This window comes from Nannospalax galili, unplaced genomic scaffold (assembly GCF_000622305.1).
Source record: "Nannospalax galili isolate Female #2095 unplaced genomic scaffold, S.galili_v1.0 scaffold66, whole genome shotgun sequence".
In the NCBI taxonomy this organism is placed as follows: Eukaryota; Metazoa; Chordata; class Mammalia; order Rodentia; family Spalacidae; genus Nannospalax; species Nannospalax galili.
The window spans coordinates 3,194,818-3,338,996 of NW_008356058.1; the positions used below are offsets into that span (position 1 = coordinate 3,194,818).

Below are 144,179 nucleotides of genomic sequence, written 5' to 3' on the forward strand. Positions count from 1 at the left end.
TTTGCTGCCATAGATAAGCTTTGCCTAAAGCACACACTATCAACATTCTCTCTGTGTCCTCCTCCACTTAACATGCTATATTGCATGGAACTCTAATGTATCATTTCATTTCTGGATAATATTTATTGTATTACTTTAATATAATTATTTACAAAGTTTACTATTCATAAGCATTTGTATTATGGCCAGCTTGATGCTTTTTAAAGCAATGCTGCTATGAATATTTTTAGATATATCTTTTGGTTTGCCATAAGCACTAAAATTTCTGAGTGTATAGGTTCTCTATGTATTTGGCACTACTCTATACCGAAATGTAATACAAAGTAATTACTCTGATCAAATGCACATAAGTAATGTATAAAAGTAAGTTGCTCCATATTTTTGACAGTTGGTATTATCACTCCTTTAAATGGATCCAGTCTTATGAAGGAATAGTGATATTAGTAGTTTGGTTCACAATTAACTGATTAGTAATGGTATTAAGCACATTTTAATTTGTCTATTGATCCTTGACTGTTCTTTTTTATATAAAGCCTATTCAAATATTGTGCTCATTTAATGAAGCATCAGCCCTTTCCTCACATGTCTGTAGGGTAGGACTTCTCTGTGTATTGTGGTTAGAGGCTTTTGCAGTATGAATTTTCCAGCTATTTTTTTCACAGTCTATGACTTACCTTTTCATTCCTTTAGTGTTGATTTTTGAAACCAGAAACTTGATTCTACATATGTTTATGTGTATATGTGTGTGATTGTGTGCATGTGTATGTATTTGTGTCTATGTGTGTATGTATATATGTGTATGTATATGTGTGTACGTGTATTTGTGTATCTGTGTGCATGTATATGTGTGTGTGTGTGTGTGTGTGTGTGTGTGGTGTATGCACACACAGAGACCAGAGGAAGACATCAGGTGTCCTGTTGTATCACTCTCTGTTGTATTTCCTTGAGATAAAGTCTCTCACTGAAATTAGAGGTAGGCTGGCCAGCAACCTTCAGTGAGCCTTCTGTCTCTACCCTCCCACAGCACTGGCATTAAAGGTACACATGGAACCATACCCAGCCTTCTACATGGGTTCTGGGGGTTTGAATTCATGTCTTCATGCTTGAGACTGCATTTATTCAGGTGAATTTTATTGATTAAATAATATAAAGTTTGCCTATTATATAAGTAAATGGGTTCAGGAGATGTATAGAATTATGAACTAGTAAATCAATCCAAATTTAGATGACTTCTACCACCCCCCAAAAAATTCTTATGAGGCCCATTTGGAGTCAATCTGTGATTCCATTCTCAGCCTCACTAATCTGCTTTCTATCTCTGTAGATTTGCATTTGCTGGACATTCAATACAAATGGAATTAAACTATGTTGGACCCACCTTGGGTCATCTACATTGTAGCATGTGCCATAAATTTTTTCCTTTCACTGTGTAGCCCCTCTCTGTTGTATGTATATACCACATTTTGTTTAAAACTTTCACTAGCTGATGAGTAGATAGACGGCTTCCAGTTTGGGGATAATATGAATGACACTACAAAGAATATTTGAAAAACCAGTAAATATATATTTAATTTTCCTTGGATAAAGTCCTAGAAACAAACTGGTGACTTGGTGTTTAATTTTTTCCCTTCTTTTTTTCTCTTGCAATAACGGAAATGGAACTCAGGGCCCTGTGCATGCTTGATAAGTGCTCTACCACTGAGCTGCATCCCGGGTCCCTTTCCAAAAAGTGTTCATTGAGAGATAACTCACATCCCATGAAATTGCCCATTGAGAATGTGTAATTCCATAGTTTTTAGTTTGTTCACAGAGATGTGCGGCCATCACTTCATTCCAAATATATATTTTTATTGACCCCATAAAGAGACTGTGTATGTTTAGCAGTCAAACTACATTTCCCAAAGACTTGGCCTTAATCCCAGGCAATCATTAATCTACTTTGTCTCTACAGATTTGCTCATTCTAGACATTTCACATGAATAGAATCATATAATATCCACTCTTTTGTGACTGGCTTCTCTAACTTAACATGAAGTTTTTGAGGGTCATTCATCTCACTGATTGTATACGTTAAAGCATGCATCACTAATTCATTTCTTACTGCAGAATAGTGTTTCATTGTGGAGATGTACCACATTTTATTGACCTATTCATCTGGAGATGGATATGTGGATTGTTTCTATGTTTGGATATGTAAGGTAATACTACATACATCTGCATACAGTCTTTTGTGGGGGCATATTTTCAATTCTCTTAGCAACAGAATCGCTGGGTCATATGGTAACCCTGTGTTTAACATTTTGAAGGACTGTTAAAAATATTTCCTATGGTGGCGCACTCCTTTAATCCCAGCACTCAGGAGGCAGAGGCAGGTGGATCTCTGTGAGTTCAAGGCCAGCCTGGTCTACATAGTGAGTCCCAGGACAGCTGGGGCTATGGGGAGACCCTGTCTCAAAAAGACCAAAAAAAAGTTTCCTAAACAGCTCCATCATTTTGCTTTTCCATTATCAATACATAAGCATTCTGAGTTTTCTGCATCCTTGCCAACATCGTTATTATCCATCATTCTAATTTCAGATAGCCTAGTGAGTATGAAATACTGCCTCATTATGGTTTGGATTGGTATCTCTGAAATGTTCGATGATGCTAACCATCTTTTCGTGTGCCTCTTAGCCACTGTGTATCTTCTTTGGAGAAATGTCTACTCAAATACTTGGCTATTTTATAATTGGGTTATCATTTTATTGGTTAGTTGTAAGTGTCCTTACACATTCTTACATAAATGCCTTAGCAGATAAATGACTAGCAAATATGCTCTCCTATCCTGTGAACTATCTTTTTTTAGGTTTTTAAATTTTTATTATTTTTATTTAATGTGTTTGTGGGTATTGCCTGCATGAATGTAAGTGCACCCATGTCATTCAATGCCCATGGAGGACAGAAGAGGCCATCAGATCCCCTGGAATTGGAGTTATGAACATTTGTTAGCTGCCATGTGGGTGCTGTGATATGAACCCAGAGCTTCTGCAAGAACAGCAAGTGTTCTTAACCACTGAGCATCTCTCCAGTCCTATGTGAACTATCTTTTCTCTTTTTTTGTTGGTGTTATTTGAAGCACAAAATTTCTGAATATTTGATCAAGTTCAGCTTACCTATTCTTACTTTGATTGCTTGTGAAATCATTGCTATGATCATGAAGATTTACTCCTGTTTTCTTTCAAATAATGTAAGAATCATGACTTGTGTTTGTGTCTATGATTTGCTTTGAGTTCTTCTTTGTCTAAAATGTCTAAATCATTTTTGTGCATGTGCATATATAGTTGTCTTCACATGATTTATTGAAGAATATCTTTTCTTTATTGAATAATCTTGGCAACCTTGTCAGAAATCAATTAACCACAAATTTAAATTTTTATCCTAGACCACCATTTGACCTGTGTGTCTGTTCTTATCACTAAACCACATTGTCTTGATTATTGTAGCTTTTTTAGAGGGATTTGTCATTGGACACGTGCATTTTCCAATTTCCTTTAAACTCATTCTTTTATGTTAGCATTGCCTTGATACAAAGACATCAGAAAAAAAGAAATATGGAGACCAATATCCTTTCTGAATATTAATACAAAAATCCTCAGTAAGGCATGCATGGTGATGTATACCTATAATTCTAGCATTGGGGAAGTGGAGGCAGGAAGATCCAAGGCCAGCCTGAGATACTAGCAAGACCCTGTCTCAAAAAAAAAAAATTCTTAACAATATACAGAAAATGAAACAGTGTAATTAAAAGATTCTATACCATGACTAAGAGTTGTTGGATTTCTATATGAACTTCATGATTAGCCTGTCAAATTCCACAAAAAACAAAATCCTGCTAGTATTTAATCAAAGGTTTCATTGAGTCTGATGTTCGATTTAGAGACATTGCCGTATCAATAATTTTGTCTTCCATCTATGGAAATGGAGAGTCTATTTACTTAGATCTTAAATTTTTTAACAAAGTTTTGTGGGTTTTGTGTATAAATTTTGCACTTTTTATTATTAAGTATTCTTTTTAATACTATTTTAAACAGAATTCTTAATTTTGTTTCAGAATTTTTCATTATATAGAAGTACAGTATATTTTCTTATGTATATCTATGTGATATGAGTATATGCATGCTCACATGTGTGTAGTCCTATGTGCGTATGCAAGTACACATGTGCTTGTGTGCGTGTGTGTGTGTGTGTGTGTGTGTGTGTGTGTGTAGTCCTGAAGTTGGCATTGGGTGTCTTTATCCATCCTTCTCCACTTAAGTTACTGAGGCAGAATGTATTAGTTACTTTACTGTTGTGATAAAACACTGACTAACACCAACATGGACAGGAGTTTATTTCAACTTACAACCATCAGATCACAATCCATCACCGAGAAAAGTCAAGGCAGGGTCTCAAGACAGGAACTTGGAGCAGAAACCATAAAGGAATGCTGATATTGGTTTGTTATCTCTGGCTTGCTCGGCTGCCTTTTTATATAGTCCAGGCCCATCTGCCCAGTAGGATTATTCCCAATGAGATTTGAAGCACATTGTTACCTAAGTATAAGCAAAAGTTAAGAAAGCTTGTGACAAGAAATATTCTTTCACTTGTTAAGGAAATTGAGTTATATAAGTTTCTTACTTACCAGTGAGAAGGAGACTGAGATATAGGCAGTCATTTCCTACACTGAACTTTGCAAAATTTACAATTTGTACACAGGCTTTTATGACCAACTAGAAGGAAAATTATCCAGAAAACTTAGACTTATGTAACTAGTTCCATATAAAAAACCATGAAAGGTATGCATAGCCTTAGGAAGTACTTGAGACACTCCATGAAGTATAAGCCTCCTTTCCTTGAAGGACATGAACACCATGAATCGAAATGGAAATGTGCCACATTGGTACCTAAGAAAAAGGACAAATACATTACTCTCTCTGAAGAACGTTAGTTATGTGAGTTTCTTACTTACCAGTGAGAAGGACACTTCATTGCTTGCATTGATTTTGCATTTCGCACAGTTGGAAGAGGGGCCTTTAGAACCTACTTAAAAGTAAACTTCCAAAAAATGTTAGACTTAGGTTCCTAATTCCTCTCCAAAAGCCGTGTAATGTAAGAATAGCCTTAGGATGTAGCTGAAACACTCCCTGAGTTACAAGCCTCCTTTCCTTGAAGTATATGAACATCATATATCCCAATGGGAAATATGCAACGTTGGTACCTAATTGGTGGGATAGCATCACCCATAGCAGGACGGGTCCTTCTATTCCAATTAACAATCAACAAAATGCCCCACAGAGGTGTACAGAGGTCATACCGCTGGAGGTAATTCCTCATTTCCTTCTTTCGAGGTGTACAAGTTGACAACTAAAGCTGGCTATGCCACAGGGGCTCTTACTGAATCTACAGCTTTCTAATTGCAGCTAGCCAGCTTTCCCTAAGGATCCCCTGCTCCTCCTATTGAGTGCTGGGCAGTTACCATACTTGGCTGCTACCAAACTTGAGTTCTATGGATCATAACTCCTGTCCTCATGCTTGTGTGGCAAGGGCTTTATTGACTGAGCTAACTCCTCAGCCCCTATGGTGGATTTTTGAACAGATGATCTCGCAACTTTGCTAAACACAGTTAACTTTTTTTTAGTAGTTTTCTTAGAACTTTCTTTGCACCATAGCCTGTCATCTGCAAATACAGATAATTTTCCTCCCTCCTTTCTAGTCTTGGCATATTTCATTTCTTTTTCTTCTATGAGTGTCCTGGTTGTACATTGCCAAATGGGTCTAGAGAGAATGGATTTTCTTTTTTTCTTTCTTTCTTTTTCTTTTCTTTTCTTTTTCCCTTTCTTTCTTTGCTTTTGATATTTTTCTTCTGATTTTTGTCATTTAATTTGATCTTTTTAAAATTTTTTTATTGAATTTTTATTTCATACAGAAAATCATCTTTATACCCCCTTCCCCTTTAGTACCCTCGCATAGACCCCCAATGGAACTCATACATTCTGTCATATGTATTAAAGCCTATCATGTAAAGTTAGTGTCGCCAGATGTCTCTCAGTGCAAGTTCATCCACTAGGATCTAGTCAGCCTATCTAGTGTCCCTCCCTTTAAGAAAATCAGTTCTTCCTCACCCAGCAGTAATCAGCTGCCAATAATTATTTGACAAAGATTGGAGCCTACTGTTCATTTCCACAGTCCTGTGCTGGGTTTTTGTCTGCTTAAGTTTGCACAGGTCTTGTGCTTGCTGACACCATTGCTGTAGGTTCGTATGAGAAGAGTCCCAGGAGCCTGTAGGACTATTTCTATATGGTCCTGCACCTTCTCCCTGGCTCTTACAATCTTTCTGCCCCCTCTTCCACAATGGTCCCTGAGCCCTGGGTAGGTGGATTTTAATATAGGAGTTCTGTCCAAGGATCTTATTCTCCGCATTTTGGCTATTGTGACCTTTTGTGTTCCTGGCCCTCTGTTTCATGAGGGAACATCATTGATGAAAATTGAGAGATGCATTGAGAGTGTTCTTTTAATTCCATTCTACATTCCATGAACTTAGGTGTAGAGGTTGCATCCTACATGTGCCACTTAGACTTGGGCAATTCACAGACAATCTCTGTATATGACCAGTTGTGGAACTCTATAATTATCTCTGTCTCTTAAAAAAGAAGCTTTTTTGATAGGTGGTGACTGGGATACTTGTCTATAAATTTAAGGATCCATATTTTGCACATAGTAAGAACCTACATTTGTCTAGGATGTGACAGCCTTGGAGTTTTATCGAATATCTATGACCTCTCCAGATATGTGTATTTGGCTAGGTTTAAAGTACCACACATGAGTTTTCTCCCACTGAGTGAGCTTTAAGTCCAATTAGGTAGCTGTTGATTGTCCCCAAGATAAAAGTGCCACTATTGAACCAATGTCGTTTGCTGTGCTGCTCATTGGTATAGTTTTTAGGCCTTGAAACTGGGGTTGGACCATCAATTGATGTTCTCCTTTACCAGCTTGAATAGGGATCTCCAAAGCTATGAGAAGTAGCATTCAGGGGAAGTGCCTTCCAGGTCAGTTCCAGTTCCATTGCTCCAAATCCTGTGTCCAACATATGTCCTGTCTCCAACAATAGGGTCTTACCATCAAGTTCTGGGAGGCAATCAAGAATTGTGGCAAGAGCCTGTACAATTTTGGGAGTCTCTCAGACTACTCTAGCCAACAATCAAAGGAAGGGTTCTCCTGTCTGGCACTGTTTCTTGTTATGTAGCCTTCAGCTATACTCGAGGACTCATATAGAGATATTGTATGTGTAATTTTCAGTAGGTTTTTGGACTAATATAGTTCCCTTTGGCTTTTTATACTAGCTAGGCATTTTACTCCTGATTTTAAGGGGAAAAAACACTTTTTCATCATTAATATGAGGTTAGGTGATGATTGTTAAGCAGATGCCTTTTATTCTGTTCTCTTGTTTTGTTTTTAGTGGGTTTTGTCATTAAAAAAATACTAGTGCAGGATGTGGTGGCACACACCTTTAATCTCAGCACTTAGAAAGCAGAAGCAGTGGATTTTTATGAATTGCAGACTAGCCTGCTCTATATAGAAAGTTTCAGGTCAGGGCTACATAATGAGATGTTGTCTCAAAGGAAAACAGTATCTGTCATAATCTAGAATGGTGGTGCATGACAGTGGCAAATACTAAGGAGGATGAAGCAGGTCCAGAGTTCAAGGCCAGCTCGGACTACATGAGATCCTATCCCAAAGAAGGAAAAGAAAAAAAGAAGCATTAAATTTTGTCCGATCCTTTCTTCCGTATTTACTGAAAGGACCAAGTTGTTCTGCATTTTACTATGTTAATACTGTATATTATACTCTTTTTTAATATCTTATTTATTATTTTTATTTTATGTATATGAATGTATTGCCTGCATGTGTGTAAGTGCACCCATATAGTGCAATGCCTGTGGAGGTCAGAGAGGGAATCAGATCCCTAGAACTAGAGTTACCTACAGTTGCTAGCCGCCATGTGGATGCTGAGAACAGAACCCAGGTCCTCTGCAAGAGAAGCCAGTGCTCTTAAACACTGAGCTATCTCTCCAGCTCCTATACTCAATTTTTTAATGTCAAACTAACTCCTAGAATAATCCCACCTAATTGTGGTGTATAATCTCCTTTAATGTGCTAATGTTAGTTTGCTGGATTATTTTTGTGGCGGACTTTTCCATCTGTAAGAGATTTAGGCTAATAACTTTATTTTTTTGTGTTCTCTTTATTTGGTTTTAAGCTAAGGGTAAGATTGACTTTACAGAACAAGTTTGCATGTGTTCCTATCTTCTCGTTTTTAAATTTTTATTTGTGTGTGTGTGTGTATATGTTCATGTATATGGGTATGTGTGTATATGTCCACATGAGTATATATGCACATGTGTGTGCATGCAGATGAAGTCCAGAGGTAGAAGTTGAATGTCTTCCTTCAATCACTTTCCACCTTATTTTTTAATTAATTAAACAATTTTTATTTTATGTGTAAAAGTATTTTGCCTGTATGTATATAAGTATACCATGTGCATGCAAACCCATGGAGGCCAGAAGGCAGCATTGGATCTCCTGGAACTGGAGTTAGGGGTGGTTGTTAGCCACATGTGAGTTCTGGGAACCAAACCTGGATCCTCTGGAGGAGCAGCCACTGCTCTTAACCACTGGGCCATGTTACAGCCCCTCCATCTTATTTTTTATTTTATTTATTATTTTTATTGTTATGTGTATGAGTGTACTGCCTGCATTATGTAAGTGCACTAGTGTTGTGCAGTGCCCTCAGAGGTCAGAAGAAGGCATTGGATCCCATGTAACTGGAGCTATGGGTGGTTGTTAGCCACATGTGGGTGCTGGGAATAGAACCCGGGTCCTCTGCAAGACCAGTCAGTGCTCTTAACTGCTGAAACAACTCTCCAGCCCCTCCACCTTATTTTTTGATATGAAATCTCTCACTGGTCTGGAACTTCTCAATTCTTCTAGCATGACTGGCCAGTAAGCCCCAGGGAAATCTCCTGTTTCTACCCTCTCAGCACTAACTCTACTCAGCTTTTCTTACATGAGTGCTCAGGATGAAAGTCGGGGTCTCATGCTTGCAAGGCATGCACTTTACCAACTGAGTCATCACTCCAGCCCTCTTCCCTATTTTAAGAAGAGTTTATAAAGGATGGATAGTAATTCTTCCTTAAATGTCTGGTAAATATATATATTGGTCTTTTTGAGACAGGGTCTCCCTGTAGCCCCAGCTGTCCTGGAACTCACTATGTAGACCAGGCTGGCCTTGAACTCACAGAGATCTGCCTGCCTCTGCCTCCTGAGTGCTAGGATTAAAGGTATGTGCCACCACACCCAGCATATATATTTTTACAAAATTATAAGATTTTTTTTCCAAAGGGATTGTAATAGCTTACATTCCCATTAGCTGTGTTTAAAAGTTTAGTTTCCACCACAGCTTCACATTTATATTATAATTGTTTGTTAGTGCATTTGTTTGGGACAGGGTCTCCCTGTAGCTCCAGCTGGCCTAGAACTTGCTATGGAGACCAGGTTGGCCTCATCTCACAGAGATCTGCCTGCCTCTGCTGCCCTAGTACTGGGATTAAAGGTGTGCACCTCCACGTCTGGTGCCATTACATTTCATCCTTGCCCTTTTAGCCAGTATATAAAGAAGCATATCGTGAGTCTTCCTTTGCATTCTCCTGATAGTTGATGGTGTTAATAATTGTTTCCAGTGTAGTTTTCTGCTTCTGTTAGTGTAATCTTCAAATCTTTTTCAAATTAAATAATTTGTTTTCTTTTTATTGAGTTCTAAGAGTTCTACATATGTTCTGAATGCAGATAGTTTATCAAAAATCAATTTGCAAATACTTTCCTCCCACCTGTTGCTTGCCTTTCCATTTTCTTAATCTTTTGAAATGGAAAAAGCTTTAATTTTAATGAAGGTAAATCATTTTTTTCAGTAATGGAATGTGTTTTGGGTATCATATCAAAGAGCTCTTTGCACAATCTAAAGTTTTGTTAAAAGTTTTTTCTATCTTCTATAAGATTTATAATTTTAGCTCTGATGTGTAGGCGTATTATCCATTTTGAGTGCTGTTGTGTGAATGTGTTTGTTTCCTGTGAAAACTCATGTTGAAATGAAATCCTAGTTATAAGTTATTAAGAGAAAAGACTGGAAAGAGGTGATTGTGGATCTTCCTCCATGAATGGATTAAATCATTCTATAATTAATGGGTTAATGAATTAAGGGGTTAATGGATTATCTCTGGAATGTGTGAGTCAGTCTACTAAAGAGATAGGCAGAATAATTACCCATTTAATGAGATACATTTTCTTCCCAAAATTCCCAGCCCCTAGCACATTCCCTGCGAGCCATCCAGGTTCCCATGTTGTTCATTGGGTCTGCTGATCTTTCTGAGTTCTAACTCAAAAAGCTGTAACTTTTTTAGTCTTTATTCTGTCTCTTCATTTTGTATGCTGGCCAGAACCTAATTATATTTTTACTGATACTTGGGGCTTCCTTACTCTTTGTCTAAAGCCCCCTCCCCATGTGGCTGTCTGCTGCCATGTGGCAGACCTTCATGCCAGTAACTCAAACAGTATGGCTCTATTCCTTCACCCTGACATTCTCCAGGCTTGCCTGTGCTATTTTTTTTAAACTTTAATAAAATTGTTCTTGAGCTTCAAAAGAAAAAAAAAGACAATGTTTTGTGACCCCTCCCAACCCCCAGTGCCAGTCCACCCACACGACAGACACCCTATTGCCATCCTACCTCAGGACCACATGGCTTCCTTTGACCCTCCAACCCCAGTTCGCACTCCCAGATTTGTCCCACTGCCTATCTAAACTCTACCCATCATGCCTCCTAGGACTGTGTGACTCCTTTGAAACCTAGATAGGCACTCCCAGAGCCCATCCTCCCCACACCCTCACCCTGAGCTTCCCACCACTGCCTGCTTACCACTATACTCACCACACCATCCAGGGACTGCCTGGCATCCTACAACCACAACCCCAGACAGACACTTGGCCTCCACCCGACTCATCTTCACCTGAGGTCAGTGTGTCATCCTGCACCTGACCTCCAGGAAGTATTTCTCACTCCCACTATGACCCCAGCCCTTGCTAACAAAGAACCACATGTAGGACCCAGTGAGCTTCCACAGACTGACTTATGAAGATTGGCAGCAAGAATCTTTTAACTCTGCAAAAAGTTTTTTCCTGGGCTCAGAAGTTCACCTGTCCTTGGCTATGCTGGGAACATGCCTGATACCCCATTCACATATATCAGCAAAGAATTGCCCCAAGACTGAATCCCAAGCAGCATCCAGCTGGTCTACAACCTTACAAACTAGGGTAGGAGCAAACAAAGAGCCAAACACCCACTCAACTAAGATGAGAATAGGTATTTATACCATTAAACATCACCAACAACCTAACTCCAGATGCCTAGGTCCCATCACAAAACCACAAACAACATGAATAGCCAAGACAATATGTCTCCTCTGGAAATTAGTATCCGTATCACAATATTTGCTGAGACAAGCAACTTCATTGATGCACAAAACAGTAATTACAAAATAGCGCTTATAAATACGCTCTAGAAACTCAAAGAGGATATGCATAAATTCTGAATTAAGACTACAAAACATATTTAATGAAACAGAGAAAAAAATCAAGATATGAAAATAGTATTTAATAAAGAAAGAATTTCTATAGAGAAACCAAACTAGACTAAAACTTAAAATGAGAAACTCGGTAAAATTTACAAAAAGAAGAACTCAATGGAAAGCCACACCAATAGACTGTATCCAGTGGAAGAGAAAATATCAAAGTAGAAGAGAAGTAAGGTAGAAGAATTGAACCACTCAGTCAAATAAAATTTTAAATCTTTACAAAAAAATAAAGGAAATATGCAAGAACTCTGTGACACCATAAAAAAACACCAAAATGGCAAAGCATAAGTATAAGAAGAAGGAACCAGGTCAAATATAAGGAAAATATTTTCAAAATCATAGAAGAAAATTCCTCCATCTAAGAAAAGAGATATCTGGCAAGGTGCAAGAGGCATATAAAATACCAAATAGACAGGACCAGCAAAGAAAATGTCTCATATCACATAACAATCAAAATGCTAAATGTACAAAGAAGGATATTGAAAGTTGTGAACAGCAGGTCCATGAGAATTACACCTGACTTTTCAATGGAGACTAAAAGCCAGTAAAGCCTGGACTGATGATAAAGCAAGGTCTTAAGACCATAGATTGCAGCCCAGTCTTTTATACCCAATAAAACTATCAATCATAATCAAAGGAGAAAGAAAAGCTTTACATGATAAAAACAGATTTAAGGGATTTATGACCACTAAGTCAATTCTACAGAAGATACTGAAAGGAATACTTTGATCCTAAAAGAAGATTAAACATACCCAAGAGAGAAAAGGGAATAAATAATTCCAGAGCAGTTAATCAAAAGAGGTCTAAGAAAACAACAAAATAACAGGAATTAATAAACATTGTTCAATAATGACTCTCAAAATTAACTAGTAGTCTCAATTCACCAATAAAGAAAAAAAGACTAGGAGACTGGAGTAGAAAATAGGATCCCATCTTTTTGCTGTCTCCAAGAAATACATCTCACCATCAATGATGGACAACCCCTTAGGGTAAAAGGATAGAAAAGGGTATTCCAAGCAAATGGAACCAAGAAACAAGCAGATGAAGCTACTTTAATATCTGACAAAATAAGCTTCGAACCAAAACTAGTCAGAAGAGATAAATAAGGACACTTCATATTCATTAAAGGGAAAATTCACCATTAGGATATTATAATTCTAAACATTTGTGAACCAAATACAGGAGTACTCAATTTCATAGAAGAAATATGATAAAATCTAAAAATCACAGATTGACTCCAACACAGTGGTAGTGGGTGACTTAAATGTCCCACTCTTTCCAACAGACAGGTCATCCAGAAAAACCTAAACAGTAAAAACTCTGCAGTTAAATGACATCATAAATTAAATGGATCTAGCAGACATCTACAGAACATTCTACCCAAACACTAAATGTCTTGGTTACCTTTCCATTGCTGTGATAAAAACACTGCCCAAAACCAACTTGGGGAGGAAAAGGTTTATTTTATCTTACATCTCCCAGGTCACAGTTCATTACTGAGGGAAGTCAAGGGAGGAGGAACTCAGGGCAGGAACCTAGAGCACCAACTATGAAGGAGTGCTGCTTACTGGCTTGTTTCTTTGGCCCCTGCTCAGCCTGCTTTCTTATACAATACAGGACCACCTGCCCAGGGACTGCACCACCCACAGTGGGCTGGACCCTCCCACATCACCCAACAATCAAGAAAATGCCCCACAGACATGGTCACAGACCAATCCAATGGAAAAAATTCCTCAACTGAGCTGCCCTCTAACCAAGTGTGTCAAGTTGACAGCTAAATCTATCCAACACACTAAAGAATACACCTTCTTCTCAGCAACCCATGACACTTTCTCCAAAATCAACCACATATTAGGACAAAAACAAGCCTCATCAAACACAGGAAAATTGAAACATCCTGTATTCTATATGATCACAAAGGAATAAAGCTGGAGATAAACAAATAGAAACTACAGAAAGTACACAAACTCATGGAAACTAAACAACACACTACTGAATGAAAATTGTGTCAAAGGAGAATCAAGAAGGAAACTTAAAAATTCCTAGAAGTGAATGAAAACGAAAACACAATGGAGCAAAATATATGGGACAGAATGAAAGCAGTCCAAAGAGGAAAGTTTATAGCACTAAGTGCCTGCATCAAAAAATAGAGATACTGAGCTGGAGAGATGGCTCAGAAGTTAAGAAAACTGGTTGTTCTTGCAGAAGACCTGAGTTTGAATCCCAGCACCCACGTGGCAGCTAACAACTGTCCGTAATTCCAGTCCCTGGGGATCCAACAGCCTCTTCTGACATCCGCGGGCATTGCACAACACAGATACACTAACCTACATGCAGGCAATACATGCATACATATAAAATAAAAATAATAATTTTTTTAATAATAGATATACTGATTGATAATTTAATGATGTACCTGAAGGTCTTGGAAAAACAGCAAACACAAAAACAGCATACAGAGATAATAAAAATCAGAGCTGAAATTAATGAAAAAAAATATAAAGAATCAATGAAGCAAAGAGTTAGTTCTTTGAAAAGATTAACAAGAACATCAACCCTTTTAACCAAATTAACCTAAAGACAGGAATTTATATTCCAATAAACTGGAAAATCTAAATGAAATAGATGAATTTTTAGATATATATGACCTACAAAAGCTAAATCAAGATTAAGTAAATAATTTAAATAGAGCCATATAACTAATGAGAAAGATGCAGTAACTTAAAAATCTCCCAGTTACAAAAGACCCAGGACCAGGGAACTGAAGAAATGGCTCAGTGGTTAAGAGCACTGACTGCTCTTGCAGAAGACCCAAGTTTGGTTCCTAAGACAAACAGTCATCCATAACTGCAGTCCCTGGGATCCAACACCTTCTTCTGGCCTCTGTGGACATTTCATAATGGGTGCAATTATATACATGCAGACAAAACACTCAGTCACATAAAATACAAATAAATAATAAATATTTTAAAGCCCTTGACTAGATGGATTCTATGCATAATTCTACCAGACCTTAACATAAAGAACCTACACCAATGTTCTATAATTTATTTCATTTTATAAGGTCTCCTGCAGTCCAGGATGGCCTTGAACTCTTTAGGTAGCTGAAGATGACCTTGAATTTCTGAATTTCCTGCCTTTACCTCTAGAGTGCTGAAACTATTGGTATGTGCCACCATGCCATTTTTTTCATTTCTTTACTTTTTAAAATATTTTTATTGAACCTTTACAACAGTCCCAAATCCAGTCTAGACCCCCTCCCTCATCCATGCCCCCACACACCCCCACCAGACCGCCATGCATGTTAAATCCTATCTGGTCAAATATTTGTACCCAGATGTCCTTTGGTGCAAGTTCATCCACTGGAGTCTAGTCAGCCTATCTAGAGATCTTAAGGAAGATCATGAGCCAACCCTGGCTCCCATATTCTTTCTACTCCCTCTTCCACAATGGTCCCTGAGCCATGGGTGGGTGAGATTTAATATAGGAGTTCCATTCAGGGACACATACTCTGCAGTCTCCTACTCTCTAAAACTTAGCCAATTGTGGCCTTCTGTGTGCCTAGCACTCTGTTGTATAAGGAAGCTTTACTGGTGAGAGCCAAGGGATGCACTAGCTCTCCATCCTCTGTTCTGCCACACTCCATAACCCTCACCTGTAGAAGTTCCACCATGGATATGTCCTAGGGCTAGTTATCTCTCAGGTTTATATTCTCTGTGTCTGACCAGTTGTGGAACTCTACAATAGCCTCCATCTGTTGCAAAAAGAAGCTTCTTTGATGAGTGGTGTACAGTATACTTGTCTGTAAATATAAGGATCCATGTATAGCACATGGTAAGAAATTTCATTTGTCTAGATTTATGAGAGATAGGGCTCTCGCTAGGATCCATGACCTCTCCAGCCATGTGTACTTGGCTGTATTTACAGTGTCACCTATGAGTTCACTCCCACTAAGAGGGATTTAAGTTGATTAACCCCAGATTACAATGTCACTACTGCACCAACAGAGGCAGTTTGCTATGCCAGTCATTATGGTTATTAGGCTTTAGTCCTGTGTTCAAAGTCTGTCTTCAGCAATACAGTCTTACCTTCAAGTTCTGGGAGATAACCAAGGGCTCCAGCAACATTCTGTATTATTTTGGAAGTTTCTTGGACTACTCTGACCAACCACTTGAAAGGAGGTCTCTCCCATCCGACACTGTGTTCCTTCCCATACAGTCTCCAGATACACACACACACACACACACACACACACACACACACACACACACTAATGTTCAGACACCTTGTGCATATTTCTCAGAGTGTCCCTCCAAGCCAACTTGTTACCCTCTGGCTTCCCATGCCACCCAAGCTCCATTTATCGCTCTCTCACCCATCCAACCTCTCTCTTCCCTCCCTAGTCTAAGCACCCTCATTTTCCCCACCCTCGCCCCATAACACCTACCTCCCACCATTCCCCTTCTCCTGAATTCCCTCCTCCCTCACCCCCATGGTCCCCTGCATGTCCCTACTCTTTTGGGCTTTCTTTACTTTTACCTCTGTGTTTTCTTTCCAATTTCCTGGCTCCTGCTGTTACATCAGGATATATACTCACATACAAGGGATTGATGCTACAATCTGCAAATGAGAGAGAAAATGCATTGCTTACTTGTCTGAGTTTGTATTACTTCACTTAGTATGACAGCTTCCAGTTCCATCCATTTACTGGAAAGTTTCATAATTGTATCCTTTCTTACTACTTAATAGAGTTCCATTGTGTAAATGTTCCACATTTTCATTATCCCTTCATCAGTTGAGGGACATTTAGGTTGTTTCTATTTCTTAGCTACTGTGAGACGAGCAGCAACAAACATGGATGCACATGTATCTCTACAGTATGAGTCCTTTGGGTATATGCCAAGGAGCAGTATAACTAGATCATATAGTAGATTCGTTTTTAGTTTTTTAAGAGTTCTCCACACTGCTTTCCATGGTGGTTGCACAAGTTTGAAATCCCACCAGATGTGAATGAGTGCTCCTCTTTCTCCACATCCTTGCCAGCATTTGGTGTCTTTTGTTCTCTTGATCTTAGCCAGTCTGAGTGGGGTAAGATGGAATCTTAAAGGGGTTTTTACCTGCATTTCTCTAATTACTAAGTATGTTGAGCATTTTTAAGGTGCTTTTTAGCCATTTTCATTTCTTCATTTGAGAACTCTTTTTCAGATCCATAACTAATCTTTTTATTGGGTCATTTATTTTCTTATTTCTTTGGTTTTTGAGTTCTTTGCATATTCTGGATATTAATCCTCTGTTGGATGTGTAGCAGGTGAAGATTTTCTCCCACTCAGTGAGTTTCCTCCTCACTTCCTTGACTGTTTCTTTTGCTGTACAGAAGCTTTGTACCTTAATGGGGTCTCACTTTTTGATTGTTGACCTTAATGCCTAAGCATCTGGTGTTCAATTTAGAAAGTCCTTTCCTACACTTTTGTCTTATAGGATATTGCCTATGTTTTCTTCTAGCAGTTTCAGAGTTTCAGGTTTTATACTGAAGTCTTTGATCCATTTGGAGTTGACTTTTGTGCAGGGCAAAAAAATCCAATTTTTATTCTTCTACAGCTGGAGATCCAGTTTTGTCAGCACCATTTATTAAAGATGCCCCTTCCTCCATTGTGTGATCTTGGCACTTTTGTCAACTATCAGGTGGCCGTGCCAATTTTTTATGCAGTGCTGAGGATCGAACCCAGGTCTTCATGCATGCTAAACAAGCACTATACCAACTGAGCTACATGCTCATTCCCCTACTGAAACAAATCTGTAAAAGAACAAACTAAACCCAAAGCAAGTAAAAGAAAAAGAAAGCAAAAGCAAAAATTAGAAATTAATTAATTAGAGAACAGAAAAGCAACAGAGGGAAAAATAGAGAATTTCACTCCAAATAAAAGTGATCTTTGAAAAAATAAAATTTAATTAAAACTAATCATTAACAAGAATGAACAGGAAAAAAAGGACATTCAGTATAAAAACCAAAACTATTATTGAAAGAGTAGATATTACCACCACTGATTTTATAGATAAACTTTCTATAGAAACACTGTGAAAAACTTTATGCCAACAAATCAAACAGGTAGGTAAGTTTATCTACATCTTCAAAACAATGTCGATCAAAATTCCAGGAATCTTTTCCTCATTCTGTTAACATGGCATAGTAATTACATTGATTCTCAGATATTGAACCATTCCTGCATTCCAGGAACAATCTCCAGTATGCTGTTGCCTTCAGTTTGCTATATTTTATTGAGAATATTTACATCAATATTCATAAGGGATATTGCTCTCTAGATTTCTTCACTTGTAATGCCTCTGGTTTTGTTATATCACAGCAATTCTGTTCTAAAAGAACATTTCAAGTATTCTTTCCTACTTAATTTTCTGGAAGAGTTTGGGTATTAAACAGGTGATGCCATTCATTAGTCAGTCATCTAGCCCTGGGCTTTTCTATATTGGAGGGATTTTTTGTTATTTGCTCCATTTCTTTAGTATTTATAAATTTGTTTATATTTTCTTTTTTAAATGATTTTATTCTTTGATAACTTCATACAATGTATTTTGATCATATTCACCCCCAATTTCTCTCCTAACTCCTCCCAGATACACCTCTATCTCTCTATTTCCCCCCAAATTCATTTTTTAAATAACCCAGTAACTTCAATTTATGCTGTCTGTATACTCCTGAGTGTGGAGTTATCTGCTGGAGCATGGTTGATAAACCATATTATTAAGGAAAACTGTCTCCCCTCCAGAAATCATCAACTATTCATAGTCCTTCAGTTAGTGGTGAGGACTTATCCCTTTCCCACTCCATGCTAGAATATTAGCTGAGTTGATCTTTATCAGGCTTTTTGTATGCAGCCACAGCCACTGTGAATTTATGAGCACAGTAGTCCTGATATGTCTAAAAGACAAGGTTTTGTTCTGGTTCTCCCCAACCTCTGGATCTTACAATCTTTCTGCCCCCTCTTCCATGATAGTCCCTGAGCCTTAGGGACAGGGTATGATATGTGTCTGAGCAATCCACTTACACTTATTCTCTGTGCTTTGACCAGGTATGAGTGTCTGTATTAACTAACATCCACTGAACAATGAAATTTCTCTTATGAGGTCTGAGAGCTGCACTAATCTACAAGTGAAGAGGTACAAATTTAGAGGACACTTTGATACTATGTCCATCCAGAAAAATAATAGTAGTATGTTCACTCCTTGGGCCTTTAAGCTCCCAAACCATGGTGTTGTAGCCAAATTTGCAGTACCAGGCTTATGTTTCCTCCTGTGAAGCAATCCTTAAATCCAGTCAGATTGGTTACTTCCATAGCATTCATGCCACTATTGCATTCATGGACATATCTTGCCATACTGGTCATTATTGCAGTGCACAGCATTCACTGCTGAGTAAGAATAGTAATGACATTTCCCCGACCCTTGCTCAGTCTGCATAGCACCTTCCTGTCTGTTTGGTGTTCTATATGCCTCTTGTATCCAGATAGGCTTCTCTCTCCCCAGATTTGAGTAATTTTCTCTAATGATTTTATTAAGGAAATTTTTGTGGAGCAGGCATCAAATCCAGTCAGAAAGCAGATCATTATCCCCATAAGAAACTTGACACTATTGAACCAGTAGGCCCATCTTGCCTGGTCAGTCAGCGTTGTTGCAGACAGGGTCCACAGCTTAGTAAGATTGCTGGTGACAATTTTCACCCTCCCCCAGCACCCTGCAGAGTACCTTCTAGCACTTTAAGACCAGCCACCAGGGAGGAAGCTTCTAGGCATGTTCCAATTTGATTCCCTATGTCCTGTGACCAAGTCATGTGGCATTTTCAGCAACAGGGTCTTATCTAGTTCTGGTGGGCAACCAAAAAAGTAACAGTTTCCAGCATTGGGGGGGTGGTCTCAGGAGCCTCCCAACAACTCATAGGGAGGCGATTGCATCTGCAGATGCAGACAATGAACAACTGTACATCATTTCACTGATTTCTGTTGGCCTTGTTTCATTGAGAAGTTAGCTATTAATTGTACTGTTAGTTTCAACTCCATAATACTTTTTTGTTATGGAAAAGTGAAGAAAAAAATTATAACAGATAATACAAGTATAAAACCCTAGGTCAAGCTACATTGCTTCAAAATGGCCATTCTGACTGTAGAAGTCCCCTGAGATGTGTCAAGTTTGGGCCTGGACAAGTATTTGAGTGACTTCCTTAAACTAGCTCTGTGATATTTTTATTTGTGATTTAATTTTTAAAAATTGTATTGTTTTTCCCTATATGTGGTAAGTTATTTTTCTATTGTTCTTTGTGATAGTTAATTTTTGTGTTCACTTGGCTAAGTAATCTATGATGTCTAGTTGTTTGGCCAAACATTGTCTAGATGTTGCTGGGAAGGTATTTATTAGATGTGATTAACATTTGTTAACAGCTGACTTTAAGTAGATTACCATCTATAATGTGGGTAGGTGTCATGCAATCAGTTGAAAGTTTTAAGAGAAAATACCCAGGGCTAGAGAGGTGGCACGATGGTTAAGAGCATTGGCTGCTCTTGTAAAGGACCTGGGTTCTATTCCCAGCACCCACATGGCAGCTAACAACCACCCATAACTCCAGTTCCAGAAGATCCAGCACCCTCTTTTGGCCTCCACAGGCATTGCACAACATGGGTGTACTTACACACATGCAAACAATACATTCATACACAAAAAATAAAATAATAGATAAATTTTTTTTAAAAAAAGAGAAAATATACAAGTTTCCCAAAGAAGAATGAATTCTGCCTTAAGAAAGTGACATGTAAATTCTTCTTGAGTTTCCAACCTTCTGGTCTACTAGCTACTACATAACTACATGTACTGATTTAAAATAAATGTTTTGCTAAATAGATGACAGATACAGAAGATGTAGCTGTAGATATAGGTATCCCATTATCTCTGTTTCTACAGAGAAACCTGAATAATACATATTTGGGTACGGATTCTAGTTCTAAAAGACAGAATTTTATGGATAAAACTTGATTTTGTTCTGAGATTTCTGGGATTAAGTTTCCAAAATTAAATTTCCATGTATAAAAAGATCCTGATAAAGCTGTGGGTATACCTCAATACCTAGAATGTATGAGGCCTTCCTTTCCATCCCCAGCACCAATATGTATGAGAGAGAGAGAGAGAGAGAGAGAGAGAGAGAGAGAGAGAGAGAGAGAACTGATAGTCCATGGTTGAAGAAGCAATAGAAATATTTAAAATACAATCCGTGGTTACTTCTAATAAAATATTTAGGGGAGGCAATGTTCTGAGTAATCTTGTATTTCCTATTTATTTTTAATTTTTTTTAATTTAATTCATCTGTTCGGGGAGCACATTAGTGCCACTGCATGTATGTAGAATTCAGAAGACAACTTTGTGGAGTCAATTCTCTTCATCCAGCTTTACACATGGGATTGGGAGATTTAAGTCAGAGCATCAGGTTCATGAAGCAAGTGCATTACCTGCTGAGACATCTTTCCAGCCCTCATATTTTAGAATGTTTTTGTTAAAATAAAGAATGTAATGACTTTGGTGGCTTCTAATTGCACTGAACACAGCAGGAAATAAAATAATGTATACATGGTCTCTTATTTCTAGTTTAAGCCTTGCATAAATGATCTGAAAGTTTCTATGTCTACCCTGAAGAAACTCAGATCCTCTGGCCACAGAACCTCACTGCTGAAAACCAAATCTAGAATCTCACCTGTGAGCTTCTGAATTACAATACAAATTGAATTCCCAATGGTTTTAGTCCTGTTAGGATGCAAAACAACACAGCTTAGACTGGATGATTGATAAACAAAAGAAATTTCTTGCTCATAGCTCAAGGCTGGAAGGTGCATGATCAAAACACTGGCAGTCTCATAACTGGTATGAACTAATTCTGCTTCATCATGGTACCTTCTGGTGCATCTTCACCTGGTGGAAGGGCAAAGCAGCTCCCTTCTACCCCAGTTCTGAGAGTGTTCATCCACTCACAATGGTAGAACCATTACAATGTAATCAAGGCCCCACTTCTTAGCACATCACATTGAGGACTGAGCTTCAATAAATGAATTTTGAGATAACCCAACAATCAGAACATAGCACCAAGTTTGCCATGTATTTGCTTATTAAAGTGAGAACATAAATTGGCACATCCTGGAACCCTGGTAATTGAGACAGAAACATATGGAAAGATCCTCATGAAGCTGGGGACACTGAAACCCTAAATTTTGATGAGTCCTCATTGCCAGGATCAGCAGCTCTTTCAACTTCTCGAAGTTTTCACCCTATCCAATGGACTTCCTGAGGCACTTGTCCTCTCAAAGCAGGGCTGACTCTCCTCAGGACCCATACCCACTGTGCCGTATAGCTATAGTATCAACTTGACACACTTAAGTTGAGGGAGCCTCATTTCAGAAATTGTTTCCATTGGACTGGCCTGTGGCCATGTCTGTGGGGTATTTTCTTGATTGTTGAGTGATGTGGGAGGGCCCAGCTCACTGTGGGCAGTACCACCCCTGGGCAGATGGCCCTGTATTATACGAGAAAGCAGGCTGAGCATGGGTCAAGGGAGCAAGCCAGTAAGCAGCAATCCTCCATGGCCTCTGCTCCAGCCCCTGCCTCCAGGTTCCTGCCCTGAGTTCCTACATTGGGCTCCTTCATAAATTGTGACCCAAGAGATGTAAGCCAAAAAACCCTTTCCTCTCCAAGTTGATATTGATCAGAATGTTTTGTCACAGCAATTAAAGGCAAACTAGAACACCCAGTTTCTCTCTTTGCTTCCAAACCTCTATATACATTCAAGTCCTAATGATCTCTAAACAGTGAGATACAAAGTATGATGAATGAAGAGTAAGAACCACGTTATTTTCCAATTTTTTGCAAGCAGGAATTTGAGGGAAGTGTGTGGGAAGGGGAATTAAGGGTGTTGGAGAATAGGAGACAGAATATAAAGTTGAGTCAGATTGAGTTTATTCATACAGGTCCACTAGGCAGAGTATTGAAAGTCAGAGAGTTAGAGCAGCCATTTATTTTGTGAACACTTCCTTGTTTGCCTGTTTCCCTGTTGAGTATTTAATTCTCTCTCTTAAATTCCTGAGAAGGGCTTTTTCAATACAGTGGATATACTAGTCCTCTGTCTATTACATATGGTGCAAATATTTTCTCCCAGTTTATAATTTTTCACTTTTTGCCTTGATTACAGTGTTTGGCCATATAAAAATTTCCCTAGCTTTTTGTAGGTAAAAGTATTAAGTTTTTAACTGTATCGAGATCTTAAGCCATAGTAAGATTTTTTTTCTCACACTATAATTTATATAAGAATTTACCTGTGATTTCTTCAAGGACATGTATGGATGCAATTTTATGTTTAGATCTTCAATCCTTTAAGAATTTATTAAGAACATCAGCTTACCCTGTCAATTAGTTCTTGTTAGTCTCAATAATGCTACATTAAAAACCAATACCAATGCTGGGGATGTAGCTCAGCTGGTAGAATACTTGCCTAGCATACATAAAACCCTGAGTTTAATCCCACCACTGAATAAACTGAATATAGTAGTGCACACCTGCAATCCCAATCCCAGCACTCAAGAGGAAGATCCAAGTTCAAATTTATCTTCAGATACATAACTAGTTCAAGGCCAGCCTGGAATACGTAATACATTGTCTTTAAAAAAATCAACAACAAAATGTTCATGCCATAAAAGAATATTTATTACTACAAACTCTTGGAATGGTAAACACTTGGAAAAGGAATCCTGCCTTTGTCATTGTCTAGGACTTGGTCTTGACTAGTGTCATTTGCACTTCTAGGGATGAGCTGACCTGTACTGGCTTATCTGGTTCTAATCTGAGTAGTTATATCAATATAGTTCTGTGCCATGTCTTGGGAGCCTTCCAGCAGGCTACCATGGGTAGTTTCATGGCAGTGGTAGACGATCAATAGAGCAAACCCTAAAGTACAGGCTCATTTCAAGCGTTTACCTATGTAACATCTACTGACAAGCCTACCTCAATTAAGTAGAGCAAGAAGGCTAAGGAAGCTATAGAACTAGGGGTTTGTTATACATGAAAGGGAAGGAAGAGAAGGCACCTTGCAAGATGTCATAGCTGGCAGCCATCTAGACCTAGATTATCCTGCATTTCTTCTTGTCATCTCAGACTTTGAGAGTTTCCATTGCTATCTCTATTTCCTCATCTCCCCTCCTACCCAGTCCACTGAGATTTGGCTTCTTCTCCTGATCTTTCCACCATATGGTGCTGTGACTATGAGGTTTAATAGTTAACATGACAGAATCTAGAATCACCTGGGAATGAGTCTCTGGATGCCATGATTAAATTAACTTATGTGGGAAGACCCAGCTTAATTGGGTAGGACCAGACCCTGGGCAAGGGATTCTGGACTGTAGAAAATGGAGACAGCGTGTGCAGCAAGCTTACATTTGTTGCTTTCTGCTTCTTACTGCGGATGCAGTGAGACCAGCTGTATCCAGCTCCTACAACTGTGACTTCTCCCAAATCATGTATTATAACCTTGAGTTATAAACTAAAATAAACCCTTCCTACATTAAGTTTCCTTTATCATGACTTTTTTTTTTTTTTTTTTTTTTTTGAGACAGGATCTCCCTGTAGCCCTAACTAGTCTGGAGCTCACTATGTAGACCAAGCTGGCCTCGATCTCACAGACATCCTCCTGCTTCTTCTGGGATTAAAGGTGTGCACCACCACACCTGGATTTTGTTATGATATTTTATCTCAGCAGCAGGAAAAGAAACTAGACAGATGACAACATCTAGTTACTAACTGCCCTGGGTTCTTTTTAAAAAAGTAATAGTTTGATTGACTCTTTGAGAATTTCCTATGATGTATTTTGATCTTATTAAACCCCTCTTCTCCATCTCCTTTCAGATTCATCCACACCTCCTTACCCCCTGCAACTTTGTGTCCTGTTTTTTTAAAGCCCATTGAGTCCAATTTGTGTTCTCTAAATAATCTTGGGTATGCATTCATTCCCTGGAGCCTAGTCAACCTACCCAGGGTCAGACCCTTAAAAAAACTGACTCTCTTTCTCCCAGCATTTATCAATTACCAATGGTTCCTCAGCTTCATGCCCCCCCATGCTGGGATTTTGTTGGGCTTGAGCTTGCTCAGGTCTTGTGCATGTTCTTATAACCACTGTGGGTTCATATGTACAACTGCCTTGTTGTGTCCAGGAAACAATGTTTCTTCATAGTGATCCACTGCCTCTGGCTCTTATAATCTCCCCATTCCCTCTTCCACAATGATCCCTGAGCCTTGAGAGAAGTGATTATGATATGTGTCCCATTTATGGCTGAACACTCAGCAGTCAGTCTCTTATTCTCTGCATATTGACTAGTTGTGGGTCTGTCTTTAATCACCGTCTGCTACAAGAAGCTTCTCTTCTGAGAGTTGAGAGATGCACAAATCTGTGCTTATAGCAATAAGGAGTCTGTTTAGTAGTATGCCCATTCAGCAGAATAATAATAGTAGGATCTCCTCTACAGCCTATAATATTTCTAAGCACAGGCTCTTGGCCCCAATAAAGGTGTCAGGTATGTGCTCCTTCCTGTGAAGAGGGCCTTAAATCCAATCAGAAAGTGTTTTGTTACTGCCGTAACATTTGTGCCACTATTACACCAGTGGGCGTATCTTGCCAGACCAGTGATTATTGTAGCTTGCAGGGTTCCTAGCCAATGATTACTTTCCTCTTCTGGTAGCAAGCATAGCAACTTCCAGTGCTATGAACAATATCCAGTAGGAATGAAGCTTCCAGGTCAGTTCTAGCTTAATTCCTCCATGTTCTCAAGTATGTAAGTGTCTTCAGCAATAGGCTCTCACTAACAAGTTCTGGAGGGTAACCAAGGGCAATGGCCAGTAATGTTTCAAGGCCTATGGCAACCCCTGGCCAACAACTCCAAAAGACAGAGCACATTTCATAGATACAGGAGGGTATATGAAGACTGTGTTGTTATTGTAAGAACCCAGGACATTCTATCTCTCCTCCCTTGAAAGATCACTCCCATGGCCTCTTATTATTTTCCCAGGCTCTATATCCATATATGAGAGAGAACATTTGACATTTCTCTTTCTGAGTCTGGGTTACCTCATTTAGGATGATTACTTCCAGTTCCATCCACTTACCTACAAATTTCATAACTTCATTTTTCTTAATGGTTGAACAATATTCCATTGTGTAAATGTACCACATTTTCATTATATATTCATCACTTGAAGGACATCTAGGTTGTTTTTATTTCCTGGCCATTGTGCATAGAGCAGCAATGAACATGGATGAGCAAGTATCTCTATAGTAGGATATAAAGTCCTTTGGGTATATGCCCAAGAGTGATATAGGTAGATCATGTAGTAGATCTATTGCTAGCTTTTTGAGGAAGATTCACACTAATGTCCACAATGACAGTACCAGTTTTCACCCCCACTAGCAGTAAATAAGTGTTCAGCTTTCCCCATATTCAAGCCAACATTCATTTTTTTATCTTTGCCCTTGTGACTGGGGTAAGGTAGAATGTGGTAACATAAAGGAGGAGAGAGGATAATGAAAAAGGAAGGGTTAAATGGGGTGGTGTGAAAGGGCAAGGTTGTGGATGACCACAGGGAAACAGAGTTTTCCAGACAGCTGGGAAGTTACTCATATGAACTCAAAGCAGTAGTGGCATCATGCACAAGACCCACATAAGCTCAAACCAGACAAAATCCCAGCTTAGAAGTGGGGATGTGGCTAAGAAGCCCCAACCCTAGATGAGAAACTATTGGCAACTGATAGCTGCTGAGAGAGAGTAGTCAGTTTTCTTCAAGGGTATGATGCTGGATAGGTTAACCATGTTCCAGTGGATGGACACACACCAAAAGGTATCAGGAGACACAAATTTGACTTGACAGACCTTAATATATATAACAGATGACGTGAAATTGGGTGGGGGTGGTATTAGCAGGGGATGCAAATAGGGGAGGTTTTCTAAATATAATCAAAATATATTGTATGAAATTCTCAAAAATTCAGCAAATTTTTTAAAATCCTTCAATGATTATTTGTTTCCTACTGAAACCCAACTTACACAATGTGGCCAACCCCCCAGTATACATACATGTATTTAGAACTTGAAAGTTATTCCTTTTAGACATCTAATAAAACTCAGTAAGTTATACCAAAGTATAAGGGAGAGAATGGAAAGAGTCCCGGATATCTACTCTTTGAGAGTCTAGGAATTAGACATTGTGGCAGGGAACAAATATAAGCACATCAAACGTAAGAGCTAGGACTCTGTGCAGCAGCATGTGGTTCTCTACAGCCTGTGGAGCACCGCTAGCATTTGCATCCTTCCACATGTTGATGCACTGATCTCTACCTACACTGGCAAGAGTACAAGCAAGAAAAATCATTGTTAATCCCTTAGAGTGGGCAGGGTTCTTGAACTTGAATCCTTACTAGCAAGACACAAAGATATGCAAGATTGATTCTGTAGTTCAGATAAACATGCCAATGACTCAGAAATAAAAGAATGAGGAACCTTGGAAAAACTGTCCCTCCTTTTTATTTAGCAAACAAGACACATGGTATGGTTTCAATGGAAAGCCAGTCTGATCATCATCCCAGCTATAGACATGCAGGCAACATTTACAGGATGTTTGTCAGATTTGATCCTGCTGAACACTTCCCTTTCTCAACTCTCTACTTCCTGGTTCTCCTGTTATATTTGTGATTCATCCTTCTTAGGTACCCTTTTCTCTGCCTACTCCTTAAACATTGGCATATTCTAAGATTCTATTCTTGGCCATCATCCATCCTCTCCACAGTCTCATAAGCAAACACAACTCAGTTCATGGCTTAGCTTGAGGCTCCATCTGTTCTTCCTCTGCAGTATACTGATTTAGCAACAAGTGTTGGGAAAACCCCAGGGCCAGATAAGGAACACAGTGGATCTGGGAGTAATCTTGGCTTGTGGAGATATTGAATCCCAGGGAAAACAAGTACAACCCACAGTGCTAGGCCTGTTTTCTCAGTGATCCAAGGAGCAGAGAAGAGCTGAGCAAGGAAGCCGAGTCTTCTTTCTCATCAGTGACATAAAAGATGGCTGAAAATACCCAGTTGCTATATTGGTAACAGAAGGGGTCAAAATGATATTTGCAGAAGTACATGGTCCAGGCCCTCTGCCACTTAACATCCTGTCAAAAAAGAACTTGAGTCTTTACTCTTAAAAAAGACATCAAAATCGGATTTTTAAATGAATCACGATGAAAAAGAGGAAAGTGAGTAAAAAAAATGTAGATTCATATATACGTGTTTATATTCAGAGATATAATTTTATATACACATTCAGCTATGTATTGAAAATGTGCATCTGAGAATATGTAATCTAAAAGAAGAATTCTTGGGGCTAGAGAGATGGCTCAGTGGCTAAGAGCATTTGCTGCTCTTGCAGAGGACCTGGGTTTGGTTCCCAGCACCCACATGGTGGCTCACAATTGTCTATAACTCCAGTTCCAGGGGGTCTAACACCATCTTCTGACCTCTGAGGGTACCAGGTACTCACGTGGTGCACATACACCCAGACAAAGCACTCATACACATAAAGTAAAAATAAATAAATCTTTCTACAAATTCTTAAATAAGAAATACCCACTTATTCAGATTTAGTTCTAACAGCCTAAAATAAATACACTTAAATGCATGCCAAAATCTGGGTATTAGATGGGGAGGTAAAAGTAAACATGTTCAAAGGTATGATACAGGTTAGGAAAGAGGAAAAAGGGGAATTAAAATTTCTAGAGTTTCTTCATGTTCTAGGTAGAGGGAGCAGTGAGCTAACAGTGGCTTGGTAAAGGAAGAGGTTGGCATTCGTTGTCATTTAATAGTGACAAAGGACATATGGCCTTGACTAAGTGCCTGGAAATGAATCATACTCATTACTGGAATGGAAATGATACTTAAGCTCTCAAATTTAATAAGGAAATAAACAAGCAATAAATATCAACTGAAAATAAACAGAGAAACCTGCAAAAATATGGAAAGAGAATAATCAAGGCTGCAAAACAAAGTGAAATAAAAACACAAAAGAAGAGTGGATGCAATGCAAAATGTAACATATTGTTACTTAATGTAAGTGAACTTAATTTCCTTTGTAAAACAGACACCACCACTTTGAGGTTTTTTTTCCTATTTAAAAAACAAACAAAGCTGGGCCTATGGCCCATACCTAGAATATCAGGCCTGGGAAAACTGAAGCAAGAGAATCATGGTCCTGGGCCATGCTAGACTACATAGCAAGATCCTGACTTTAAAAAACAAACAAACAAAACAAAACAAAACAAAAAAAAAAACAGCCAACTAAACAGAAAACATACTTCAGAGCAAAGAAAAATTGGAGGATTCCAGTGTTGGTAACAAGATCAATCACATCATTTAAAAGGTCCCTGAATTCTAGAAGGCTAGATGAGCTAACACTTACTACCGAATGCATAGCTATGTTCATTGTCATTAGCCAAAAATAAAGAGGGAGGTAATGCTCCAGTTGATGTGAGCAGAGAGAGACAGCGAGAGAGGAATGAGGACGATCAAGCTTGTAAGGGAAGATCTTTGGTTTTAGCACCTGGAGAGAGGTGTTAAACACAAGTTCCTGACAGGCCCCTTAAAGGACCATATCCTAAAAGAAAGGCACAATACAGAGAAACAGGAATGCTAGCTCGTCTTACCTTTTCCTAAATCTCATACTTAAGTCCTACCATTCACCCATTGTTCATTAAACTTACTCATTTTTTAACTTATTTCACTGTTGTCTTCACTGTTATAAAGTCACCTCATTCATTAGTTTGTTTTAGAGAGAAAGTTATACTATGTAGCCTATGCTAGCCTGGAACTCAAAATCTTCCTCAGCCTCCCAAGCCTGGGATTATAGGCATGCACCATCGTGTCCAACTAAAAGTTACCTTTTAAAATGCCCATTTTTAAGCTAGGCATTATAGCAAACGTAATCCTAGCAATGGGGCGGTGGAAACAGGGTGATCGCTGGGAATTGCTTGGAAACAGCTAGTGAGACACCCTGAGAAATGACATCTGAAGTTGTCCTCTGACCTCCAATATACACGTTTATTTAGGTGTACCACACCCCAACATATGCATGTACTTATATACACACAAATACAAGCATACACCCACATACACCCACACAAAATAAATAAAGCACCTATTTTTGTTTCTAATATAAACAACACCTGTCTGAGGCTCAGCAAACTTTCCTTGGTCTCTTACTATTTCTAATAGTTTGTGTCTTAGCTTTAACTGTCAACTTGACACAACACAGAGTCATCTTAGAGCAGAGCCTCAATTAAGGAATTTCCCAGATCAGACTGACCTTGGGCATGTCTATGGGAGACTGTCTTATTAATTGATTTAGAGGAGCCCATCCCACTGTGGGAGGCACCATTCCCTGGGCAGGTGGTTCTGACCTGTATAAGGAAGCTAGCTAAGCACAGAGCCTAAGTAAGGAGCAAGCAGCATTTCTCCACAGCTCTGGCTGCATTGCTGTCCTCACTGTCCACTGAGGCTGCCCTTATCAGTATCAACTACCTCCTCTATGCAACCCAAATCTGTGCCTGTTTTGTACTCAGTGGCTTTAATGAGCCACCCCCTCACCTGCATTTTCATACACCTCTGTCTTCCTAAGGTTTAAAAACCACTTCCCTGGGTCCCACTCCAGGCTCCCACTAGAATTCCAGACTCATACATCCAGTGGTATCTCCACTGGATATTCAGTAATCACTTCAGACTTTACGACTCTGGATTTCCTTCCTCTTTCATCTCTCGTCTCATTCTCAGTTGCTAAGATAAACATACCTGGGTTCTGACTCGATTCTTTCCCTTACTGCTGATGTGTCTCAGCAAGCCTGACATCACTCCCTTGTAAGCGTGTCTAAACCAATTCAATCTCTCTTTATCATCACTATAGCTTCCTAGTCTAAGTCAGGTGCTCAACTTTGGGTGATACTAGTAATCTTCTCATTGGCCTCTATAACCATTCCTCAGCAAAAGGCCCACCCCCTTAAACACTATTGTCCTGGTTTGTAAAGCCCATGAAGTTTGTTGTCACATGCTCTCTACCTAGCTCTTTCTTCATAATAATTCATCTGAATTTCCATTGTTCAACACTGTTGGGTCCTCAAGGACTATATGACCTAATTTGAGAGAATACAGGTGTCCTGGGAGTGTCGCGTCCATGTGAAGGAAGTCCGGTGAGAAAGTGGTGGGAGCTCATTTCTAATGTAAAGCAGGTGTAGAACAAAGAAAGGAAGGTGGGAAAAGGGGTGGTTGGAGGAAGGGGGAGGAAGGGAAAAGATGACCTCTAATTGGCTCCTTCACTGGTCATGGCAGGAAGAGAGATGACAAAGATATATTTGACAAGATATGAGGTGACGGTAAGCACAAAATAAAATGAATGTGAAAGGATTTTGTAAAGTATGCTACATCAAAATGAAGTTGGGTATACTTTTAAAAAAAGGTTAAAATCACATAAGCACAATTTGACACAGAAAAGGTCCTCTTGGCTATGTTCATATGTGTAAAGAAGAAACAGAAAAACACTGCACATCTACTTTAAAAATTAATATCAAAGCACATCAAAATATCAAAAATATTTTCACCAAGTCCTGCCAAGAAAAGAGAGGGCAGAGGAAAGAGAAAATTGAAACCAGTAGGAATAAGAATTGCAACAGATTATTGAAGCAAAGGACAGCTGTGCAGATACTAGACAACCCCCATCTCACAGCTTTGGGGAAATGTTATATGCAAACTTTTTAAACTACAGCCGAAGTTTCCAAATTTGTAGATGAACCTATTTAGGGGGATTGGTTGGCTGGTGCTAAGGCTTGAAAGTATTCCTCAAATGGTGAATATACTAAAGGCTTTGTCCCCAGCCTGCATATTATTAATGGATCCTATCTATCAATCCATCTCTATCTCTACCTCTCTGTTTCCTACATGCCACAAGGTGGACAGGTCTCCTCTGCCACCACAAACCCAAAGTAACATGGCCAAGCCACCATGAACTGAAATAGCTGAAGGAGGAGTCACAATAAACTTTTTTCCTTTTCTTTTTTTTGGGGGGTCTTTTTGAGACAGGGTCTCCATGTAGCCCCAGCTGACCTGAAACTGCCTATGTAGACCAGGCTGGCCTCGAAGTCACAGAGATCCACCTGCCCCTGCCTCCCAAGTGCTGGGATTAAAGGTGTGCACCACCATGCCCGGCCCTACTTTCTTCCTTTTAATTTGATCTTCCTAGGTATTTTGTTGGTGTTGGAAAAATGCTGACACAGTTGGCTGTTTTCTTCAGTCAGAACAATAGGCATCCTACTCTTGGTTACTCAACAAACCCAGATGGTAAGACCCTATATCTGAAGACACTACATACATGAGCTGTAGAACAAACAAGGAGAAATCAAGCTGGTGCTGACTTTAGAGCCTCATCTCTACTGACTAGTGTCCACGGTGCTAGAAGGTGCTATGCATGCTACCAGAAGGAAAAAATAATCAACAACCTTACCCAGCTGTGAATCTTGTGAACTACAATAACTGGTCTGGCAAGATATGTCCGCCCACCAGTGCAATAATGGCACAAAAATTATGGAAGTAACCAACTACTCTGTAATTGGATTTAAGGTCTGCTTCCTAGGATGGAGTCCATACTCCTGACTTTGATACAGGTTTAGGAACAGGCCACAGGACATAGGAGAGAATCTAATACTAGTTTTCTACTAACTAGTTATCATGTTAAACTGACTCTTAATGACTTACTGTTATACCCATAGATTAATACAACTCTCACCAGAGAAATTTCCTTATGCAACAGTGATTAATACAGAAACCCACAACTGATCAATATGCAGAGAAAAAGAGGTTGAAGAGTGCTTTCCCTGAATAGGACACCTATATCAAACTTCTGTTTTCCAAGGCTCAGGAAGCTTCAACCCCATGTAAGGAAACCGTGGCAATAGATGGCTGCTGCGAGAGGCAGAGGCAGTCTCTTTCAAGCATGAGACTCTTGGTAGGTTAGCCAGGCTCCAGGGGATGGGCCCACAATGAAGAACATTTGGAGACACAAATTTGACTCTGTAGGTCTTATCATATCTATAGTAGAGTGCATTAAACTGGGCCAGGGGCAATAAGGGGAGATGGGGATAGAGACAGGAATCTAAATACCATCAAATTATATTGTATGAAAATTATAAAAATTCAATATAACCCCCCCAAAAGAACAATAGGCATACATAAAAAAGAATATTCTTATCTTGGTATTTCGCCTCCACTAAATCCCAAATGAAGTTAAAGGGCAGGAAAATTGCGACTTTAAGAGCAGCTTTAGCTACATAAGACTGTCTCAAAGGACAAAAGTAAAACATAACTCCATATACATAGGTAGTTGACACAATAAGCATGAGGCATTGCCTAGAAACAAGGAAGAAAGGTTGTCAAGAACTGAGAAGGATGGCATGGTTCGAGAAAAAGCATATTCTGGTGTCAGTAGCCAAACCCACCAAATCAGCCCTGGAGACCAGTGTAAGACATGTAAGCCTGCTGATCCCTTCACATGGAAGGAAAGACAGTTGTTGAACCCTTGAGTCTCATGGGCTGACTACTGAGGGCCAGCCCATTATCAGTGGAGACTCAGAGATGGAGTCAAACAGAAAGGGACTGTCAGCACATAAGATTTCAGGTAGAAGTAAAAGACATTTATGGGCCTTTGGCAGAGATACAGCTCCTGCTTCAATGCCATCTTGCTTGTGAGGCCTCTAAGCACACTTTTAAGACTGCAATTGATTCCCTCCTTCTATACTTAAGTAGTCACTGATACTCACATTATTTTTTTCCCCAAGCACTAACCATCTGTGTAATTCTTAATGCAATAATTGTCTCCCCATCACTACAACCTAAATCCCCCAACCTAGAGGATATGGAGGCTTTTCTGTTTTTCTCCCTAGTAGATCCCAGGTTCACAAAGTGGGGACTCATGCGGAACATCCCCTTGGAACATATTTGAAGGATGAATGAGGAGCAACTTGTTCGGAGTCATGTTGAGTCATGAGTTACATGGATTGATTAGGGAGAGCTAGGACCAGCAGTGAAATTAGATACCACTAGCAAATATTTCTAGGTACAAAAAGAAAAAATAGAACACAAGCCTTTTTTAAGCAAATGTTTATTTATATCAAAATACAAAACATTTCTGAAGCAGAGTAATGTTACATGAGAAGCAATTAAATACTAAGTTTTTTTTAGATCCGTTTAACTTGCAACATTCCCAGGGTTACCTTCACTGGCTACACATCTAGTTGTTGGATGTGCCTTCTTTCTCTCTCTTTTCCTGTGTTTGTTCATGTACTGTTTGCTTGTTTGTTTCTTTTTCAGGATATGAACATGCAGTGTTACTAGTGATGAGTCGGTTAGTATTTAGCAAGCCTGAAAGTACCAGTGGGTGGAGCCTGGTGTGACAGTCTGGGCCAAGGCAGACTACAGATTCTCTCCCAAATGATTCTAGGTTTTCGCTCAGCTTTACAATGGCAAGTCTGAAGCCAAAGGAATCACTGTCCTCAGCAGCCAGGTCAGGCATTATTGCTTAGGACCATGGAGCGGTTACGGTTTATGGGTCACCAGCTGTGGGGTCTTCTCAGTGGGCTAAGGAGTCCACTTGGAGGGGTGGCAACTAGCAGGCCCAAGGCCAGGTACAGGAGGGGCAGAGACCCTGGAGGAACCCATGTCAAGAAATCAGGAGAAGGCTGGAGATTAAAAAAAAAAAAAAAAAAAAAAGGCTTCTCCCAGCCTTAGGCGACTGTGATTTGGTAGCTGAGGTGTCTGCCCCATGGACAGGCCCTTCATAAATATTTAGAATTTGGAGAATTTTGAGGAAGAAAGCACCTGGTTGAGCGTAGTTGTTTCTGACATACCTCCACTACTAACTGAGAAGAAAGGAAAGATGGGAACCAAGAGGGAGCACAGCCCTCAATCCCACAGCCACCCCACTCCCAGGCCAACCTGGGTCTCCCCTTCAAACCCCAGTTAGTATGTTCACTTTGGCACTGTGCACCAGCGACCTTGCGCACACGCATGCATGCACATGCATGCCACACCCATGCCTGGTTTCCCTTCAGCAACTGCTCAGACAGCAGAAGAGTACCCCACCTCCACCATCATCCTCTGCTCTCAGGGGTCCCCTTGGCCCACAGGTCCCCAGGACCCAGCCCTAGGCTTGGCACACGCTGGCATTCCCAGGCTTTTAAGAGAGTGATGGAGCAGGGAGCTCCCCAGAGACAGAATATACAGTGTAGAATATGTCATAAGGCTTTGGTACAGCACCAATTTAATGTTCATATAATTTGATTTCTAAGTAATCTTTCAGAACAAAAAAAAAAGCTTACTGAAAAAATAGTGTTTTTATTTACTTTTCAGTTACATACCTGAAGTTCAAAAAGTAAGCCTCTAGTTGCCATTCAGATTCACACTCAAAGGTGTTTTGTGCACAGCTGTACAATGTGTTGGTTTATCTTTAATTTGGAACCAAAGTCAGCCGCCCATGATAACTGACTTTAACCAGTCCATACAGACAGACAGACAGACAGACAGACAGAGAGAAAGAGGACAGAGGAGAGAAAGAAAAGGGGGAAGGGAGAGAGGAAGAATGAGGGAGGAAGAGAGGAGAAAGAGAGAGAGAACACAAAAGCCACCCCTAAATCTCCCACCCCAACCCCCTAGGGAAAACATCTAATAGAGACAAAATACAGCAAAATCTAAGGAACCAGTGGGACGAAGGTGACTGATTCCGTCCAGCTGGCCTTTTCAGGAGCAGCACCATAAAGCACCCTAGAGCAGTGATGTTGTAATACTCAACATTCGAGAAATGGAAATGAGGTCTGATTGATCTTCACAAGAAGACCTGGCATGGAGGAGGAGAACCCCAAAGAAAGTCAAAGGAAGAAAAAGTTTGAAATGAGAGCAAGAAATCTCATGACAAGAGTCATGTCCAGATGCATTAGAACTAACAGCAAGAGGTTGTCAGGCATCTGGACATACGCAGTCTGTGAGGTACCTGGCAGGGAGCATCAGGACCCCCCTCCACTTCCACTCACTGCCTTTGTGAGAGATGGAAGAAACACATCCAAGATAATATAGTCCCTCCTGGTAAGAGGGAAGGTGAAGATAAAAAAAGGAACCTAGGGTTGCTATCCAAAGCAGGACACTGTCTATTCAGTCAGGGACTGTATAAGGACAGGTCACTTAGGAAAGCACACCCTGTCTGCACTCTCAATCTCTGGCCCCACAAACGGCAGTTAGGAAATTAAATCTGAATGGAGCTTCAAGGCTTTCTGATATTGATGTGTACAATTCAGTCAATTGAGCACTGGTTCACTGCTCCCCTTCCAACGCCTCAGTGTGAAGTTCCAACATCAAGATTATTTCATAGAACAATCCCTCCCAGTCCCTGAACTGAGCACTAGTCACTTCATCAACAACAGGACAGACCTCCCCATATGCCAACATCACGATCAACCACTCAGCCACAGGGAGTAGAGTGTGTAGATTCATCGGCTCCCAACCTCATGCTTTTATATTGCTCAAAATGGTTCCACATCAGTATCTACAGCAAAACGTGGGAGGGTCCAGCCAGAAACCAAGAAACAGTGGATGCACCCCTTTCCCCCAAGTTCCTGGTTGGGGACAGTGGTGAAAAGGAGAGAGGCACACCAACCCTTAGGAGATTTGTCTCCCTACTCTTGTTCCATACAGAAGACAGAAGTAGCAAAACTTTTTTTAAAATCTCTTTAGATTCCCCCTAGATTCTGGCAAAAGAGAAGAGCTCCCCAAGTCAATAGCCTTCCACACCCTGTGGACCAAGATGAGTCACCAGCACACAAAACAGTTCAGTCCTGGCAGTGGCTTTATAGAGCACCCCATTCAAACACCTGTCCCATTAACTGAAGGATTCAAAGACAAGATAGCTTGCCTACTCCATATACAATCAGATCTCAACCCACTTTGCTCCATGTGCCCTCACAAAAAATAGGAAACTGATGCTAGGCCACAGTTCCCTTCTCCTCCAATGTCTACCCTTGTACCATCTTGGTGAGGTCTGGGTCACAGAAAGGGCATTAGGTAAATTATGTCTTCCTCAAACACTAAAACTTCAAGGGAAGGGATATATCCCTGTCTTCCCTTTTCTAGACAATGAAGGGTCTGCTTGGGCATCATGAAACAGGATGGCAATCTCGTACTGTTGCGGTCTCTCAGGACCAAGCCTTTGGCTTAGCATGGAAATAACAGAGTGTTAGAGAAACCTATGTAGTATAAGCCCTCTGATGCTAAAGTGCTTGACTCTGCTGGCATCATACGACCAGAAATGAGACAGAGTCTACCATACAAAGAGAGAGTGTGGGCTCTAAGAACCAAAAGGACAGTAATAGAATCACCATCTTCAGTGGTTTAGGAAGGTACACAGATTTTGCTATTCCTGCTCAATCTCCTAGAAAAGTTCCAAGAAATACCTGTTTGTATCCACCTTTAGCCTCCTCAGTAGGCTACAGGAAAGACTAGACACACTGTCAGTTAGAGCCAGTTCTGGAGCCATCCAGGACTGCATGGACAGAGCCTGTTTTCCTGTAGTGTCCTTGGAAAATGGTGTTTTGAGCAGATCATCACAGGGAAGCCATGCTTAAACTCCATTCCACCCTACTCTGCCTATATTCCCAAACAAAGAGAACCTTTCCCATGGTTGAGGCAAGTGAGATAAGAGCTCTTGGACATCATGTTTTGGTTAGATAAATTTGCCTTTTCTTGAGTGGGGAGCAGAAGGAGTAGAGAGACAACAGCTGTCTCTCCAGGCTCCTGCACCATCTGGCCATGCACCAGCTTCAGGCACATCACTCTGATCACTTGGCACATCAGAAGAAAAAGCTAGCACCAGGAGACACCAGCTGAGGCAGCAAGGCATGTGGTCCTTGCAGCACATGTGAGGTCTTGAATTCTCAGAGAGGTATTCTTCAGAGTACATAAAGCTTTCCACTCAAACACAAATGAACTCCTGCTCCCAGAACCTCCCATCCTGAGTCACATTCTTCCAATATATTGTCTGTTTCACAGACCCAGGCTAAGTGCCAGATGGAAGGTACCAATAGGACCCATCCTTCAAGTCTTACCCAACATCAGTCTTCCATTCCTGATCCTCTACTCAATGTCCCAGGATTGGACTGCTCCATTTCCAACAACACTCTATTTTCCCATTAAAAATAAATGAAGAAAAAGCATAGATGCTATATTTATAATAGATATCACATTCACACTGGTTCCAAGAATCTGCAGCAATAATTACCAGGGTGTAGCTTCTCCAAGACTGAGCCCACACAGTTAGCCTCAAAATCTCATCACCGCACCGCTTGAGCCCAGGTGCTACAAACCAGGACAGGTGTTACTGGAAGCCCAAGGTGATTAATCTGACCTCCCTCTTTACAAGCAGCTAAGCTGGATTTCTTCCAAAGAAGTGGGTACCAACACACAACCATAAGGAGATGGATTCATGGAGTGCCCAGTTCTCCATCGTCCTTGCTATATACAGCATCTCTGCCAAACAGTTCCAGGCATAGAACCCTCCTGGCAGGAGACATAAAGATCCAGGTTCTTTGGGGTTATAGATCCAGAAGCTCCCCACAACCTATAGCTCACTTGTCCTTTCTGCAAATGAGTTTAGTTTGTTCATATATACACATTTCTATCAGAAAGATCCAAGCAGCTTTAAACATTGAGTGTATCTCAGAAAGGATGGAAAAAGAGGTGGCATCAAGGCATGAGCTAGCACCCCAGGCCACCTGGGGAAGGTGATACTGCTCAAAGCATCTCTAAGTACAGGTACAAAAATAAATCAAACTATGACTTCATATAGATATATAGATATATAGATATGATAGATAGCTTTATATAGGTTTTCTTTATATTAATATATGTGTGCAGAGGGCATGAGCCCCCACTCATCCTGCCCGGCTTGCATCTGTTCCCTACCCAAATCCCCCCCATTCCCCATGTGGACCACTTACCTGAAGCTCCCACTATTAGTCACCACTATTGCATCTGATCCTTGCCCTCCCCCCAATAAGTAGTGCTCCTCTCGCCTTAAAATAGAACACATTATATATTTATATAATTTTATATACAATCTCCATAAAAAATGCACTCAAGATGGTGTATTACTAGTATGACCCTCCTACCAAAACAGAAGTTTGTCTATCAAAGAAAAAGCCAGCCATAAAGAGGGATTTCCTGGGCCTGATGCTACTCAGGCAAAGCAGTATGTCTATTATCTCACACCCACACCCACATCAAACTCACATACACATTGCATCCATATAACACATACCATAACACAAACACACACCACACACACAGATACTGTGTGAACACACCACACATCACATAGATACTCATACCCATCCACCACACTTACTTCTGAACACTGGAATAAACAATTGGCTGGAGGTTCAAGACCAGGCAGATAACCTGTACCTGTAGAAAGACAGGTGAGATCATCCCATTTCTCTGACCCACTGAGGGCAATATCAACCCATTAAAGACTGCTCAATTGTTTTCAGTAGGCAAAATAAATACTTGGTGATAGAGTGACAGTCTCCCAAGGTTTTAAAGGTACTGTGAAGATTAGTCCCCTCCACCAAGTATAATAGATACCTAAGCCAGAAGGAAATAAAAACCCCAGATCCACATCCCCCATATGAGCAGCATTGGCCCTGATCATCAGCTTGTGTGAAAACCCCACACCTCTCCCAAAAGCATGCTTACAATATTTTAAGGGTGAAAATGCAAATCCCTTTCCAATCCAACCCTCCCCAATTGTCCTCCCCAACTGTCTCCCCAACCCAAGCACATCACTATCGTAAACCATGCATCAGCCAGAGATCACCAGAGCCACACACAGGTAGGAGAGGAAGGAAAGGAGCCTGATTGGTGTAAATGTGAGGTGGAAGGAGAGCTTGCTCTACTTCCTAAAACAGACTCAGGAAATCCAGTGCCAGTGGAAAATGATTGGATTGGTGGAACACACTACTTTAAGACTCAAAAGCCCAGTCATTTGTGTTGCCATATAGTCGGATGGGAAAGGTAGACAGTAAAGGCCAGTGCTGCAAGCAGAGTTTGTACTGCTTCAATTGAATTCCCCAGTCAGGCCAAAGCTAATCACCATTCATCAGCTCATCGGCTCTCTTCAGGATCCTTAACCGCTGCTATCAACCCAATGCAGAAGAAAATGTCCAAGTGACTGGCTGCTGACCTACCCAACTATTTAGCAATTAGGATATATCAACTCTTCTTTTTTTCTTAGGCATGGTCAGCCATTAATAATATTTGCATTAATACATAATTTTTCTTTATCTACAAAGGAACCCTTAGGATCTAGAATTGTCTGTGGGACCAGACTCAATTGAATGGAAATTTTTGACGAATTTAAAAATGAGGTCGTGAAAAAAATTCTACCCTCTTAGCAACCAAATACACCAAACGTCTGGTGCTGACTGTATTTGTTCCTGTAAGGCTTATTTGTAAGTATAGGCAGGGGCTCAGAAATAAGGCTCTGGACTCATGCTGATTCAATATCAGAAGTGGCAACCACCCACATCCAAACACCAAGTGGGTAAGAGTTACTAGAATACAACCAGGCCTTTGATTCTTGGTTTACTGGCTTTCTCTAAAGAGTGTCAGTTTGGCCCCTTGATCCAGGAAGAAGTTGGACACATTAAGGAGTACAGAATGGTTGATCTCTGATTTCAGGTGAAATTCTTTTACCCTCCTACTAGCTACAGTCTGGTAACTTTATCCTATCAAAGGAAGAGGCAACCTCTAGGCATAAGGCCACTGTGTAGTCTCCAGGACAAAGGAAGCCTCTACAGTTCATGAAAAAAGAGTGGCAAATACAGAAACAAGGTCCCAGGTCCTCCTCTCCACAACCATCACCAGTGTCTGGTGAGCATTTTCAAACACAGCTGAGGAAGAAAGGCAATCCTCCACTGCTGTCCAGGAGAATAAACACAGCTCCTGAGAAAAATCCTTCTTTATTGGCAAAGAGCTCGTGTCAGGATGGCAGTGAAGGCCAGTCTCCCAGCTTTCGCCTGAGGAGCCCCACGAAGAGAGAAAGCTGAAGAGCATGATGACAAATAAGTCTGTCTGGCACTCAGGGTTAGAGGCCAATTCCACAGGAAGCAAGGGACCCCTGTGAAGACAAAAGACTTCTTCCAAGATCCAGTCTGGGCCTGTTTATAAGGCCCTATCGAAACCTTTCTCATTGACTACATCCCTCCCATACCAGACACATCTGCCCCTCACTGCCCCGACTTCTCATTCTGCCTCCACAGGCAGTCCCTCGTTTCCTTGGAATGGTCTCCCAATGTGTTTACTGCACTGTTGTGGCTAAGTTATCATCTCCCAAAGAAAACTGGAGGCTCTGTGCCTCTGTTTGGGTCTTGCCAGGCTATCCCAGGATTCCTATATGCCATAACTGATTTGACATTCTATCCCTTTCAGCCTCATACACCTGACCAAGAGCAGGCACCCTCTCCAGGCTCCAACTTTCTAACTCTCCTTCCTGAATCACATCTGCCCTAACAACCACTGTATTCAATGAAGATTGGACACTAAGCCACATCCTGAATCTCTTCTCAAAGGGACAAAGACGGTCAATGGGGCCCTGAGCCTCAATCTCATCAGGGCCTGCTCTGGCTTCATATAGGAGAAAACACAACAGGTGAGGTCAAGCCAAGGGGAAGCTCTGGGAAGCCTCTCCACATTCCCCCCATCTCTGCCTTTTGACTCCATCCTACTGCTCCTAAGTTCCTGCAGTGCCTCCCAAAGCTTCTTCACATGCAAGCAAAGCAAGCCAAATATTAACCATTAGCTTTTCTTTTCCTAGAGTTCTCTACATAGCATTAAAATGTATTTATCTACAATTTCCCAAACCCACTCCAAGCTCCCAAAGGATTTGACTACCAAAATCCAAATAGCTCCAGCCGCACAGACCTCAGCCCCAGATTCAAATCCTGAGCATGACAAAGATGTCCTAGTGCTCTGCAGTGTCCATGTCACCCTTGAATCTAGTATTTGTCAATCTTTCAGGGGGTGGGGGGGTCCACATCTCAATCTTACCCAGTTTCCTCTCCATGAAAAGGGTAGAAGAATAAACAACTAAAATCTGTTCAACCTCACATTATTTTAGATCACTATGCAAAAATAGAGAGCACACTGGAAAAATATCAATGAAGCAATTGTTCTAAACCACCCTGCTGGAATCTCCCCAAAAGGAATAACCCAGAGCTCTGGAGGAGGGGTGCAGCCCTGCTCACCCTTTGCAATGCAGCATCCTTCCTATTAAGACAGTAGAATCCCAGATTGCTTCTCATTTCCTGCCCTAGCCCCACCAAGAAAACTAGGAGGGAGAGAATGGATGGCCAATAGATGTGGCCAACACCAGATAGATGTTGGCTTACTGGCCACCAATGACCACTCAGAATTCTACTCAAAGCCATGAAACCCTCTGGTGGCCAGCCACCAAATCAAGAAACAGGATCCACTTCTCCTTATTGCTCATCTTTGTCCCCTAAATAACTGCAGTCTTTCTGGTCCCTTAGGGAACCATTTTACGCTCTTTCTGGTTGGTGGTTTGAATACTGAAACAGACACCATTTCCAGCCAAGACGCAGAAGGAAAGGTAGAGAAAATTCTGAGCACAGGGATAGGTTTGAACTGAGTTGCTTCTGTAAGGCTACCACACCCAAAAGGGGGAGATTTGGAAGACATGTGATCTCCCACAGTAAGGAGGGCGAAAGCCCTAGAAAGCCCAATATTGGTCATTGCCAAGTTCACAGGCAGAGTATAAAGGATGTTGGTCCCTAGAAGTAGATACATCCCATCATGCACATATTCCTAATCAGACTGTTAAATGAGTGCCGACACCCAGGACTTAAAGACTGCTGTGACACCCTGATCCCCTGATGGAGGGGAGTATATTCCACCAATATCATCTGTAGTCATTAAAGGAGGGTTGAAACAGTTTCCAGTGCTGTAGGAAGGCCACTGCCTCCAGGAAAAGTCACAAGAAGGAAGACCGCTTGGGAGGAAAATGAGTCCAGTCTGAGGCCACTTTGAAATAGGTAGACCTCATGTCCATTCCCAGCACTGGAGATATCATAGCACAGCTGCCACGCAGCGGCCACACAAAAGCACAGCTTCTACCATTTTGTCATCTGAGCTGAGGTAAGGGGCACTGCCAGAGGCAAGAAGAGGAAGAGTCAGCACCTTTGTTAGCACAGCCTGCAAGCCTAGCCTGCACTGGCTGAGGTACCTTGCCCCACAAGGTTTGGCTCTTGTCCATAAACAACATCCAAAAGAAGCAAAGCCTTCCACCTCAACTTCTCCTCTTTTCTAACCACAAGGCCCAGGCAGCATCAGGGCCAGAATTCCCAGGTGGGTGCTCAGAACAGTTAGCCAATTTCATTCCAAAGTTTACCAGCCCTGAAACCCTACTTTTACAATCCATCTCAGGACCTGGCACAGGAATCACATGTTGCAAGAGGACAGGTGAAGATCACAGACTGGCCCATTGTCAGCCTCCAAATCTCATCCCAGTACATCAGGTAGGATTGTTCCCAATATCCCCAGGAGATGCTCAAGCGAACAGCCCATCATGGTACAGCAGCAGAGGTATAGCACCACCTCTGAAAAAGGGACAGTCTCCCAACTTTGCTCTTCTACTTCACCAGAGTTGCTGTCCAGTGACCAAGTGGACTCTAACACCCCAGAGAAATACATCATTTGGAGGGTCTAAGGTACATGGCCTAATCCTAGAGCAACAGAAATTCTTTTACTTCTAAAAGAGTGAACCTCTTTTACTCATGTTGACAAGGGAGTTGTGGTAGTTTGGCTTACATGGTTAAAGCCTCAAGTGTAGCATTGGTCCCTAGCTCACTAGGAGAGAAGGAAGCACCAGGGCCTGACTTCAGAGATTCAGTCCATTCCCCAAGATGGAAGTTCGATAAATGACCAGCTTCCCAACCCCTGGAGGCCATATCTGATCAAAATCACTAGGCCAAGTAACTGGCAACTCCAGGAGACCAAAAGATACCTTCTAGTGCTTTGACATGGCTAATGTCCATGCAGGTCCCTGGGGAGAGGTGCACATCCTCCACACTCACCAAAACAGCAGCACCAAGAAGGAATACTCCCTGGAAGTCAGCAGCTTCTGCTACTCTGGGCTAGGCCAAAGGGAAAGTGAGGACAGCCCCAGTCTCCCCTGCTCTCTGCCTCTTCCCTATGCTTGGGTACCATCATAACCTCATAGAAGGAAAGAGAAGCATCTGAGTTGGAAAATGGCATCAGGAAAGCGTCTAGGTGCTAACAGTTGCAACCAGGACAAGATTTGAACTAAGAAAGGATTAGGATGCAGGTGCTGCCCACCATCCTTCCACCGTCATCTCTGTGCCTCAGTCAGCCCCACTGAGGGCCAGTGAGGGAAGAGCACCCCAGAACTCAGTAATCTGAGGTACCCCTACTTCATTTCATGTACCAGAGATTGAGTCCTGGGTGTGGAGAAGGACCCCAGGGCAAAGCAGAGTTGGCAGGCAGCACATAGAGAGTATGCCAAGGAGCTACAGGCAGCTCCCACAAATTGCAATTAATCAATCTGGAGAATTAGCAGACACAAAAGGAAAGGAGGAGCCAATTGGCGGCAGGGGGGCAGGGCTCCAGAGTGCCAAGCTGAGGCGGGTATAAATAGAGCTGTGGCAGCTTAGTGCTCACCACAGGTGGCTGTAGACAGGAGCACCTTGGGCCGCAGGGCTCTTGGCCCGGGCTGGACCAAAAACGACTAATGCATGACATGAGCAAAGGGTTGTATTATCAGGCCTGCCTGTCAGACCCTCTGCTAAGCAACGTCTATTTCTGTGAAGTAAGCCAAACTGTGACAGGAAGAAAGATGCCGATCTGGCCTTGTGCCTGGCCATGCTTTCTTCACCCAGCAAACAGGCAATAAACGCTTGTGTTTAATTCAGGGGTAACTTGTTGCTAAATCTCTAAGCAGGGAGCTAGAAATCATGGCAGGGCCTCATTTCTGCTCTCTATAGGAGAAGCTAGAAAGAACAATGAAGCTGAATCCAGTTGAGAGGCATGAACCTGTTTCAACTGGAATGATCCCCTAAGACAGGCATGAGGGCACCCCACCAGCTCATAGCCAGTCCTGCTCACCAACCTCAGCTTTTCACTACCTTCCTCCATCCTTCAATGACCACAGGAAAGAAACAGCATTTGCTTCAATGTACATATATATACACATAGAGAAACCCACCAACTACACACAAGTGCATTTGTATCTATATCTATATATATGTGGAGTCTAGAGGACAGGGTGGAATGCTACCCTCTCCCAGGACTGGGAAAACAGAAACAGAAGCAGACAGCAGTAAAAGCCATTGCTTTCCTCTTCTTCACTTCCTAAGACATTTGAAGAGGTGAGAAGAATCAATCTAGTAAAGAGGGAGAGGTAAGGTGGAGGACATGTCTTTCTTTTCCCTACGCACTCCCCAACTCTAACCCATAAGCAAAAGCTCTGCCCCCAGTCCTCTGCCCTGTGGACGAAGCCAGCCGGCTAGATCTAGGGGGAAAGGCCCACACTGGCAGAAGGGATTGCAAACAGGACAAGAGTCTGAGCCATCCCATGGTGGGCAGAGGAGGACAAGGCCCCGTACAATGTCCCTCTCTGCCCCCTTAGCCTAGCACCCTGCCCTGGGGACACTTAGAGTGAAGTTAAGTTATAGCAGAGTAGCGTGGCCTGGATCGTCATGATCCACGCTGTTGAGGATCGCCGTCTGGTCTTCTGGAAGCTGACGATGGCACAAGTCTGAGAGCCGGGCAAAGGGGTCAGGACGAGTGTGTCTCTTCTTCTTTCGGAGGCAGACAGCTTCGTCGGGCCACAGAACCTGAGAGTTGGGAAGCTGCTGAGCCTGGGAGGCAGAACCGTCTACAGAAAAGGAGATAGACACACAAAAGAAAAAGTGAAAAGGGAGAACACAGCCTCACACACTGCATGCCTCTCCCAGGACTGCAGTCTGAGTTTCCATTGAAACAAAAGGAGCATCTGAATGCATGAACAATGAGGCCAAACCACTACAGAGAAACCTCCTCCTTCCCCCCTGGAGTAACAAGAAACCCAGCCTTGCCCCTTGCTCTGAAGGAACTCTAGGAAGTAGAATAGAAATCTTTCCTTCGGTGAATTTGCAGATCTCAACAACCAAGTTATGTCAACACTCAATCTACATACATCTGCTTTGCAGTGCTTCTTGGACACCAGGCATCATTCTAGGTGGTGGGAAGCAGGGCTTTAATATAGTTCCCTCTCCTTTCCCCAGCAATGACAGAGGTCACACCAGACTTCAATTGTGCAATAGTGAGTCAGGCCTGGACCTTCTTCCACTGTCAGGGCCACTCCCCTGCCTCATGGCCCTTCTGTAGATGCAGTGGGAAGGTTAATCTTTCTAGATTACACTTCAGCATGGGGGTAGGGAGGAAGAGACAAACTGTCAAGATTTGAAAAATACAGACACTGGACTCCCAGGTGCTGCAAGTACAACAAAGAGAAATAAAATAGGACCACGCCAGTGGCCAGGGCCCTACTTCTACTTCTCAAAGGGTTAACACCTGACTGGAGTCTTGAATTCAGAGCCTTCCCTAGAGCTGAGCAAAAATGAGTACCATCGGAAGGTACAGCAGTGCGGAAACCCAAGTTAAGAGCAAATGTAAGCCAGTATAGTGCCATACACCTGTAATCCCAGACTGGGGAGGTTGAGGCAGTAGGATTATGAGTTTGAGGTCAGCCTAAGCTACATAGCCTGAGCTACCCTATCTCGAAAATCAAAACAAAGCAAACAAACAAATAAAAAAATAAAAACAGAGCAAGCATGGCACACTCTGGAGAGAGAAAAATGGCAGGGGTACTGAAGTTTGAAATCTGTTCTTGTTTGTTCTTGTTGCGAAAAGCTTATAGAAGGTTTTCGTGTGTATATGTGTTTGTATATATAAAAGACATGTGAAAATGGGTGCTGTAAAATCTCTACAGCTCAATCTGGCTACTGTTTGAGCAGTCAGAAGGTAGAAGCAGGAGGATCCAGAGGTCAAAGCCAGCCTGAGCTACACAGCTAGTTATAGGCCAGCCTGAATTAGTGAGACCTTGTCTCAAAACAACAGTAACAAAATATTTTTCTTTCTCTACCTCAGTGTTCCCATCCACAAACTGATAGGAAATCAGTCACGCTAAGGGCTAAGTAACCCAAGGATTCAGGAGCTTCATCTCTGTGGAACACTGTAGGAGTATGGATGGGACAGGAGGGTAGCTGTAAGGCACCAGTTCAGATAGGAGATTTTTTTGCAGTAAAGACAGCCAAAGAAAGTCAGATTCAGGATACACTGCAAAGGCTGAGCCAACAGATGTTACCAAATGGCTTAGGTGTGAGTCGTGAGGGCCAAAGAAGAATCTAGGAAAAAGCTGCCCGAGAAACTGAACCCGAAGAAGTGCTATTTACTAAACTGGAGAGATGTGGGAAGAAGCAGGTTTGAAAAGGATAAACAAAAACTCTTTGGGGGACAGTATGGAAGCTACAAAACATCCAAATGCAAGTTCAACCAGCAACTGGCAATGTGAGACTTGATCTCATAAGAGACACCTAGACTAAAAGCAGACATCCGAGGGCTATTACCACAAACAGGCAGCAGGACCACCATCATCATAACAAGAGGGAACAAGAGCATCCGATATGACTTATTTTACAATAACTAAATAGTTATTGAAATTTACAGTCTTGCACCACATAATATTTTAGCCAGGGGCAGATCATATATTCAATGGAATTCTTTAAGACAGTGTTGCATAGTGACTGCCCATGTTAGCTTAAGGATATTATGATGCTCACTCAGTGCCAATATCACCTAGCAGTGTGCTTCTCAGAATGTGTCCCTATCATTAAATGATGCACACACCACCACCATGCGACAAGAAATATGTATATGTGTATATACACACATATACAGACTTCACTTTAAGACCCACATGTTTATGTATACAAGTTTAAATAGTTTGAAGATTCAGCTTTGAATTCCAATCTGACCCAAGCCTTAGAACATTCTTTTTTGCTGAGCATGGCAGCACATACCCATAGTCCTAGCTGTCAGAGGTAGAAACAAGAGGATTGCAAAGTCAAGGCCAGCCTGGGCTACACAGCTAATTCCATACCAGCCTGAGCTATACAGCAAGACCCTGTCTCAAACCAACAAAATAATTTTCTTTTTCTCCATTTCAATATTCCCATTTCCAAGTTGATAGGCAACCAACCACACCCAAAGACTAAGGGATCCAGCAGTGATTGCTGCCTCCCAGGGGTCTTCATCTCTGTAGAATATTTTTCCATCACCTGGTTTATAAAGCAGTTAATTTATAGTCATCACCAAAGATCTGCAGAGAAACTGCTCAACATTCTTCCTTGGTAGGCTTCCACAACATTGTTACAACCATTGGTAGAAAGAGTATTTGCTAAACATTAACAGCTCTTCTAAAAAGGGCTGCACTGTTTCTCCACTGCTTTGGGAGCTCCCTGTCACTGCTGGATATGCACTGGACATTTTTCAGTGGAAGTGCCCTTTAAAAGACAAGGAGATTGCACTTTATCTCCTTAGAAAAGTTTAGTCAATGCAAAGGCTGGTCCATGCCATGTGAGCCCTAAGCCCCATCATTCTTGTGTTCAACTAGAGGACTTGAAATGATGGAGGATAGTGATACAAGGAGATAGGGATAACTGCAAGGTACACTACAGGATGGGAAAGAATAGGACACTACTTAGGTTGCTCTAAAACACACTGAAAGGATACAGTGAATTTTCTAAAGCTCTGAGTACAGAAAAGGCTCTACAGGCACACATACACCCAGAGCAATGGCTCCCCAGGGGAAAGGAGATGAACTGGGAAGGAAAGGCAACCAGATAACGTTCTCGTGTTTTTAGAGGAAAATCATTTGTGCATTGTTGAAAACGCATTATTAAAAGGAAATCAAGAATAAGAGAAGCTGGTTTCACTTCTAAAGAAAACCCAAGGTTGGGATCCTGGGCCCACAAGCCTCATCATATGGGGAAAGCACGGTGGAAAGAGGAGTAGCACTTCCCACCATTTACCGGATCGTTTCTTTGACTTCGAAGAGCCCTTGGATGACTTTTTGGGCTTCTTTATCCGTTGGTATCTCAGAGCCTCCAGCCTCTCAGGCACAGCAGCGTTCCCGGGTGCAGGTGGAAGTATTCTGCAAGGAACAATTAGAGAGGCACAGGTCAGCTCCCAGAAAGGAGCCTTTGAAGAGGGCTGGAAGAAAGCCAAAGGGCTGCCCATAGAAGGATAGAGCCCAGGGATGGAGTCCGGGTGTACACGATCGTTCCTGGACACCTGCCTTCCTACTGTTCCTGGAAGGGAAAAAACCCAAAAGAGAGCTCCAGCAGCAGGAGGCCTACTTCAGGTGGAAACCAACCTGTGGAGCAATTGAAAGATCCTGGGAAAGGAGAGAGAGAGACTTTAATGATAAGCCCATCATGCATCACTCAGGCTGGAATAAGCAAATGCCAGAGAACAGTCAGTTCCTAGAAATCACCAGCATCAAGTGAAAACTAAAGAGCAAATTAAAGCAGGAGATAAGCAATTCCAGTCCCCAAAGCACCTTCCATCTCCAGAGAAGGAAAGGGGGACATGAGCAACCAATGGCCGGTGAGATAAGGGCTCCACAAAACAGCTTCACTGAGCTACACACTCCATCTGCAAGATTCATCCAGAACCTCACAGCTAATAGTGACAACTGCTGTGATATACCAACATCTTCAGCAGGCATGTCTCCATGACCCTCTGCAGACTAGGCTCAGATTTCTTTGGTCTCAGAAGAGAACAGAAGAGAGTGGAGGTAGATTATGACATGACGAGGTATTCAAATCTTATGACCTCACAGAGTCTTTGCTGTGTCACCAGTATCCAGCGAATTCTGTATTTTCAAATGCAGCCTAGATGCTGAGATTGTTGGGAGAGGAGACTCAGACATATGAACCCCACCCTAGTTGTGGGATGGATCGCATCGGTCATTTAATCAGAGCCTGTGCAGCTCAGTTCACAAAAGCAAACTGAGAGGTAAGCAGGGTGTGACACTCTGTGCCTATAGAGAGAACTTTACAAGAGTCATAAAAGAGGAAAATGGAGAAGACATGTTATCAATGTCAGTTTTTCTCAAAGTAAGACAACTTGGAGCCTGAGGAACAAAGAGGGAAAGAGAGAGGCAGGATATGTTTTCTTCCCATCAGCACTGGTATTTGAATGAGATCAGGTTAAGTAAGGACATTCTAGAGCTATGGTAACAGAGGTGACTCTCTTCTGTCCCCAACCACATCTCCCTTCCCCATGTCCACCACAGTGAGGTTTTGGCAAATCCTGATCAAGAAATTGAGAGTCCTGTGAGTGCCAAGGACATCCCCAAAGGTTGACAAGCTGAGGTTAAAAAAAGAACAAAGAGAAAGGGATGAAAAGACTGCAGCCATCTCTCCAACATGGGAGGTCTCTGTGAGCATGGGGAAGAAGAAATTCACAGACTCATGGTAGGTAAGCCTCTGGTTTCTGGCAGTAACTGGCAATGAAGTACCTGCCATCTTCCTTGATGGATGCCATCACCCCCAGAGTCTTTTAGTGCACAAAGTATCAAGAAGCTCTCTCAAAGTTCAAGACAGAGACTAATCCTTAACTTTGCATCCTCTGATAGCACCACTATACAGCAATACAGGACCACATGTGCATGTACACAGAAGCCCACATCCCATGAAAAAGAAATCTAGCTCATAGTGGAAATCAAGCCCCCCCCCCAAGACCCAATATGTCAGTACCCCTCCTTCCTCTTATCTCAACCCAATTCTACCCAGAGAGCTTCCCCCACAGCAGTAGCTAGACAGGACTTTAGAGGAGCCTACATCATCCCTTCTCAACTTGGACCAATATTCTTCATGTTGCCTGAAAAGAAAATCAAAGACACAAATCTTCCACTGTTTGCCATCTCCACTCCAGATCCTTGCCCCACGTTCAGAAAAGCCATGCAAGGTGAGCTACACAGTCATAGGAGTTACATGACAGGCAATAACAGTACTCCCCAACATTATCCTTAGTGTCCCACAGTCACAGCACAACTCTCCCTTATTCCCAGCCAATTAGGCAGAAGGAACCTAGGAGCTGCCTCCCCTTACTGTGGGTAGAAGGATGGGGAAATCCATTCACAAACACACTATAGCCAGGGGAAAGGTGAGCTCACTCCCTGTAGATAACCCATAGACAGCTATGAGTTTACAAGAGAGTGCCAACCCAGCCCAACCACAAAGGGCTCCCTCTCCAGTGGAGTCAGGGCACAGATTATACAAGAAGCTGGTACAGAGCAACCCTGAAAATTCCCAGGGATTCTTCAAAGCGGACAGAATTTCCAGGGGGTGGAATACCATTAGTACAATTAACATTATCATTTGTATCATGTAACATGTGCTTACCACTTACCATGCCAGCCATTGTTTAATGTTTGCAATAAGTCTAAGACGTGAAGACTGCATTGGCCGTATTCCAGATGGAGAAACTCAACTTTAGAGAGGGTAAGCAGCTTAGCCAACAGTCCAGGTATCCCTGGACACAGCCAAAACTCTTTAGTATTAGGCTAAAATGTTCATTAAGTTTCTTCCCAGTAAAAGTAGGTACAGAAGCTATAATGGAACAAAAGCACAGCTTCCCCATCACATCTGCCTGCCCTTCAGTGCAGTGGGTGCTGACTGGTACAGCTCTCTGCTTCTGTGTCAGGGCCAGACAGGAACAAGTGCTGAAGTCTCATCAATTCAGGCACAAACTCCCAAGTAGCAATGACATACTGAGGAAGAGAAGCCAATTTTCCCCCGAGAAGCAGCCAAGCTCCAGGCCATCCAGGACACCTGCTGCCCACCTGCTTCAGCTTCTGGCTCAGGGCTCAGATACTGCAACACGGGAAAAGACTGCTCTTGGAGGTACCAGGACACTCGCCTAATGCCAGAGGCAAAAATAAAAGCAAATGTCTAGCAGGACAGGTGGGAAGAGAGGGACAGGCATAATGAGATTGTTTTGAGCAAGTTATATGGAAAAGTCACATGAAATGCCTTCCAGAAGCCCTTACCATCAGCACCAACAGCCCTCTGGAATTAACTTGCCTCCCATTTTTAGGAAGGATAACCATGTCCCATGTCATTATCAAGTCTACCTGGTGTCTTTCCAGTTTTGAAGTTTTGATGTTGATGTCTGGAATAGGAAGTATGATGAACTTCTAACTCTGGGATAAAATTATCCAGTAACCAGAACTTGACCTATAGGTGAATCCGTTACAACAGAATCCAACCCTAGGTTCCTAAGGTGAGGTTCATTTCTCCTGGTTAGTCTTGACTTTTCTCCACATAAAGGAATGTGGCAAACTCAGGTTTCACTTCTCCTAGCAGATGATCCAGGTACACTACTGGAAGATGAAGGCGTCCAAGCCTATGGGGTTTTCTGATCTCTCATTTCCCATAAAGCCCAGTTCTGTGATCCAGTAGTGGTCCATGCAGATCAGAATTACCAAAAATTACCTGGTTTCACTTTAAAATCTCTCCCATTCTCTTTTTTCCCTCCTCTCCTCTCCTCTCCTCTCCTCCTCCTCCTCCTCCTCCTCCTCCTCCTCCTTCTTCTTCTTCTTCTCTCTCTTCTTCTCCATCACCAGAACCATCAGCAGCATCCTCTCCTTTATCATCACCATTAGCATTATCAACATGTTCTCTCTCTCTCTCTCTCTCTCTCTCTGAATGCACACAAAATCCCCCCCCTTACTCATTCAGTGCAAGAAGTCTTAATTGAGTGATACTCTGCTTCCTTAGCTGAGAAAACAGGCAGCAGGTTTATAACATAGGCAAAGCTCAGGTCAGGAAAGTTAAAATCCAGCTGACTGTTTCCTTGCCTTGGTGCCCTAAGAATTATCCATTAAGACATAGTTCATTATTCCCCAGCCAACAGGTAGAAGTAGCCTGGGAGCTGTCTCCCTTTTGCTGTGGGTGGAAGAGAAGGGACATCTACTCCCATATACATTATAGCAAGGGAAAAAGTGAAACTACTCTCCACAATGTACAATGTAGACAATAATTCACAAGTCAACACCAAGACAGCCCAGCCACAAGGGGATCCCTCTCTGGTGGAATTCTCTTCTGCCCCCCTCACCCCCAAATCCAGAAGTTTGGAGAGGCTTGTGTCTAAATGAGCGCTATTTCCTATAGCTCTTTCCCACTTTATAAAAAGGGACCACATCCTGGCTTTTCAGCTCCCTGCACGACAGAGGTCACAGTGAGGAGAAATGGGACTAGACAGAAATAGAAAATAGAGGTGCTATCAGCATCAAAGGCAAGCTGAGCAAGTGGCTGGGCACCCCAGCAGTCTACAGAAGGACAGGTCCACATACTGCAACTCCCACACTGAGATGGGAGTTGGGAAGAGGATAAAAAGGAAAGAGAGAAAAGAGGACAGGTTGGGAGGAAACAACAGGTATGAGCAGGACAGGAGAGAAACAGATGGGAAAGGAAACAAGGCGAGAACAAACGCAGACAAGAAGCATCACTTCTCCAAGCAAGACCAAGGGGACATGCAAAGGCTCAGCATGAAGACAGCATCTACAAAGGAGCTGCTGCCTCCCCATGGCCCAGCAGCTCCTGTACCCCGGGAGGCTTTCAGCAAGCAGGAGAGAGCAAGCAGAGGGTCCTGTTGCCTAGCACCACAAACTCCTAACTTGGACAATGAAAAGGACTTCATTCTCCTGGGCTGGGGACACTGACCAGGCCTGGGAGGAAAAGGAACAACAGTTCCTCATCACTACCCCTGGTTTCTGGGTTTCCCACAGTGCTGATAAAATGGCTGGGTTCTTTCAGATCTGCCATGGTTGGGACACTGGGGAAGGTCATGGTCAGTGGAATTGGGGGGAATGGAAATTAAAAATAAGACTAGAGTACAGTTTTGGGGAACTGGGAGAAAGCTGGCCCAGAGCTACTAGGGGTAACAGAGGAGCAAAGCAAGGGCAGAGGGGAGGACAGGGATGGGGCAGGGAATTTAGTCATTCTCCCTCCTCCAAAGCATCTATCCAGGGACCTACAGGAGGCTCAATGATCAGGTTAGCTCATAAGCACTACCAGCTGGCTTGCATGATCCTGCCAGCACTGGTGGCTATAACCTGACACCCAGTTGGCTTCACATGCACAATGCTAGGGCCTCTTGGCCACTGACAGGTTATAAAGAAATGTCCCCATAGTCTCTTTATAGGATGCCACTCACAACCAATAAGATTTATAGTCCTGAGCTAGGAAGAATAGCTTCCCCTAGCATTTTGAATGGAGGAAAGCAAGCAGCTCCTCCTCACCTGGGAAGCCAAAAGCACTCACACTAATGCTCCCTCTCTCCCACCAGGTGCCTAATGCAGTCTGCCAGCTCCTAGTACATGGGCAATGAAGCATGTGGCAAAACAAGCATCTTTTTAGGTTACCCTGACAGGGAACCCCAAGAGTCCTGAGCATCTTTAAGAGACTGACAGGACTTCAATGGCCACATCTTTTTTTAATTCCACCTGGAAAGATACTGAAGGAGGAAATGACCACAGCAGGGGAGGACACAGTGTTGATCCCTGGGGTTTCAGCTCTTGCTAACTCACCCCGCTTCTCCCTGGGAGAAGCCTGCCCTTGCTGGGGGTCCTAAGACCCTTTCCCAAGAATGTGACTCAAGGAGGCTGTATAGCTACTACAGGGACTCTGAGAGCAATGCAGCTCAAGGGCAGGGTCACATTTCAGTCTTGCAACAACCATGAAGGGGCTGCAGAATGCAAGGAGCACGGAGTAGACATTTCCCCACCCTCTGAAGAGCTAGAAACCACCTGACCCTGAGGAAAACCCAGATGCAGAAGGGGGACCACTATCATTAAGATCTCAGGAAGGGTAAGGGACTAGCAACCTCAGGAAAAGATCTGAGTCTTGAGAGAAGGGTTGGAATGGAGAAAGGGAATACTATGCCAGAGTCTGCTGGGAAAACAGGGCAGTGGGGTGGGGTGAAGATAAGAGAGGGTCCTAGATCCCAGTATGGGCCCAAACAATTCCCCAACAGTAGAAGTACAAAGCAGATCATGGATATCCAGTCCCTGGGGTACATGCAAGGTCCTAAAGCTGCTTGGGGGTCTTTGGAGGTGTTGGCAGCAGGATGGCAGGGGTCTGAGTGAAAACTGGAGGGAGCTCTGGAAAGGGTGGGCGTGGGCTTAAAGGTTAAAAGCTACAGCTAGGCAGTACCCGGGCATGGCCAGCGGGCAGCTGGAGCAGCAGAGCAGTGCAATGTGGGGAACCCAGAAGCCATGGGAACCCAGGAGCGGTAGCTGCCCCTAGGGGGCGATGAGGGGATGTGGTTTGGATGCCCTGTTACGGAAGCAATGGCCCTGCCGAAGCCCCGTCCACCTGCCCGCCCCCGCCCAGCCCAGCCGAGGAGCTCCCTTACCTATTGAGCTGAGGAGAGGCTTGTCTCGACAACACTGCCCAGATAGCTGAGATAATCAGAAACAAAGCAGTTACCAACACCGGCCAGGTGAACCACCCACGCACACCCAGAGGGAAGGAGGGGGCACAGCGAGCAGAGACCCCCAGACGAGGCCAGAGAATGGGTGAGGGAGGAGAGGAGAGAGACGGAAAACCAGACGCACGATGGAACAAAGTAGGTGAGCTGGTTAAACAAGGCACAGACAGGGCGCCACGACAGCATCTCCTGCAGACAGAGGCGAGAGCCCTAGCTACCCTCTCTCCTCCCCACACCACCTGCCATGGCACTGGGGTGAGCTTGCAATCTCTAGGCACCAGAGTGGTGGGAGTGGTGGGCAGATGGTAGGAGGAGTAGGCTTCCTTCTCCCCAGCTACCTCCCATTCTCCCACCACCAGGCAAGCCTCCCCTGGAACTCTGCTACCCTCCACAGGCCACTATATCAAGAAGAGAGACCAAAGTACTGAACCAAAGAGAAAGAGAAAGACTGAGAAGGGAGAAAGGGTGAGGGGAAGGGAAGAAGGCAAGGTGTGCACTACAGGGTTCATGGCAGGCTCTTCTGAGCAGGTTGGGTCAACCTCAAGGCAATGGAGGAGGAAGAGAGGTAGACAGAGACTGATTTGAAAAGGAACAAAGGGTAGGAGGAAGGGAGGACAGAAGAGGCACAGACAGGCGTCCAGGCCAACTGGTACCTGGAATACCAGCTGCTACAGTACAGAGTGTACTCTCTCAGGCGGGCAGATCGCAGGAGCTTGTCTGTCTGTCTGTCTCTCTGTAGCTTCCTGTGAGGCACATGGGTGGGGTGGGGGTATGGCTCCCCACCCAGAGGCCTGAACTTGTTCTCTCAGCCTCCAGGGCAAGTTCCTGGAGAGACTAAGGACAGGGCCTGGAGTCCAGCACTCACTAGGGCTGCTAAAGGACAAGGGTTTGAGCACAGGGGGTCCTGATCAGTGGTCCATGGTGAAGAGGGACTAAGGAAGAGGATGTTTAGATAAAAAGTCTGTAAGCAACTGCAGGGACCCACCACCCAACACCAAGATCACAGGGATATAGAGGGCTTCCACTTCAAGGGCAGCATTCACAGAAGTCACTGTCTGCTATGTCATGTTCCCCTCCTTTCCCCCACACTCCTGATACACCAAGAGCCTCCTGGGAACTCCGGCCCAGGTGAGACTCCTGAACCTCCAGGCAGATAAGTACACCCATCCCAGTGAATACATCCTGCCAGTGTGACCAGAACTCTTCTCCCAGGGATGCTGCAGCATGTCCCAACAAGCCCTGTTGTTGGGATGATGGAGCGGTGAGGGAGAGGGCGAGCATGGGGGAAAAGACTGACCAGAGGTGGGCCAGAGATAGTCGTAATTATACTCACCCTGAAGTAGGTAATGTTGTTGGGGGCTCTGGCCGGAGTATCTCCTCCCCCATCCTCCGGGGGGAAGGAGTCTGTCCAAACACATCCATGTTGTCCCCTGGTGCTGCAGGAGCAGGGCCCGGTGGAGGAGAGGGGTAGCCTGTGGCCAGGGTGGTGAAGCCCATGGTGGGCCGGTAGCTGGGGCTCCCGCTGCGGCTGCTCTGAGAAGGAGAGCCCGTGGACGGAGTGGACTTGCGAGAGAAGCTGACTGCAGCTGGGGGCTGCAGGGTGATCTCTGACATCTCCGCCTGCTGTAGGAGGCCTGGGCGAGGTCGGGCACGAGCAGCGAGCTCAGGGGAGCCAGTGCGGGAACTGAGGGGGCTTTGGGTCAGAGGTGAGAGCCGGGAGGGCTGTAGCACCACTTGATGTAAACTGGGCTCGGCTCGCCGGGCCTGCCGGGGGCTGGGCCGGGGCCGGGACTGGGGCTCATACCACCGGGTGTCCAGGCCGAATGTGCTGGGGCCACCATGCCCCCCGGGCTCAGCTGGCTCCGGGTAAGGCAACACGGGTATGCCCATACCTTGGCTGGTATGTCTTAGCTGCCCTTGGCTGACCAAAGGTTGCATAGGTCTGTCCTGCCACTTGGCGGTAGGGGGCGCCGGAATGGGGCCCCTGCCAGGTGACTTGCCTACCCAGCCCTTTGGTGCCTCCAGAGACAGCATGCCTGGGTAGGCTGCAGGCATCTGGAGGGAGGTGGGGGGCAGTCCTCGGGGCAGACAGGCCTTGGGCTGTAGACTCTCAGCCACATCACAGGGGTGCAGCTGGTGGGGGAACATCATCGCTGGGGTCTCCAGCCCCCCAAAGGGGAATTCTGGTCGGCCCCAGGGCTCAGGAGAGCGCCCTCCTGTAGGTGTCTGAGTCAAGGGCAAAGTACTGTTGGAAGCATTCTCTCCATTTTCCTCAGGGATGGTGGGGTGGCCAAAAGGCCCCTCAGTATGCAAGGGTGGGGATGACATGACCGAGCTCAGGGGACTGCCCACTTCTGGCATGTAGAAGGGTGGAGGCTCCACCTCCCCAGGGCTGCTGCTGCTGAGGTACCCATAATACTGGCCATGGTGGAAGGGCCGGGGGGCAGGGGGCCGTGCTTGGCCTGTAGCCTGGAGGCGACCTCCCAGTCCACTGGGGCCCTCAAGGCCGCGAGGCTGGAACCGAGGGCTATATGCTGGTGGAGGCAGGTAGGACTCCTGGCTGGAAGACATAGGAGTCAGCTGGGACTTCAGGGCAGCCACAGATGTGGGTACCAGTGGGTCCTCATTTTCCTCGTCTGACTGCCGGAACTCAGGGTACATGTCTGTCTCCTCGGCGAAGGGGAAGCCCTCGATGCGTCGCCCCTTCACTGAGGGCTCCATCTCAGAGGGGCCCATGACAAAGCGGCCATCAGGGCCTCTGCTGATCAACTCAATGGGCGTGGTAGCCTCTGCCTCAGCCTCGGCCTTGGCCACGCTATACTTCCTACTGCTGATGGCCCTCTTGGTCTTTTTGTACAAAGACAGCTCTTTCTCCCGAGTAGGGCTCAGCATCCTCTTAGCTGCAGGCTGTCCCTGGTCATCAGAGGACTCAGATGGGGCACGGAGTGTGCGGATGCTCTCAGGACTCACCTTGCCAGAGGACAAGCTATGAGTGAAACAAGAACAGACAGCGATGAAGGGTGCTGGACACAGTCTACAACTTCTTCCCATTGTCTTAACAAAATCCACAAGCATCTAGAAAAGTAACTAAAGAAAACAGCACTGATGGGCTGCATATTTTAGTGAGAAACTCTGGCCAACTCTCAATTGTCTAGACACGTATGGTCCATTTTTGGAATAAACACCCATATTGCTACTTTTCTTCTGGCCTGCCCATAAATTTGGCACATCCTGCCTAAGCACAACTCCAGTTTCATTCCCTAGTTGTTCAAGAAATGCAAGCTCATGTTAACACTGACTTTAGCAAAGTAAAGGGAAAAAAATTACAAAAATAACATTGCAAGGCTAAACAAATAAGCTACTAGTTTGTATTATACACACTACTCTCCCTCAATCTATGTGGACAACTTAAAATTAACATGCCATCAGTAAACAGGAAACAGGCAAGAAAATGGGGGGCCAAGTTACCATCCAGCCTCCCCCTTCTACCTACCAAACCCCCAACAGCCAGAGATACTTACGGAGACTCAAGACTCTTCCGGCAGTGAGTAATGGAGAGTGGAGGGTCTAGAAGGGAAAAAGAAGGAAGAGGCCTGAGCCCACAAAACACTGACACCCCATACCCTAGGGTCAAAAGGGAGGGCTGCTGCAAAGCCACAGAGAAAAAGGTTGCAGGCACACTGGCATCTCCATGCCCAGCTCAAAAGCCTGTCACCACCAGGCCTTCCATCCCTGCAGCCTTGGCCCATCCTTCTCTCTCTAGCACCTGCTTTACTCTTCCCCCTTTCAAATCAAGTCCCACTGGACATGGTGGTACATGCCTGGAATCCAAGTGCTTGGGAGACTGAGTCAAGAGAGGACCTCAAGTTTGAAAGCACCCTGGCTATAAAGCACGATCTTGTCTCAAAAATAAATGAAAGAAAAGAAAAGAAAGAAAAAGAAAAATAGCGACAGTTCATCTGCCACAGAGGGAGGGAAGGGTTACTGTGATCTGAAGAGACAGAAAGGAAAACCAAGTGAAGCCCCTAGACAAAAGCAATGACAACTGAGGGGCATGGCAACCTTTGACTACTTCACTGGAAGGAGCCAGAAAAATAAATGAGCTGACCCCAAGTTCCTCTCTGTCTTTCTCATATCGTGCAGAAAGCCAGAAAACATAGGTAACTTTGATGTCCATGCAGGAGAGCCTTCCAGAGCTGGAGAATATCTAGAGAGGCAAACTGAAGCCATCCAACACCCTAGTCTAGCCAAGGAACATCAGATTCTACCCACAGTTAGCCACAAGAGATAATTTAATGAACCTATAAAGCATTAGAAGACTTTTTTTTCTTCCTGAATATAAGTTTAAGCCAAGGGTTGCTAAGCCAAGATCTCCACTCTCAACCCAAGCATACACTACAAAATTCCAACCTAATAAAAGCCACTTAAAGATCAGAACTGTTGACTAACCCACAATTTCTTGTAGCCCCAATGCTCTACTATGAACTTTTAAATGTTAAGGGTGACTGTGCTGGATAGCTTTAGTTGTCAACTTGACACACCGGGGTAGAGGGAATCTCAACTGAGGGATTTCCTCCTTTGGACTGATCTGTGACCATGTCGATGGGGCATTTTCTTGATTGCTGAGAGATGTGAGAGGACCCAGCCGAAGGGGGGAGGAGGAGGAGGGGGAGGAGGAGGAGGAACATGAAGTCAGGAGGGAAACAGGTTAGTGGGTCCAAGAAACTGAAGGGAAGCAGTGTAGGATAGAGAAGATCAAAATACACTGTATACGTGAAATTTTCAAAAAATAAATAAAAGTATTATTAACAAAAAGAAAAAAGGCAAATCAAATCATATCTCACCAGCAACTCTACCTTCAAGTTCCCACCGTTCCTGTTTCCAGAGAAGAAATACTACAGTGGTCTACCACCTGCGAGGGAATACCTGACCTAGGCCAGGCAAGGTGAGGGAACATACACCCACCTTTCTTCCGCTTGAGCTTGCGCTTGCGCTGCTTGTTGACAAAGCAGGCAGCCAGAGTACTGAAGAGGATGGCAGCTGCCAGGAAGCAGATGGTGGCCACGATGCCAGCCAATACAGGCCGGGCGAGCCCGTCATCAGTCAGGTCCGGCTGTGGGAAGATGTCTGCAAGCGGGGCCAGGAGCACTCATGGGTCTCAAGCCTGACAGTTTCTCCTACCTACACTGACACTTTCTTCTAAAGAACTTTTCTCTGCAGCAGACAAGGCTAGGGACTTGGCCTCCACACTCCACTCTAACACGGGATCTTTAAAGAAATGTAAAGAGGCCAGGCGTGGTGGCGCACACCTTTAAATCCCAGCATTTGGGAGGCAGAGGCAGGTGGATCTCTGTGAAACCAAGGCCACCCTGGTCTACATAGCAAGTTCCTGTCCAGCTGGGGCTATAAGGAGACCCTGTCTCAAAAAGACCAAAAAAAAAAAATAAAGAGGTTGGTATGGCAGTGTGAAGAAAGTTAGAAAGGGATGGTCTCCAAAAGTCAACTGACCTCCTTGTAGCTTACAAGGAGATGATATCCATGTCTTCCCTCCTGGGAATAATCACTAGTCATCTTCTAGAGGTATCACCAAGAATGGGTTGGTATGGCAGTGTGAAGAAAGTTAGAAAGGGATGGTCTCCAAAAGTCAACTGACCTCCTTGTAGCTTACAAGGAGATGATATCCATGTCTTCCCTCCTGGGAATAATCACTAGTCATCTTCTAGAGGTATCACCAAGAATGTAGGAAAGCACGTCTATGCATGTTACCAGGTCCTCCCATAGGAACCCTGTGAGCTACACATGGACAGTGCCCAGACTGTAAAGACACTGTGTTTGGCTGAGTTTGTGAGACACTATAACTGGCTCATGTTATCAGTCCCTAACAAGAGCATAGTTGTTGTAACCCATTTGGAATTTTCTACCTTCCCTCATGCCAATCTGCAGAATGAAGATACCTTAGGGATAAAGTACCACAAGAGGGAAAGGAATTGTGAACCCAGACCCACCCATCTTCTAATATTTTACAGGACAAGATGAAAGCTTCCTACAGCAGGGATTAGCACGTCTTGGTCACTCAGGCTACAGAAGGTTGAAGCTGCAGGGATGACCACATGGGCTTAGTTCTCCCTTCTACAGTTAAAGACTGAGCTTCACCTGTGCCAGATTCACAAGCTAGTTAGTCACAGAGTCTGGATCAGACATAAGCCCATTGTACTGCACTCATAGGGCTGGGAGATCAGTAAGTGCCAGTCTTAAAGTGCATCAAAGGGAAAGTCGCTAAATTATGATATATCTGGCCAGAGTTCATTGCCGTGTCCATAATAAGAATGGATTAAAAAGAATCCAAATTATGGGGATGGGCAACAGCCTTGGGAATAGGGGACTTAACTACAGGGAATGCTGTTGTTCCTGCATCCTCATTCACCCATGAGGAACTCTCTAAACAGGCATGCTTCCTTTCCTTTCGGGAGCCAGGCACAAGGCTACTGAGTACAAACAGTTCACAGAATGAGTACAAGAACACTTCAGCTGTCTACTTTGGTTCTAGCTGCAAGCTATTTTCTGTGTTCTTCCATCTCTCAGAGTCTTCCTTGGAGATAAGCCAAAACAGAAGCAGCCGAGTTTTGCTGCCTATGGGAGAAACCCTTTTGGTTTTACACAAAAGCCCCAGGGTGCCTAACATATGAGACAAAAATCACACTCAACTCCTCCCCTTCCCCATGCACCCTTGGCTCCAGTGCTTCCCTCCCACAGCCTGCCCACACTGATACTTTTATGACTCCAAGAGGCTCTCTACAAGAGCTTTTTGGCCAAGACCCTTGCAGAGGTCTCAGTCATTCTGTGCCCAAGGAAATGGTGCCACGGCTGGCTCACTAAGCAAAAATCTCTCCTATACCAAGGACACCACTTCCCTGGAAAGGGATTCTGCTGGATTTCAGGAACTCTGAAAGGGAGAGAAGATGTGTAGAAATGGGACCAATGCCAAGAGAAAGATAAATGAAGAAAATGCTAGGGAGTTGGCTTTATTTAGTCTGAAAAAAATCTAGGGAGAGGAAGGAAGGAAGGAAAACAACACCAAACAACAATTTTCCAAATAAAACCCACATAATTATAAGGAAGCCTATAATAGGCATCCACCAAACACTTGTTGACCTGCTATCTCTTCCCTCTAATTCATGGTGCCACCCTCATTACAGAGTATAGCACTAAGGAAACAATATGTATGGCAAACAGCATATTCTGACAACCGTAACGAGAAGATCCACTGAACTCCTTCTATGACTATCCTACAGACCTATCAGAAACCCAGCTCTGCAGTTGGATAAAGCACCACCATGTGTCATGGAAGCATGGATCTAATGGGCTTCAGAAATGCCAGGACTTAGGAGAGTTCAACTAGACACCTGCTTAAGTTTCCAACCCAGCATGTCCTCCTGTATTAGCTGTTTCTTAAAAAGACTCTCATGTGTCCCAATAGTTATTCAATAATTTTGGACCCCAAAGTACCTGTACTGGAGACACCGGCGATGTTACTGGGTTCGCTGATCAGATCCTGCATGACAGCCAGAACCCGGAACTCATACCAGGTATCCTACAACCCAGGGACAATAGTCAGCTGAGGGACTCAGAACAACCAGTACTGAGCCTGCACATGACTTCCATGGAACCTGAGCACTGGAGTCCTGGGAAGTATTCAATGGTAAGTGATTGTTCCCATTGGGCAATGGTTGTAATCTACATAGTCCCATTCTTGTGGATTTCAAGCTATGAACATGAGGCCACTGACAGTCCAGAAAAATAGATGTATAATGAGCTCTCAAAAGGTGCAGTGAGCCAATTCCAGCTGGCTATAAAGAGCATCCAGGATGGGAAATAGAAGGACTCATGACATATTTTCTATCTATAAAACAAACTTCTTCCTCTCTCAAGAAAAAGAGATGTTCACATTTAAAGGGGTCCACCAGAAAAAGGTAATGAATGCATTTTCTTCCAGGGACTCTGTCCTTCTCTTGGCTAACCTACAAGTCAATCCTTCTGGAGCCTCCTCAGCTCACCCTGGCTAGAACCAGGAAGCTGATGAGTCTGATGATCCCTATTGGCTTCACCCTGCTTTGCCCTAGCTGGTGTCTGTACTTGAGAAAAACTATCTGCATAGCACTAGTCCCCAATGCCTCCAATCTAGCTCTGGTCTAGAGATGAAGCCCAATCCTTGACCGCAGACCTGGGAGAGTCTAAGACTACAGGTAAGAAAGGACAGTACAGGGCTTGACTTTATACCCCTGAGGTGGGTCACTCAAAGTTCAGTGGCTTTATAAAAACTCATACCAACTCCAGAATCTGGAAAGAAGAAGCAAGAAAATTAAAGCCCTTGCCTGTGACAGATCCTTGGCAAAAAACTCTCCATCAGTGCCTGGAATGCCATCATCTAGCATCTCCCAACGCTCCCCAACTCGGAACTCCATGATGTAGCGATCAATGGGGAAGCTGTGGTTGGCAGGTGGGAGCCAGGACAGGAGCACGCCCTGCTGGGTCCGGTTGGCTGTGAGGCACCTTGGTGGGGTAACCAGCACCAGGGGTTCTGGAGTTGTAATAGGGAATGCTGTAGAAGGGAAAGGAAGAAGAAAGATGGTAGCTAACGACTCTCAACCCAATGTAGGAGACAGAGACCAACAGGGGATGAGTATGTTTCAGGGGGTGAGAGTGTCACCTACAGTAGCCCTCCTGATCCAAGGAAAGAGGAGTCGGGGCTGCTGACCCAGAGCTCTATGACTCTCTTCAGAGTAGGACAATTGAAAGAGAACCAAGCATCTCCTCAAAAGGGAAGAAAGAAGAAACAATGGGCACTATAGAAAAAAGAGAAGAATACAGTCATGTGCCACACAACTTGGAAATTAACAAGGGTCTGTAATGGTGTTCCCATGTAGTTATGGAACTGAACGTTTTCTATGTACTAGTAACAGAGCATCGACTATAATATCATAGAACTACATATTACTCACACATCTGAGGTGACACTAGTACAAACTACAAACAAATCTACTGCACTGCTGATCATATAAAGTATAGCTGTGTACAGCACAGAACACTTGGTAATGGTAATACCCAACTATGCTACTAAGTTATGTGTTTACTACACTATATTTTTATGGCTAAAATGTATTCCAACCATAGGAAAGGTTTCTGGTGAAACAGTTTACTCTGTTCCACCACCATCAGCCCCACTGACCTCATGTTCACCATGTCTCTTGGTTGGGTCACTTCCTCTTATGCCATACTATGTACTTTTGTGTAAATACACCATTTGCACAATGACCATGTTGCTTAATGACACACTTCAAGGATCCTTAGATGGTATCCCTACTGTTAAGTGGCACATGACTGTATCTTTTGTTCTCACTCCAAGAACTAGTAAAATCTTCTTACAGAATGTGGTTCATGCTTTCAATTCCCTTTCGGGCTCTGGAGCTCAAAAATGAGGCCCAGTAGAGGCATTTCAGAGTCTAGGTTGGGCATTTTGCACCTGGTGCCCACAGAGGAGAAAGGGGCTGAAGCCATACCCCACCTCAACTCCGCCTGGGGAGAGTCTGCTTCCAACACCCTCTCTTGACCCCAGATAACTGCAGCCAGGCAGCACAGAAGGACTCCCTGTCCCCCTGTAGAACCACCAAGCATTCAGACATATCACTGAACCTGGAAGGGTAAAATACAAAACTTCTTCCCTCCATCTGAAGGTGCCACAGAAATTAGGCCCAAAATACCATGATATGGGACCAGGCAAACCCTGCAAAGGAGCATGGCAAATTCTTACTGGGAAAGCAAACGGAAACATTACAGAGAATACTTAGTAAGATACTGGGCACATACTTAAGCCCTAAATGTTACATCTAGGGCCATTACTGTCATCATCATCTTTGTCTACCCCAGCTCTGCTGAGAAACATCCCCAAGACACACCAGCCCCAGGACCTCACCTAAAGTGTTCACAGTGACCACCTCACTGAAGGCGCTGGTTCCCAGCTTGTTCTGGGCGAGGACACTGAACTGGTATGCAGTCTCAGGCTCCAGAGTATCCACTAGCAACCAGCTGGGGCCCGGTGGCACTGACAAGGACAGCCAGTCATGGGGCCCAAACTGAGCCCGCTTCATCCTGGCCAAAAGAGAGAGAGGGATGGGGGAGAATGGGGTAGGGTAGGTCACACTGGAGAGAACAGTAGGCATGCAAGTTCCCTCAAGGAAAAGGCAGTGAGGGGACAAGCATTCCCAGGGTCAAGGGCAGGAAGAGGGATAGCAAGGTGGGGTGACCTCCCCGGCTCTAGCTATGCCAACCCTCATGGTGCCAGGCTTCCCCTATCCTGGTATCTCCCCTACAAAAAGGGACCCTCGGGTATAAATCATGCCGAAGACACCGGTCAGGTTACCAATTGCACTGTAAGAGAATTTCACTCTGAGTACCCCTCTATGAATGGGCTCTGTTTTGGCAAAATAGAGACACTGGAAATAAGGATGAGCTGCCGGACAAGAACATGACTAGGGAAAGGAGCCCAGGTGACCCTGGCTGTCCAGTCTACTGAGGAGAGACAAAAGTAGGGCCCAGAGGAATTCAGGAAACTTGCTCAGTCCGATCCAACTTGGGGCATCTGAGGACATCCAACATATGTAACAAAAATGACCAGGGGTTTTCCTGCAGCAGGACCTTAAGGGTTAGAAATCACAATCAAGGAGAAGGTTATACTGATGAGGAGTACTGAGACTGAGAGTAAGGATTTCCCTTCTAAAGCCACACCGACTTCCCAGCTCCCAATAGGCAATGAAGCCACCTGCTGCAGATGTAGTTCCATGATCGCACCACAAGGAGGAGACATTGTCCTGGGTGACTGGCATGCTCTTTGCGGCCCTGAGCTGTAACACAGGTTCTCCACTAGCTTTTAAGACCCATTACCACTACTGTGTGTTGCCCAGGACTGTGAGCTAAGGCAAAAGAAAGTACAGCAAAAAAATATTCTTTTTAAAAAAGCAAGTACCAAACGTCTAAACACAGCTGAGGCAGTAAGAAAGGGGAGAAAGAGACTCCCTCTACCTTAGCACCCACTCTTCCCCACCAAAACACCAAAACAAGTGTGTGGAGTGCGATAAAGATGCAGGTGAGCAGCAGTGTAGAGCAGCACCCAGGTATCACAGAAAGGCCCTATCTGTGCCCAGACCTGCATCCATCCCCAAAGATGGCTCTGCCACACCAGATGCCCCTTCCTGAGCCACACATCTTGCAACACGCCCCCATGCAGTAATGTTGAGACCCTCTCCCCATTCAGAGAAACACAGACAGGATGGGAGAGTGTTCTGACTGAAGCTCCCACATCCAGGTGCAGTTCACTCACAGAGAACTCAAAACTTGGAGAAGATGCATGCATCTGGGAACCCCAGGGAAACAGCAAACTCCTGGGCTGTTGAGGGCTCTCTCTGAGGTCAACACTGCTGTCTGCTTGTTCCTCCTCCCCAGACTTAGACTGAACCCGGCTGGAGGAGGAGGAAGTAAAGCATTCATCTTTCCCACTTAAGGATGTTGTCCATGAAGCAGAAAGCTGCCATTCTGGGGCTTGGGACAGGAATATGGGGAGGGAAAAGCCCTAGGGGGTGAAGGGGAGGGAATGCCACTGGGGTTCCCTTCCCATCATTCCACGCCTCAGATCTTCTTCCTGGTCCATATATTTGTAAGATCCCTACCTAGCCTAAGCTTTGGGCAAAGATCTTAAATCACTGATCTGGTTAATAACAGACATTAAAAACAAGAGACACAGGATCCTTGAGAGAAATATAGACACTGAAGACAAGGCCAGGGACAGGAGCACCTGTTCTCCTTACTGGTATCTGGAACCTCTGGGCAAGGAACAGAACTAGACCCTACAGTTCAGCTGATTCACAACACCCTCAAAGATTAGGAACCTAGGAAATGAATGAGGCAGGACATGAAATGACGGGCACTAAGAGAAGCTCAAAAGAGAGCTTCAGGGGGACATTTTAGGCTCAAATCAACTTCCAAACCTTCAGGGTGGGAACACAAAGGTGCCCTGGGTCCCTTACAGACACCTTTAGCACCCAAAAGAATCCAATCACTGTCTGGCCCACTTTGCTGTCTTCGGGGCTCGCAAGTGCAGACCCCAGCCTCCTTGGACCCTCTAACCCACCCAGGAATGAGATGGGATAGGACAGATGGGATGGCCCAAGTGGGGCATGGGAGGGAGAAGCAGAGAGCAAAGCATGCGGGGCTGACTCACAGAGGTCCGTACCAAACTGAGAATGTCTGCTCGTAGCCTCCATCATAGCCTGGCTCCCAGGACACATTGGCAGTTGTCATGGAGACCTGGACCCGGACACTGCCTGGGGCATGAGGACTGGTGCCTGGAGACCAAGGTAAACAGCTCAGACCAAGGGGAGCTGAGCCTATTTGCTAGGTCCCCATCATCTTCTTGTAGGGGACCTGGGAGAGGCCAAAGCATGTAGAAGCAAAATGTATTATGGGAAGTAGTAGTGACCAGGGAAGATCCCAGGGTCAGAGAGGAGAACCCTCCTACTGTGTAGGCTATTATCACCAGCAAGAACACAGGCCAGAAGGAAACTAGAACTTTCCTCATCAATACTTCCCCTTACTAGTCTCCAACCACAAGAGACAGCCACGTTCCACACAGCAGACAACAGTGGGCCCAGGACTGAGGCCAGGTCTCACTGGTTATGAAGGACCTAACACTGGGCAGGATGGCCAGCTCCCCTGCTAAGTTGTGAATGATAAGGTGCAGCCAACTTGGCTCAGAGCCTAAAACCAGCAGGAATGCTCGGTGTTGGCCTTGTCAGATGGACAGGCTACAAGAAGACAGGCTGACATGTCCTGAATAATCACAACAAGAAGCGTTAGTCACTTCTTCCTACCCCAGGCTCTGGACACCAGCATAGCCCACAGGCAGCTCAGTACACCCAAGGTGCTGTATGGCCTGATTCTCTGTCATTCCAATCCCTCCAGTTTCCACATGCCTATGTTCCCCACGATGGCACAAGTGTGAACCCTCCCTGTCAAACCTACAGAGGCCAAGGGCTGCAGGTGGTAGACTCTGGGCAGACCTAGGATAAACACCTGCAGAATGGAGACAGTCACCCCAGATGGCCTGCCCAACCACGTACCGATGACAGTGAGGTGAGTGCTGGCAGTGATGCTCGTGACCACATTGGTGGCGACACATTCCCACTCCCCGTGGTCCTCCTTACTCAGGGCACGAAACTGGAGGCTCCCGCTGGGCAGGGCATTGTGCTTGCTTCTACTGGGCTTCCCTACCTTGACCATACAAGAGGAAGAGAAGAGAGTGGGTACAGGGAAGCAGGTAGGGAAGGAGTGCTCATAGCTCAGGAGTCCAAGAAAGATGAAGATGGTGGGGGGATTCCTGGGTCCTGTGTCATGACTACCCACTGTTGCCTTACCACCCAACATCCAGCCTGTTAACACAGATCCAAGCAGAACCAGCCACTGGGTCTTCCCCACATGCCCCATAGTCCAGGAGCTTCAGAGCCCAGGTACCTTTCTCCAGGTAATGACAGGGAAGGGGTCCCCTGCTGCTGCACAGGGGATAAGCAGCTCCCGGCCAGCCTCCTGCCTGTACTCCCAGCCTGGTAGCACCGTGAAATACGGGGGATCCTAAGGACAGCACAGAGACACATGTAAAGTGATGGCCAGAGGAAGACTGCCCACCACAGAGGCCATGCAAACCCCTGAAGCCTCACCTTCAGGACAAGTCTCGCAGGGGCAGACTGGCCCATGGTTCCCAAGGTGTTGTAAGGCACACAGGTGTAAGTGCCAAGGGCTTCCTCTGTGGCCTCCTCAATGCGAATGGAGCCATCCTCCATCAAGGTCCAACCCAAGTTCTGCCATACACAGACAAGACAGCAGGAAGCCATGGTCAGGGCACAGGCACTGTACCTCAGACACTTCAGGGAAGGATCTGAACTGGGCTAAACCAAGTAGCAGCTCAGCTGGGGAAGACATCTGACATGGGCCTGCAGCACAGCCAAACTCCTGCCAGATCAGTGTTCTTTGATTTCCCAGTCTTTTTAGGGGGAGTGTGGTTGGCAAAGAACCAGAACCCAGACATGCAATTCACTCATACCTTCTCAACCTGTAGAGGGCGGCCATCCTTATTCCACTTCACCACGGTGGCAGGCGGTTCTGCATCCACAGGGCAGCGGATATAGCCATGGATTCCCACGGGCACATAAATTACAGGGGGCATGTTGAGGACTCGGGCTGGGTCTGTGAAAAGAGCAGGGTGAGAAGAAAACATGAGAGAATCCAGGTGAACAATCCAAACAGGAGGGTAATCTGTACACACAGACATTCATCTGCAAAGGACAGCCTTTGCATCTGCAAAAGATACTCCATGTTCCACACAGTGCTAGGAGCTAGAGCCACGGTGATTAATAAGACCAACAAACCTAGCTCTCTAGCACTTACAGTTCAGGGTCATTTACCTTGGAGCCAGTTACAGCTGGCTAGGGCAGGTTACACTTCTTTCATCTGCCCAACCTACCACAATAAGTTTTTAAGAACTTTAGGATGTTTAAGAAGTCTTAGAAGCATTCAAAGGCACCTTTTTAACTGCCCATCTTTGGTACTTAGAAATGGGTCTCACCACAGACTTTACCCCAGCCCCTAAATTCTGAACTGCCAAGCCAACAATGACAATGCAACTACTCCCCCTCCTGAAGGAGTTTCTCAGAAATAAGCCGTCAATCTCTTCATATCCTAAATCACAAGGCAGCCCCCATCTAATGGTTGGTATTCCTTCTGTTGATTATCTGGCCTCCCTTGGCCTCAGTGTTCCCATCTGACTCTGCAGTTAAAGGCAAAATCGACCCTGACCACAGGACAGACACAGCAAGAGGCCCTGCAGCCCTGAGTCACCTCCTTTCATTTCTCCCCAGTATCCCTAGGGCTACAGAGGAAAAGGATCCAGAACTAGGAAGGCTGTGCAGATGAATGAGCTGGTACCTTTTAAGCATTCTGAGTTCTTCAGAGAACAGCCTTACATAAATACCAGGCCGAGTTATATATTTAGATGTAGCTTCCTACTTTTGTAAGATAGTCTTTTTTTTTTTTCTCCAAGGTTTTCAAAGGGTTTATGAATGGGAAATACTCTGAACACTGCTCTTTAGCAGAAATAAAGATCCTTGTCTCACCTACCTATAAATCTCAACCCCCTGGATTCTCTTTGAAGGCAGGAAGGAGGTAAAAATGGACAAGTGGGGGTGGGTGGTGGCACCGGTGCTGGGGAGAGCTGGGGAAGCCAAAACGCCCCTTCAAGAGAACAGTGGCCCACAGCTCTGAGGACAGAGCCTTCATCTTGGTTGCCTTGTCATCACTCTGAAGGCCAATCCCTGTTGGTTTGCTCCCTCCTGTACCACTGCCACCTTCTAGTCCAGGTGGCTCTACCTGTATCTAGCCCAGAGGGAGAGACACACTGCAAGCTAGCAGTCACCCCTTGCTCCTGCCCTTGTCCCTCCAGCACAGCTGGGGACACATCTGGCATATCGAACCTCCTGCTCTTTCCTACTACAGGTCTAGTGGGATGCATCAGATGTCCTGGACTTCCCAGCTCCTAAAAGTCAAGAACTCGTACCACAGCAAGTGAGTTGTCATCAGTGCAGGAGAATGAAAGCCTTTGCCTCTGGCAGCCAAGTCATCCCAAAGAGATGAGAAAACAAATGACATGCGTAACCATGAGGGGTGAGGTGGGACATAGCAGGTCCAACAGAGCTTCACCACCTCACCCATGACTGTTCAACAGCAGACCTTTCAGATCTGTGCAGCCATCAGGAAAACCTATAAGTCCTCACTCAGATTGTCTCCAACTTGTGCTCAGCTCAGAAGCTGACCTATGAAGGTATCTCCACCCTGCTACACTGCTCACTCTGCCACTTGTGTTCTTGGGCATATGTAATTCTTCCACATAACCCTTCTAATAATGGTGGAGGTCTGTCACCTATAGCAACAACTTGCAGCCTTTGTTGCCTAAGTGACAAGGCCATCCATGAATCAAAAGGAAGACATTAATCTTCATTATCCACCCTTCTTTCTAGCTCTCTCACAGTGCCCAGCTTGCTAGGAGGTGGGATGGCAACCTAGGGCACCCAGGACTAGTTTGGGCTCACATAAAAGCTTTCCATGAGTTTGGCTAAGCAGCTCCTTCATTTGGATCTCACAACCCCATAATGGAGGGACTAGACAGCCAGAAGGAGCCAGGTATGGGAACCAGACCAGGTCACCCAGAAGGGTCCTTTTCCCCTCACCATGCACTATTAGCATGTAGAAAAGCAGAGTACAACTGGCAGAGAAACTAAGCCTGCTCCCTCAGACATTTAGGGAAATGTGACCAGTGGCAACCAGTTCAAGGTCCAGAGGTGGGCCAATACTCAATAGTACAGGGATGACCATTCTGAAGGGCAAAAGTTCAAAGCTAAGATCTGTTTATCCTTGAACCTGACCTAAGCCTGAATCAATGAATCAGGTGACTGACACCCACACAGTGATGCCTAGCCTACAGAAGATGCCTGCCAGTATCAGTTCACCCTTTTGGCTAGCCTTGTCATGGCCTCCTCTGGAGTAGTCCTTATTCCCCCCTCAGGCATTCATCCATTCCCCCCCAAAACATGGTGGTCTTTACTCTAACTAGAGTGGTTTGAACCTATGGGAATGCCCAGAGCCCTTTCCCTCACCCTACTTACACTGCACAGTCAGGTATGCCGAGGCTGAGGGGGAGCGCCCCAGGCTGTTGCTAGGGACACAGGTGTACTTCCCAGCATCCTCTGGCTTTACCCGAAAAATGATCAGTGTCCCATCAATCAGGATCCGCACCCTCAGCTTCAGGTCACTGCAAAACCAGGAAGTAGACAAGGAGGGGTGGAGTGTCAGCAGAGGTGAGAAGGGAGTGCAGCAGACACACAAGCCAAGTAGCAGTGAGTCTCTCCACCTCCCCTAGAGGCAGCAAGGAAACCTTGTTCTCCCAGGCACTACCAGGGCCCTTATGTGCAGAGACCCTTGCTCCTAGGGACCTGGGGTGGGGGGACCCATGTGAGAGGGTTGGAGCAGGGTGCTGCTCACTTCTGGAAGTAGACGTTCTCATCCTGCCAGTACCAGGTGTAGGTGAGGTTGCCAGGATACGCCTCTGCTCGGCAGGTAAGCAGAGCATCCTGGGAGATGTTGACGGTGATGTTCTCAGGAGGGGAAACAATGAAGGGAGGCCCTGGGGAGAACAGAGAATAAACATCACCTCTCCTGATGGGGAGGACAACCACATCAGTCCTTCCAGAAAGCTCTGGGATACTCAGAACAAGGTGTCAAGTCAGCAGAGCCTAGACAGTCATCACAGATACATCAAGCTGCTGTGAGGCCCAAGCATCCTTCTATGCCACACTTGCACCTACCCCATAGCTCCCAAAGGAGCCATCTATAACCTACACACACATCCTTCTTGCCCAGCTCTATAGCACGGCTCAGACAGGAGGGAGCAAGGCCTGATCTTCTCTCTAAAATAGGCTGAACCTCATACTGTTACCCAGTCAGAGTTCCAAAGGTTACTTGAGGGAGAGGAGGCTGGGGAACAAAAGGTCAAACTCCAGCAGGCCCTGAAACTAGTAAGCCTGGCCTTAGCAAAACTGGGCCCTGGCCCTCCCCTGAGAGTGTACAGCTTCCCACCAGTGGCCCTGGCTCCTGCCCTCAAAAGCAAGAAAAGTGAGTGCCACCACAGCTGCCCTGCCAACTAGATACAACTGCCTTTAATTCCAACTGTCACTGTAGCAGACAGAGGGTGGGGAAGCAGAGACCCCCATCTGGGACCCTGTCCATCCTACACAGTGACTGTTCAGCCAGCCCCTTTCAAGCACACTGGGTCCAGGCCAAACAGACCAGCATCTTTCAGCTGACTAGAGAGACCCCAGCTCTATTTGTCCTTGGCATTGTTTAAATGTCAGGTGCTTCAATTATATTCCTATCTTTACTTATTGATGCTGTCACTAATGGATAAATGACCCAAGGGTTTCTCCTCTCTGGAGGAGGCAGAAACATGGTGGACAAAGGAAATCAGAACTCAATATGGTGCCTCTTGCCCTGCTGCATCATGGGATGCCCTTTTCTCAGCTGGCCAAGGTGGGAGATAGGCACCCCACCCAGCACCTCCACCTCTCCAGTTGAGCACACTATGCCCTGAGAAAATGTTCTCCGTGGGTCAGAGGGGCTCGAGCCTCCTACAGAGCTCCAGAGATAAAGATGCTGAAAAGGTCCCCTACCTTGAACAAGCAGGTGGGTTGTGTGCACAGCCTCGCCCTGAATGCTGTAAGCTCGACAAGTATAGGCGCCTCTGTCCTCCCGACTGACTGATGTCACAGTCAGGCTGCCGTCACTCACCTGGGGGCCAAGAACCGAAAGAACTTAACAGTGGACCTTACCAATATGTCTCTCAAGCAGAGAGATGTGCTTACAGAAGCCAGAAAAGGCCTTGGAGACACATGCACTGGAGCAGAAAGGTCAGGTGCCTCTTTATTTAACTCTCTACAGGAAGCAGCAGAATGCCTGTAGTCAGGCTAGACTAAGCTCGCCTGTCTCTACCCTGGACTTGTGTTCATGGCAGGTATCAGTGTCTAGCTGCCCTGGAGGAGAGAGACAGGAAGGGAGAGTGAGTGGAGAAGCAATTATAATATCCAGCTGGGAGCCACACGCACCTGGTACTTTCCACTAGCACCGAGAAGGGTCCCCTCCTTGAGCCAGGTGACGATGGGCTTGGGGTTCCCAAAAGCTGTGCAGGTCATGGTAATACTTCCACCCTCCTTGGCCTCAATGTACTGGGGGGGTGTTTCTGTAAAGGTAGGAGGGGCTGCAAAGGAGACAGGGAAGGTGAGAGACAGAACCCACCCACTTGTACAGTACTCTCACTATAAGATACAAGGACAAAGGAACAAAGGTAGAATGCCTAAAGTCCTACCCGCTATATCACAGGGGAGACCTGGGACCCAATCTCAGTCTGGCTGGCTTCAAATTCTATTCAACCCATTGAACTTAGCTACTCCCCAGTAAAGTGTTTACTGAATATCTACTATGGAGAAGCTGCTCAGGGCAACACATAAATAATACTGTAGAATCTCCTACCTACTTTCAAGATTATCATGATGCACAGAGACCCCACTTCCTGCATCCCAGATTCAACAGGCCCCTTCATTTGCAGGATATTTCCTGAGTAAATCTGGTCTAGGCCTAACACAGGTTGCAGGCCAAAGGTGTACAGTTTTACTTTCCCTTCATTCTACAGACAGAAAAATCTTCCCACTGCCTGCCTCCTCTTTGGCTCCTGCAAATAAAGGTGAGTAGTGTATTCTGAATGCTACTCCCTTCTTAATTCTCCTCTGATTGAGAGGTTATCCTCTCCATGCACTGAAGGTGTGATTAATACTCCACCCTGTTCGGATGATCAGCTTTTAAGAGACTCAGCCCCCTCTGCCTGAGCTGCTTGCAGACACAATCTAGTCAATTCTGACCTCTTGGACTATCAGTTCCGTGGTCTAACAAAATGGCTATTCTGAATGACAGCACCAAAGCCCAAAGTGCTAGGTTACACAGGCCATTCTGAGCTTCTCTCAAGGACCAAGTTCAAGTGCTAGCCTGCCAAATAATCTTGGACAGGTTCCTGTCTCTGGGCTTTATCTAAATCCTCTATCCTTTAGAACTCAGGTGAGGAATAAATGAGATAAAGTTTATGAAAGATCTTGTGTAAAAATGCAGGAAAATGCTTAAAACAAACCCTGATTACTCTATCATCACTACCCCCACTATCATCCCTGGGGGCCATTGAAGACTAAGGAGAAGCTTCAGGAAGACCCCACATAGCCATGCTCCAAGAGCTAGTGAGAGGATGCTAGGATTGGGCCACACTCATCTCATCTCTGGATAGTTTCTTACTGCCTCTGACAACACTGGCCTCCTGTGTCTTCCCATGCATGGCAGGAACTTCAAACCTTAAGACCTTTCCATTTGCAGTGTAGTCTCCCTGGAACTCTATATCCATATCCTGTTGCTTTGATTCATGTGAGTCTATTAAATGTCATCTCTGCCTTCCTGGTCAGTCCATCAGAGACATTATTTCCAGCATTCCCTACCTCTTTACACTGTTGTATTTCACTTAAAGCACTACCACTAACTGAAGCATGCTAACTGAAGTCCACATATATATAGAAACCTGCTTCTTATCCTTCCCCATTAGTGGAAATTGTGCTCTCTGAGAGCAAACACCTTTCTGCAGTCCCACTGAATGCTCAGCTTTTAGCATGATTCCTGGATTTAGTATAGTACTCAATAAATGTTTGTTGAATGAAAGAATGAATGAAATGAATAAATGAATGAGCCTACAACATACACATCTATAGACCAACATAAAATGCCAGTACATAAATCCTCTCAGAAGTTTGACCATTGGCCTCTAATCTCCAAGGCCCATAGCTCAGCGTAGGCATATGGGGACATTTGGAACTATAGAGTAAAATAAGAAGTACACTTCATCACACAAAACACATCCTCAAGAAAATCAGTACTCACTCAGTGTTCAGGAATATACTCATGGCAAGTGTAATAGCAAAAGCCCTCCCAGGTCCCCGTAAATGTGTCCTGGGACCCCACCTTCTAGGCCCTGATGATGTGTGCTCATCTCAGAGCCCACCCTCACCCAGCCTGCCCTGAAATTCAGTTAACTCAACCACAGCCTCTATTACCTCTGGTGTCAAAGCTTAAAAGAAAAGATAATAAATTAAATTACATCCTGAAGTGACAAATTAATTACTAATTACATAATTACTTTATTATTTAGGTGCTAATCAGAAAAGTACTTTGAACAATTTCAAGTTTTCAGGAAAATAATGGTTTGACTCTCAATTATTTACTGAATTAGGTGTTAGTTTGCCAGCTGTATTTCCAAGCTTAATTCTTCTTGCAGGCACCCTATAATTAATAGCGCAGGTTAGAAATAGGCTGGCCTCCCCTCCAAGCCATCACCAGACCTAAAGCAAGATTTGGCTTGGGCTTTGGCAGTATTTTATATGTGATAAAGAAATAATTGGGTTTGTTTCCAACCAACTCATCTTCAAAGAAAGCACAGGCAGGAAATGAGACAATTTATAACCTGACTTTTGTGCTGGCCTTTCCATTTCCAATAATCCCTGTCACAAAATGCCTAACACTAAACATCCCGCTCTGGAAGTGACAAAAGGCCAGTGCCCACCTCTTTTTGTCCAGGGTAGATGTATTTTTACTGAAAGGAACCTCTGAGCTCATGAAGAAGAGAGAAATTTGCAAGGGGGGTTGCAGTGCAGGAGCTCTCTTTCACATGGGAGGTATCTGTTCTGGGTGGTGACAAACTGCACTCTATGCTAAGCCCTGGTTCTCAAGCATAGATGTTGGCTCAGCTTCAGTGCCCTGCCCAATACTTACATGCCCACAACCTACCTGCACTCCCTAATTGAGTTGCTGTCTCCCACCAAGTTCCTGGACATGCTGGTCCCTCTCATGGAGGACTGTTCCCACCTCACCCCCTGCTCCCGCCTAAGTCTCTCCCTGGCCAAGTCTCCGGATAGAGGTCAAGTGTTCAGAGAAGCTATTCCTTTTCCATGTTCCTAAAGGCATAAAGCAATCATTTCTTGACCTAATTTGAAGCCTTAAACACAAGGATTGGGTCATGCTTCCGCCTGACCCCTACAGCCTGCATATAGAGGACATTAGAAAACATGTATTGAAAGGATATTTTCTGGTAGATTCAAAAGGACGTTTAAAAAGAGTCTTCTGGGGGCTGGATAGATGGCTCAACAGTTCAGAGCACTGGCTGCTCTTGCAGAGGAACCAGGTTCGAGTCCCAGCACCCATATGGTAGCTAACAACATCCTAACTCCAGTTTTAGGGGATCCAACACCCTCTTCTGACCTCCATGAGCATTGCACAACATGGGTGCACTTACAAACATGCAGGCAATACCTTCATACACATAAAATAAAATAAAATATTTTTTAAAAAGAGTCTTCATGGCTTCTAGTCAGATATCCCTGCCAACCACACTTTGATCTGCTTGTCCTTTTCCCCATTGTGAAAAGGAGACCAACATCTTACCCCTAACTCCCTTCAGCTAATTAGTGCTGAAGACACAATCACACACAGCAGTCTGCTGAATCTCACAATACCCTGCAAACAGACTTTCTAACTGAAGAAACAAAGCTCAGAAAGGTAACTTAACTGACCCAGGATGACACTGTTAATGACACTGGGTTTGGGAAATAAGCCAAATTTTTAAGGGTATTGTACTATATGAATTACATTCTGGGCAATCAGAATATCCTAAGTAATCAACTCCTGCAAACTAAGACAGATACCTTATATATAGTTCCAAACAACTCTACTTTCCCATCACAGAAGTGTTGGCTGAATGGCTGACATCTAGAGTTCCTGCAACGAACACTATCAACCAGATGAAGGGAGAGATAGACAAACCTCAAGGCAGTTTCAGGCAGATAGAAAGGACACAAGAGAGAAAGGAAACAACACAGGGTCTCTAGGCTTGGTGCTCAATCAGCTGAGCAGCCAATCTACTTTTTGAGTTATAACTTGCTTGGGCTCCTCATAAGAAGCCTACTACAGCTGGCTCGGTCCCTCAAAACCTGACTGGTGTTGGACATAATGCACACAAGATTTAAAATATGCCTCTAATCAGGTTCATGGGACTGACTTGGAGGAGCCAACATCAAGAACCTAGTCACTGAGCCACCTCTGACCTTGAAACACTAACTTTAAAGTGTCCTGTGCCATATGCCAATATTCTTGATAGAATAAGCTATTCTAGGGCTGAGAGTGTAGCTCTGTGGTAGAACACTTTCCTGGTCTGCAGAAAGCCCTGGGTTTGATTTCCAGCTCTGAGAGAAAAAAAAAAAAAAAGTTGGGAAACATAAACACAGAGACTAGTATGTGCCCGAAGTTGTTTTTTTTTTGGTCTTTTTGAGACAGGGTCTCTCTGTGGCCCCAGCTGGCCTGGAACTCACTATGTAGACCAGGCTGGCCTCAAATTCACAGAGATCCACCTGCCTCTCCCTCCCAAGTGCTGGGATTAAAGGCATGCACCACCACACCCGGTTGGTTTTGTTTTTGTTTTTAAAGAAAACTAGAATACTCTGTTTTTCTAAGACCCTGGACAGGCTCCCAGACAGGGTCTCTCTGTGGCCCCAGCTGGCCTGGAACTCACTATGTAGACCAGGCTGGCCTCAAATTCACAGAGATCCACCTGCCTCTCCCTCCCAAGTGCTGGGATTAAAGGCATGCACCACCACACCCGGTTGGTTTTGTTTTTGTTTTTAAAGAAAACTAGAATACTCTGTTTTTCTAAGACCCTGGACAGGCTCCCAGGCCTAGAAAGACTATGAGTCTCCTATCCAACCCCACTAGACAGGGAGGATAAAGCCATCCTTCAAGGCAGAACCCTCTGGAAAAAGTCTCTGAAGCTAGGACATAAATTCGAGACACTAAAACTGCAAGGACCTATACAGGATGTGACACATCTGAACTTGCTGTTAAGACCTCAGTAACTAGCACAGTGTCTGACACACAGCAAGAGCTCAGTTCATTTTGTCATTAATCAAAAAATGAAAAGCTAGGCATGGTAGCACATGCCTTTAATCCCAGCACTCAGGAAACAGAGGTGGGTAGATCTCTGAGAGTTTGAGGCCCACCTGGTCTACATAGCAAGTTCCAAGCCAGCCAAGGCTACATAGTGAAACTGTGTCTCAAAAAACAAAAAAGAAGAAAATGACAAAGAACAACAAACTACAACAAGAATCAAACCAAAAGAACAAAGTAAAATAAAAAGAAAATGTTTTCCTTACCCACTCTCTACATGAGTCAGCCTTTTGGCTCCTTTACATCTCCTCCTGAGTGAGGACTCCCAAGGACACAAGAGGAGACAGATTCTCCCTCCATGAAGATCCAACCCCTGATGCCATCTCCACTGTGGACCCAGAGCCCTCCAGCCTGGGAAAACCCTGAGGGTTCAGCAAGCTCATCTATGCTTCCTCGCCCCAAACACTTGAAAAGCATCTATGCATAGCACAATCCATTTAACCTGAGCTATAAATAACTGACAGCCATTAAAAACAGTTCCTCTTCCCAGGATTCCCACATTTTATTAGCTGGTAAACCCCATTCAAGCAGAGAACAGGTCTGGGTTTGCTCAACATTGTTTATCCATCATCGGGTACAGGGCTAGGAACATAATAGACCCTCCGTACTTATTACACAAATAAATATATTTAACAAGAAACTAAAGAAGCAACCTAAAAGAGAATCTAGGAATTTTGCGTGAGAGAAGGCACTTTCTGGGCTGGCAAGGTCATTGGAAGCCAGAAAATGACACCAACAGTGACCCGTCAATCTTCGTGGTTCCCAGAGGCAGATTCAAGTCTTCCCCAGAGGACCTCTGATGCCACCCTACACACAGGAAGCTGCTGTCCCAGTGCACTCCACTGACCCAGAAGGCACTTAAAGGACCAGCTAAGACCTCATGGGGCCAGGGTTGGCCTTATCTCCCTCTTAGTACAGGGGCTTCCTCCAAAGCAGGCCACAGAAGCCACCTTCCTGGACAACTCCCAAGAAGCCTGTACATACCGTTGATGGTGAGATGGACCCAGCTGCCATTGTGGAAGGTGTCATACTGCTGGTCCAGCATAAGCACTTTGCATTCGTACCAGCCCTGGTCCTCGGAGCGCACCTGCTCCAGCCGTAGAGATGCTTTATCATGAAGACTGGCCCGGCCTGGAGGAACACAGTGTAAAAAGCCCAGGAGGCCATCAGAGCCAAGCTATTGGGGCAAGTCTAGCAGACCCCGACTAACCCAGCCAAAGACAGGGGACCCATCATAATCTTCAGACCATTTCTCATCGCAGGGTCCCAAAATGACAGTCAGCACTCCTCATAGGCAACAAGTGACAAGGGAAAGGCAAATGCCTTGGCTCTGGAGCCACTGCCCCTCCTCAGATGCCCCTGCCCCAGCCTACAAGGGCAGCTTGCTGTGTGTGGCACTGAGAACAGCCTCCACTTCTTGGAATACACTCACTCTTTTGGAGATCTAGGACAAAACCAAGTCATGAGGGACACAGAGTTGAGAAGAGAGAGAAAGGAGAATACTAACAGAAAAGATGGGCTGAGGGTGCCCAACAGGCCCCAGGGCATCCTTGTCCCAGCTAGGTGTTCAGTACTGTCTCACCCAGTTTCCCTCTATCTGACTTCCCTTAATAGGCAGAGGAAAAGCAATCTAGGAGCCAGATGCTAGGATTCTTCCCAGTCCTGTCATCAGTACCTGAGACTATATATCCTTGCAAAGACCAGCCTGGAAGGAACTAGAGGCATCAGGCTATGAACCCAAGAACAAGGCAAAGGCTGGAGGTTCTTCCTTAGCTCCATCAAGAGGCCACTTCAGTGTCACTTAAGGCATGGCAAGGAGCCCCTTCCCACACTGCAGTGGACAGAGGAGCTCAGGAGCTCCTTTCGCCTCACAGTCCACTCCAGCCTATGTTCATCCAAACTGAGACCACCACTTCCTCTGCTTTCCTCCCTGCCTCAGTATGGGCAACCTGCCTAAAAAGAAGACTATCAAAATCAACCCTGGACAAAAGTGGAGTGAGAGACATAGGCTCAGGAGAAGGACAAACAGGAATAGGTCTGGTGTGGTCACACAGGCCTATAATCCTAGCTACTCAGGGGGCTGAAGCAGGAGGACTGTGAGTTAGAGTCCAGGATGGACAACTTAGTGGAAGGGGAGACAGGTGTACAGCTCAATGGTACAGTACTTTCCTAGCAAGAGCAATGCTTAAAGTTCTATCCCCAGCACCACAGAAAAAGAAGGAAAAAATGGAGGGAGGGAAGGAGGGAGGGAGGGAGGGAGGGAGGAAAAATGCATTTTAAGAGGCTAGAGAGATAGTTCAGCAGTTAAGAGTATTCACTGCTCTTGCAGAGGACCCAGGTTTGGTTCCCAGCACCAACATGGTAGCTAACAACCATCCACATCAGTTCCAGGGGATCCAGTGCCCACTTCTAGTCTCTGTGGGCACTGCACACACAGGTGCACTTACATACATACAGGTAAAATACTAACACATATAAAAATAAAAATAAAACAAGATTTTTTTTTAAGATGCATTCTGAGAGAAGACAATTCAAAACTCAGAAGCCTGGTGGGGGGAGACTAAAGCAAAAGCTGCAGGGTCCTGCCTGCCTCCTCCCTTCCTTTCAGCTCAAGCACTCTAACACACATGCACACAACCCTGCGCCCTCCTTACTGGCAGGCTGGCAGGGGGCAGCAGTGAGTCACTGGGAGGTCACTCTGACAGAATAATTACAGAGCCAGACATGAAGGGGGGGGCAAGGAAAAGGGAGGACTGGGAGGACTGTGGCAGAGGAAGTAGAGACCAGGCATTCACCAGGACTTGGGACACAGACAGAAGAAGGTGGAGATGCCTACCAGGCTCAGGATAGGACACCTCAACTTCAGGGCCAGGAAGGGGAGAGTGGGAGCATGCAGACAGCAGATCCTATAGCTCAAGTTGCATCACAAATGGGGAAAGATGGTTCTGTCTAACTCCCTCCCTCCCTCCAGTCTTTGCTCCCTCCCAGTGGGCCCTCTCTCTAGCTTGCTCTGGACTCCCGGCCCCTCACCATATCCCCAGGCTGGTTCAGAAGAGCTTCAGGTCTGCTTTATCTCCTATTTCCTCTCTTCCTACTTTTAATGAAAACCCACCAGAAGGCAAAGACAGAAGGAAAAAGGCAGAAACCATGAAAAACAGAGATAATAGATCAGTCATGAAAAAGATCAGAAATGACAGAGATAAAAGTCAAAAGGACCTGGGACTTCGTGGGAACCTCTGAGGCCTAGAAGGAAGGCACAGTACAGCCAAAACCTAGAGGGAGATGGAGACACTAAGGGGGCATCCCTCGTGACCCACACCTTACCTGCATACTCAGGGTCCACGTGTGGGGGGTAGTAGCCAAACTTGATGAAGATAGGGATGGGAACCCCAAACTTGAACCACTCTACAACATAGGGTGGGGGCTGTCCCGTCACCGGGTGGATCACGTCGCATCGCAGGACAACAGCCTCACCAGCTCGAGCAGTCACAAACTCGGGCTCCTCTCGAAGGCCGTGGGCACCTAACCAGAACAGCCAAGGTGACACATGAAGAACTGGCGAACAGAGCCTGCCCCTAGTAGCTCATGCTGATACCCAATGCCACCCCACACACAACTCCCAAATCCACCCCTTTCCTACCCAAGGATCCCTAGTGTACCCTTGACCCTCACCTCTTGTGCATGCCTCCCTCTGCCCTGGGGAAGTTTAAGCCTCAATATGCCTTGAACTTGAGGAACAAAGGAGGGGCGGTGCCATTTTCTCTAGTAATACAAGCAAGACTTCCTTTCTGAGACCCAAAAAGCAGCAGCTATAATCACACCTGGTCTGTCCTCCTCAGGCATTCACTGCCCCTCCAAAAGGCATCAGAAGCTATATGGTGAGCCCTCAGGGCTGAAGGGCTCTCAGCCCTGGAGGACCTGCCCAGTTAGACTCCCTGTGAATATTCAACATTCTTTCAGAAGCAAGGCGCTTCCCACTGGAGCCTGGTGGGCGAAGGCAGAGCCAGCCTCCTCTGCCGCCCCACCCCCAGCTCAGCCTGGTGTTGCAGTACTAAACAAGAGGGCTCCATACAGGAGTGGGGAATCCCTAACAAGCTAAGGCTGCTTGGCAACACCAGAGGGAAAGCCCCACGGGCCTGAGCAGCCTTTCCAGCCCCTCCTCCAAGCCACTGCGCCAACCTTGCTGCAGAGGGGAGCAAGAGGCACTGCAGTCCTCCTATTTTCCATGCCTTGGGTCTATCAGACTCTCAAAGTAGCCCTAGACATCACCATTAGGGGATAAAGATGCTGGTGGTGAAAGGGGGGGCACTGGAGCAGCCCCCTACCTTTGTCAGAGGACATCAAATGAGGGAGCTGGAGAGGGCATACCCACACAGGGGACACAGTAAAAGAAGCAAGCAGGTAAAAGAGGCCTCCACCCCACCAAAACTGAAAGCTGAGGAGCCAGGAGAGGCTAACCCTGTGGACATTGCCCACACATCAGAGCAATTAGAACCCAGAGCCCACCAAGACTCTTCCCATGCCAGGCCCCCACTACAAGACAGAGGGAGGGAGATGCCAAGGTCACCTTGTCCATTTTTTCCAATCAGAAGGACAGCCTCACCCCTACCTCCCTTGGACTGCCCACCACTTCCCAATTAACCATACACTTTCCCCATCACCACTCTCCAGGCCCAGAGATCCAGGGCAGTACCAAGGACAGCAGCCCAGTCACCAACCCTAGGCTACAAGCCAGGAGCCGGCTGAACCCTCCCACTCAAGGATCCTGGAGGAGAGCAGCAAAGCTTTGTTGGTCAGCTGCTGCTCTTTCTGCACTTCTGACTCTATGAGCTCCTGCCTCTGTCTGTCCTTCACATCTGTGTGTTGGGCTCTGTGTGTGTGTGTGTGTGTGTGTGTGTGTGTGTGTGTGTCCTTCCTGTTCAGTGTCTACCTCTCTGTTTCCCCTATGCCTGCTTCTCTTTCTCTAGGTCTTCCTGCTCTCTCTCCCGCTCCTTCCCCATGTCTCTCTGTCAATGTCTCTATCTCTGTTTCTTTCTTTGTTTCCACTCTATGTGGGTGATTCTGTCTACCTGCCTGTCTCTCTTCATTTCTGTTTCTATCCGTTTCTCAGTCTCAGTCTCTCCCTTTGTCTGTCTTTCTCTGTCTTTCTCTCTCTCTCTCTCTCTCTCTCTCTCTCTCTCTCTCTCTCTCTCTCTGTGTATTAGGGAGTGAGAACTATGGATTTCTGCTGGCCTATGCCAGAAGGGGCTTTGCCTGCTTTTCAATGATGGGAAGCTGTGTGCATATGTGTGTATATGTGCTTCTTGTCTGTATATCTCTACGTCAGTCTGTGTTGCCTGTGTCTCCTTCTCCCCTTTCTCCCTCCCCCTCCACTGCAACTTGCCGAAGGAGGAGGAAGAGAGGGAGGCAAGCCCTTCCAGAAGCCTATTGGCTCCTGGTGACATCACTGTTTTCTAGAGAAAGAACTAAGATCACAGAGTATTTTTGGAGCAAAGCAGAGTGTTGCACTCACCTGCTAGAGGCCCCGGCAGGTTTCCCACCCTCCCCTCCCTCAGCCTGGCTGTTTGCAGCCCCAGCCCTCCAGGAAAGGAGAGGGCCCAGCTGCAGGGAGTGTCTTCCCCACATCCCAGGGACACCTGGGCAAGAAGCCTGCCTGCAGAATCCAGGCACACAAAGACCAGTGCTGGACCAAAAGGAATGGATAGGCAGTGGGCTCCATGAGCTAGAAGTGTGTGTTTGTGTGTGTGTGTGTGTGTGTATACACATGTGTGAGCATGTATGCATGTGTATGTGCACACATGTAATGACTATCTTCAGCACAGCCTATGAGGAGATAAAGAGACAAACTATAGGAGCCTAAGGAAAGGTAGGGAGTTTTCCCAGGGCCAGGTTACCTTGGGGAAGGCAGAATGGACCAATAGCTGCTTTGTCCCTAGAGCCTAGGCAGAAGGAAGAGAGTCTGGGGAGCACCAGTCACCTCTAACAGTGAAGTTCTGCTCTGGACAACACACTGCTGGATCCAGGGCTCTGGAGGGCAATGCCAAGAGGTAGGTCAGCTTTGACATGGGCTCCTACAGTGCCAGCTGCTCATTTGCACCTAGCACTGCCTTCCTCTCACCTCATGTCAATGAGGCAGCCACTTTTACACCTTGCTTCCCAGGCCTGGAAGGAGGGCTCCAGGTTCCCAGTCCCAGCACTAGTCAGCCCCTGGGCTGTGCCCTGAGCCCCAAGCATGAAATGTACCCCAAGGCAGCAGCAGGATGGACACTCTCCCATCAGCATGTCTTCTCCAGACCCTTCCAACCACAATAAAGAGACTGCAAAACAAACGCATCCCAAAGAAGACATACAAGACAAAATGAGACAGATTTCTCCACAAGGAAGCTGAGGGGGCACCATGTCTCAGCCTCCAGACTCAGGCCAAGCTCTCCTGAGTTCCTGGATCTCAAAATAGTCATCTGCTCTTCCTCAACTCATACGTACACACACACACAAACACACACACACACACACACACACACCAGGTATATTCACTCTGTCACCCACAAATACTTCTTCCTAGGCCTGACCCTCTCTGAGCTGAAATATGTCTAATAAACATTCCAGAAAAGCTCAGTGTGAAAAAAAAAAGAAAAGAAAAGAAAGAGAAAAGTCATCGGCTGGCATACAGTGGAAAAAGGAGTTCCACAGAGGAGGAACAGGGAAATCAAACAGAAGCCAGCAAGCCCAAATCCAGTAAAAGAGACTCAGAGACAAGGAAAGAGGGAGGTGCAAACAGGCCTCATGCAACCCAACTAGAGAGACACTCAGGACAGGTAACATGGCAAAGAGACACTGGGACTTAGGGAACCCTAGAACCAGGATACAGAGTTGAGCCTGCAGATAGACTTGTGCCCAGAAGGGCCAGGAGGAACAGTGGGAAAGCAAAGAAATGATAAACAAGGGCAAGAGAGGGGATGCTCAGGAACAGTGGCCATAGGGGTTACCCACAGGTTCCTCCCTCAGACTGGGTTTGGCAGGAGACTATGAGATGCCCTGCATCTCATATGCCCCTTTTCAAGAAGGTAGACTATGGCCCTGTACACCCAGCAAATCTAAATCTTGAGTGTCTGCCCAGCCCAACCTAGTGTAAACCACACTGACAGGAAATGAAAGGAAAGTAGGAGGGCAGGTGGATGGAGTAGGCCCCTGCAGGTTGGCTGACCTTTTGGAAAGCCCATAGGATACAAATCTTCCATTCTCTGGGCCAGGTGGTACCCAGTGGGTGGCTGAATCCAGAGCTGCCAGCAGACCCCCCTTTGGGCACAGAACCACACAGCATCCAAGGCTTGGCACAGTCCCACATCCAACACACAACTTGAAGCTTGTCTGCTAGGGAAGGGCTGGGGAGGAAGGGTCGTGAGGATGGGAAACCACTTCTAAATATCAGTGGAAGAAACAGGAACCAGGTGTACAAACCCTCTGCCAAGAGGCAAGTGAAACACACTGCCCAGCTCTACTACGTGGGATCTGTACTTGGAATGTGATGCTGTATGCCCAAGATGGCCACTGCCATAGTACTGCTGTGTCTATCTCACAAATGGAGACATGTGGTTCCTATGTGGCTCACCCAAAGGTAGAAGGTAACAAGCTAACCTAGGTAACAAATGGTGGGTCAGGATTCCTTCCAGAACCCAGGTGACTAAAGCCTCTTCCCTTTGCCCCTCCCCTTCTTTACACACTGAGTCAGAGTTCCTACCCCATGTTCTATACAGGTTCAGAGAGTCCACACCCTGCATCCCAGGACCACAGAGGATTCCAGGGTGGACCTGCCTCTCAAAGGCAGCTGGATCAGCTGGAGTATCACTGGCCAGCTCTGGTGAAGGTCACTCTACCTGAGACCCAGGAACCCTGTCTGGTTTTTATGATGGCTAAAAGGAGGGAAGACACAGGCTGAGCATCAGCCTCCATGGCTCCTCACTGCAGCCTCCTCCTCTTCCTCCTCCTCTGGGCACCAGACTCTCAAACCACAGGCCTGTTGTCTAATAATACCAGCGACAGCCACTGCCACCTCCATCTGCCAGCCTAAAAATAATCCCTGCTGAGTCCAAAAAAGGCACAGCCCCCAATAGTCCCCCAATCCCTCCTCCTTGACATGCCAGGAGGCTCTAGGAGATTCCAGGAAGCTGGCAGGCTTGGGCTCTCACCACATGGGAGGTATACACCCAGAAGAGGGCCTGAGGACAGCAGAAGGTTGGTTCCTGCTGCCCAGCACCAGGTGAGAAGCATATAGAGAATCTGGCCAGGAGAGAAGACCAGTGCTCAGAACCCTCTGCAGAGGGTGAGTTTGAGACCATCCAAGACATCCATCCCTCCCTCTGCCTAGGAAGGACCTTCGTACCCTAGAGAAGCCCTACCTTGCTGTAGCTCCTCATCAGTGTCCATTGTGACCCTTCAGGACCCCTCTCCAACAGGTCAAGTGATAGTGGGTCCAGACAGAAAAGCCCCAACCTTAGGAAGAGCAAGGCACTGAGTGGGCTAGGGCTCCTCCCTCTAACACTTCTGACTCTTCTGGCTGGGCTCCCCGAAGCCACCATGAGGTGGTGATGTTATTAGCAACTTTAAATTGCCAGGCTAGATTATATTTCCAAGAGCCCTTTCCCCAGGAGCCACAGGCAGGAAGGAAGTCTGTAATTCAATCTCAGTCCTGCTCCTTTAATGGCTCCTCAGCAGAAAAGCGAAGCCACACCCCCTACACCCACAGCCCTAGCCCTGGGTGAAGGCCTGTTTTGCATGTACCCTGTATAACACAAGGGGCAGGCTGGTAGGCAAGCAGCAAGGCTGGCCAGTAAAGGTACCACAGGCTGGGCCAGTCACAAGGTGAGGAGCCAGCCAGGCCCTGTAACAGGGTGGGATATTACTCCAGGGCAGTAGCAGCAACTCTGCTCTGAACCACAGTAAGGACAATGATCACTCGTACAACTTGAACCCATGTGCAAGTTTTATGCCACAGCCTCTTATCTGTGGGCTCATGTGACCAGGAAGAAAATCAGGGGACAGAAAATAGAGCAGAAGACTGGGTTTTCTGTCCCTCTCTTGTCAGAAGGTCAGGCAGGCTGGCTGAGATCTCCCTCACAGCCCTGGCCCCCATGGAATGTTTCCACAAACCCTCATAGAGGCCCCATCTCTACTTACCACTCTCCTGCTTATTCACACAAGAATGAATAAAAGCAGGAAGATTTCTAAGAAAAATAGGTCAGTTGCCTCAGGCAGACAAGGCCCACACCCATGGGCAGTGCCCTTGGGGCAGAAGCCTGACTGCAAGCTGCCTCTCCAACCCCTCTCCCAGCATCCTCTCCCATCTCCCGAGGCACCTAGAACCTTCTCTACCCTGGACTATGCCAGGTTGATGGCAACTGATGCTTCTTAGCAAGAGAAGCAGCATCAGCTTCCCCAAGAGCTGAACCTCTGCCCAGTTACTCAGGCATTCTCTATTGGGCCTCAGGCATTCCTTAGTTCTGACCCTGGGCTGAAGCCTCCAACTTTGAGAACATCTGGGCTGCCTAGATGCAGATGCAGAGAACAAGGAACAGGAAAGCAAGGAGCCTGCTGAGCATAGTCTCCATGCCTCCTGCAGTAGTCAGAAGAGCAGCTCCCACCTCAAACCTGTACCAACTGGCCTTGTCCTGCTACAATCCATGTATGTGCACGCACACACACACACACACACACACACACACACACAAAGTGCTTGCACATGCATGTGCACACAGGTCCAAGGGTGCACATCAGTTACACAGACATGTACACATGCAGGGAGATAAATGTGCATATACATACACACATGGATACAGGTATGTACACACATAAGGGTACCTGCAGGTGTGCATACATGAATACACATATACACATATACTTCCAAAAAGCTGAAAGTTCTAACCAATCACAGCTCATGCTATCCACTCTTCACACAAACTGCTTAACACATCCTAGAAGCAGAAGGAAGGGGGTCACTTCCAGGGGACACCAGCTGAGAAGGCCACAGAAAAGGGGGTCTCTCATGAAGATGAGAACTGGTTAAATCTTATGCTCATAGTGAAGTCCTCATTGGAGCTCACCTCCCACCCCCACATTTTCAGTGCAGCAAACAGGAGGGCTGAAGACCGAATGAGCGAGCACCCAGCAGGCAGAGCTGAGAGAAAGTCAAGGAAGCAGCACACATGCTGGCCAGCTCTGAGAGCTCCGGGCTGGCCTGCTGAGAGGACAGAGGAGACCCAGTCATGGGAAAGAGCAAGGCACAGCAAAGTGGAGAGGGGGATGCAGGCTTTCAACATCTCCTAGCCAGGCAACCTTTGCTCCTCAGGCAACCAGATCTCAGCTTTCTGCCTTAGAGCCATAAACATGAAACCACGGGAACCTGGGATCTGACAACTCCAGAGAATGGCATGTATGTCAGGCCATAGGCCCACAGCTGCCAGCTGACTCTTCCCAGTATCCACCAAAATGTCCTATCCCACATAAATCCATCCCAGTTTCTCCCAGGGGACCTGCTACTAGACACACACACACACACACACACACACACACACACACACACACACACACACACACACACACGCCAGCACTCACTGACCACTTCCTGAGCCAAGTCCTTCTCATCTGATAGTCTATTCAGAGGCTTAAACCTGCTCCTTCCCATCTCCATCAACAAAGAGAAACTAGGTAGGCCAAAACCAGGTAGAGAACAGAGGGCATTGGTCCAATCATAAGCAGAATTTGAGTCAGACCGCAGTTTACCTGTTCACACTGGAGCCAGGGAAAATCCACCCACATTCTTAAAGACTAGACTTCCCTCCCTTATGGGAAGTTCAGATTCAGTCACACCTGGTCCATGGTCACCATATAATGTCAAAGCTCCCAGATTGCTGAGCAGATATCTGGGATGATTAATCAATAGCAACAGTCTCTCTCTTCTCCTCATCCTCTCACCCTGTCCTCAGTTACTTCTAATACATAAATGATCAGACTCAAAAGGAGTCCATGTCCACCTTTGTCCCATACTTGTGAGTTGACAGAGTCCCAACCCAACACACCTTGAGGGGCTTGACCTGTTTATCCAGAAAGGCTCCTGCTTCAAATTCTAGAAGTAGCATCTCAAAGTTCCTGGGTTCAGAGATTTCCCCAGAAATCATCTCTACTACTCCTAGAGCAGCTGAGATCCAGAAGGACCCTCACCAGTATCCCAACCCTGTTCTCTGGAACAAGCAAGTGCATGCCCCTTCTGTAGGCTGGGTGGGTCTTAAATCCCTCTACTAGCCTCTGGCAGCCACAATACTTCAGCTCTGCAGACATTGTAAAGGACTTCCAAGCTATTCTGCATGCCCCACCCACACATCTTTGGGATGCAAGGGACAAGAGGTTCTACCCAGACAAGGTCAGTCCATGAAGGGGTCTCACTTCTTCAGAGGCAGCCTTTTAAATGTCCCAAATGCTCCTAACTCCTGGTTCCCTGAATAGCCCAAAGGAAAGAAACTGATTGGGAGCCAGGAACCCCATAGATACTGAAATAAAAATGATAATGTTTGCTGAGTACATACTTTACAACAAGCAGCCAGCCACTTCTTTATCACAGCACTGCTCACCACCACCACCACCCCAAATCTCTACAAGTTCCTACTGTTAACTTCATTGAGGAAAGTGACATTTAGGAGTGAGAAATTTGTCCAAGGTCATAGGGTCAGCAAGTGGGAGAGCCAGGATTTGAATCCTGACAATTTATCTGTAAACCTAGGTCTGTGGCTGCTAAATAGAGCCATTTTAGGCTAAAAGATCCCAAGACAAATAGGTCACCCTTATTCCCAGACAGGAGCAGAGGCTCCAGACAGAAGGACCTCTATCCTGAAAGAAGAATGTCCAACATAACCTTCAGTGGTAGCAACTTCCTCTTTCTGCCTTGCCATTCTGTGATTAGCTGCAATAGAAACCCAATTTTCCTTATTCTGTGCTTAAACTTGCAATAAATAAATAAATATAAATAAGTAAATAAATAAATAAGCAAGTCTATCCATTCCTCCACCCTGGCTTGGGTTGGGGAGGCTGTTTTATATCCTTCCTTCAGTGTCTCTTCAATTCAGATCCTAGCACAGCCTTTTGTGCTTTCAATGACAAACCCATAGCAGGAACATACCAAAACCTGGCAGGGAGGAGGAGGTCACTGAAAGACTGCAAGGGAAGAGAGAGTGGGGAAGGCACAGTGGGATCCACCCCTTTGCATAAGCTTCTGGGGTAACCCAGTCTCAGTTTTCCCACCTGGCAAATGGAGAGCTTTATAACCATTCCGACTATCACAGCCCTGGACACAAAGCCGTCCTTCCCTTCACCCTCGGCTTGTTTCAGAGCCCCCTTCCAAGTGGTAGAGGAGACATATTCTAATACAGAAACTTTCTCAAACCACTCCCCCTGCACACCCCCAAGCAAGGTGCAAAGAAGCCGGCAGACCAGGGCAGACCGGGCGCATCCCGCAGAGCCCTTTCCACCGCGCCCTGGTCCTCGGGTCCTTGCCGCCCGCCGACTTCCACCCACAGATCGCTTCACTCCCGCTGCCATCTCCTCCCTGCTTTGCGAACTTGCCGGCAGCCGGGTCCGTTCCGCGCGCAGAAACCGTGAGCTCAGAGTCCTGGCAGCTTCCAGGCCCTGCTCTGACTTCCATACAAGGGTTGGGAGCCGGGTGCCACCCAGAGCTCTGCCATCTCGGAAAGCCCTCGCGCTCACGCAGCATCACCCCAAGGCACTGGCTTGGCCCTCGCCTCTTCTCGAGCTCAGATCGGAGAAAGCAGAAAGAGAAAAATCCCGCGGGGCTCCGACCCAGTGGAGGAGACCCCCTCGGCCGCGGCCCTCGCCTCCAGGCCGCTGGGCCTGGCAGCCAGGCTCTCGGCGTCCCCTGCAACTTTTGCCTAGCCGGGGCCAGGGTGCGGTTAGGATGGGCGCGGGTGGCTGTCAGGGCGGGTCAGACCAGAAGCTGCTCGGAGCCGCTGGGTCCGTTCTGCTGTCACCTGCGAGCGGGATCCGGATGCCGCTGCCAAGATGAGTGGGCAGGAGGGGCGCGGAGCGGAGAGCCCGGTCCCTTAGAGGTGGCGCGGAGAGTCCCATGCTCCGGGTCGCACCTCCCTGCATGGGCTCCTCCGCCGAGCGGCACTGCGCTGGGCTGGAACGTGCAGAAGCCTGCCGGAAGACCCGCAAAGTCCCCAGCACCTAGAGTTAGGGGAACCACGGGTCCCCCAAAGCTCCGGCTAGGTGTGCGGCTGTGAACCTTAGGTCCCAAGGTGGGCCAAGTTAACCTCCGTTCCAATGCGTTCTTTCATCGCCTGCCCGGCAGCCTAAGGGCTCCCGCACCTTCCCGCCTGGTACCTCGGGCCCGCGAGTCCCGGGCCCGGGCGCCAGTGCCTCAGTACTCCGAGGCGCGCCGGGCCGGAGTCAGAGCCTCGCCTACGAGGTCAGGGAGCCAAAGCCCGTGGCGAAGGTCTGAGAGCGCCAGGAGGGTTGGAGGAGGGACGCTGCACTTCAACTCACCTTGAGCCGCAAGACCTCGGGTGCTGATCACACTTGCTATCAAAGTGGCCACATACCAAATCATAGTACTACCGCGCGCCAGCCAAGAACCTCATCCTATCGCAAAGTGCTCCTGCGCCCGTTCACTTCTTGTGCCCGAGCGCCCGCCTCTCGCCCGCCTACGCCCCGCGCCGGTGCTCCTGCAGCCCGGGCGGCCCGCTCTCCATCCCTCCCTGGCTCAGCTCGGCTCGGCGCGCAGCCCTCCCAGCCCCGGCGCAGCGGCACCTGCACTAGCTGTGGAGGCAGAGCTCAGCCAGGTCCACGGTGAAGCCTAGTAGGACCGGACCTCCCGGCCCGCCCCCACAGCTAGCCTATTGGACACTGCCCACAGGTCTAGGGACTGATTGGTTCATCTATCTGCCCGTCGCGGCGCGAAGGAGGCGAGCCCATTTCAAGGTGCGTTGAAGTGTGGCGAGCACAGAGCCGCAGAATCATGCGCATTGCTTGGGAGAAGGCGTAGCGTCTTTGGTATGTTCTGTTCTCTGCTCAGACTGCATGGCAAGTTTCTGATAAATGGTAGCTTCTCGGGCCGGCTAATGGGACCCTCGGAGTCTCAATAACCCTTGACAGGTCCGAGGTGATGGAACCCCCTCCCACCCTGGGAATCCAACATCCGGTTTCTTTCAAGTGAAAAAGCAGTTCCCAGGAGGACCACGCTGATTCAGTGATGGGGAAACCCTGGCATCCTGAGGAAGCTAGGGAACGTCCTTTGCTGGAGATCATTTCAAAGAGGTCACGTGCAGCCTCCCCTCCTCCCACTCCCTTGCACACCCTTCTCTCCGAACAGCACACCACCCCCACCAAACGTGATATTAAGTTAGTCTCCATCCAGCCCGAAGGCAGGAGGATGACTAAAATGACCTCTAAAAGTCGAAAAGATTTGAAATGAGTCATTGGCTCAGCTGCGGCGTGTCACAGACCCCTCTGGAACACATGTGCACACGTACTGCCACCCCCAGGGCCGGTCATCGTTGCTCATGATTACTAAACCCCAACTCTGAGCAATAAAAGTTTTTTCCTCCTTCTTCTAAATAAATACTTCTCGTGCACACAATTCTTCCCCTCCCACCTCACTCACAGCCTACCTCCAGCTCAGCAGCGGGGAGCCAAGATGGATTTGAGGAGCAATTAGAAGGCAGGATGGAGGCCCAAGGAAAGGGGAAAGGGGGTTCTCGTTCCTGAAGAAGATAGGAAAGCAAGTTGAAAGAGCTTGCGATTCCCCATTCTCCCTGTCCCAGCCGCTCATCTCCTCCCCCAATACAGTTGTATTTGCAGAAGGAATAAATGAGTGTCATGGAAACATCCACAAACAATCGCCTCACACCAGAATTCTGAGGCTGCGGTGAAGATGTTTGTTCTTTCAAGGAGTGAAAGCAGTGGTGAGACTCACAGCTGTTGGCCGAGGAAGGAAATGGAGAGGCAGGGAAGGAGTGCTGGGGAATTTTACCTCTCAAATTACTTATTAGCCCAGAACGCTGCCTCTATGGCATGAAGCTCCCAAAAGAACAAGAAATAGACCTGTAAACATGCACATGCACCTTATGTAGAAAGTGGCCTTGAATGATGGAGGGACAGCCTTCCCTGAGAACTTGACCTTCTTAGCTCATTGTCATCCAGTGGAAATCTGGGACCTGATTCAGAGAAGGAAGCAAGCACACTAGTAAGCATTTATCAGCTGAATATAATCTGGAGAACCAGACTTCTAAATAGCCTCATGCTTGTCCACTCAATCCACTCACACAAACACACTCAAAATGTATCACTCTGGGGATATTGCTCTATGGACCACTGCTTTTGGGTTTTCTTTCTGGGTCAAGATGCCTTTCTTGGGGCTTTGATGTATGTAAGTTGCAAACTCTAGGACTTGTTGATGCATGAATGTTCAGGTAACAAGCCCCAGAATAACAGTTTTACCTCCAACACACATGCATATATGAACAGCATGTTCATATGCATACATACAACACTTTCTAAATGCTAGGCCTGTCTGTCAAGACTTATTGGGATCTGCACTGGTTTGTTTTTCTGTAAGGCATTGTTTCGGTTGTTACTTGATATGGAAGGGCCCAACCTAAGGTGGACAACACCATCCCTGGGCTGGTGGGCTTGGGCTGTATAAGGAAACTGGCTGAGCAAGCCAGGGAGGTGGAGGAGTCAATAAGCAGGCTTCCTCCATGGTCTCTGCTTCAGTTCCTGCTTCCAGGTTCCTGCCTAAATTCCCTCAAAGATGGTGTGACAGTATAAACCAAATAAGCCCTTTCTTCCCCAAGTTACTTTTGCTCAGTGTTTTATCACAGCAACGGAAACCAAACTAGAACAAGATGTATTTGCAGAACTATTGCTATGGCTTGGGTATGGTTTAATTGTACCCTCCCAAAGGTTCATGTGTTTGGAAACTTGATCCCCAAGTGGCAGTACTGCAGGAAAGGGGGTGCTGGAATCTTTAAGAGCTAGGACTTGGAGAGATGGCTCAACAGTTAAGAGTGCACACTGCTGGCAGAAGACCAGAGCTCAGTTCTCAACACCTATGTTAGGCAGTTCACAGCAACCTGTAACTCCAGCTCCAGGGGATCTAACAGCCTCTTCTGGCATCTGTGGGCACTGCACTCATGTGCACAAACCTACACAGAGACACACATAATTAAAAATGAATGAATAAATAAATAAATATAAATAAATAGAGTTAAGTCCCACCTGGAGGCAAGTTGGTTCTCCTGGGACCCCCTGGTGGTTCTCACTAGAGGATTATTGTGAAAAGAGCTGGACATGGTGGCTCATTCCAATAATCCCAGCATTTGGAAGGTAGATGGTCAGAAGTTCAAGATCATCCTCAGCTACATAAGAAGTTTAAGGCTAGCCTGGGCTACATGTAAAAGAAAAAAGAATGTTGTTATAAAGGAAGCAAACCTGGCCTCTCCTTCTTTCTTTCTACTATCTAGTTTGAAATTCAGCCCCATGTCAACACACACTCCCATTACTGCCATCTACCATTCTATCTTGGGGGCCATCAAGAGAAATAAACCAATGCAGGTACCATGCCCTTGTACCTCCAGAATTGTGCACTAAATAAATATCTTTTCTTTATGAAGTTAGCTGCCTCAGGTTTTTCACTATAGCCACAAATATTGGCTGATACAACTGAAAATCACTGGATTTTTCCCCTTTCAAAGTCTGTAAGCAGCCATTTGACACTTGTGGAATGATACTATGTATCTTCTGAAGCTGGAATATAGGCAGTGCTGGGTCCCTAGGCTGTCCCTTGTTCCTTGACCTCTTGAGGTATGAGCAGGTACATCTGTTCAGCATGTGGGGAGCATCTGTACTCTGAGAAACTTTCTTCGGTGACCTGAAGGCTGAGGAAAAGGATGCATCCACTCTCACCATCCATTGCATCATATTAACTCAGCCACTCACTTTGTCCTAATAAAGATGGTAGTTTCTGCTAGGAAATTAAAGCTGTCTGCCAGATCAGAAAAAGAAAATATGTAGAGCTTAAAAGAATAAACCGAACTGGGAAGGTGCTCAAAGGAATTCTCTAAAGAGTAGAATAGATCTTGTCAGGAAAAGTCTACTGGAATAAAGTAGAACACAGGAGTAAAGGCAGAGAGGAAAGGGAAGAAAATTAAATTTAAAAGGGAAAAATTAGCATCATGGCCATTATCATCCAACACATATCAGTTCATTTCAGATCAGCTCAAGAGAGATATGCTCTAGTAACTGGAAGTAAAGTATGAGGCCAGACAGATCTTTTCCTCTTGACATATGGCTGAGTGTTTGATTCAGGAAGGATGGCAACCCCTCCTAGGATGGACATCCAGTTGAATACTCAGGGACAGCACAGACCCCAGCTGTCCATAAGGCAGGAACATGGCCCAACTCCATGAGTAAGCATACCTGGTTCATCATGGATGCCCCTGATGAGTACAGTTCTCTGGGATTGCTATACATATCAGGTATGGGAATGTCTGCCATCTTTTAACTTTACAGAAAGGTTTGCTTTTAAAAATATGGGACTCTTACCAGCTATCCTGAGAAAAACCATACCTATCTATTCACACATGCCTAAAAGCCCTCATAAGACAAGTGAAGAAGGCAATAGTCACCTCGATTCCTCTTCAAGTCCTCTGAGCAATAGAACTCAAAAACAGGAGTCACTTCTTTAGTGGTTGCAAAGCTTAGGATGGGACAGTTGTTGAGACAGTTCTTATAAAAAAGAGAAGCTATAAATCAAAGGAATTTATCCAAAATGAATACAAAAAATGATGCTTGGTGTTTATATAATTAGGAGACTGTATAAATTATTTTACCCTATAAAAATCCATCCTCAAATGATATAGTGGTTATGGGCAGTGCTTGGTGGGAATACCAAGCATCAGCTCCAGTGATCATGGAAAGTCTGCTTTCAACATGGCTTACTCACTTGGCTGTTAGCTGGTTGTTAGCCTGGCTTGTCAGTAAAGGTCCTTATTTAATCCTCATGTGGACTTCTCTATGGTTGCTGGACTTCCTCACAGCTTGGTGGCTGGGTTCCAAGACCCGGTGTCCCAACAAAACCAAGTAGAAAACCTATTTCCCCTTATGTTATCCTGCCTTGGAAGACACAGCATCACTTCCACAAGTGTGGAATACCTGCCAGACTGAAAGGAAAAGAATGTAGATCCCTGTCTGTCAATGTAACCGTGCCCTCATCACATTGTAAGATGAGTTTGTGGAATGGAGGTAGTTTTGCAGCCACTTTTGAAATGATACAATTTACTGTGAAAACAGTATTCAAAATCAAAGCCAAAAAATGAACTCCAGAAGAAATTTCTAGAAAAAAAAAACTGATATTATGGAAATTGCCTCATGCAATTATGGAAGCTGAGAAATCTAACAATATGCTGTCTAAAATCTCGAGAACCAGAGAAGCTGCTAGTGTGATGTGATTCAGCATGGGTCCAAAATTCTGAGAACATGGCATAAGTTATAGAGTCTGAAGACCTGAGAACCTAGAGTTCTCGTGTCTGAAAGGCAGAAGAAGCTGAGCATCCCAACTCCAGGGCAGGGCACTCCACCCTTGCTCTACCTTTCTGCTCTCAACAGGTTGTAAATACCTAATCTTAAGAACTGGTGCAGGTAGTTGGAGAAAAGATCTGCAAGTTTCTCAAACTTGCCAATATAGACACGAAATGTAAACGACTTGCATGCACCTTGCTTGACGTCTTCTCTTCAATTACTGCTTGTCTCTCAGGCTGTGGCCTCTGGTCAGAAGTTGTTCTACAGACACCAGAAGCTATCCTAATCCAACTTTCCTTCTTCAAAAATAGGTTATTGACAACTTTTTCCTATATTAAAACTCAAATTTGATTATGACTCAAGTTTCCAAGAATACGCAAAGTTGTCCTCAGTTGCTGTTACCCCTAAAGGTCATAGCCTGATTAGGTGGTGCTGACTGATCTTCAACAGGCTGATAGAGTTCTTCCTGGTAAAGGATACCTGCTCTGCTGTATCATAGGATCACTCTATGCCATGCCATCCAAGTGAGCCCACAAGCCCAGGAAGAGGGTCTATTAAAAGCCCATCCATTGCAGGTACAGTTTCACATTGTTTCACTACAGTCTCACCATCTTGGACATATATAGTACACATCTTGGACAAGTGTAGCACACTCACCTCAGAGGCCTGTGACCTATCTCATGTGTGCACAATAGTTATGAACAGGTACACATAGTTCTTATATGCTGAGGCTGAAGTCAAATGCATATGAGTGTATTGCCTGTGTGTATATATCTATGTCATGTAGTGCCCATGGAGATCAGAAGAGGGCATCAATCCCCTGGAACTGGAGTTATGGATGGTTGTTAGCTGCCATGTGGGTGCTAGGATTTGAACCTGGGTCCTCTGTAAGAACAGTCAGTGTTCTTAACTGTTGAGCCATTTCTCCAGCCCATAAAGTCACAGATCTTAAAGATGTGTTTGTGGCACTGCAGGAGAAACCAATTCCTGGAATTTTATCCAGACTGTATTCATTTCTTGTCAAGTTGAGAAAGGAACAAAATCTTTCCTGAAGCATAAAATAGATCTGTAATTTAGGACCAGTTTACTTGAAAACCAGGTAGATAGTATCCTCAGCCATACCAACCCTCCTCCTCTTTCCTCTTGGTGTTCCAAGCCAGCTTTGAGCACCCTCAGAGAAGACGCATGTCCTGTTTTCTTGGCTTCATCCAGGAATACAGAAAGGAAATATGCTGTTCTGTATAAACTTTGTCCCACAGAACTTGAACGCTGAGTGATAGCCCTCCTTGTGGACTGTCCCCCAGAACATGTCACATTGTTCCTTCAACAGTTGTTCACCTTGACAAAGGCTGCACCATGGAAAGAGTGGTTTTCAACCTCCTGGACAACTCTGGCATACATGGTTATACCTGTTCCTGCCCACAGGTAAAACATCCACTGGTGAGGTGCTACCACAAGTAGGCTGTAATGGTCCTCACTTCTACTCCCTGATGTGAAGAAGCCTAAAAGACAGCTAAGAATCTGGTCTCCATGGGATCACCCAAGCTTTACCCATGGCAGGTAGGGAATTGGGTCATTCTCTTTGAGTTATTCTTCTTTCAACTATAGAAGGAACAGTAGAAGATTATAGGAACTGAGGTCTACAGGAGAGGCTATGAATGTTCTTATAAGGAGATTCTCTTTCATATGCTTCCCAAAAATCCAATGCCAAGCCCCTATGATGCTGTATAGGACAACAAATGGGATCTGGAGTTTTACCCAAAAGATTGCATGGCCAGGGATTCTAATATAGCACAGAAGTTTCCCTGGAAGCGCATGGGGTCATGGACCTGGGAATATGGCAACTTGAAACCAGCAAAAGGTTGATATATGCCAAGGATCAGAAAACTTTGTGAAACCAGTATGCCATGTTAAATGCCAGCAATAGGAAGACCAAGGACTTGGGCTCAGGAAATACCAGCAGAAATAAATCTCCAGTTAATGAGTAGACCCTGAATACGAATCTGCAATCAGCATCTTACCAGGCACTGGGGAGGAGGATAAAGTAAGAACAAGCCACTGTCCTTGTCATTCAGGAGCTTGGAACCCAAAGAGAATGGTGAGTCTGACACATGAACAGTATCTTCTGAACTCTGTCTACATGAGACCACAAGAGAGATGGTGGCCCAGTTCATTTTTGTTACTGTAACGGAATACTAAAATCAGGGTAATTTTCTTTTTTCTTTTCTTTCTTCATTATTATTACTATTATTAGTGTGTGTTTGTGTGTGGGGAGGTATGTGAGTGGAAACACACATCCCATGATGCATGTGTGGCGATCAGAGGACAACTTTCAAGCGTTGCTACTTTTCCTCCACCCTGAGATCTAGGAATCAAACTGAGGTCATCAGCTTGGTGGCAAGTACTTTTACCTACTGAGCCATCTCACCTGCTCTGGGTAATTTTCTTTGGGGGGGTGGTTTTCTTAATAAAAAATAAAAAATGGGCCAGGTGTAGTGGTACATGCCTTTAATACCAGCACTTGGGAGGCAGATACAGGTGGATCTCTGTGAGTTTGAGGCCAGACAGGACTATATAGTAAGGCCCTGTCTCAAAACTCCAACTAACTTAATTGATTGATTGATTGATTGATTGATTGATTGATTGGGCAGCTGGAGAGATGACTCATCAGTTAACAGTGCTTGCTGTTCTTCCAGAGAGGACCCTAGTTCCCAGCACCCATGATGGGGGAGCTCACAACCACCTGTAACTCCAGTTCTGGGGGTCTAATGCCCTCTTCTAGCCTTGAAGGATACCTGTACACACTTGGTATATACACAGATACACACACACACACACATACACACACACACACACACACAAAGAAAAAAAATTTTTTAAGTTTTATTCAGCTCAGATTTGGAGGCTAGAAGTCTAAGACCTGGCGGTTTCATTGGTGAGGGGTTTGGTGAGGCCTAACAGTAGATAGTGTCATGGTGGAAGTAAGAGCACATCACAAGACAGGAAGCCAGAAAACAATTCAGAATTTGGGCCCACTCTCACAGTCCACCATCATGAGAGCTCAAGAGTCCTACAAGAACTGCCTTTGTCCCTTTCAAGGTCAGTTCACTCAGTGATCTAGGCTCCTCCAACTACGTGCTACCTCCTAAAGGTCCTGTCACCTCTTGGCATTGCCACGACAGTGACCAGACTTCAAAACACGAAACTTTCAGAGACAAGCCACATCCAGAACACAGCATCTGAGCTCAAACTTCAGAGGATCTGCAAGAAGGTAAGGAGAGATGGGTGAGGTCTGAGAAGGGGAGAAAGAAAGAAGAGACCAGCAGAGAGGGAGATGTAGATCTGCAAGCCACCAAGGGTAGGAGTCAGTGTGATCATCTCAAAGTGGACATTCAATAAAGTTTCGTGGTAAATGAATGTGCAGAGGTGGTAATAAATTGACCTGTCTGGCCAGTCTGTAACATAAAGAAACCTCCATGTGAAGAAAAGAAGAAATGTGTTGATGAAATGAGGAAACTAGTCAGCTGGGAAAGATGAAACAGAGGACTTGGCAAATGGAAGAAACATGGGTAATTGCAGGTTGTGGAGAGAGGTGACAGATAAGGTTTGGTCCTAAGGAAGGACAGAGAAGAAAGCATTGCTTTAGTTTCCAGCATAGCCAAAGGCACAGAGGCACAGGACTGGGAGTCAAAAGAGGCCCCTGCAATGGTGCGGGGAGGAGTCAAAGCTTCTGCTTTGGATCCACAGATGGACAGGCTGAGGATGGGGGAGGAGAACAGGCCCTAGAGCCACAGCTGGCTGGAGAGCTTGCAGGGGTCTATTTTTGGCACCCATTCGACCCCAGACCTCTCATTCCCGGACCCCTCCACACTTAGCTCTCAATTCCACACAAAAGGGCCTTGTGTGGGAGTGCAAGTGGATGCAATGCATCTTTATACCATTGCCTCCCCTCCCCAGAGCCTTGGCATGAACAGCGCTCCACCAGGTGTGGGAGACAGGATGGGAGGGGCTGGGCACCGGGCATGAGCCAGAGGTCAGAGAGAAGCACCAGCCTCTCTCCCCTGCTGCCTTGTCCCCGCCCTCCCCTCAGTGTCCCTGTCCTTGCTCCTGCCCTTCTGTCCCTGTTCTGCTTCCATGCGCCTCTAGCACAAGCCCTTCTCCTCAGTTCTTTCCTTCTCTTCCTCCCTGTCCTCCCCTTGCTGGCCTGAAGAGTTGGGGGAGCTTGGAGACAGAGCCTGATTTACTCTTGGCAAACATCCAGGACGGAGTGTACCACAGCAACAAGTTTCCATGGTGCTTGGACACAAGGCAAATGAGGTCTAGGGAGAGATTACTGGCCTCAGAGCCACAAACCTTAAATCCCATCCCTGCCACACCTCATCAGTGATATATCATTAAATAAGATGTTTAACCTCCCACATTGGGAATTCTGTCAATGCTCCATCATTCCATTACCCTCATCAGGAATGCTGTAATGCCCACTCAGCAGCCCACATCCAAGAGTACACCAAGTGATTGCTACCTTCACACAGTTTGCAGTTAACAATAGCATTTCTCAGAAGAATGGTGTGAGCTAAGACATTAATATAGAGCCAGTCCATTGTCAGAGTTCAAAGGCTGCTGTGCCCACAAGGTATACCAGAATGTCAGGGAGAAGGACACAGTGTGGCCTCTGCATGTTCCATGGAATGCAGCTATTATGGCCCTGCCTGAGAGTATGATGCTGAATCTCAAAGCTTGCCTATAGCCGGTGTCTGTTCTGGTTAATTAGAAACAAGGAACAACAGGAGAGAGTGTAGACTCATCTACATAGGAACTGAGAAGGCCTACCTGTAGAGATGTTGGTGTGTGTGAGATGTATTCCTGGGGAGGGGTAGAGGGAAATCATGGTAGGACCTATTTGGAAAAGGAAAAGAATTTGTCCAGAGCCCTGGCTTCTGAGAGTGTAGAAGCTAGGTACGTGGACTTGTGTACATATATACAGAGGGACAGAAGGAGGGAGGGAAACAGGGGACAGGGGGAAGGAGGGGAGAGGGATAAAGGGAGAGAGGGGGAGAGGGGACAGAGAGAAATGAGGGGAGGGAGGGAGGGAGAGAGAGGAGAGAGAGAGAGAATCAATCCCTTTCTAGGAAACTAAGTTAGAAAAGCAAAAGCCTGTGGACTTGGGGGTGGGCACAGCTGCCAGAGAAGCCTGGTGGGGGATTGTGAGGAAGCCATTTGAGGCCCTGAAAAGGGAGTCTCATGGGGAACCTAGAACAATGAGCTGATAGAAGGGGGAATGTGGAGAGAAGAGGACAGAGGGGCAGGCTGCCATGAGTGCTGCTTGCCTGGAAACTTCCCAAGGTTAATCGAGGGGCACCAAGCAGACTCTATGACATTCCAACATAAGGAGGTGGGGGGGCGGGTAGAGAAGAGTGTTTACTGTGGGGAGAAGGGGCCTTTCTCTGCCCTAGGCTGCTGTCCCTTCTGGAAGTTCTATGAAGCATGAGCCCTAGGAAACTCCATGGAGGGTGAGCAGGGGTGGGGGTGGAGGAGGGAAGCATCTGGCTTTCCATCCATCATTCAAGTAGACAGTCCATAGCTGGCAGACAGCAAGGACATTAGGGCCTGGATCAGCTGCCCTTGGACCCTGAGATGGCGACAGCTAGGGAAACTCTGTACATGGAATTCCACAGAGTCAACCTCCACTACACAAGTGATGAGCATTTAAAAAGGCGCTTGAAGGAAAAGAAGGGGAGGCAATGCCCTCAGAGGCAGGAAAGTGAGTCCACTTATGTGGGAGAACATGGTGATACTTTGAGGCCCCTGTTTCTAGGCTGAAGGATTTGTCATAAACAGAAATGCCAAGCTCTTGTCATATGGTGTTAAAACAACTGAAACTCACATCTGCACACAAACACATACAGCAACACATTGCACATGCACTCATTCAGAAAATATACATGCGTGTGTGTCAGAGTACATGTATAAAAGCCCACATATCAATGCAGGACACACCACACATCTGTTCATTCAGAGATCGTAAAGATAACCACATTCGTGTGACCTACAAGATTCCATACCCTTTACAGCCATTCTGTGGGCAAGTGTGGCACATCCTTAGGCATCGCGGGGCTAACACACACTGAACCACAGTTCATGTGCACATGAGACTTCCTGTGGTCTCCCACACCAGAACTCTCAGAATGGATATTCCTACAACCCTCTGCTTGTCTTTCTTAAGTCCTGTTCCTTTTGTCCACACAAAATATACCTTTTTCATGCTCACAAAGTGCTCAGTGTCCACACTGACCCGTACTTCATCTTACCCAACTCCCGACCTCGAACAGGCTATAGATGCTCAGGAGCAGTTACCAGCAGGTGGCGCCATGAGGAGCCTCTTGGAACCAGGAGTGGCATTAAATGAGGACAAATGTACATTTCTAGAAGGAAACTCAGTCGTGCCAGTAGGCGAGAAACCCTCCTTCTTGTGCCAGGACAAAGCCTTGTGAATGGCTCTGTCAGAAGTTCAGGCCAAGGATGGCCACTTCCAGGCAGGAAGGTAGAGGGTACAAAAGATTGGCACAAAAAGAAGGAGCAGGAGAGCAGCTCTGTGGACTGTGGGGTTTGGACATGTACGTGTTCATGTTTGGTGAGCACACACTGAGTGTTGCACTATAAGGCTGAGGAGTTACTTGTGTGTCAGTGGATGTGGGTGAAGGAGGTATATAAAAGCTTGAGCATAGGAGGGGGCATGTGCAAGCTTCTGCAGATACTGATATGTGTTGTGCAACTCAGGGAGGGAAAAAAGACGAAGCAGAGCAAGCTAGAACTCCTCAGTCACCACACCATCATCACTGCGCAGAACACAGTTGTTAGCCTCCTCCCACACACTCCACACACCATGCACTCCAGGGACACACACACACACACGCATACACGCACACACACACACGCATGCACACATAACACCCACACAGACAGGTGCTGTGCTGCCACATACAGACCTGCCTGCCTACACATTTTCACACATATATATGGCCCCATGGAGAACTATAGGATACATATAGTAACAAAGACACACATTGCTCTTCATGCACATGCACGTGTGTGCTCTCTCACACATTCAGTGTTGTATCTGTAAATTAGCTTGCCCTCACACCCCCTGGAAAGAAGGAGAGGTTAAAAGAGAAGAGATGACTTTCCTATTTTGTGCAGTGTCTTGACTTCTGAGACGCTGGTGATGTGAGAGGGATGTATAAAGTCAGAGAGCCTCCAGGTCTGAGAACAGGAGGGAAGGGAGAGTAGAAGAGAGCACACACCCTGCCAGGTTCCTCAGCACTATGGACAGCACCCCAGCAACAGGGACAGGAAAGCCCTTCTTCAGAGGTGGAGTCCAGAGCCCTTTACCTGTGCCCAGAAGGGTATCTGGAGTCAAATACAATCCAGTCCAACCTCTTTGACCTTGGAGGCTTATAAACAAGCAGCAAAAGTGTCTACCTTTCACAGACGATATGAGCCACGAAACACCCAGAGCTATGCCTGGCACAAGATAGACTCTCCACAGAGGTGACAACACCTCTGATTCCTGTCACTATCAGCTCCCAGACCAGAAGGTGAATAGTCTCTGCAAAGCACACTAAATACCTTGGCAACACATTTCTATACTTCAGGGTTATGAACCAGGAGATCTGACTTCCCGCCCCAACCTTCCATCCCTTGTGATCTAGGCAAACTGCCTTCCCACTCGCGTCTCAGGTTCCCCTTCTAGAGCCCTGGAATAATCGCAACATAGCACTTACAGAAATTGAACATTCTACTTGCCAGGCCCTGTTAGAACCACTTCTCAAAAATTAAATCTTTGAATCTTCGTGACATTAAGTAGATGATCTGTTACTCTCTCCATTTTATAGAAAAAGAAATGAAAGCATCCACCCATGATCGGACCTTAGGTAGGAGCAGGACCCACACATCTATCAACAGAATTTGAGCTCTTAATCATGACACTGCACTGCTTCCTTCGTGACATGTATGCATCAATGACATCATGGATATAGAAGTTCTTTGTAGACTTCAAAGCATTATACAAATGTGGAGATATATTGTTATGCATCCCAGCCTGGCTCATGGATGAGTAATTGCATAAGGAGTGAGAACCACACAGAATACAGGAAACAGGATGGGGATGAGTGCCATCTGCGACTGGCACATCAAACCAAGAAGAGAGAAACAAGGAGAGGATGGGCCAAAAGGGGCCCATGCATTCTTCTGTGACTTCTACCTCTCCATTTCTTTGGCCAGCCCATGACCAACTTGGAGGTCAGACTATAATGTAGAACATAAAAAGGAAACTTTTCAAGTCACTCCCAAATCCTCCTCTTAATTATAACCACTGCCTCGGCAGTCTCTTTTCCCTTATTTACCTCATGCCCCCACTTTTCAGTTATGTTACCTAACCCACTATAGTCCTAGGACAGGTATCAGAAGCACAGTAAAGTCAAAGCCTAAAAAGATTAGAGGAGGTGCCTCTGGTGCTTCAAAAATTAAGGCATGGAGGCCAGGAACATTTTTATTACCTTGGGAAAAGGAAAGCTCTGTACTCTGTTCTTGGTCCCCAACTTGATTCATACCAATATGACTTACAGTTTCCTAAGAAGGTTTCCTGATTCTTAAGAGAGAATTATTTGCTGTATACAAGGACAATCTCCTTCTCTTTAAAAGTCACATATCTCTCATCCTAGGGTGGTTTGTACACAGAACAGAAGGGTCACTGGCCTGGGACAGCAGGTCAAACACTGCCTCCACTTCCTATGTTCTCCATCCTTTGTTTTCCAGAATTCCTGGCAGTTAGGGATTCTTCCCTCCCCTCCTTTCTGATGAATCCATCAGCACAGAGTTCTTTTCTTGTGCTCCTCAAGCTGGCAAAACGATCTCAGGCATTTAGTGGGAATGGCTATGAATCTGTCATCATTAACAGAACACTGAAGGCACCAAGACTTCGATGTGGCTCTTGCTCCTTTTCCAGCTCCTCTCACATTATTCTCCAATATATTCAGGACCTTAGAGCCTAAGAAAGATACAAGACTCTCCTCTAGATCCTATGGAGCAGAGTCTTAAAGAAGCTCCACAAACTGGGGGAAGCTGGAAGTCCTGGGGGGGAGTCCCACTGGCCCTCAGACTAGCCCGGGCTTTGAACTGTCATTCCAACCTTCCCTCCTCATCTGTAGCCCTCGCTTCAGACGCCTTCCTCTTCCCCACAGATGTATAGGACACGTCATTATGCATGCTTCTTTCTTAACAGCCCCTTGCCCTCAGCTTACACTTCTACTTCATAACATCTTTCTTCTCCTTCCATTCCCTGAAGTTGTATCCAAACATGGCTCATCAGTCACATACCTTAGAATCCCAGCAACATGGGGTAAAAGTTCTGCCTTTAAATATCTACCGCAGAATCATAACCCAGGCAGGGGCAGTGTGACCTCAGAACATGTTCTCTGCAAACCTCTCTGTGACTCAGCTACACAGCAGCTTGAGGCAAAACTGCCATAACAGTAGCAGGGCTCATCCTCCCAAAGCCAGCTAGGTTACTTGCTGTCCCCTAAGCCTTCCTCCAGGTGACTAAATATCCTCAGACACATGTACAGCTTTGCAACTTATTTGAGAAGCAGTGTTGCAGGACCTGTCATAGTCTAGAGTTAGAGATTGTCTGTGAACCCAATGGCACCAAGAACTTATCATGGAGATTTCAGCAAATCATCTTGCATGTTTGCATCTATTTCCTAAGCATCAAATGGGGCATGGTACTTATCTTTCCTCCTCATAGTTATGATGTAAGCTTCAGATGAGACAGCAAAAATGAAAATGCATCAAAAGGAAGAAGCTTTGAATAAATGGCATGTGTTTATTATTATGTAAAGGATGTGTGAGAGCAAGACATAGAGTATCTGTCAGAAGATTCTGCTGCCATGCCACAGAGCAGTAAGGATCAGTCCCCACCACTCTCTGGGAGCTCTTCTCCTGAGCTTTGTTCTGAGCCCAGTAGAGAAAAGGGACCTGATCTAGAGGTCATGCATTGGGAGAAGGAACCCTTGACTCTCTTGGAACAAGTCTCCCCTATATTCATGTCCTGCTCTGTCCGGAGGCCAGCATCCCCCATCAAAGGTAGTGGGACCAGTCCTTTACATCAGCTCTCCTTTCTCTAATTACTCTTTACACACTCTGGTGCCAGGCCCTCCGACCAAATTACAATTGATTCTTCGCTCCTCCTAGATCAATGCCATCGACCTGGAACAGAGTGGACAAATCCAAATTCAGCCTCTAGGAAGCCAACAGCCCAAGGCAAAGCCCAGCAGAGATGCCTGCCCTAATAAACTGTGGACACACACACACACACACACACACACACACATTCACCATATGCCCAAGAAGCGCATGAACACATATATGCGCCAATAGTACTGGACCCTATGCACAGGCATCAACATGCAGACACATGCACAGTTCAATTTACACACATGAACACCCTCATGTCTGTCTACATATGTACTCAAAAAGCACACACATACCTAGGATCACATACATGTGTCATTGACTGGAAGAAGAGGAACTCTGGGGACCACAAAAAGCATGCTCTGATCAAACAATGCATCGCATCTGAGCACATCCCAGCCGTCCTTCCAGGTGCTCTCCAAACTGCAAACTTAGGAGCACACATCATCAGTAACGGGTAGGATGAACCCAGAATGTTGTGGCATAGCTCTGAGCAGAAGCTTTTCTGCCAGTTGTGGCAGACTCTGGTCTTCCTTTTCTGGGGTTTGCCTTGCCTGATAACCTTTCTGGGGGTATTGGAGACATGCCCAGCTACTTCTCCACCAAGTGGAGTCATATGTCCTGTGAGCTCTCTGTACCTCCAATCTAAAAGGAACTTGACATACACCTGAGGTCCCCAAATAATTGGAAATGAGGTAGCAAGCCTTGTAGACAGGAACTCAAGTCAACAACCATCACCCTACAACTATCGAGTTCAGATACAGGAACTCAAGGCACAATGGGCACCTCCAGCCTGCGTAGGCAGCTGCCCAAGGCCTCTGACTGCATTACACCTGCCCTGTGGTCATTTGTTACTCTTTCTCACACACACCCCACTGGCCTCATTTGAGTTCAAAGTCACAGAAACACAAAATATCAGAAGTGAAAAACCTTAGGGATCATTAAGCCACTCCTGCCTATACTCTCTCAATGTCTAAATTTCCTTATTGACCTTCTCCAAAAATAACTGTCTATCATGCTAAACATATTCACAGATACCATGAAGAATGGAAAATCCTGTCAAGCAGTCAGTCCTCTGGCTGAGCAGCTTTAAAAATCTCTCAGGACAGAGCCAATTTCCTTCTCCCAAGGTCTCGCAATTGTCATGAAGCAGACGGGAGCCATTTTAATTCTAAATGATGGGTCATTTTACTAAAGCTACTTAAAGAAAGGGCCACTGTTTACACTACACTATTTCCCAAATGTGACTGCATGGGGGCAATCAGACCTTTGAAAGGATGTTCAGGTGACTGTGGCCTCTTGTACATAAAAGGAAGATCTTGAAAAAGTCAAATAATTTTTAGTTTCTTAATTTTTCTGTGTGATAGTAGAGAAATTCTTGGGTCTCACTAAGCCACACCTCCTCCCCACATAAAATTAATTAATAGGATCCCAGCAAATCATAGATGGTTGAGTTCTGAGGAGAAGATTCTTAGTTCTGCACAGGCCCCAGGAACACCCTTAAACCTTTGCCCCAAGATAGAAAGTGACCTCTGGCTTTGTAATCTCCACATGTGCCATACAAATCTCTGAGTAGTCTTTTCTCACCCCTCACACATAATTCTTCCAACTCATCCTTAAAAGCTGAGGACCATCAGATATGCCTACTAGAAAGTCTCACACCCTACTAGGCATAACTGCTTAGAATGAAGGGATTTCTTGTCATTCATCAGTCTTTTGCAGACCAAAGCGATAGAGAGTTCTTCTCATGGAGAAGAGACACATGGCCCTATCATCCACATGCCATTTTCGTTTACTACCATCTGTACAGAAAGACTGGAAAGCATTCCCAAACCTCCTGGCAGTCATATTCCTTGGTGTGAATTTGATGCAACCAACCGCATACACTCCCACAAGATCTGAAAGAAAACCAGGAGGTGGAGGTAAACTTTCTGCATCCAGTGCTGCTGATGGGTATCAAGGTTAGAACAGTCTTTTTGGAAGGGCCAGTGCTCAGTGTTTGTTTTCTAACAGAGACGGAAAAAAAGCTTGCAGTAGCCTCTTGATCTGACTGACTAATCCTTGGATTCCACTGTCTCTTCTTGCATCTCTGGGTCTCCAGGAGACGCTTCTCAGTGGTTATTGGCAGCTCCAATCCAAATGAGCACGGCCCCAATAGCAGCCTGAGTTTTAGCTTCCCAAATTCTGTATTGTTTTGGAAGCCATCCTAGTAGTCTCAACCCTTAACCTACGTCTGTCCCTGCAATGATTGTGTAAGTCTGACATTTCTGCATTAAACCCCTTTCTCTTAAGCTACCTAGAGTAGTATCTTCCTCACTGAATGCTGACATGCAAGGTACAAGCTGACCCAAGAATAGTTGTGGTGTCAACACCACTCAACAGATAAGTAGTGAGTGTCAAACATTTAACCTGCCACTGTGCAAAGCCTGGAGTTTACTGCAGATGCTTCACCAACTTACAATAAAGTTATGTTTCTATAAATCCATTCTAAGACAAAAATATCATAAATCGGGGCCTCAAGGGATGGCTCAGTAGTTAAGAGTACTTCATGCTCATGCGAAAGACCCACGTTAGGTTCCCAGCACCCACATGGTGGCAAATAACTATCTGTAACTCCAGTTCCAGGGGATCCAACACCCTCTTCTGGCCTCCATAGGCACCAGGCACACAGGTGGTGCACATACATGCATATAGGCAAATACCCAAGCATATAAAATAAAAATAAGTCTTTTAAAAATATCACGAGTGAAAAATGCATTCATCTAGGCCTGGTGGTGCATTCCTTTAATCTCAGAACTTAGGAGACTGAAAAAGAGGTCCTGAGTTCAGTCCAGCCTGGGCCACATAGTAAGATTATCTCCAACAATATTGTACTTAATACACTAAACCTTTTAAGTTTCAAAGCTCAGCCACACACTGTAAATTGTAACCTAGATACCCTTCTAAGCATTGCTACTGGCCAGCATCTCAAAAGAGTATATAATCCTAGCCTGGGAAAATATCAAAGTTCAAAATTCAAAATGCCATCGCTACTACAGTATATGACTTTTGCAACATCATAAAAATAAACCACAAGTTGAACCACTGTTGTTAGAGACTGTATTTGTCTCAGGTCAGGTTCCCCAAATGTGGAGCCCAAAGTAGAGTTCACATGTCAGAGATTTATTGAAGAGTCGGGAGGTACTCTCAAGAAAAACCTTACAGAAATAAGGAAAACAGAATGGGAGGGGAAGAAGCAAAGGTTGTGGTTTCATCTGCTGTCTTCAGACTGCTCTCCCTTAGAGTTCTGAAGCGGGAATGGTCCCACAGACATGCCCCACAGTGAAGAAAGGGCCTTTTGTAACCACATCAGTCAGTCATGGCTACTGTCACTTGGATGGACATCAGCTCCTTAGCATTTCCCTGAGGGAAGGCACAGCTGTGAGCATCAACGCCATACTCACAAGGCTATTGAGGGAGGGGGACATGGGCCCAGTGAAGGAGCCTAGGAGGAGCCTGACTACTAAAGTATAAAATAGCAAATGCATTACAGGACTGCTGGGGAATGAGAATTGGACAGAATGAGGTCAAGGGAAAGAGCAAGTTCCTAATCCAACTGCCTTTCTCCCCCTTTGGCTGAGGCAGAGCTTAAGACAAGCAGATTCCCACCAAGATGCCACATGGTTCTAACAAAGAATTTGTCATGTGTGCATGTGTTGGGGGATTGACGATGAGCTTATTAATTAAGCACCATATAGCTGCAGGGTGTGTTTTTTTATTATGTGCCACAAACAGAGCTGTTGTTTAACTGGCCATAAATTCTGAGCCACGCATGGGACCTGTGTGCCACTGACAGTAGAGAAAGGACATCTGGGGCTATCCTGACAATATATGAGCACCATACCCAAAAGACATTCCAGAGCCATATTTTCTTAGCAACTCTCAGGATGCAGCAAGTGCCTGGAGGCCCCTCTTGTTTGTGTGATGCTGGCAATTGAACTAAAGGCCTCACCCATGTTAAGCAAGTACTCTGTCACGAATCTGTATTCCCAGCCTTCAGTCCCTTTATTTGGTCAGTCTATAAAGATATGTCCTTCCTCCCATGCTGGAAGGTAACATCAGAAGCTAGAGATGGGGAAGAAAATCTTTGTGCTTGGGATGCAAGTCAGCCTAGTAAAGATCTAGAGCCAGGAAAAAAAAAAAAAAAAAAAAAAAAAAAAAAAAACAAAAACTACAGACCCATCCTTAATGAACACAGATGCAAAAATTCTCAACAAGATACTTGCAAACAGCATACAGACACACATCAAAAAGATCATCCATCATGATCACAGCCTACAGGGTTACCTGTACACTTTGTACTCTGGCCAAAGAGGAAAATACCACAGGGACCTGCTGTCCTGGATTCTCTTTCCAGGGAAATGGTATCAGGGCCGTGTGGTGTCTTCCTGGTGATAGAGCACCCATCTTGGTTCTTTTAAGATCACCCCTGAGCCAGAAATCTTGAATCCTGTCTCTATTCCCAGCAGACTTCTGAGACACCAAAGCTGCCAAACTAGGAGGAAAGCAGGCATTTGGGGAATTCTAAAGAAGTCTCATCCTCACTCCCCTCAAGGTTCCATCCATCCATGCCGTGTCAGAAAGGAGCAGGTGAAGATGCTTCTTAGAGTAGAATTGACCCAAGACAGCATCCCCTCTGGCAAGAAGAGTAAGTGACAGCAACAGGTTCCAGAGAATCTGTCTTTCTGAACAGATTGGGTGCCAGATCAACAAAGCACACACCCGGTGCCATTGCCCCAAGCCCTGGCAACTGTCCCACTCTTGTTCTAAGAAGACAAGACACTGGTGGTTCCCTGCTCACCAGGCTGGCGATACACCTTGTCTTAACTTGATGCATAAGCAACAACTCAATTGGCTGTTTTTCACATGGTGAGCACTGAGCTGGAGCAATAAGAACAGGTCACATTTTAAAATAGAGCTAGGAGTATTCTTACAGGGTAGAGATAAAAAAGGGAAGACCCAGAGCCAGAAGAAAAAGAAGGAAGAGAATCCAGGGTATCAGGTCACTGTGGTATTTTTCCTCCTTCCTGGAAAAATGGGTCTCAGGCACCACTGAATGGAAACATGGATGACAGGAGGTGCCAAGGAGGAGAGAGATATAAGGAGCAGACACAAGCATGCAGTCTGTCTGGATTAAATGGTTCTTCCTGATGAATAGCTCAGGGTAAAATCTGCCTTTATTCCCTCTTGTGCCCTCCAGGGAGTTTCCTCCTACTTTCCTCCCACAGAAAACACATCCTTGATCCCACACCAAAGACTTCAGAATGCCTTTCAAAACCTTGGTGAAACTGGGTGTGGTGGCACAGCCTTTAATCCTAGCACTCAGGAGGCAGAGGCAGACAGATCTCTCTGGGATCAAGGCCAGTCTGGTCTACGTAGGGAGCTCCAGACCATCTGGGGCTATAAGGAGACCTTGTCTCAGAAAGACCAAAAAAATAAAAAAATCTTAGTTAATTCTGGGGGTCTTGCAGAGGTCAAGAGACACATCCCCCTGTCTCCAGAGACTAATATATCCTAGAATGTCAAGCGTTCTCTTTTTTTCTATATATATATTTTGTTAACACAGAAGACAATGCTGGCCAAAGACCCAAATCCCTTCAGCCTGAGTCCTCCCACTATGATCATTCTCAGTCTCCATGTCAGCCCTTGTAGTGTTCTTGTACATGTGGGTAGTACAAAACCAGGCCAAGACATACTCTGGAAGTTTGTGCTGCCAAACCCCAGTGGTCCCCAGTGAGTAGCTGCACTTAAAGAGGTCTCTTCTAGCGAGGTCTGACTAGAGACAGGTGTCTATCCATCCTTCTCTCCAGTTCTATACCCACTTGAGCCTAGAGGAAATCCCCACCAAAGTGCCACATGAAATCAGAATAATTTCTTCTTCAAGCCCAGAACCTAGAGCCCCTGGTAGGAATCCATAGGTCAGGAAATTCACCATTAGGAAGGAAAGTTCTGGGCCACCAAATCCTCACAGAGATATATCATTTCTTAGTTCAATTCCTCCTTGCCCTTAGCCTACAGAAACCCATCTTTGTTCCATATGTTTGTTAAATAAGAGACAGAATGAAGGATCAGGGAAATCCTGGCATATCCTTGAAGAGCAGAGATCCCAGGCCAAGCTGAGTCACTGAACTGTTCAACATTTCCCCACATAAATGTGTTAGACTCTGCCTGGATTCCCATCTTCAGGGTCCTCTTATTCTCACCTGAGCTTACAATTAAAGAGGTCCAAATTGCTGATGCTGTGGGAGGCTGCAAATGGTGTTTCCTCTGGGTATTATTCTCAGACTAATGTTGTATGAACATAGCTCTGCCTGGTGATTACTATATTATTATATATTAATCATAGGCTAATAATACACACCCTCTTTCTCTCCTCAGTCTGCTCGAGTTCCCACTTGGATCCTGAGGCACCTGCCTGCTCTCCCTGTGCCTGTACCTCACCCCGCTATCAGGGATCAGCCCTGTCCTCAGCACCCCTTTATATAGAGGAGGATCATTTTCTTGTGTCCACATTCTATCTGTCAGTGTCTTAGGACAAGGTTTAGAGTCCACAAAACCTTGATTTCATCAACCCTTCTTCCACATCCTCAAATGGCCAAGATCTAGGAGGTAAAATGAAGAGCAGGAGACCTTGGTGTAAGGATTAGGCCCCCATAATCCCAGCATTTGGAAGGTAGAGGCAAGAGAGTCATGATTTTGAGGCCAGCCTGGGATACATAGTTAAATTCCAGGCTAACCTGGGCTCTATAAAGAGAACTTATCTCAAAAGAATAAAAGAAGTCCAAAAGAGCCAGAAAATGATTTTGATGGTTGGCTAGGATCCAGAAGAGGAAAGTGAAACCTGAGTAATGGTTATCTTGGACTTGTTAAATCATCCAAGGTCTGATCTAGTGTAACTTAGGTGAGGCACTCATTCATTCATTTAGTGAATATTGTTAAGTCTTTGCTTGACAAATATTATTTCAGACAAAGTGAACAAGGTCTCCAACCCCATCGAACTTGATCCCTGACAGAAGTTTAGTGTCAGGCTTCTGGGATACAACAATGAAAGTCTCGATCTATAGTGAAGGACTTGATCTTTGACCTTCTAGTTAGATCACCTAAGGGGAAATCTGAGTCTCCACTGGGACACCAATTAAAGTGAAAGGACAATAAACCTGAGAGAAAACACATACTCCCTGATCACAAGGAAGGCAAGGTCTCATAGGAAAAGAGTACAAATGAACTTAGCCCTACTGACCAGAAAAGAGTGCATTTCGATGGGGCTCAGAGAGTCATCAGGGGAATGTCTCTAAGTGTGTCTGCATCTGTCCAAAGAGTCAGACCCTTACCTATGATTTCTCTTTTATCCTTGAAGGCATGTACATTTTTTTCAGGAACTCTTATATGCCACAAAGGATATTTGTACATACTCATCCACAATCTAATGGGGCATAGAATATACCCAGACATGTGGAACAAAATCTTGCACATAATACTAACAGTGCCATCATGACCAGAAGGAAGAGTCTGGTGGTGATGAAGACACTGGATGAGAGGCTTTCTTGGCAGGAAAATTGGTCATATGCTGAGCCTAAGCCATGCCAGTTTACTTGCAAGATGTGAACATAACAGGGCTTCTGTTCACCCTATTCATTTTTGTGCCCTTGGCCAGGCAATCTACAATGTGGACCCAGTCCTCTTGGTTTGCTTATATAGATGTCTTTTAAAGAGTACCCTTCCTTAGGGCTAACCAACTGTGAAAAGATAGGATATGACTTCCAGTGCTAAATCACAAAGGCTATGGCTTCTGCCTTAGTCACCTAGATTTCTTATTTCTGAAAGAAAGTCTTGGCCATGTCATGAAGACACTAGAGTAGACCTATGGAATGGTCCATATACAGAGGGACTGAGACCACCTGCCAAGAGCCAGATCCAACTCACCAGTGTATGAATGCTTCATGTTGGAAGCAGTACCCCACTTATGTAAGTACACAATGCTGGAAGCCCCAGCAAGTCTAGACACTGGGACTCCCAAGAAAGTCAAGCTTTCAGATGATGGCAGTCAGGTGACATCTTACTATAATGTCATGAGGCACCCAAACTAGGTACATCTACACAAGCCACTTTTGAATTCCTGATCCACATACTGAAGAGTAAAAAATGGTATAGTTGTTTTAAAGGTGAGAAATGGCATGGTAATTTTAAAGTACTAGGTTTGGGACAACATGTTATACAGCAGTAACTGATACATATACCTAGCAAAAACATGGTTTCTGGAACACAGCATATGGTCAGAAAATCTTTGATGAATAGATGAAGTTTCTACTGGGACTATGAGCCAAACGCTATGAACACTGATTAGAAAGAGGGCATGTCCATATCATGAAGAACCAATACTCAAAACTTAAAAGGAAGCCTAACTTAACCTACAAACTTAGGCATTCAAGAAATGTTCTTCATTTCCTATAAACAAAAATAAGTTGATTCTAAATCATCATTTCCCCCTGAACCCTTATATACTACCTCAACCTCCCTCAAGAATCTGAGTAAGAACCCCAACATGGAAGGAACCTCTTCTCTAAGAACTTTCTTGGGAGTCCCAGTGTCTAGACTGTAGTCTGTTAAAATACAATGAAGCAATTCCCTTCTGAGGTCTCACAACTCATTCATTTGTTCAGTACATATATGTTAGGTATGAGTCAGTGCTCTCCAGAAAAATATAACAACGTGTGTGTGTGTGTGTACACAGGCAGATAGAGGGAGAGACAAAACAAGAAGAGAGGAGAGGAAGGAGAGATTGATTGATTGACTGATTGATTGATTGATTGATTGATTGATTGATTAATTGATTGAGAGTTTAAAAAACTAACTCATGCAATTGAAACTCCAGTCCAAAGACTGTAGCATAGGGACTCAAGGAAGATGTGATGCTGCAGCTCAAATTTGCCAGCTGAATTCCTTCTTTGGGGGAACTGATACCCACTTGATTAGATGAGACTCCCCCACATTATGGCAGGTGCTCCGGTTTGGATCTTGAATGCTCCAAAAAGAGGCACACATGCCATGGAATGTTTGTGGAGGTCAGAGAACAACCTTGGGTGCCAGACTTCGCCTTCTACCTTGTTTGAAATGGGATCCCTTCTTGTTTGCTGCTGCACACTCCAAGCTAGCTGGCCTCAGTTCTCCTGTCCCTGCCTCTCATATCACTGTAGGAGTGCTGGGATTGCAGACATGTGCCACAGTGTCTGGCTTTACATGGGTCATAAGGATTTATTTTCTTTATATATTTATTATTTATTATTTTAATTTTATATATATGAGTGTATTGCCTACATGTATGTAAGTGCACCTATGTCGTGCAATGCCCATAGAGGTCAGAAGAGGATATTGGGTTCCCTAGAACTGTAGTTACAGACGGTTGTTAGCTGCCATGTGGTTGCTGGGAATTGAACCTGGGTGCTCTGCAACAGCAGCCAGTGCTCTTAACCACTAAGCCATCTCTCCAGTCCTGGTTCTAGGGATTTAGACTCAGGTCTTCAATGCTTGTATAACAAGTGCTTTACCTACTGTGTCATCTCCCCAGCCTTCATTACTTCCCTTTATTTTGCCTGATTTACATTTCTTTGTCTCATTCATACTAACACATTATATATGCATTTGATTCTGTATGGTTATTTTTCCATACCTAGAATGTAGACACTCCGGTAGATCAAAGGTTTTTGTGAATCTTGGTTCACTCCTGAATCTCCACAGCTTGAATTGATTACCAAATTAATAGCTAATTTTGTGTGTCAACTTGGAAAGGCCATGATGTGTAGATATTTGATCAAACACTAATATGGATGTCACTGTAAGGTTAATTTTTAGACAAGATCAATATTTAAATCAGTAGACTTCAAGTAAAGCTGTTACTCTCTATGTTAGTCAGTCTTCCATCACTGTGACAAAATACTTGTGATAATCATTTTAAAGGGTGAAGATGTTAATATTGGCTTATGGTTTCAGAGGTTTCAGTCCAAGATCATCAGTCCTGTTGCCTTGGATCTGAGGCAATACAATACGGCATGATGGGAGGATGTGATGTAAGAAGTTGCTCACCTCATGGCAGCTGAGAAGAAAAGAGAGGGGTCGGGAGGCCAGAGTTCCAAAATCCTCTGTAGGAGCAGGTCTTCAATGATCTAACTTTCTTCCATTAAACCCTATCTCTTAAAGTTTCTACCACCTTCCAATAATAACACAAGCAGGTGACCAAGCCTTCAACACATGAATCTTTGGAGACATTAAAGATACATACTGTGGCAGCCTCCATAATGTAATTGGAGGTCTAATTAAGTGGAGGTCTTAAGAGAAAGAAGACATATATCCCCCAAAGAAGAATGAATTCAGGGGACTGGAGAGATAGCTCAGCAGTTTACAGCGCTAGCATTGGCTGCCCTTGCAGAGGACCCAGGTTCAATTCCCAGCACATACATGGTGCCTAAGTCCAGTTCTAGGGGAATCTGATGCTCTCTTCTGACCTCTGTCAGTGCACGACCCAGGTGTATTAACACACATGCAGGCAATACACTCATACACATAAAATAAAAGTAATAAATAAAATACTTTTTTTAAAAAAAAGAAGAAATTCAACTGGCAGACTTGAGCTATTACATCGCATCTTCCCTGGGTCTCCAATCTGTCAGTCTGTGCTGCAATCTTTGGATTTGTCATTTCAATTGCATGAGCCAATGTGTGTATGAACACACGTACAGAAACCACATACACACACACACACACACACACACATACACACACAAAGATTAAAAAAATAATGAAAGTTGTTATTTTATAAAAGTTGGCCAGTGAAGAGCTTGAAATGGTAACAACTGTGAAGCAGTGCAGTAAGTGAACCGAACAAACAAGCCACATGAATATTTGAGGGTAAAACGTTTGAGGCAGAACAAACAGCAAACGCAAAGACTCAGCTCTCCAGAAGGTTGAGACTCTGGCCCTGCTCCCAGGCCATTCCACTTCCCACCAGGGTATCACCCCTACCTGGGAAGTTCTTCTTACACCTCCTTCAACCTCAACCTCAAAAGAGCCCAGACTTTAGAAACCAAAGCCAGGAAGGAAGTATGCCTACAAACCACTTGACTTTGGGCTACACAAATCGCATCTGTATCAGCACACAAATACAGAAGGAAGGTCTGGTGACTTTCTTAGAAAAGGGTGGGTGTGGAAAACATAAAAAGACTAATTAATTTCTCAAAAATCTGCAGACAGACACAGAAAGGGCAACCCTTACTCCCAACTGGGGTCTTCGGGCAACTTTGAGGGATGAGAAAAAAGAACGACAGAGGGAAAGCAGGAAATGGCTCATCATTACTAGAACTCTGATTCAAAGTTAATTTCCTGACAAAAAGTAGAAAAATTCTCCCTTCAACTATAAGGCTTCCCCTTCCCTTAGCAGTCCAAGATGGATTGCAAATCAGAGTAGGAACAGTAAGCCTGTCCACTCAAAGTCTCAGAAACTGGAGCCAAGAGCTCATTCTCTAGACATTCCATTACAAACTGACCTGACCACTGCAACTGAGCTATTCTGAATTTGAAATAGAATGGCTGGGGGCAGGGAGTATATACTGGTACCCTACACCTTCCCTAAAAACAAGGACCCTAAAGCAGAGACCGGTTCCTGGGAGGGTAGTAAGGAAGAAACCTCATTTCTACCCCTTATCCTTTCCCTCTCTTAATGTCTTACACTCTAACCCTAGCTCACTTATGCACACAGCCCCTATCTCTAGTATCTGGGAAACTGAACTCAATCCAATTTGGCAAACCTGCATGCATCAAGTGTTGTCCTGTATACCAGGTACCCTGCCAGTCCGATGCTGGAAAAGCCAATAGAAATAAAATACAGTCCTTGTTCTCTGGAAGTTTATCCAAGGTCATGTGGGATCATTTCAATTCCATTGGTATAATAAGTACACAGAGGAGGAAAGATCACCTCCACCTGGTGAGGCAAGGAGCATATTTCTCCAAGAAAGTGACAAGTGACCTTGGGAATGAGATGGGGATGGCACACAAGGCAGGCAAGCTCAGCAAGATGCTGAGTGCTCCAAGGGTGATCCCTGGTGCTAGCCAGAGGGCAATCCATGGTGAGGGACGTGGTCTCAAACAATACTAGAATGGGTTCATGCTTCCATTCCAAAGCTCAGCAGAAAAGCTTATACCTCATTCCACAAGCAGTTTTTTTTTAAATGCATACGAGTGCATTGCCTGCATGTATGTAAGTGCACCCGTGTTGTGCCATGCCCACGGAGGACAGAAGAGGCCATCGAATCCCCTGGAACTGGAGTTATAGATAGTTGTTAGCTCCCATGTGGGTGCTGGAATTCGAACCCGGATCTTCTGTAAGAACAGCCAGTGTTCTTAACCTCTGAGCCATCTCTCTAGTCCCCCCACAAGTAGTTTTTTAAAAAATATTTTAATTTTGTGTGCACAAGTGCTTTGCCTGTATATATGTAAATGCACCCATGTCAGGCAACACTCACAGAAGCCAGAGAGGGTATCAGATCCCCTGGAACTAGAGTTGCAAATGGTTGCTAGCCACCATGTGGGTACTGGGAATGGAACCAAGTCCTCTTCAAGAACATCCAGTGCTCTTAACTGCTGAGCCGTCTCTCCAGTCCCCACAATCAGTTATTAAACATGAAATTTTTTTTGAGGTAGGCTCTCATGTAGCCCAGGCTGATCTCAAGCTCTGTATGTAACTGACTATGATCTTGAACTCTTGATCCACCTGGCCCCACTTCCTACCTGCTGGGATTACAGGCACAATACCACCCTGCCCTACTTTAAAAGTTTGTAAACAGGAACATATACCTATGAACTCTGGGGAAAAAAACACTGGTATCAGCAAGTGTGATAGCTAATCTTCACCATCAACTTGACTGGATTTAGACTCAGTCACCATGGAAACATACCTATGGTTTTAACTGAGAAGGGATGCATCTTGAATGTGAGCTGCACTATCCCATGAGTTGGGATTCAGTACTGAATTTTCTTTTAAAGCTGAGCACCAGCATTCTCCTCTTTGTACTCCCTGACTGTGGATACAAGGTGACCAGTAGCCTCATACTCTTGATGCCATGACTTCCCCCTTATTATGAGAAGTACTTTCAAACTGTGAATCAAAATCAACCCTTCCTTTCTTGTTGCTTTTGTCGGGTATTTTGTTAGAACAACAAGAAAAGCAACCAATAGAGTCAGGGGAGATTACAGCAGAGAAAGATTGTGAAGAAGGAGCCTTGCACATTTGGAGTCCAGATCAATGGTCCAGGTGTCAGTTATTGCCAGGACCTGCAAAGGAGGGGCAGCAAGGATGGAGAAGAGAAAGCAGATCTGAGCAAAGTTTCTGGAAGAATACCAGCCTGAGGACAGCAGGATAGGATGGATGTAGAAGCAGAGAATGCAGGCATCCATCTGACTTGGATAGTAGAAGAAACAGGTTTTGAAGAGAAAGCTCAGACAGCAAATCCCAAGAACACAGTGGCTATGCCAATCTCATCATCACCTTACACAGTAGGAAACACAGACGATGCTTGGTAATCATTGTGGACCAAGTGATCAGGAGAATAAATGTGAAGTGTTTACTGTAGTTTGGATATGAAGTCTCCTCCACAAAGTTCATATGTGAAAGATTTGATTCCCAGCTATTGGATCAGTCATTGAGAAGTGATTGGATCATGAAGGTTCTGACTTAATCAATGGATTAATGTATTGATGGGGATCATAGTCTGAGAGCATTATTAGAAGATAGTGGGAGGTGGGACCTGACTGGAGGAAGCAGGTCACTGGATGCAGGCCTTTGAAGGGTATCTTTTCTCTGGTACTGTCTCATCTCACTTTGTCTGCTCCCTTGCCATGAGTCTAGCATCTGTACTTCACCATGCCATCTTTGCCTTGATTTCCTGCCTCACTGCAAGCCCAGAAACATGACCACGGACTGAGACCACGGGACAAAAACAATCTTTCTTCCTTAAAGTTGTTTGTGTCAGGTATTCTGTCACAGTGACCCAAAGCTGACTGATACAGTGGTAGACGAGGAAAAGTATCAGGGCCCAATGCATTGCCCTGAGAGAGATAACAGCAAGTGTGCCCTGTGGTTTGCCCTCCTAGTGGCAGCAGCATTTCATAAAATGGAACGTAACAGAGAGGAAGGACTGGCTGCTGACAGGATGCTTGGCACCAAAGAGGAAAATAATCTAATTGGGGCAGGGAGGGGTCTTATCATTTGTGCTTGCTCTGTCTAGCTTTCAGGCTAAATGGAAAGCCAGGACCCAATGGTGAGTGGGTGAGTGAGAAGGGCCCAACCTACAGGGGACTAAGAGCTGTCAGGAGACAGCAGAACAGGCAAGGGGCGCGCGGGGGCGGGGGGGGGGGCGACTGAAATCTATTAGCAGCAGGAAATCCATAACTGGGTCTGAGGCCAAGAAAAGGGATTTGCAAAGAAAATTTTATTCAGGGCATATTTCCTTCTTATCGCAGTAAATGGTCTGCCAGAGTAGTATTGCTCTGTGTTAAAAACCTGCTGTCCTTTCAAAATCGTTCACAGACATCCATGCATTATATCTGTGTACATAAAGAGAGTAACATCCACTGTTCCCATTCAGAAACACAGAGCCTCATGCTCAGACGTGGAGGTAATTCCTTGGGATAGCTGTTCCTCTTCTAAGCAGGGCTAATTCTCCATTTATGTGCTGTCCTGGAATGGATGCTTCTGGATAGACTCAGCTTCCTTCTTTAAAAATTTGCTTTTGGGACTGGAGAGATGGCTCAGTGGTAAAGAACATGGGTTGTTCTTGCAGAAGACCCGGGTTCAAATCCCAGCACCCACATAGCAGCTAACAACTGTTCATAACTCCAGTCCCAGAGGATCTGACAACCTCTTCTGACCTCCGCAGGCATTGCACAACACTGGTGCACTTACTTACATGCAGGCGATACACGCATACACATAAAATTATAAATTTTTTAAAAATTTGTTTTTCATTTTTAAATTTTTTCATTACTGTATATTCATTGTATAAAATAATAAATTTCATTATGACAGCATCATTAAGACTTCGATGATATTCGCCCTTCCTCAATACACTTTCTTGTCTCTTCTCCCTACTCCTGCTGCTCCTCTTCTCCTTCCCGAATAGTCCCCGTTGCTTTCATCTGCTTTTAAATGTAGGTTCTGCATATGAAAGAAAAGACGTGATGTTTGTCTTTTTCAGACTGGCTTTCCCTGATCATGTTCCAAATCCATTTTCCTGTAAATGACATAATTTCATTCTTCTTTATGGCCAAATAAAACTTTATTGCATATATATGTATATATATATATGCGTGTGTGTGTATATACATATATCATCTGTGTTATATGTGCACATCTATCTGTATGTAGTCATGCCTATGCACACCTACAGAGGCCAGAAGAGGGACCAGGCAGCCCTCCTGTCTCTGTTTCCTTCAGTGCTAAAATTACAGGTGTATGCAGGATCTTGTCCAACTTTGACTTGAGTGCTGGGATCTGAACTCCCATCCTCATGCTTTCATAGCAAGCACTCTTAACCACTGAGCTAGCTGTTCAGAACCACATTTCTTTTTTAATATTTTATTTATTATTTTTATTTTATGTGTATGAGTGTATTGCCTGCATGTATGTGAGTGCACCTGTGTTGTGCAATGTCACGGAGCTCAGAGAGGGCTTCGGATTCCCCTGGAATGGGAGTTAAGGATGGTTTGTAGCCACCATGTGGGTGCTGGGAACCGAACCCGGGTCCTCTGCAAGAGCAGTCAGTGCTCTAAACCGCTGAGCCATCTCTCCAGCCCCGAGAACCACATTTTTTTATCCATCCATCTGTTGGCACCTAGGTTGGTTCCATATCTTGATTTCTATGAACAGTACTGAAATGGACACAGATGTGCAGTGTCTCTGTGGCATGCTAACTTAGATTCCTTTAGACATATACCCAGGAACAGTATATTTGGATCATATGGTGTTTCTATTTTTAGTTTTTTGAGGAACCCCCATACATTCCATAGTGGTTGCACTAGTTTACATCAACAGTGCATAAGAGTTCCTTCTCCCCTTCATCCTTGCCAGCATTTGGTATCTTGATGATCATCATTCTCCCTGGGTGAGAAGGAATCTCAATTTAAGGTTTATAAATTAATTTTTAATGTACATTTTTATTGAATGTTTGTGCATTTCATATATCGTAATCATATTTACAACTCCTCCCCTATCTGCATCCCCCAAACCCCCCACCAGATTTCATACATTCTGCCATATATGTTAAGGCGTATAGTCAAGTTCGTGCTTCTAGATGTCCCTTGGCATGAGTTCATTCGTTGGAACCTGGTCAATCTATCTGGCATCACTCTTTTAAAGAAAATGAACTCTCCCTCACCCAGCAGTAATCAGCTGTCAGTAGTTCCTCGGCTAAAGTTGGGGCTTTGTCTTAGTTTGTTCTTCATTGCTGTGACAAAACACTCTGACCAGTACCAACTTGGGGAGAAAAGGGTTTATTTGTCTTACATCTCCCAGGTCGCACACAGTTCGTCAGGGAGCCCAAGGCAGGAACTCAGGGCAGGAACTTGGAGGCAGGAGCTGGAGCACAGGCCATGGAGGAACGCTGCTTACAGGCTTGCTCCCTTGGCCCCTGCTCAGCCTGCTTTCTTATGCAACACAGGCCCACCTGCCCAGGGGTAGCACCACCCACAGTGGGCTGGGCCCTCCCACATCACTCATCAAGAAGATGCCCTTCAGATATGGCCACAGGCCAGTCCAATAGAGACAATTCCTCGATTGAGGCTCCCTCAACCCAGGTGTGTCAAGTTGACACTAAAGCTATCCAGCACAATTGACCCCTTGTCAACTTGACACACAAACACATCACTATTAAACCATAAGCTTTCCAATTCTTGTCCCCAAGCTATGATGTTAACATTAATATCACAACATAAGACAGTACAACCTTAAAAAACCCACAGTCCTTTAAAAAAATCCAACACTTAAAAGTCCATAGTCTCTTTTAAAAGTCTCAACTGTGGGTGGACTTCTGTAAAATCCAAAACAAGTACTGTCTTATTTCAAAGGGAAGAATCGGGCACACCTAAGCAAAACCAAAGTTCAGCAAAGTAGCTCAAGGCTGGACATCTGGGGTTCACTCACGATCTTCTGGCTCCAAAGGGTACTGGCAGCTCCACTGCTCTGACTCTGCAATCCACAGCACACTCAGCTCATCTCGCAGACCCAGGCCAGCTCCATTCCACACCTGCCACTGTCCTTGGTGGTCGTCCCATGGTCCCGGCATCTCCAAAACGCTGGGGTCGCCACTGAAACTGAGGCTACACCTTCACCAATGGCCTCTTCTTGCCTCTTGGGGTGCAAAGCCTCAGTTTCTCTCCATGACCCCTTCAATTCTGGGGTCTTCTCAGTAACTGAAGCTGCACTTTCACCTACGGCCTTTCCTGGCCTCTCAGAGTGCCAAGCTTCAGCTGCTCTCTATGACCCCTTCACGCTTTCAACACCAGAACCATGCAGGAGACTCTTACACATTACCAAGTCCTGCTTCCAGCTTGAAATAGAGGTGCGGGTCCCCTCTGTGTGCTGACCCTGAGGAAATCCCTCCCAGGCTTCTTGCCCATTTCCCCAGGTCCATGCTGGGTTCTTGTCTGGATAGAGTTTGCATGGGTCTGGTGCAAGCTGTCACCATTGCTGTAAGTTCATATGAGCAAACTGCCAGAAGCCTGGAAAACCATTGCCTTGTGGTCATCTACCTCCCCTGGCTCTTACAATCTTTCTGCTCCCTCTTCCACAATGGTCCTTGAGCCCAGGGTGGGTGAGGTTTCATATAGAAGTCTTATCCAAGGACATGTACTTTACAATTTCTTATTCTCTACATTTTTGTCAGTTGTGGCTTCCTGTGTTAATTGCCCTGTTGCATGAGGAAGCTTTGCTGCTGAGAGTTGAGAGATGCATTAGTATTCTCTCTACTCCTTGTTCCATTGTGTTCTGTGAGCCTGAGGTGTAGAAGTTCCATTATAGATGTGTCACTTAGGGCTGGGTATCTCACAGACTCTTATTCTCTCTATTTGACCAGTTGTTGAACTTTGTCATAATCTTCATCTGTTGCAAAAAGAAGCTTCTTTACTGAGTAGTGACCAGCATACTCGTCTGTAAATATAAGGATACATATTTAGCATACACTAAGAAATTACATTGTTTAAGGATACAGTATACATAGGGCTTTCTCTAGGATCTATGATCTCTCCAGTGATGTGTATTTGGCTATATTTACAGTGCCACACATGAGTTCCCTCCCATTGAGTGTGTGTGCCTTAAGTCCAGTTAGATAGCTGTAGATTACCCCCAGATAAAAGTACCACTATTGCAGCTATAGAGACAGTTTGCTATGCTGGTCATTATTTCTTAAAGGTACATTTTACATTTAATTTTAAAGTTATACAGCAAAATTGACCATATTTTCCTTTGTCTCTATCTCTAGGAATTTTCACATCTACATAGGGCCATGTAAGTAACCTTAATTAAAGTCAGGATATGCAACAATACCTTCACCCCAAAAACTGCTTCAAGTTACCAATGTATTTTCATATCCTCACACAACCCATAATTTCCAACAAACATTGATTTGTTTACCATCTGTATATTTTTTTCTTTCCTAATAAAGCAAATAAGTAGAATCATGCAGTTTGTGAGTTTTTGAGATTGACTTCATTCACCAAAGCTATGGCCTATATCATTAGCACCCACCCCAGCCCCACTGCTGAGCAATGTCCCATGGTATAGATGGGTGACAGTTTTCAGTTTTCTCTCCTGTTGGCCCATCTCATACATCCTTAGTGTGTTTTTTAACCCAGTGCTCTCTCCTTTGTGCCTTAGGCTTCGTACCTTGGATTTTCCTCTTCTTGCATTAACTTAGTTTTATGAAGTACCTCTTACTCCCTGGCCACTTGTTGCATGACTGCCGATGCACATTTGAGCAAAGCAGGCAACAATCCCTGCCTTTGAGGAGCTTCAGGTTTAGTGGGAAGATATGGGTGCAAGTAATGAACACAATCTGTAAATGGTGTGGCATGGCAAGGTGTGATGTGTGCCACAAGGGAGCTAAAGAAAGATATGAGGAGGTCTATGGTCTGAAAATAGGGTATCAGGTCATCTCATAAAGAAGGTAGCATTCAAGTAAACCCTTAAAGAAGAGCAAATGAAGGTGACCAGTACCCAAAGAAAGAACACCCCATCTGGAAGGAGAAATACCAGGAAGGGCAAGGCTACAGCCTGTGCTGGAGCCAAAAGAACAAAATGAGGTATTTGGCTCCTGTCAGGTGGAGTGTTCCAGCACTATATCTCCCCAGTTCCCTCTGGCTGGACAGAAAATTCAGAATCGTCTCTTACTTGCCTCTCAATAGAGGCCTAGAAGAAGATGCAGGGGTGAAGCACACTGACTAGAAAGGGTGAGAGACAGGGCCACTAAATCCTCCAGGAGCGCTCTTGTAAAGCCCTCCTAGAGCCAAGCAGAAGGGCACTAATCCACTCCTGCCCCACAGGCAAGGGCTCCAAATCTCATTAGCATGTACAAAAGTGGAATTAATCTTCTCTTGATAATCTGGTGGTTATTGATTTTTATTTTTAACTCTTGTTTTATGAAGACAAGTAAAGTGCCTTCAGCAAGCACAGATGTCCCCAGAGGTGGAGAGGAAGCAGGGGGAGGGCCATTCAAACAGGATCAAGAATCCTGTCTGTTTCCACCAGCAGATTCTGGAAGCAGGATAGGAAGACAGACATACCTAAACCATTCATTGGATCATGAGCAGGGAGGACCCCCTAAAGAAGACAGAGACCTGAACCCCAATGCCCCAACTAGACCCATCTGCAGCTGGTAGAAAGAGCTCTGATTCATCTTAATCACATGCAAGTTAAAAATAAACATCAATACCCAGCAGCATGGAGGAAGGAGGTGACATTTTGAAATGCAAATGAAGTAGGAAGTCCCAAAGCCAGACAGGAAGACTCACCAATCCCAGTGCCCCTCAGCATGCCAGGCCTGCAGACAATTCAGAGATCATGCCCAGCCCCCACACCTCTTAGGACCAGGTACATAACGTCAGTTACTCATTTTCCGGCACAAACTGAAATAGCTTTTATTGTGGGGCCTCCACAGTTAGCCATGGATTCAAGAATAAATATGAACACGGCATTTCTCATCTCCTCAAAGAGGTAACGTGATGAAGGTTCATCAGTGATACCTGACACCTAGTGCATAGTAGTTACTCAACAACTAGCTTTCTGGTCTTTGTTTTCTATTTTCCTCAGAAGACAAAAAATACAATATTTAAAAAAATTCATTTAAATCACAGAAGGTACAATTCTTGATTAAACCCCAAGTATGAGAATTTTCTCATACTCCATTAAGCATATTGTGTATTTATTTCCTTGAGTCAAAATATCACCTCCTGGTGGGAAGAGCTTAGAAGCTCTGAAGACCCAGGAAGTCAAAGAAGCAGAAAGTCAAAGATGCAGGAATTGACAAGGTTCAGAAGGCTCGCTCCCCAAAACGATTGCTGATGAGGAAACATCTCAGAGGAGCTGCCTGCAAGGTGAGCAGATAGTTCTGGGGATGCAGCTTTCATGAGTTATCACCCATGTTGGGATGGCTCTTTCAGCGATGCAGCTACCTATGAGTCACCCATGCACCTATGAGTAAGCCCAGGAAATTCATTGGTTCACCAACCAGACTTGGGTGGAATTGTTTCTTTGGTGTGTCATTAGTGCCCCATCTGAGGTGAGTAGACATTGGTTCATATCTCCCCAGGAAAAGGTACACAGCAAGTTTCCTAGTTTGTTTCTTCATTGCTGTGACAAAATACTCTGATCACTACCAACTTGGGGAGGAAAGGGTTTATTTGTCTTACATCTTCCAGGTCACAGTTCATCAGGGAGCCTAAGGTAGGAACTCAGGGCAGGATCCTGGAGGCAGGAGCTGGAGCACAGACCATGGAGGAATTCTGCTTACTGGCCTGCTCCCCTGGTCCCTGCTCAGCCTGCTTTCTTATGCAACACAGGCCCACCTGCCCAGGAATGGCACCACCCACAGTGGGCTGGGCCCTCCTACATCACTCAACAATCAAGAAGGTACCCCATGGCATGGCTACAGGCCAGTCGAATGAAGGCAATTCCCCAAATGAGGTTCCCTCAACCCAGGTGTGTCAAGTTGACACTAAAGCTATCAAGCACAGCAAACATTAAAGATTCTATGGGAATATATTCGGTCCTTGACATAGACAGCTACAGGTCTTATAACAACCTTTTCGTCACTCTCGGGCTTCATAGCACAATGCTGACCCCTTAAGATTATAATGGAGTAAAGTTTCCCCTTGCCTAGTAATGTAGCTGTTGTAAGGTCATACTGCAAGTATTCCCCGTGTGTTTATGGTGATGTTACTGTACTGCTGCATTTACAGCTGTATAAAATCAAAGCACAAGGCTGGGTGATATATGGTGGTGTATACCTATAATTCCATCACTCAGGAGATTGAAGCAGGGGAATCATGAGTTCAAGGCCAGCTCAGGCTACATAGTGAGACCCTGTTTGAGAAAAAAAAATGAAACAAAAAATACTACATATACAGCTGTGTATGTCAGATAATGCTCGATAAAGATAAGTACACTGCTGGCTTGTGTATTTACTTACTATACTTTGTGTTTGTATTACAGGGTATTCATGTGTATATGTTCATCTCTGTGTGTAAGTGTAGAGGTCACTGGTTGATGTCAGGTGTCTTCTCTCACTCTCCACTTTATTTTTTGAGTCAGAGTTTAAAGCTCATTGGTTCAGTAAGATTAGCTGGCCAGAAGCTCCAAGGATCCTCCTGTCTCTGCCTCTAAAGTACTAGAATTACAGATACACAGCATTGCACCTGGATTTTTACATGGGTCCTAAGGGTCTGAATTCAGGTCTTCATGCTTCTGAGGTAAGCATTTTATCAACTGAGTCATCTCCCCAGCTCTCCTGCACTAGACCTTCTGATGTTATCTTAGAGTATTTTTAAAAAGTTTACAGTAAGCTGGCACACCAGCAGCATCCTCATGTATCTTGTGTTCACTCTGTCTTGTAATTGCATTGAGAGATCACACTGAGTACTAACCTATGCCATCTAGTTGTGTCAGTACACTCAAGTTTACAAAATGACAGAATTACTTAACAGCACAGCTGTCCCCATCGGTAAGTGATGCATGCCTGTATGTGAAATAATAAACTCCAATTCCTGTCTACACAGAGCTTAAAAACCTAACAGGGGTATTTATAAGTGATCCATTGAGCATGAAAGAGATAAGTGGTCCATGGAGACTGAATGGACCATTTTCCAGTAGACATTGTTGTCTGGCTTGTATCCCATCCTGCCTGGAAGCAACCACAAGTTGGGGGTGGAGAGGCAGCTGCCATAGACTGGGCATCTCCTTCCATGATATCATGTTTAATCTTCCCAGCTACCTCCAAGAATCACTGTTCTCACTATCAAACGGACCAATCAGAACTCAGATTAGACAATTTGCCCAAGTCTGGGAATTATCTGGGGTTCTAATTAACCAATGCCTGTCAGTCAGAATTCACTCCTGGCCAACTCACTGCACCCTCTAGTATCTAGGCCTCTTCTGGCTGAGCTCAGCCTCTGCGAGCTTTTTGGAGGCCCCATGTTAGCACAAACTCCCTGAGTTGCTGTCTTCATGTTCCCTCTCTACGTCAAGCTTGTCCTTCTCTGCTCAGCTCCTGTGCCTCAGGGCCTGGCTTCTTCCTGTTACTGTGCTCAAAGCCAGCAGAAGGCGAAGAAGCCAGGCAAGGCTCAGCTGCTGTCCTACTACCTATTCTGAATGGGCTGGGTCACTCCTGGCACAAAAAAGACCAAGAGTCTGTTGATGCACAGAGAAATCATCCTCATCTGGTTGCTGGTATGGGGGGTGATCAGATGCAGCAATTGGCTGATTAGGAAGGCTACATTAACACGCAGTCAAAACAACTCCTTAAAACAAGCTTTGACAAAATTGTCACATTAGATGTATCTGAATAAAGTCAGCCGGGCAGCTGGCAGAGCACAACTCTACATCATTTTGACAGCCTGCATTACGAAGCTGCAGGCACCACTGGGAACTCCTCCAAGCTAAGCCCAAATTATAGCCAGTGCCACATACTCCACCCTTCATAGGGTGAGAGGCAGCCAAGGAATGGCTTGGTTTGGAGGGTAAAGAACAGATATCTTCCTCTCCTTTTATCCCTCACTCAGGAGTGGAGCGAGGTGCTACCACCTGGTGGGGACACAAAATGGGTTCTCATGCCATTAGAAAGCCTTCTGCTTCCATCTAAGGTTTACATTTCTCCTGGGCTGGCATTCTAGTGACCCAAGAAATGTCTGGGATGAAAGGGCAGTAAACCCTCCTTCTGTTTCTAATGACCTCACCCATCCTGGGCAACTTATTTCCCCTTCCTAGCTCTCAGTTTTCTTCCTAGGACACAAACAAAGGACTAGAATCAATGTTGTGCAAGCTATGTTCCTAGTTTGCAGACATTATTCCAGAGGTGATGTGGCAGGAGATAGGGAATGGGAGGCAGCATTGTTTAGCATCAACCCCAGATATGCTAGAATGGTGTTTTCATGTTACATGGCTAAAGCTCTAGGAAAATATTTTTGAAGGATGGGTTCTTTTGCTCATAGAAGAAGAAGAAAGGCTGTAGAGATGGGTCAGTGGGTAAAGTGCTTGTTGTGCAAGTATGAAGATCTAAGTTCAGACCCCCAAACCCCTGTAAAGCCAGAAGCAGTAATCTGCAATGCCTGTAATCTCAGTATTCCCTATGGAGATATGAGAGGTAAAGACAGGAGACTTGTCAGGAGCTCAAAGACCAGCTAGCCTTGCACACACAGCAGCAAACTAGGTGGAAGGAGAGGACTGACATCTGAGGTTGTCCTCTGACCTCTGCACATGCATGCACATACATAAACAAGCACAAACACATACATCATACACACACAAAGATTTTTTATGGTATGTCCATTCCTGCGTTCACATGCATGAACAAACACAAACACACACACACACACACACACACACACATATGGACATGGACATATACATACACTCAAAAAACTTTTTGAGGAGGGAAGGAAAATGAAGGGAGGAAGAGGGAACAGGGAGAGAAGGGACAAGGCAGACAGAGGGAGGAGGGGGAGGGAGGGAAGTTAAAAGGGGGAGGGAGGAGACCACCAGACTTCTAACTGCTCTTATAGTCTGTGCTGAAAGAATGCCATATTTTACCGCTTAGAATGAGCCCTTTCCAGCTGTAATCATCCTCACAGACTTCATGGCAAGTAAGGAAACCTGTGGGTCTTGCATTTTCTTTAATGGGGATCTGTGGGCCGGAGCCTTCTGGTCCCAGGAAGTGGAGGAGAATCCGGGAGAGGCACCTCTAGTCCTCTGCACATTCCAGTCATTGTGGGAACTAGGAAGAGACTCAGCCTTGAAGGTCTCCATGTCTCCTGTTGCTGAAAAGTGCCACTAACGCAATCTGATACAGCACCCTTCGTGAGGAGAGACTGTGTGAACAGGGAGGGGGAGCACAAGGGCATAGGGACTCTGAATATTCATGATGCTAATTAAGCAACAGCTAATTGGAAAATGCTGGATTTTATTAAGATCTCAGACTTACTGCAACAGGCACCAACATAATAACAATCATCTAATGGACACTCTGGGTTCTTTCCAGAGTTTCTTTCCTCTCTCCCTGACTGTTAATGTGCGGGAAAGAACAAGCTAGTGAGTAGAAGAAGCCAAGGAGGGCCAGCACTGTAGACTACTTTGTGCAGTCCACTTCCCTGTGAAGACTAGGCAGCCCCACTAGCCTCTTTGTACTTTTGGAATTTCTGAGACTAGGGAGCACTTTCTTTTTTTACATTTATTTATTTATTTATTTTATTTATTATTTGGGGTGTGTGTGTGTGCCAGAGATCATGTGGAAATCAGTTCTCTCCTTCCACCACGTAAGTTCCAGGGATCTCAGTTTGTCTGGAGACTCTCAGGTCATCAGGCCTGACAACAAGCACCTTCACCAACTGAGCCATCTTGCTGCTTTCTGAGCTGGGAAGTTCTATAGAAGTAGGTTGTTTGCCTGTCCCAAAGGTGCAAGGAGGCAGAGTCTAATGCCTTGGACTCACAGACAGTAAACATATTGGTGATGACAAAAGGCTGACTGGAGTTAGACTGGGGTCCCTGCAGGGCCTACTCAGCCTCCTGGAGTGTTCTTCTGTGAAGTGAGAACCAACTGGCCCCTCTCCAATCCTAAGGGCATCTCAAGGTCCATGAAACCCTGAACAACTTTAGAAGTTGGGAAAACTCCAGTCTACTGCAAAGAGAGATCTTGCTGAAGGAAACAGTCTAAAAGGTAAAAGGTCTCTAGCACTGAGCTACACCCAAGCCCAGGAACTCCTTCTTAGCAGCATTCTGTTTTTTCTAAGAGTGTCAGAGCTCAGATGTGCTCCAAATTAACAGTCCCACTTTCATCAGAAAAAAATGACAGAGAAGGAGAAGTAATAAATGTTTATTTAGAAATAAAAAAATGAACATGAGAATCAGAGGAAATAGTCATAAATACCCCCTGATAAGTGGTCCATACAATTAAACCACCTACTTTGCAGAACAGGCTATGTCAACAAGCAGCAGGTAGCTGCCTCCCTAGAATGGAAGACAAAATCTGCCAGCCTTAGGACCATGAAAGAGCAGGACAGAGCAGTGCTGAAGCTTTTCCACCCACTTCCTCCCTAAGTCCAGCTTGGACCCTTTTGACAGTGGTCTACAAAGGCAGCTCACAAGGATGAGTCTCCCTCGGGCATGACAGGCAAGACTAAAATCTGAAACTCAGGCCTAGGGAGGAGATTTCTGGGTGTGTATATGAGAGTGAGTTAGCATTGACTCAGTAGATTCAGTAATGATTCCCCAATATGAATGGGCCCTCCTCCAGTCCATTAAGGATATGAACAGAGAAAAGGACACTTAATCTCTTCTGTCTTGGCTGCAGAACTACACCTCATCCCCTGCCCTTGGAGTGATATTCATTTCCTGGTCCTCAGATTTAGACAAGAACCACAATATAAGCTTTGCTGGGTCTTCAGCTTATAGTTAACATCATAGGACTTCTCAGTCTCCATCATCACCTAAACCAAGTCCTCCTAATAAGTCTCCTCTTACACATTTTCCCATATTGGTTGCATTTCCTGAGACCTCTAATAAGTTCACACCCCACCCCAAGACTCAGAAACCCAAGAATAGACTGACAACAAGGCTGCACTGAGCCGACTGCCAGGATTCTCTAGGAGAAAGTTGGTCTGAGCCATAATTTCCATCCACAGAACAGACAGTGAGCAGAGACTGGAGTCCATGGAGGAGATTCATCTTGGCATCTTTGTATCTAGCTTCTTGGTCAGAAACTCCTTAAAGAATATAGCATGCCCATTTGTTGATTGTGTTAATCACTTCAAAATTAATACACAACTTCTCTATCATGCTACAACATGTAACTATATACATGTTTATTTGCTAGTTGTACTACAATGAAGCTGAGAGGAAAAGAACATTTTGTTTTTCAAAATATCTGAGTATGTGGGGGTTGGAGAGGTAGCTCAGTGGTTAAGAACACTGACTGTTCTTGCAGAAGACCTGGGTTCGAATCCTAACACCCACATGGCAGCTAACAACTGTCCATAACTCCAGTTCCAGGGTATCCGACAGTCTCTTCTGACCTCCGCAGGCATTGCACAACACAGGTGCACTTACCTACATGTAGGCAATACACACATACACATAAAAAATAAAAAAATAAAGTATTTTTTTTAATTTGGGTATGTGTTTATCCTTTATAATTCTGATCTTGCTTTTATTTTTACATTTTGTTTATTTTTATTGTGTGTGTGTGTGTGTGTGTGTGTGTTGTGCCTACACATATGTAAGTGCATCCATGTGTACAATACCCATGGGGGCCAGAAGAGGGCATCCGATCCCCTAGGATTGGAGTTACAAACGATAGTTAGCCACCATGTGGGTGCTGGGGACTGAACCTGGGTCCCCTGAAAGAGCAACCACTGCTCTTAACTACTCTGAACTATCTCCCCAGCCTCTGATCTTATTTTTAAATAGGGAAACTTTAGTTCATTGCTGAAAGTAACTCAAAAGTTGTTGTTAAAGTTCACATAGCTCACTATATGAACTATATATGTATGTATATATGTAAATATACGTACACATGCATATGCTCTCATAGTATTTGTAGGTGCTGTGCAAGCTGCCAAAGGAGAAAATCAATCATCTTACCCAGCTGTGAAGCCTACAAATCACAGTGACCAACCATTTCTAATGATAGTCTAAATACTTTTATCCTTAAACCCACAGATAAGTGTAGCTCTCACCACTCATTAAAGAAGCTTCTTTTTAAAAACAAATTTTTACACAGCAAATTTTCAATTGGATATAATGCCCGCTCCTAGGGGTAGAACACATATCTGGTACTGTAGAATGGGCCAACCCCCTGTGGCAGGGGAGGATATAGGCCCCAGTGGGAAGTCACTGCAATTGCTTTGTTAGATGGATGTGATGCACCTGCTAAAGTATCATCCAAGCATTTGTGTTTACACCGATAGGTTAAGTTATTATAGCAGCCACTGTTTAGATATTCTTGCTTCTTGCTGTTTGTGTTTTTATAGTAGGTAGAATGCCACTGAAATGGGCCATCAGCCCATGGAAAACAGATGATGCAGAGACCTGAAAGTTCAGTGCCTTGTCACAATGAGAGGAAGATCATCCCACGCCTGTTACCTCCTCCAAGGCTCAGGGACTTTTGTGGAAAAGGCTGGCAGAAAGAATGTAAGAGCTGGAGGAAGAGGTGGTTAACTGGAAGTGTCCTCTAACTACTACGCCAGCAAGCTATAGTCATACCTCCTTCCCACACTCATCAAGGATTTAATGGGGAGTCAGTTACCCCTCCCACCCAGTCAGTCAACCTTAGCTGCATGTGGGTGAGGGGTTAAGGATATATACGCTGAGAGCACCATGAGGCAGCTCTCTCACCATTTTGTGCAACTGTCGGGAAGTCAGAGGATCTATATTTGAGTGTGGATTTTCCAATGCAGCTGTAAATGCAGGGGTACCCTCTTTTGTAAATGAGCCCCTACCCTATGCTCTGTTAGCAAACCAAATAAACTTGTTAGGATTTAAAAAAAAAAAAAGAATAGAGCTAATGGCTAATCGAAACCTTCAAATTCCACCAAAGTTGACCCCATGTTGGCAAATCCTTTGGTCTTTGATTTCTTATCCCTATTTTTCCCCATTAAACTTCATTGTATATATTTTTATGTAACCTGCTTCAAGTTATTTCTGGGAAAATGTGTGAAAAAATGCCACTCTTTGGAATAATTTAAAAATTTTAAATTAAAAATTTCAAAAACCCAGAGGGAATCATATTAGTCCAACTATCTACTGATAAATTACACATACACTATCTCTACATTAGTCCATGTGTACAGCTGAAGGCTACATAATAAGAAACAGTGCCAGATAGGAGAAACCTTCCCTTGAGTTGTTGGTCAGGGTAGTCCAAGAGACTCCCAAAATTACACAGGCTATTGCCACAGTCCTTGATTGTCTCCCAGAATTTGAAGGTAAGACCCTATTGCTGAAAACAGGACATACATCAGACACAAGATTTGGAGTAATGGAGCTGGAACTGACCTGGAAGCCACATCCCCTGAAGGAGAGCTCATAGCTTTGGAGAGTATGTGCAAGGTGCTAAGGAAGAACATCAATCAATGGTCCAACGCCAGCTTCAAGGCCTAATAACTACATCAATGACTGGCACAGCAAATGACATTGGTGCAGTCATGGCACTTTTATCTTGGGGGTAATGAATGGCTACCTAATTAGACTTAAAGTCCACTCGACAGGAGGAAACTCATGTGTGGTACTGTAAACATAGACAAATGCACAAATACTGAAGAGGTCTTAGAGAAAACCCCAAAGCTGTCACATCCCTGCACAAATGTAATTTCTTTTTTTGTTTTGTTTTGGATTTTTGTTGTTGTTGTTGCTGTTGTTTTGTAATTTCTTATTATGTGCAAAATATGAATCCTTAAATATACAGACAAATTTTTTTGTAAATTTTTTATTGAATTTTTGTGTATTTCATACAGAACATCTTACTCAATCTTAATCATTATTATACCTCCTTCCCCATTGGCACCCGCCCATAACCCCCTGCCCCACTGGAATTAGTGCATTCTGTCACTTGTGTTAATACATATCATTTCAATTTAGTGTCCCCAGTTGTCATTCTATGCAAGTTCATCCACTTGGATCTAGGCAGCCTATCTAGAATCCCTCCCTTTAAGATCAGCTCTTCCTCACCCAGCAGTAATCAGCTGCCAATAATTCTTCAACTAAGATTGGGGCTTTTTTCCCATTTCCACAGTTCTGTGCTGGGGTTGTGTCTGTTGCTGGGGTTTTGTCTGTTTGATTTTGCATGGGTCTTGTGCATGCTGACGCCGTTGCTGTAGGTTCATATGGGCAAGGTCCCAGGAGCTTGTAGGACTCTATTTCATATGGTTGTGCACCTCCTCCCTGGCTCTTATAATCTTTCCACCCCCTCTTCTGCAATGGTCCCTGAACCCTGGGTGGAGTTTAGTATGAGTCCTGTCCATGAACCTGAATTTATTTTTATTTCTGTGTGTGTGTGTTTGTGTGTGTGTGTTTGTGTGTGCGCATGCACAAGCGCACACGTGCACATGCCCTTGCTTGTCTATGGTGCACTATGTGCATGCAGGTGCCCTTGGAGACCAGAAGAGGGAGTCAGAGTCCCTGAAGTTACAGGTGGTGGTGAGCCACCATGGGGGTGCTGGGAACCAAAAGAGCAGCAAGTGTTCTTAACATTTAAACCATCTCTCCAGTCCCAAAGAAGCTTCTTTTTGGGAAAAACTGAGACCATTACAGAGTCTATTACTTTTACTATCAACAACTGGTTAAAATGCAGTGAATAAGTGACCAGGGGGTTCCAAGTTCCAATTAATACATCTATAATATAAATGCTATACTTAAGGCTCAGAGACCATCATGGAAGGGGGGGCAGAAAGATAGCAAGAGCCAGAGGCCAGGATGCCTGTTGTTAGTGTCTTCTAGACATGACAGAGAAGCTGCACCAACAAAATTAACACTATGGTTGCCTTAACAAAGACCTGAATAATGACAACACCTGATGACATGCCTATGTGGATAGAGGGAATTTCATGACGTCTCATTTCTAGATGAAGAGCTACAGGCAAACCAATGGCTACAGAGAGGGGGGGGGGGGGGGGGGGGGGGGGGGGGGGGAGAGAGAGAGAGAGGATCAGTTTAGTTTCTTCAGGTATAAGTTCTCTGATAGACTATCCATCCCAAGTGGTCAGCCCTAAATACATGCACATATGAGCACCACCAAATGGGTTCAGGTGTGTGTGTGTGTGTGTGTGTGTGTGTGTGTGTGTGTGAATGTAACCATAATAATTAGAGAAAAGGTCATAAAATTGGGAAAAAAAAAATCCAGGGTGGAGGGGGAGTAGGAAGAGTTGGGGGGGGGGAGAGGCAAAAATGATATAGTATTCATGTATGAAATTTTCCAAAAAAAATAAAAATATTAACTATGCCTCCCAAAGGCCTTCGCTTCCTTCTCCTGGGACTCCTATGTCCCCTCATGCTATACATGGTAATACCAGCCCTATGGAACCAGTAGTCTGTCCTTAAGGTGGCACAGTCCTCCCCACAGTGAAACATGCCAGGGGTCTCCATAAGCCAGGCACAGCACTAGGTTCTAGGAATTCAACATGAACTATTCAGATCCTAGCCAATTCAGCAAGAGATGCTTAGATCATAGATCACCTGATTTCTTTTTCCCTTCTCCATCAATGGCCCAGGTAACCTGGTAAAAGAACAGGCTTAGGCAGCAGCCTGAAGGGTCTCTAGGAAAAAGTGCAAAGACAAACCTGCCTGCCCGAAAAGCTATTCAGCCCCCCGCCTCCCTCCACCCTGACAGATTGGACTTCTCCTTACCTACTGTCTGGCTGCCTCCCTGCCAGCTGTGGGTTTGGGCTCCCTCTGAGTCACCCTGACCCCAGCTGCCACTCGCAGCAGGCTTTGTCAGCCATGCCATCTCCTTGCTAAGTGACAGCTCTGCTACATCACTGCAGCCAGGCAGCACCCTATGTCCTTGAGTTTCTCCTGCCTGCATTGCATATGTACTGTCCACCCGCTGCAGCTCTGTTCACCCTCGGTGGACCCGTGTTCTCTACTGAAAAAATCTCCAGCAACTGGGAAACTCAAGTCACCCCAGTCCCTCTTCTCCATAGACATGAATATCCTCTTGCAAATCACTTGTCCTTTCTAAGGCTCTTCTCTCCTCTCTAGAGCAGCAATCACTATGCCTATTTGACTACCTGAAAGACCACTGTAGGAATGAAATGGGTTCATGTGCATGAAAGTTGTCAGCTTTGAACAGTACTATGACATTCTAAGATATGACCATGATAGAGCCATGATAGAGCTGTGCTGGAAGGATGGCCAGGGACTCTCTCCTACATTCCATCATGGGATTCAATTGAGTCATTCCCAGCTTACCCCAAAGATCAACCCTGCAGGAGAAATATTAAGTCTTCACATGATCATAGTAGTCAAATTTATGCATAAACTTGCCTGACTAGATCAGGACTGGCGAGATGGCACAGTGGGTAAAAGTGCTTACAGCCAAGTCTACCTGAGTTCCAATCCTTGCAGCTCACATGGTAGAAGAGAACCTCCTCCTACAAGTTGTCCTCTGCCTACCACACTTGTATCATGGCACACACAGACACAAACACACACACACACACACACACACACACACACACACACATAGAGTGAATTAAATAAATAAATAATAAATAAATAAGATGTAATAATTGAAACAAAAACCCTTTCCTGGGTCATGAGGTACCCACACATTTGGCCAAGCATTGTTCTTCATGTGTCTTGAAATATCTCTGGACATGATTAACATTTGAATCAGCAGACTATGTAGAGCGGGTTGCCTTCCCCAATGTGATGGATGGGCTTTCTCCTGACTGGATGAAGCAATAAGGCTGACTTTCATCAACTAAGAAAGAATTCCTCCTGCCTAACTTTCTCCAAATTAAGGCACTGACTTTTTTTCTGTGTTCACACATGAAGCATCAGTCCTTCCTGAGCCCCAGGATTGTCCACGGTTGATCATCAGATGGGATCTACTCCATCAGCTCTCCTGGGACCCAGTTTACTGACTGCAAATCTTTGGTGGTCTCAGCCTCAGAACACACCAACCAGTTCCTGTTAATAAATCTCTTCAGATACACGCACTGGGGTGGGGGTGGGGGGGGGAGAGAGAGAGAGAGAGAGAGAGAGAGAGAGAGAGAGAGAGTCCTCAAATCAAAATGGGGTTATGTCTCATAAATCCATCATAAAGTGAAAGGTAGCAAGTTGAAAATACATTTAGTACACCTAACCTGCTCAACAGCAACAGTGCCCTCATGACTGTGTGTGCTCGAGTAGTAATGACTTTCTACCACTGCCTAGCATCTCAAGAGGTTATCTACTGCATATCACTATCCCAAGAAAAGATGAAAATTCGAAATTCTAAGCACAGTCCTATTAAATGCATGTGACTTTTGCTCCATTGTAAAGTCAAACCATGGTAAGTTGGGACCATTTGTGTGTGTGTGTGTGTGTGTGTGTGTGTGTATGTGTGTACACCCTGTAGGTTCTGTTTCTCTGAAGAGCCATGACTAATACAGAGAGATCTTCCAGGGGTCCCCATGAGACAGTGTGTGGGAATAGAAATGGATAGGGAATTTTTTGGTTGTCAGAATGAATTGGGAGAGGAGGTGCTACTAACATTTAGTAGGCGAGGGCTATAGATGCTAAATGTCACCTAATATCCCAAAATGCCAACAGGGCTCCATTAAGACAGTGTCTGGAGTCTGTGCCAGCTTCTTCAAGTTCATCCCTCCACTCTTAACACTGCTTGCTCCACTAGAACCATGCAGCAATCCTGGTCCTTTTACCTTTTCTCAAACACCTGGAGTAGTTGCACCTAGGGATTCTGATTTGCAGTGTTCTCTGCTTAGTACAATCTTTCCCACCCCTTTGTCCCCCAATAGTTAGATTTAGCAGCTGTTTTTTTTTTTTTTTTTTTCATTGTCCACCAGATCTCAGCTCCAATAGCACCACCTAACCAAAGCCATTTTGGGCAACCCAACCCAAAGTGGTCCTCTATCACAGATTCTATTAATCCATCTCTTTTACCTTCCACAGAGCACTCAATTGTCCAAGAAATGAGTGTTCGTTGCTTCCTACCTCACTATTATCTCTCTACTCTACTAGAATGTAAGCCCTGTGAGGATGGGCACTATGCCTCACCTCTGTATTCCCACAACACAGAGAGAGTCCTGTAATTATGTACTAAACCTAAATTGAAGATCAATGCTGTACCTGGTGCTGTGCTGGGTGCTAAAAGATGCAAAGCAGAATAAGCTCACCCCCACTTTGGGGGAGAGGCAGGCTCTAGGATGGATTTGTAAAAGCCATCTCAGTTCTCACATTCTTGGGAAAGAGCATTGGATCCCCCTCCCTCCAAAGATCTGTGCACAGTCAGGTCCTCACAGCAGTACAAGAAGCCCCTCTCCACCTCCAGCCTGCTCACCCAGAGACACAGCTCTCCAACTGTTCTTGTGTCATGAGCTCTTTTCTCTAGAGCTAAATCTTGTCCCGCTTGGACCTGTTTGTCTCTAGAAATCTGACTGATAATGCACTGGTGACCACAGCAAGCCTCTGTAGCTAATCTCCTGCCAGGCTCCACCTGCCTAAGTCTCTCATGACAGTCAGCCCAGACAAGCTTGCATCTGCTCTGCCTCTCAGCAGCACCAAACAAGGACATGCTCTCCAGCACTCTAGCTCTCCCTAGATCCCCGCAAATTAGGTCTCTAGCCCCAGCTTGCCTGTGCTCAGACCTTCTTATTTCGAATGGTCAGACCCCAAGATTTGGCATAAGGAGAATGTCTCCAAAATGAACTGACCTTCAACTTCATTCCAGAAATCTCCCTGTTTCTAAGGTTGACCAAGTCTATGGAGCTCACCAGCAAGTCTTTTAACTGATGGTGTATCTGGAAACCAAGGTCTATAGCTGTCTGCAGAGAACAGTGAGACCATTAGGGGTGTAAGAAGAAATGCATTCAGAAATCTCGTGACCCACCAACCAGTTCCAGTCAAGCAACCTTTTGCTTCAACCTGTGGTATCTACTCTTGCCTTTATTTTATAGTCTAGTTTACTTTAGTTTAGTGTATTTCATCTTTTCAGCACAGCGGTTGAACCCTGGGCTTTACATATGCAAAGCACGTTCTTTACCACTGAGTTACATCTCCAGCCCCTGCTCCCTGCCTTTAATTCTGACACCATCTCCAGAAGCCTTTTGTTTAAAATGTAAATGCTATTATTAATATGCATCTGGGGAGGGGTAAACCTTCAGAATTGCCACAGCAGTGTTTTATCACACTAATAGATCAGACACCTGAGGTGAAGGGAACAGAAGAAGGAAGGGAAGAAGCATTGGAAATTAAGAATTTTTGTTTCAGAACTTTGCCTCAGGTCACACCTTTGTGATATGCCGTCTGGAAGGGAATACCCGAGGCAGGAAGGGATCTCCAAATGTCAGTCCCAGCTGGCTGTCTTTACAGTCAGCTGCATCCTTGCCCTGGCTCTCTCAGAGGAGAACCACTGTCATCCCCTCCCTTTAGGGATGCTGATCTGATCACTAAACTCTGCAAAGTGTGAACAATTACTTTTGTCTTAGATCAGTTGATACGAGGTTGAAAATGAGACTGAAATTATTCAAAGGGAATTCTCAAATATAAGGGGAGAAAGACACAGTGAGAAACCAGAGACGGCAATCCTCAGCGTCCATGGGGAAATGGCTGCAAGACTCCTGTGGATGCCAAAACCCACAGACATTGTCTCAGATGAAACAGTGTGGTATTTGCATGTAACTTACATAATCCTCCTGTAAACTTCAAATGGTCTTTAACCATGACACAGAATGCAATGTAAATGCTACGTAAGTGGTTGTTATGCTGAATTGTTCAGAGAAGAATAACAAGGAAGAAAGAGTATCTGTTCAGTACAGGTGCAACTTTTCCATGTGTGCTTTTCTAGCCACAGTTGGTTGAGTCCGCAGATGCAGATGCAGGGACTGACTGATGTAGGGACTGACTGTAGAATACATCTGCAAGTTATTTTGCTGCTTCTGGAATACCTTCTAGGTGTGCTCAGGATTTAAGACTTCTGTTCAATAAAAATTTTATCAAATCTGTAAATGTTCTATTGTTTTCTCAAAGTCAGAAGCTTATTGTATTATGATATAACTTATGTGTGCAAAAGCAAAGCACTTCAGTAATATAGAGCACACTGTAGATTATAGCCAAACTGTCTATTATATGCTTTTGTTCAATCTATACATATTTGTTTCTACACTTATTTATTTGTTTATTTACTTATTTATTTATTGTTCATGTATGTAGGGTAATGTGTAGGAATCAATTCTTTCCTTCTACTATGTGGGTTCCAGAGTTTGAACTCAGGTCATCAGCTTCCATCATTAGGTGACAAGCACCTTTACCCACTTAGCCATCTTGCCAACCCTAAAAGTGAAATTTTTTCAAAGTAAAAAAATTCATGAAGAATACAATGTATGTGGTCTAGAAGAAGTAAACAGAGCTGAGTAGGGAGGGTAGACTGGAGCCAGGTAGGTTAAGTGGCAGAACAGTACAATAATGGTTCAAGTGCTTGGGCACAGGATGGATTTGCCAGGTGTAGACTAGGAAAGTGGTGGATGTGACTGACATTTTGAAGATGTCCCTAAATTTGCTAAGGAATGGTAATAATGGTTTTAGTTGGGGAGGAAAAGGTTTACTTCAGCTTACAAGCTACAGTCCCTGGTTGAAGGAAGTCAA

General features: G+C 45.0%; 1 protein-coding gene across 3 annotated transcripts; it reads right to left on the minus strand.

Annotated features, from left to right (window-relative positions):
• Nucleotides 1-33,947: 33,947 nt before the first annotated feature.
• Nucleotides 33,948-92,981, minus strand: Igsf9b (immunoglobulin superfamily member 9B). Of its 3 annotated transcripts, none has more exons than XM_017803485.1 (20): nucleotides 92,753-92,981; nucleotides 82,529-82,726; nucleotides 80,189-80,335; nucleotides 74,230-74,381; nucleotides 73,798-73,915; nucleotides 72,614-72,755; nucleotides 72,238-72,383; nucleotides 69,624-69,766; nucleotides 69,241-69,381; nucleotides 69,038-69,154; nucleotides 68,647-68,797; nucleotides 67,749-67,872; nucleotides 65,448-65,623; nucleotides 63,850-64,076; nucleotides 62,984-63,068; nucleotides 60,443-60,604; nucleotides 58,999-59,044; nucleotides 56,811-58,463; nucleotides 49,009-49,130; nucleotides 33,948-45,812 (listed from the first exon to the last, which is right to left on the minus strand). In XM_017803485.1, the coding sequence occupies exons 1-20, from the start codon at nucleotides 92,814-92,816 to the stop codon at nucleotides 45,604-45,606; spliced, it is 4,323 nt and encodes a 1,440-aa protein (XP_017658974.1). In that variant the 5' UTR covers nucleotides 92,817-92,981; the 3' UTR covers nucleotides 33,948-45,603. The 3 variants fall into 3 exon arrangements, with proteins under 3 accessions (XP_017658974.1, XP_017658975.1, XP_017658976.1); XM_017803486.1 differs by lacking the exon at nucleotides 92,753-92,981 and adding an exon at nucleotides 92,236-92,423 and having other exon boundaries at nucleotides 67,761-67,872; XM_017803487.1 differs by lacking the exons at nucleotides 33,948-45,812; nucleotides 49,009-49,130 and having other exon boundaries at nucleotides 56,807-58,463; nucleotides 67,761-67,872.
• Between the last annotated feature and the right edge of the window lie 51,198 nt (nucleotides 92,982-144,179).

Coding starts and splice junctions, on each gene's coding strand:
- Igsf9b (XM_017803486.1), bottom strand. CDS start 92,356: ATGCAGGGAGGTGCGACCCGGAGCATGGGACTCTCCGCGCCACCTCTA. Junction 82,727..92,235: donor CATCCGGATCCCGCTCGCAG/GTGACAGCAGAA, acceptor TGTTCTGGTTAG/GTGCCCACGGCCTTCGAGAG. Junction 59,045..60,442: donor CAAGCTCAAGCGGAAGAAAG/GTGGGTGTATGT, acceptor TTTCCCTTCTAG/ACCCTCCACTCTCCATTACT.